General features: G+C 45.3%; 1 protein-coding gene across 1 annotated transcript; it reads right to left on the minus strand.

Annotated features, from left to right (window-relative positions):
* Positions 1–17,647: 17,647 nt before the first annotated feature.
* On the minus strand, positions 17,648–108,839 carry LOC147455739 (putative RNA-dependent RNA polymerase 1). The gene is made up of 5 exons (XM_086514427.1): positions 108,604–108,839; positions 107,943–108,519; positions 101,629–103,547; positions 100,671–100,821; positions 17,648–18,807 (listed from the first exon to the last, which is right to left on the minus strand). Exons 1-5 carry the CDS (start codon positions 108,612–108,614, stop codon positions 18,019–18,021), a joined length of 3,447 nt encoding a protein of 1,148 aa, XP_086370553.1. The 5' UTR covers positions 108,615–108,839; the 3' UTR covers positions 17,648–18,018.
* Between the last annotated feature and the right edge of the window lie 35,340 nt (positions 108,840–144,179).

Below are 144,179 nucleotides of genomic sequence, written 5' to 3' on the forward strand. Positions count from 1 at the left end.
GATGCTTCTATGTAACTGGTGCCAATTACCTACGGCATCTCATAATGCTGCATAAAATGGCTTGTCTATTGCCCTTGCATCTGCTTGGAGCCTATAGCTCAACCCAAAAAGCCTACGCCTTTCAAAACGCTATTGATTTCTTGGTGGTGTTGAGTGCCCAACAAGCCTATCTCATCAGCAAAATCTCAACATGCTACCACAATGGTGAGATGTTGATTGGATGCCACAACACATTGAATCTTGTTTAATTTGGGGGAAACTTTTTCTTTTCTTGTTCTATTCCAAATTAGATTATGAACCCCCAATCTCTTAAATTTTGTTTTTTGAATTACGTTTGCAACTCAAGAAGGTGAAATTAACCACTCTTTTAACCCTCGATCCAAGTTGTAAATGGGTTATAGACACTAGCACATATAAATGGTAAGACCTCCCAAAAACATATGTTCTCAGCCTATTGTCCCACTTCTCATGAGGTTACTGGGTAAACCTAAACCCAAGTTTCCAAACATTCCATATGTTGGTAGCTATTTTTGACCTACACCCTAAGGGGGGGTTCATTGTCATTACACCGGGTTATGGGTATACCAAAACCCTTGGTTGTGAGAGAACCTAAAACTCACGGTTGACGAGTACACCAAAAACTTGAAGTTTCATGCGAGGTGGTGAGTCTAGTTTAGGCTTGAGGGGGGGATTGTTGGGTTTCCAAGCCCTAAACTTGTTGGTACCCGTTGGAAAACATACCTTTATAGCATGTAGACATAGCTCCATTGTAGGTGGAGTATGCATGGCAAGTTTTTCACTTTATTTATAATGTAAAGGAGTAATTTGACACCTACCAAGTGTAAAAACAACAGATCCATATTGGGAAGCCTGCCAAGAAAACCTATACCTATGCACCATAGTTTTTGTGACCTTTTCCATACATGGGCATTCATCTTTTGGGATGAATTTTAGATAGACTTTGGCCAAAACCCCACAAGGGATGATTTCTCACAACCAAACACTTCGGAGCATCCATACATTCAAGAATTTTGCAAGATTTTTCATGTTTGATACACCCACTGAGCGTAATATTATATAAAATTTTGGTACAAAATAAGAATTCCTTTGGAGCTAGGAGCTCCCATCGGTTGTAGCTTGAGGAATCACCATATGAGCTCTCAAGGGTTGAAGAAGCCACCTCAAAAGCTTTGAAAAGTTCTTTGAACTTCAAACAAGAGAAGCATCAAAATTTTATGTACAACAAGGCTTAGATGTCATCGGATTATTTGGGGCCTACAAGTTTATAGCCACAAATTTAGTAAGCTAGTTCAAATTACATTGTGATATTGATGGCCTATCAAGGTGTTTGTTGAGTTTGAATGCAAGCCACTCAGAATGACAAGGTTTGATGTTATTTTTTAGAGCTGGCAAAATGATTGAGCAAGTGTTGGGTTCTTTTACCAATCTCAAATCTTTTTGCAATGATTCTTGATCATAGTCTACAAGGCGATATCCACAAAATGGCACAAACATGGCATGTATAATTTTTGCAATTTGATCATTGATTTTTTCAAATTATGCCTTTTTCCATTGTCATGGTGGAGCAAGGCTCAACAATGGAATATAACCAAGAAACAAGTTTTCTTTCAATATAGATCTCAGGGCTTGACCCTTCACAATTTTATTATGCATGGCATGTGAATTTGTGAAGAAGGATTGAAAGGATTCCAATGCAAAAGCTCCTATGACATGCTAGCTTCCAATGTTTGAGGTGTGATTTTAATATACAAATTTGGAAGGCTTTGTCAATGTATATGCATGGTTATCCAAGGGGTGCCATCATGAACCAAGCCAATGGGCTGATATGGTACATAGTAAAGAGTTCAAGGTATCTTAGAATCCACAACTATGATCTGAGGCTATGAGTTGGCCTCCATATAAGATTGTCAAACACCATGGCAATGATCCATATCCAGAGCTTAGAATCTCAAGCTCGAAGGGAATTTAAGCCTCAATAACATTAGACATCACGGATTTGTAGTTGGCCTATCCAATTGGACTCAATACTTACTCCTACATTGTGAGTACCTATGAAAAAGCAACAAGGATTGGGAAATTGGCATTCTTGAGATACAAGCTTGCAGTTTATGTATGACAAGGTCAAAGCGTACTTGAAGGTATCAAAGCTAGTTCTAGATCATGCAAGGCACGTACGAATATTAGCTAAAAGTGTAGAGATAGATACTTCATTGTGGCCAAGGACTTATCAATCTATTTTTATAAGTTTCATGCAAGGCATGCCTATACAGGGGACTTAATTCCACACACACAATTTTTACGCTTCCATTACAATGCAAGATACTCTATCAAGAACACTACGCATTGGGTAAGGACATTGTTTCCACCTAAGTGTTGGTTATTGCTTTATACTCACCAATACGGAGGAATCAAAGTAAGGGTCTCTCCACGCAATGCAATCACATGGTTACAAAGAATAGGTTTGTTTCCAATAATTCTTATTGATAATTCTCATGTTCAAGATGTTTCAGGATATACCTTTAACCTTCTACTTAATCACAATTGTGAATAGTCTATTTGCTTGTCCTTGTTGCATAGGATTGCATTGACATGCACGAAGTATATGTCTTTGGTTCTATGCACAAGGTGCATGCACTAAGTAGTATCATTTGGTATATGGGCGACCTTCTAATTTTCCACAACCGAGGCAAAGCCACTCAAGGGTTTTGGGTTGTCAATCCAGGACCAAGGATTCTTGAATAAGATAAAACCAAGGGTTTTTTTAAGGTTACGCAATAGTATTGCACAACTTTTCTTACTATAAGCGACAAAGTCATGTAGGGCTACAAGGTAGCAGTACAAGAAGGAGAAGCGGTTAATGTACCAGGTAGCTTTGCTAATTTTTCTTTATCTGTGTTTAATTTTTCAATGATAAAATTGAGGATTCACCTTTTAATGGTCACCTATGTTAAGATGGTTATAGGCCTACAAGGTAGGGATTGGTTTAGCATGTCTTGTTAGTCACAAGGTGTACAACATGGTCCAAGAACTCATGGATTTTGGTTTATTTAGTGTGGAGCAAGGTTTATGAGGGTCCCTCTCACTCTTGTTGACTGAGTGTTTTCAATGACCTCTACACACAAGTACTTCTCATACTTGATGGATGTCATATTTTCTGACATCACTATGTGAGACACATTCCACATGTGGATAATATGAGTCTCTGGGACTGACACTAGCATCCTTTTATTAATTATGTGTTTCACAAAAGTCCCTCTTTGCTAGTCAAGTCCGTTTAATAGCCCGATTATCTGAAACAATTTCAGTGGCAAAAAATTATCGAATACTTAGCAAGACTTTTGACTATAACAAGTAATGTTAAACAACATTAATAGATGGTTGGTTTGACTTTTTAAATTACAAATTTTCATCCTTATTATATCTATAGCAAGGCTATTTCATGTTAATGAAAATGTTTCATTATTTGTACCTAAATGTGGTTTATGATTACACTTTATTGTGGTCCAAATGGTTTATCCTAGGAATTGTGGTGGGAATCGATATGGAGCACGATCTGTTCCATTGCATTTGCAGGTAAAAGCTCTATGCAACATTGTAAGTTTGTTGCAATAAATCTATGATTTTGTTATAGCTAATCCTCTTCTAAATCTGCTCATAACTCAAATTTTGCACATCTTGATCGCATTTTATGCATAGGACTCATATTAGAACAACATTGTTAAGCTATAGAGTGCATTCAGAACCAAAAATAGTTAGTTCAAATCTGCCCTATAGATGATAAGTGCAATTAATATTTGAGGCCATAGGCATGTGTCTATGGTTGTTTCCTTTTGTCCTACAAGTTTGGTTATGTTTACTTTGTTTGCTTAGAGAATCGATGAGATTTGATTGTAGATATTTTTATTAGTTTTTGTTGCCAGACATGCAATTGACTGCACCATTTGTGTAGCACCACTTGCGTATGTTGGTGTAGCTAAAGTGTGTCGACCCTAGAAAAGGGTACAAGCAGTGGTGTGTATGCTTACACATGCATGGCAGAGGGCTAGAGCAGGTATGGAAGGCCTCATCAGGCAGGTGGCAAGGAATGTGTATGTTTTATGTGGTTCTTTAGACCAGAAGGGCTCTAGAGTGATTCAGATGGGATGGCAAGTGATACCATGTGTTCAGAGCTAGTTTCAGCATATGGATGTGTAGAGCTTATGATATGGAGCATGTCGATATTTTTAGATCGTCAATCAGAGCCAGAATGAGAGAGTTATTGCCAGTTGAAGTTTCACTGGGGGCCAAATTTGAGCCGGTTTGGTCGCCTCTATAGGTGTGCCATCTGAGGTTTTTGCAGCTTGCCAAGGTTTATAGGTGTTCTATGCAGTATGGGAAGACCAATAGAAGTGACAGCACGTCAAACGAAGTCTAGATCAGAGAGATACTGCAGGATGAAGTTGGCAGGTGGTGACAACCGTGAGAAATTTGACAATTTTTGTGCAAATTGGGGCGCGGGCGCATCATTTGAGGTCATCGGATAGTCGAAGTGCAGAGAGCATAGGGGAAATTGAATCTGACAAGGTGAGCTTTTAGTGGGGTCTGTCAGTTTGACAAATAGATTTATAAGCAAGAAATGCCAAGGTATTGAAGGGTGGACAAAAAAACAAAGGAATTTTTGGAATTTGTTGAAGTTTACAGTGAAGCCTTGGGAGGCTTTTGAGGCTCAATCAAAGAGGGGTTGCCACGTGGTGCTGGTATCAAACCCACATATGGGTGCGTAGGCAGAATCATAGGCCATATAAGCTATAGAGAGAGGACTCATGGTCATCACACAAGGGAGTGTGGGCTCTTGGAGCTCACGAGCCATGGCGGAATGCCTCGCGGCACTATTGAGGGCTCATGGTCATCACACAAGGGAGTGTGGGCTCTTGGAGCTCACGAGCCATGGTGGAATGCCTCACGGCACTGTTGAGGGCTCTTTGCAGCTGTGTCGTGGCGAACGCTAGCGCATTTTTGGGGAGATTGCGGCGATGGTGGCCGTTGCCATTGACGTTGGCGAGTTGGGCGAACACATGTTGATGTGGTAGGCCCTGTAGGTAGCGGGTTCACACACCCAAAACCACTTTTGAAGGTATGAGTGGGGAGCTAACGGCGCCATCGGTGCCCCTCTTAAGGGAGAGCTCATGTGAATGCTTGGGGCCCAAGGAAATGCCAAGAATAGAGGGTTGCCTCACATACAGACAGGAGTCCAAAAATAGCATAGCTTGACCAAAACAGAAGGGGCCTTGCCCATGCCTAGGGAAGGCAAAAAAAAATTACTTTGGAGGAGGGCGGTTTTTCCCCAGGCGGGGGGGGGGGGGGGGGGGGAGGGGGGCTTCTCTTGGAGAGGACGAAGAATCCCTTGGGAGTAATCTTTCTAGATGTTTTGGGAGGCCTTACCACTTATGTGTGGTACTGTCTATACCCATACAAATTTTGACATGGCAATTACTGACAATTGATAAACTAAAACAAGGCTTTGACCAAAAAAGAGAATTGTGTTGACAACAAACAAACCATAAGTTTGAACAAGGGAAAATAGCTTTTTAAACTCTGTGGTGATGTATCGAATGCTTGAAAGAAACCATTGGAAGTCACCACCACTAGCTTTCTTTCCAAATGAGCTTTGGTTTTGGATTCGCCTTTTTGCTCTTCTTCAGCATCACTATCCAAAGCCAAGTTGTTGACCGGGTGATTGAATTCAATATCAATATTTTTATCATCATCATTAGACCGTTTCATTTCAGATGTATCGATCACTACGTGATGCTCATTACTCAATAAATCCTTCATGCTATATAAGTAGGTGTTTTGATTTGCACTAAAGGACCGCCTCTTTTCCAAGTACAAGTTCGTTGATGAGGACGTTTTGAAAAAGTTACAAAATCTCACCAACCGTTAGCTTTGATGTTTGATTCAAAAATGCCACCGTCGTTGATAAGGGCGTTGCAAGATGCTGTGCAAAATTTCACCTTCTTTTCACCTTGGCAAACCTTCTTAATGATCAGCTTTTCAAGATGCTACAAAAATTGTGGACAATTTCTCCCACCGTTGGAAAGGGGGAAAGGGGAACACACTTGAAACACAAACAAGCGCCTCTCTATAGCCCAAGATATACGTAGGACCCCAATCCACTAGAATTAACCTTCACAATCAACACAAAATCACCTGCACACACCCGTTTTGGTACACAAACACACGCGTATGATTCTCAGAAGACTCCATCACATACCACACGCACATAACCCTTGTTACACACCGCAAGCACACACAATTCTCTCTATCACACACATTTTTCACACCAAGACCTCGGTTCGGGGTTCCACCCAACCACATCGACACCAACAACACCACAAAAAGAACAAAAGAAAAAAGAAAAGGGAGCGGGGAACCACACACAAAAGGGGGGCAATGGCAATCTTCTCATTCAAAAACCATTACAAGAGCACCACCGTGCTATGTAGGGCACACTCCTCCTTCCTCTTCTTCTTCACCATGTTCACCAACTCCAAAAGAAAGGTCCCCAAGGCCTTAGATTCCACAAACCCCTTACAATTCACCAAAAATCTATTTTATAGGGAGTGTCCACTTCAAAAAGAAAAAAATGGGATCTATCATTGCTTGTGCAGCCCTCAAGGAGCTTATTTTAGCATTTTACACACATTACATACACATGGCCTCTCATTTTAGCATATTTGATAGGGTGCCAACACCTTGGCACCATTTCCATTCTATCTTTCAACTCTCTGCATGTCACTTAGGGCCTGTGGTTGTCACGCTACCATGACAACCCATGAGAGCAACCCCTCAATTAGAAAGAATGGCCCTTGGAGGCGTCGTGGGACCAAGCCCATAACAACACACCATGTCAGCAATGCTCTCCATGAACGGCCATCAACACACCCCCTCTACCTACAACATCAACACAAAACGCTGCTAGGCCGCTGCCCTTACGGAGGACAATAGTGCCCACATGCTCCATGCCATCGTTAGAGCTCAAGAGAGCTCTCACTTCCTACCTTGATACCCACATGGCCGCCATTCCTTGGCCTAAATACCCCTCCATTTTTCCCGTTGTCTTTGCCTATGGGATCTTTGAGGCGCCATGTGGCAGCCCGAGATGAACCCAGGCTCACAAGGCTCCAAACTCCATAAGAAAACTCCCATAAAGCATCAAAAAAATGATTTTTTCTCCCCCACCTTCCAACTGCTCCCAGTTCTAGCTCAGTTATTGGATGGTCAAGCTGTAATTTTCCTTCAAAACCTGCCACTTTGGACTTCAAACTTGCCTAGTGCTTTGCACTTCCACTATCCAATGACCTCAAACAACGCACATAAAAAAAAAAACAGGTTCCCTGTGATTGTCATGGACACCAAACTTCAACTGACTCTAGCTTTGCATTCGTAGCTTAGATTGACAAGTCGTTGCTTCTTGCTAGCTCCATATAGTGTCCACTACCTCTGTAAATCCCGTCAAGCTCCAAAATACTTCAGATGGCACATTTTCCAAAGCGGTCAAAACGGCTCATTTTCCTCACCATGAAAAAACCTGCACTTTGAACATCCTTCCCATTTGGCTCTTTTTGGAGCCCATCTCGCCTAAACAACACATTGGACATACACAATTGATGCCACTTGCCTATCTAGGATCTTTGTACCTAATTCAACCCTCTTGTCTGCACCTGCTAGCCCCTCCATACATGATTGTGCCTTCTTCTATGGTCAAAACATTCTGGCTGCACCATCATTGCCCAACCCCCTTGTTGAGCAAATTTTATGTTCAACTACAACACTGCTCTTTTCTTCTACCGAGTGCAAACACCTGGCAAACACTATAAAAAACCATATATACAATTTTATTCCTTCCTACTACCAAACCTCAAGTGGGTTGGTCCACCCCTTGCATCACATCATAGCATCCGCTTAGATCAAACACCTAGAACTAGTTCCTTCCACCCACCTGTAACACCTTTCTGTAGTGCTTCACCCCAGCATATATCCCAACACAGTTATAGGCCACCCATGGTATATCTTCATCACTCCAAGAATCTACCTGCATCCAAGCACGTTCAAATACACTACCACATGAAAAAACCGTACTTGACCCTCCCTCCCATCCATATGAAGTGAGGCTCTCCTCAAAGAGATCTTGTAGCTTACGAATTGTCCAATGCATAGCAACATCCACAAGCATACCCATAAACAGTGTAGCATATACCTGCCTTGACAACTTTTCCGCATTCATAGCCTGCTCCTCTTTCATTTGCACCCTCAAAAGCTCATGTTCTTCAACCAAACGCTCTTTTCCTTGCATCAACTCCTCACTCTACTCTAAATTGGTAGCAGCCTTAGGACCATCCAAACAAATAGAGCCGCATGGCTCCACCAGCTCCTCTAGCAAGACTTCTTCTTCCACCTATGATTCTTCCATAACTGTATTAGCTCTCTCTTTCTTGGCCCAGCTTCGTACTTGTTACACTACCACCGCATAGTCCATGGACACCTTCATAAGTAAGCTCAACAACATAGTACCGCACAGCACCATTATTTGCCCATCTTCCTTCACGGCTTGAACACTTTGACCTACTCTTCGGCTAAGTTGGACGCGCCATCACACTGTACCTCTTCATTCAATAAGGCCTCACCATCATAAGGCATAAAAGAGGGTTGCCCAACCCCTTGGTTCACACAAGGTATCTCAGCATCTCCATCGTGCTCCTATTTACCTTCGTCCCACTTGTATGCACTTGGCAGTTATCTACTACCACCTCATCCACATGAAAAACATCATAAACCTCACACCTTGACAATATAGTCTTTGTCACCCATGTGATGTCTGTGTCCAAAGAACTGCTAGAACTCGATCAAACCTTGGCTTCTTCTCTGGAACTCGTCACTTTTGGTACTTCAATCACCTTGTTCACTACCTGCTCTAGAATCGGCATCTTCTCTCTAAACTCCTGCACCACCTCCCTGCTTGAACCTCTTCATCAAGCACATTAGGCAATACTTTAAACATGCCTCTTTGAAAATTTTGAGGCCTTATAGGCACACACGGTATCTCCCCCAATCTGCTGCACTCCTACTAGCTTCCACCAAATGCATATCAACACAAGGAAAAACCCTTACCTCTTGGGACCAATTTATCCGCTTCGATTGAGGTTCACCAAGTGCAATTGCGAATTGTAGAAATCTTTGCTCGTGCAACTCTGGCAGCTTCGTCATAGCTGTTGGGTTCTTCATCACCCACCTTCTCTCAAACACGAAGATGCAGGCAAGCTAGGAACTTTTCGAGCTTGAAGCAATCTGCATTGACCACTTGGGTGACAGCAACCAAATCCCTCTAGAAGCCTTCAAACTCATCAATAAAAATATCAAAATAATCACTTACTTCTTGATGCAGCTCTTTGATCTTCACATCGGCTTCACCAACCGACACCACTTTGCAAAACTTCCATAGAAACTGCTCCCTAAAACCAATTCAACTCTGCATGTTAGAATCTTCTTGACCACCAAACCAAACCTCTTTACCTTGCAGCACAACAACACCTTTTGCACGTTCTCTTCATCACTTTGCATCTGCAACAAGAACATAAACAGATATACATCTACCAACCGTTCGTCTGCATCTGAATCACCATTGAAAATCGGACCCGAACTCTACCACATCTTGAATCATGAACATATCACCATGGAGCAATCAGTGTGCTCCTTAGTGGGGGCACTAGAATATGGAAAGGGGGAAAGGGAAAAACACCCAAAACACAAACCAACGCCTCTCTATAGACCATGATATACACATCACCCCAATCCACTAGAATTCACCTTCATAATCAACACAAAGTCACATTCATACACCCGTTTTGATACACCAACACACGCGTACACTTCTCAGAAGATTCCAACACATAGTAGACACACAACCCTTGTTCCACACCGCAAGCATAGACAATCCTCTCTCTCACACACACTGTGCACACCAAGGCCTCAGTTTGTGGTTGCACCCAACCACATCGACACCCGCAACACCAAGCAAACCACAAAAGAAAAAATAAAGGGGAGCGGGGAACCACACACAAAAGGGGTGAAATGGCAAGGCGGCCACTGGCACACCCCGGCTACCTCCAACATCAACACACAATGCCGCCAAGACACCTCCCTTGCAGGGACGACATCGCCCACAGGCTCCATGACATTGCCAAAGCTCAAGAGAGCTCTCTCTTCCCACCTTGATGCCCATATGGACTCCATGCCTTGGCCTAAATACCCCTCCATTCTACCCGTTGGCTTTGCCTATGGGATCTTTGAGGTGCCACATGGCAGCCCGAGATGAACCCAACCTCATAAGGCTCCAAACTCCATATGAAAACTCCCATAAAGCATTAGAAAAATGAGTTTTTCTCCTCTACATTCCAACTTCTCCCAGTTCTTGCTCAATTATCAAATGGTGAGCCATAAGTTTCCATCAAAAGCTGCCATTTTGGATTTCAAAGTCACCTACATGCTCTGCACTTCTATTGTCCGATGACCTCAAACAACGCACACCAAAATGACAAAAAAACACCCGATTTCTTGTGGTCGTCATGCACACCAAACTTCAATTGACTCTAACTTTGCATCCGTAGCTCAGATTGACGGGTCGTCGCTTCCTGCTAGCTCTAAATATCCCGTCGCGGTCCAAAAAACTTCAGATGTCACATTTTTCAAAGTGGTCAAACCGGCTTTGACAAAACTTCAACTAGTCATATCTCTCTCATTCTAGCTTTGATTGATGATCCAAAAGGACAAACATGTTCCATAATGCAAGCTCTACACATCCATCACTTCAGACCAATTTTGACCACCTGTCGTCACCTGCCCTATGCGTCTTGGATCTGTAATGCACTCTAGATTCAAACTTCCAAATCTCGCCATCGTAGCTCTGTTTGATGATCCGTCTAGACCTAATCGCTCAAAACTTCAAGCTCTTCATCATCAAGAAAAAAACATTACACTTTGAACATCCTTCAAATTGCCATCCCATCTGGCCCTTTTTGGAGCCCATCTGGCCTAAACAATCACATTGGACATACAAAATTGTTGCCAACTGCCTGTCGAGAGTCTTTGTACTTGCTTCAACCCTCTTTTCTACACCTGCTAGTCTGTACATACTTGCTTGTGCCTTCTTTTATGGTCGACACATTTTGGCTCCACCACCGTTGCCAAGTACCACCTTGCAACCACTGTCGTTGATGGCTAGAACTGCACAAAAATGTTTTGATATGATTTGAGGGATGATAACCAACCTTGTAGTGCATTTCGATATGCGCTATTGCCAACCAACCTTGTATGCGCTTGTGGAGCGTTTTAAAACGTTGGCCTACAGCCACCTGGGCTTGTCTAGCCATGCTATCCTAGATCTATTGCAATGAGCCCCAATCAAAATGCCATTTACCAACCCGCCTTCTACTATGCCTATCAATGCCCTAGTCAAATGTGTTTTAGAACACTCACTTGCTTCCTTGACCCACATGGGCTGTGATACCATGTGAAAGGTGCGAGCTATGGTGGGTGCCAATGGAGTTTCACCACAACAGCTTGAGTGTGCATAGTAGAGAGAGAGAGAGAGAGAGAGAGAGAGAGAGAGAGAGAGCTTCGACACAAAAACAAAACACATGTAATGTTCATTAAAAAGCCTTACATATATCTAAGTGAAGATTTACCATGCAAACTCCACATATGAAGTGGCTCATAGCTGAGTGTATATATGCATGCCATAAGACATGTTCCCATAGGTAATGGGCTTGAAACCCAGCATTGTATACTTTTGATTGTATAGGAGTGATTGAGATCAAGCTTGAGATGATTGCCAGTTTGGAATTACAACAGCTAAAACGGGTTGTTCTTGGTTTTAAAGACCAGATATTTTTCATTGAGAATTTTGGGTCTTGCTGTATCTTAGATCGTGTCATAGCAAATCAGGGATATAATTGGGATATCAAGAGTAGAGTATCTATTGAGGAGAGTGTTAACCTAGGGGGGCCATTAGAGAACCGTAGATCCCCTCTATAATTGAGGTGTCAATTAGTGATGAGGCCCAAGGGCCACATTGTGGGAGCAACCTTCCACTTGATATACACACAACACCTGTGGTGCACCTTTTAGAGCACAACAAGTATAATTTTTACTAGTGGGCTACTTGAGTACATTTTGTAAACACATAAAACACACTCCTTATAGTTCAACTAGTTGTTTCTAAGCTTCTTGACAAGATGAGGTCTCTTTGAACCATTGATTACAGGAATGCTCACCATGGGCTAGGCTAGGCTGATTTGGGTTGGTCTTGACTTATCCAAATAGATTCATGATTTCGGTTGGGTTTAACTTATCAAAAGAGATGATTAGATTGTTATTGAAGGAGATGCCCAAGGCCAGGAAGCTTTGAACTAGGGTTGACTTACACAGATAGATTTATGATTTTGTTAGCCAAGGACCATTAAGAAATCCATGTCATCTGTTGGTATGTAGCCAAATAATGTTTCTTGAACTGAAATCTACTTACTAAAAGGTTTGCTCAACACGTTTCTATTTTTAGCATGTCACTCAAGATGTATGCCAAGTGTGATGCATTTATCAAGTCACAAAAAGTCATTTCTAGCTTCTCATCTTGGATATCTTCTTTAAATCTCTTGAAATTCATTCCTGGCAAGTTCTACCCAATAGGGTTCTTGTCGGTGATGCACTTCCTTGAAATGCATTGGTTGTTGGATATGTCCCACAAGGGAAAGCCAAAAATCTCTATCCTATTTTCAATGGATGCAAAGCCCTCTCTTTAGGTGTAATCACCTATAGTTGCATTTTGAACGCATTTGGGATAAGCCCAGATGTGGACATGGTCAAACAAATCACGATAAGAATGTTAGCCAAGAATTATAAAGAGAAGATGTTGTTTCTACAAAAATTTTGTCGACAGTGACGCACATTCAAAAACCATCATGTGCTACTAAAAAGAAAACTTTTGTGCTTGCTTCCACTTTGGTTGATAGGTATGGCTGCAGAGAGTCCCTTGGAGTTCACAATTGCAAGATAGGGCTAGTAAGCTCTAGCCTATTTATAACAAATTCAATTTCATTTCTCTTGAACTAGAAGAAATGCCCTTGCGAGCCAAGGATGCTCTTGATTGGTTTCAATGGATGATGTTTATACCGTTGATGCTTTTCTACATGGCATGCTTGGGTGCATGTATGATATCAATAGAGTTTGTATGCCAAATGCTTATCTTGACTAAGTGTGTGAAATGGGGCTTTGCCTAAGTGCTGGTAAAATTTTTCTACATTGTAAGATCTATTTGAATTAGAATAGCCTTGTAATAATTTCATAATATACTAACTCAGGTGGAGATGGGCCAATGCACCCCAAATATGGTAATCTATGCAAGCATGACTAATAGCTTGTTAGTCCAAAGAAGATCACAAGCTACTGACAAACATTAAGAAGTGGGCCCCAATATGTGGACCCTATCACCTACACCAACTTGATAGCTGTCATGTTAAAGGCGAATGATGTCGACAAGGCCCTTTCCATAATCCTTCAGAGGGAGGAAGAGGGATTTGTCATGTACGTGATTTCCTACACTATTTGGATGGGTCGCCTCTTTAAGACCAAGAAAGGCAGTTTCCACCCAGACTCAATTAGGAAAGAGGAAATTGATGCCACATGTGGTCAGAAATGGGTGGCTTGTTTAAGGCCAAGCCAATTAATGAGGATCTTTCCATATGATGTAGTTGGGAAAGAGGAGATGCATCCCATATAGGGTCACCTACATTGGCCCACCAATGGATGGTCTCCTTAAGGCCAAGGACGTTCACAAGGCACTCACCATATTTACTAAGGTGGAAGAGAGGGTACTCACACCTTAGACACAGTCACCTAAAATAGGCTTATGGGTGGATTTTTGACTCCTTGTTGAAGGCCAAGGAAGTCAACAAGGTTCCGCCATAGTGTCATCTAAATCAAGCCTGATAGATGGCTTGTTGAAAGCCAAGGAGGTTGAACAAGTTCTTGCCATACTAACTTAGATGGAGGAGAGGGGACTCATCCCGAACATAATTTCCAATGACATCCTCATAGAGGCTTGTTGAAGGCCAATGATATTGTCAAGGTGTTGGCCATACTAGTTCTATGGAGATGAGTGGATGTACTTTGCAAAGACCCCACACAAAATGATGCATAATGACCTTGTAATTGGTGTCTTGAAGTTTGTATTTGACAAGCAAAGGCCCTTTTAGTAGTTTAACAAGTTGCAACCCTTTTGTCCTAGTGTTATCAATCACTCTCTAAGATGAATCTAGTCACGAGGAGATTTGGAAATGAATACTCATTGTAGTGGAGAAATTCCCTAGATCCCTGAGTTAAGCTTATGTCTTTGTAATTGAGTCATCCACTCACATTTTGACATAGAGCTTATGTTTGTATATTTTGCTTTTTGGTTAATGCCATTGGCCTTAATGCTATAGATGGATGGATGATCTTTACCACTTTTGCAAATTTGTTTTTGTAAGGGACTCACTTTGGTTAATTTTCTCGCCATGAATTGTGTGTAGCTCATATTAGTTACTTTTTTTTCTTTCTTTAAATCATAAGGATATGTTTTTCTTTGCAGTATTGGATTATATTTTTGTGCTTCGATTAGAAGGTTGTGGGTTTCTTAGGATGTATATTAATAATATGGTTCGTGGCAATGAGTGGTCTTACGTGGAGAAACTCTAAGCAGGAAACACAACTTCACATATAAGATGCAAAACTTGTGGGCTCAAATTCATGCCAATGTGCAAGCAAGATCAAGGAGCATTTGTTCAAGATCAATCAAGGGCAATATCAACTCAAACACCACAATAAGGGGATTGCTTTACAACATGGAAGGTGTTTGGGAAACATGCCTCCACCTTCTCCATTGGAGCTACCTTATCTGTTGAGCATAAGATGCTAAGGAGGATGAGGATGCTAGGAAATGTGATGATCTTGCTCAAGAGTCTCCAAATCATCTAATCAAAAGTGCTTTCAAAGTTATATAGGCAACACCTTTCAACCAAAAAAATAATAATTAAAAAGGACATAGATCAAAGTCTGTTTTGTAATAACATACATGTTTTATTAAAAATATGTGTAATTTGATGCCTTATATGTCTATTTGACCCGTATAATGCACCTCAAACCAACAAGAGGGGAAGGTAGTACTCCTAGACAAAGCTAGAAAGGATTGGTAATAGGTAGGTAGCTTGATTGATTTGAGTTGAACTTGAAAATTTGATGCATTGGATACATTATCATTTAGGCATAGGACATGTAGGCCACCATCCTCACATATCATGCAGAGTGCATGGGCACTCTCTATCTCTCTATGGTTGTGTAGAAAATATTATGAGTATGCAACAAAATATACATATTATACATAGGGGTTTCATGTGTTACATCATCTTTAGGACTTATGACTCCTTACTCAAAGGGGGTTTATCCCTATTGATTGTTGTATATTTTGTACTATCAGATGCTTACAATAGTAGGGATTGGCCCTTTGATGAAATTCCTATAGTGTATAGTAGATTAATTGATTGAGGCATCTAAGAATTACCATTTGTATATTTGGGTAGAAGATCTCTTCCAAAGAATATCATCTTTTTGAAACACTCTTCTCAAGACGTAATCCTACAAGACTATACCTTTCAAAACTTGATGACTCTTATAGTTTTAGACAAGTACACACCCCAAAGATGATAAAGATGAAGTAAAATCTAAAGTAGGGATATCTAAATGAAGGAGTGCCAGGTGACGTACTTGTATATCTTGGGAACCTTACTTAGCAGAACCAAGAATTCCTGGATGATGTTATATACCCCTAGTGATTTGAAAGTGTGTTTTCACAAGTGGTTGAACCATAAGTGACATTTTCACTTTGTTTCATCAAAGCCAATGTGAAGGCCACAAAGATAGTGGCTATCTAAGGGATAGCGGCGAACTAATAGACAATCCACAATGCCTACATATATCATATTTTTGTACAATAAAAATAAGTTCTATGTTGCTATGCATGCTTTTATTGGCACAAACCAACCCATTGATAACATAACATAGTTGTGCTTGCCTCTAAAGTTACTTGAGGGGGGTTCCATGGTAGTTTGTTGTAAGTGCCTCTAGGTACTTCTCAAGATTCTTCCTGCGCCAAGATCAATCAAGAATCATTTAACAAGTTTGGTTTGCAAAATTTTATTGGGAAAATTCTAGGTGGATTCTAGGTGCAAAGATTGTTGTGTCGTAAGTCACTCGCTACCTTTTACCATTTGACAACATATACGTTGGGTCAACAAAACGAGTTCACAAGACATGACAAGCTACATCTTATGCATAATGTTTTCAAGCTAAAATGGAAGGCTAAGGATGTGGGTACACTTGGCATACTCAAGGGTGAATTGGCCAATGACTTCAAGATAATCTTCTCGGATATTTTTAAGAGGTCAAAAGGGATAGACCTAGCCCCAAATCTCAAAATTTAGACTTCTAAACCTCTCAATACCACTTTGCAATTTTGACTTGGTGTTATACTTACACCATTAGCAAAAGGTGCCTCAAAGTTTCTCACTCAATTTGTGATAGAGTTTCAAAGAGGTACTTCGTTAATTCTTTAAGATTCAAAGTAAGGTACGCCAAAAACATGTAGTAGTGTCACTATCTCAATGTGGCAACAATGTTTTGACCTTATGATGCACAAAGGATGGGATGAGAAGGTCGTCTAAGACTTTAAACACAATTGTCAAAATTTTGTAGATTTACTATGTACCATGTATTTCATGTCATTAATATGACGTAGGGAGTGATTGGACATCTTAGGATATAGTCTATGTGAAGTATTATGTTAATTCCAATGCACACCATAAATGGGAAGATGTCCTAGTGTGTGAATGCTTTTCTATCTTCCTTTATATTTTCCTTTAACAATACCATGTGCTATCGATATTGATAATCTCTCTTAAACTTCCCTTTCTTTCGACAAGCCAGTGAAGCTTTCCAATAATTATCAAGGAATAGCAAGATCATCTTTCTATAAATATTGTCCAAGTTGTCCTTCAAGTATGATATGTAGTACAAGATTGACAAAATACATGCAAACAAGGTGAAAAAGCCACAATGACCTACATAGAGGAGAAAGAATGTTTATGACCCACTACTCAATGTCCCTCTTAATGAAAATACAAAAACACTTGTAATCTATCACGGAAGAGTGGCTTACATATACATAAGACAATGCTAGTCCATGCCCCTCTTAGAAGGAAAATTAAGAAAAAAGGTGTGCCAATATTTGCTTGCCATGTGGCACTAATTGACAAGCTTTATCCAATGGTATACAATTGTTCCCAAGAGTTACATGCTTTACCGTAATAGGCCAAAATGTGTGTTGAGCCCCTATGCACTTAGTGCTAGTGAGAACTTGGAGAGAGACGACAACAATTATTCTACAACCTCACATGTGGTTTCATTAGACTAAACTCTTCGTGAATCAGTGCTGACGATCGTGTTAACGTGCTTTGTTACCCAGGTCAATTTGTATATTGAATGCCTAGATGGGAGAAGATACTCAAAATTTTGGCTTTGAGTAGGTTTGGGTTTCCACAATTGATTCCCGTAGGCTGACAGACACATGATAACACCGTTATTATGTATGAAGGTTATATTACAGAGACATGATTTGATACAAATCCATAAATACAGCAGCATACCAGCTTGCTTGAAAGGAAAGGTGCTGTGAACAAAATCCAACAATGTGTGTGAGGGAGGGGTGTGTGGGCCGGAGGGGGGGGGGGGGGGGGGGGGCAATCTACTAACAAATCTAATGAAGCCTGGGATGATGCTAGCACCGTATAATCGGTTGGCAATATTGACACAGCCGTCGCAAAAGCCGCGGCTTTGCAAACGGAGGGTCAGTAAGAGGTATGGACACAAATGTCAAGTAGACAACCCCCATTTCTTGATGAAGACAAGCTTGTCGTAGACAACCCAAGGAAAGCTGAGAAGGTGCCCATATTTTCTATCTACATCATCTGTTATGTAGTCTGGGTGGTAAGTCACATGATACCATGCTGAGGCCCTTTTCAGCTGCTCATAAGAAACCTCATCATCGTCATCATTGTCATCATCATATTCATTTCTCAGCCAGCTTCTAGCTTCCTTTCTGAGGGAGCTCATTGCTCTCATAATTCTCTCCTTGACCTCTCCGGGCCTTTTGCGGAACCATTTGGATATTCTCAGAATGTGCCCAGTGAACATTTCTGCCTCAGACTTGACATCATATTGATACATCAAGTCCAAAAGCTTCTCATCATAGCAGTTTTTTAGAGCTTTGGCCTCTTCCAAGTAAACTCCAAACCCTGCAAACTCCAGCTCTTCATCATAGCTTCTCACAGCCTCTTCCCTTGTGAAATAGGATATCTGCTCGTCTTTGTCTGCTTCGACAACTGCTCGAAACAGTTTCCCAAGAACTTTTTCTGATTTATAGCTGGGCTTATCGCTTTTTTCCATGAAATCAGGGTACTTCTGTGGTCTGAGGTCTGTTGGCAAAACAGCAGCCACACCCGTCTTGGGAAAATCGACAGCGATGGAGCAGAGCTTTGCAAGCTCTAGACACTTTGGATCACGAGCCTTTTCAGGTGACATATCAGCAAACACTACATGTGCATTAGATATAAGACCTAAGCTGTTGTTCACCATGAAATCTGCAAAGTATTGTATAATATCCTGAAAAAACAAAACCAACACAAAAAAAAATCCTGTAATGTGTGATCGTATTGTTACGAAAAAAAGTGTACATGGTCAAACAAACAACCAAACAGCTATGTTCAAGAGGCTAGAAGACTAATTCTGGACATGAACATGGAAAGCCCTTAGCGAAGATGCCAAAGCAGTCATCTAGAAAATCAGGCAATGAATGTCGCTGCCAAGATGCCATCCTTCCAAACTTTGAGGTGGACATGATCAGCTCTGATGGGCCTCGGGGAACTGGTAAAAGAGTTGAGTAGGTGTGCTGCTCTCTGGGTCCCATGATGTAGTCCACTGTGCTACTTCTTCCCTTGCCATGTGGCATGCATGTCAAACCTCCTAAAGTGGGGCATTGTGCCATCCCATTATAGATAACGAGACAGTGCTGAGATCCCAGTCTGAGTAGGTGGTGCCAGCATTCTGTGGGGTGGGGTTTTTCGTTAAATATCGGCCTGCTTGCCCTCGTGGCAAAGCAGCCCTACCCGCTTGCGACAACAACCGGCTGGAAGCTTTTGAGCAAAAGGTCTACACAGTGCTCACGCGCTCAGCTCGAACTCATGACATTTTTGGGCTGGAGCCTCTATGCTTACCACTACGCTACCTACATGCGTCTGCAAGGAACCGCAGGCCTGCTCACTTTATTTTAACAAACCATAGCCGTGGGGTGGGCCATGTCGGGTGAGGTCCATACGTGTTTGTGTGCTCTATGGTTTGCAAGATCTCAAGATCCTCAGAGTCATAGATCTCACACTGTCGGCTACAGGTCCTAGCATTGAAGTCTTCCATAAGGAAGAATTCCCCATGAGCTGAGTGTAACAGAAGGGGCACCACGTGCCAGCAGAAAAGAACAGACTGAGCAACTTTAAGCACTTCAAATAACAACTGAACGGAAAAAGATGCATGACACACAAGACGCGGAGTGGCGAAGTTCCACTCCAAGAGAGCATTGGCCCCAAACCCTAGCGTCCCTTTCGGCATTTCTTTATATTGCTTCAACTCAGTACAACGCCACTACTCCCTTCTTTGCACTTCCTCACAGGGAAATGTGCTAGAGAGTGAGCCTGCAAAGCAGTCATCTACAAAATAAGGCAATGAATGTCTCCGCCAAGATGCCATCCTTCCAAACTTGTGCATTTGATATAGAGATGACCCAGCAGTGGTGAGTGAAGATACATTCGGCAGTCAAATGAGCAAGCTTCAGAGCAGACTTCAGAGCCCACATATACGGGAGGTATATTAGTTGACAGAGCCATTAAGCTCGGAAGAGCTAGACGCCCACGTCTACAAGGCGACCACGACATTGACGTAGGCTCCATCAGAGGATCAGGGCTATCCTAGCACGACATGGAAGGCATCCAATATGACTATTTACAGAGGCGGACATTGATGATGCTCTTTGGTGACTACTGTTATACATTCTCGGACAGCCCCCAATGCCGGGCATCATCGGGCATTGATGATGATGATGATGATGGTGAGTTTTTTCACTATATTTTGTACTTAGACACTGTATTAGATCCACCGAGATTGTATCAGTTTGGTCTCATAAGTCATCTTGGCCTTTTGAAGACGTTTAATATAACATTTCATTCATTTCACTCTCTCTCTCTCTCTCTCTCTCTCTCTCTCTCTCTCTCTCTCTCTCCTCCCCCCCCCCCCCCAAACAGCAATTTCCTGCATCCTGGTTTTACTTGCTTCCCACATAGGCATCAGGCCAGGACAATGGACTACGTCATGGAACAGCCAAGCTTCATCCCCTGCATTCAATATTTCACAGTAGGACCCAGACCAATGGGTGTAGCAGTGGATCATGCTCTTTTGACACTTTCAGTCTCCTTTCAGTACAGTAAATCCCAGGTGTTAGGAAGGAGGACACATACCCGCTATATATTTAAACGAGACTGACCCTGTCTAGATAGAGGAGATCTATGGTCGTCTATATACAGCAGCCACACCATGACTTTCAGTGGAGGAGCTTACCACTTTGCTAACTGAGACATTGCATGATGCACAAGTAGAGGCATACCCACATACTCAGCCTGATCAGAGACGTCGGCCTGGGAGCATGCCTTAGAACAGTTGGTATGACGAGGAATGTAGAGAGACAAGAGTACAGCTTCAGACGGATCTTCTCCTAGGGGTCATTGATCACAGAGTCACAGACACTCTCGGATAGCCTTCCGACATCTTGTGCAATGGAAGAAGCGAGCGTTCCTAGCTCAGATGGAGTTGTTCTTGAGCAAAGACTCAGAAGAGGCATGGCGTCTCTTTCATGAGCACTCCCCCTCCCCCAATGATCACTTCCCCCGATGTATGGGGCCAATATGCCTTATATACCGTCCCTGGACAGACACCCCTTCAAGACCCTCCTGAGCTATGCCCATCTACAAGTACCTTCCTTACCACTGAGATGGTAAAGATGGCCATTGATAGGATGAAGACCAGGAGGGCATATGATCATGTCACAAACTGCTGACGTGTCAAGCCACTGAAGAACGGAGCCAGCCTGCAGATCCCGGCCGAGGGGCCTAAATCCTAAGAAGATGCAGTAGCAGCAGAAGAAGTCCTATCAATTAATGGGACCCCGTTCAATGGGGCCCAGGGGACCTAAAGACATTAAAACTGAAGCAGGACACACACACACACACACACACACACACACACAAAGTGTAGAAGTTGATGACGTGGCAACTTGTACAAAATTTTTAAATTTTGTGCTAACATGCTAATGTGGCAACAGTATGGATTTCCGTGTTTTACACTGACAAGTGCTGACGTGGCAGTGTACGGAATTCCCTATTTGGCCCTCGTAGCTTTTGGATCAGATGCTTTTGAGTTTGAAGCTTTGCATGTAGCAGCTAGCTGCTTGTCATAGGCCAAGGGCCTTTAAATATGTGTAGAGGGCTCAGTCTTTGGCACTCTTCCGGGTGAAGGTGCAAAGCACGAGTATTGGCATTGTACTGAGTTCAAGCAATATAAAGAAATACCGAAAGGGGCACCAAGGTTTGGGCCAATGTTCTCTTGGGTGGAACTCCACAACTCCCCGTGCCGCGCACTCTCTCTCTCTCTTTTAGTTCAATTGTCATTTGAAGTAGCTGTTCTGAAAGCCTACCGGTCCTATCAAAGAGGAGACAAAGCAAGATGGCGCTTCCAAGCTTTAAATGAAATTTTAGTAAAGAATCTTTGTGGCCCGACCCCGGACTTACCCCGGACTTATTAGCCACTCCCACCCTTTACTTCATCACGCATCGGGCGCGCTCCCGTCTTCATCACTCTGTCTTACAAGGCATAAGCCATAAAGATTACTTGCAAGAGAAGGATCAAAGATTTTTTGAGCCGTTGTTTTTTTCAGAGGCAGTGCCATGCAGTGGTGGATGTCTATAGCTACCAGGCCGTACACTCCAAGGACTTGGCAAGCTTTCAAGCTTTCACACATCTTCCTTCGAAGTGTAGCTTCTAGAAGAGTGGGGTATCTTGAAATGCTTGCCATGGAAACCCTAGCAGATTACAACTTGAAATTCTCGACATCTCTCAGTAGGTGTCTCTTCTCGAGCTGATAACCTTGGAGGTCCAGTGTGATTGCTATGTCTTGGGACTACCATTGCCGCTAGAGGAACACTATTTGTCCAAAAGTTTATGGACCATGCTCTGGTCGGCTACACCCTTATGAAAGAAATCTAACCCTAATTTTGGTGCATGTTTCAGGATGGAAAGCCGAGTCGACTTTCGAGCGCGACTGACGTGGATAATGCTTGTTTAGTTTGATTAAGCATTTTTTTGAATTTTGTTTGGTGATCCTGTTTGAAAATTGTTTGAAATAGATGGTATCTGTTTTGAACCTATATTGGTGTCGATTTGAATTGTTTGACTCTGATTTTAATACTGGTTTCAATTATTGGTGATTTACTCCCGAGTAAAGGAGTGAGAAATATTGTTTTGGTATTGTCTGAACCTCGGAACGATGCAGATGGGATGTCTGGGGAGCGTTTTGTTGTGTGTTCCCCAAACCTCCAAACAACGCAGACAGGATGTTTGAGGAGCGTTTGGTTGTATGCTTGAACCTCCAAATGACACAAGCTGTGATTTGGGGGGACATTTGGTTGTAAAAGACCTCGATATCTCCCGGCCCAGACATTGTTAGGTTATGTGGGAGGAGTGATGAGGGAGTCGTTGAACAGCTTATGGCCCAGGCCTGGATAGTTATTTACAGGGGGAGTGTTCATTGGCGGCCTTATGTTTCTATGTCTTGTAACATGCATATGTGAGCATTTGTGTTGCATTGTGATGTGCCAACCATTAAATATTCCTTATTGGATGAAATTCTTCTGGAAAGTCAACGACCAAGAAATCAAGAGCTCTGATTTGGAACGAGACTCCTTATTGAATGAGATTCTTCGGGGAAGCCAACGACCCAGGAAATCAAGAGATCCGATTTGGAATGAGAAAAGTGATCGTCCCTCGAAATGACCCTTCGGAATTTTTGAGCTAACTTGAGTTGTTTTGCACATATGCTGTCATCGCAGACGATTACTTTCTTTCAAGAAGTGGGGATCTCACAAACTGTTGACGTGTCGAGCCACTGAAGAACGGAGCCCCTGCAGGTCCCGGCCAAGGGGCCTAAACCCTAACAAGAAGTAGCAGCAGCAGAAGAAGAAGAAGTCCTACCAACTTATGGAACATCCTCCGATGGGCCCAGGGAACCTAAAGACATTAAAACTAAAGCAAGACCAACACACACACACACACACACAAAGCGTAGAAGCTAATGATGTGGCAACTTGTACGGAATTTCCAAATTTTGCGCTAATATGCTAACGTGACAGCAGTACGGATTTCCGCGTTTTACGCTAACAAGTGCTGACGTGGCAATGTACGGAATTCCTTGTTTTGCGCTGTCAGCTTTTGGATCAGATGCTTTTGAGTTTGAAGCTTTTCATGTAAATGCTTTTCATAGGCCAAGGGCCTTTAAATATGTACAGAGGGCTCGGTTTCTAGCACTCTTCCAGGTCGAGTACCGGCATTATACTGAGTTCAAGCAATATAAAGAAATACCAAGAGGGGCGCCAAGGTTTGGGGCTAGTGTTCTCTTGGGGTGGAACTCCGCCACTCCCCGTGTCGCGCACTCTCTTTCTCTTTCAATTCAGTTGTCGTTTGAAGTGCTTAAAGTTGTTCACTCTGTTCTTTTCCGTTGGCACGTGATGCCTACCCCGTGACAGATCATGATGGCCTAGTAGTAGAGCACTTTATACTTGCTAGAGATATGTTGGCAGAGGTTCTTGCAATCTTGTTCAATCGCGTCATGTGTGAGGGTCTACCTGAGACTTGGAGACTGACTATTATTGTGCCTATCTTCAAGGCACATGATCCTATGAGGCCTAAAAACCACCGTACTATTATGATTGGAGTCTGGACACACATTGGCACGATTGTATGCATCTATCCTTGAGCAGTAGTTGAGCAGATAGGCAAAGAGTGAGGTTGTACGGGCAACGGGATAGGCCAGTTTCAGGAGAGGCTTCTCCACTCTTGACCACATTCTCACACTCATAGCCACAATCGAGGAGGGGAGGGTACATGGGAGACGGATTTATTTAGCTTTGGAATTTCCAAAAAGCATTTGACATGGTGCCAGAGCCAGAATGATGCGCACACTACAGGAGATGGAAGTGCCCAATGAGTTGATTTGGGGGATTATGGCTCTATACAAATCAGTGGTGGGACATGTACACACTCAAGAGGAAATATCTGATTTATTGCACTCTACACCTCAGCTCGGACGCAATAACCCACCGCCTTAGTCACAGATCACCTAATCCCCCCTACAGACAATTTCAAGCGCCGTCTTTAGTGCGTAGCATGGGCATCTCCAGCGTAAACACGTAGGTCCGATTTAATTCAACCGGCTAAAATTGTCCAGTCCCTATTAGTTTTTGAACTTTGCCTTGAACAAAACCAAGAAATTTACACAAGTTTTAGTTTGAATATCGGCAATATCTTCACACTTTGTCCCAACAATTGAGAGCATTTTAAGTTTGCCCTTATTTTCTTCAGAATTTATTATTTTAGCCCTGGCATCTCTCTACCAACCTTAAGCAGACCCAGCGTTAGTTTCGAGTTTCGAGAAATGTTATATTAACGTCTTCAAAAGGCCAAAATGACTTATGAGACCAAAAAGTTAGATTGCGGTGATTATGATACAATGTCTGAGTACCAAAAAAAATAATAAAAAGTATTGAAAAACGGTACTATAGAATCCTAAACTGCTAAGCAGCTAGCTGGAACTGTGTAGGAAATGAGTAGGGGTTTGAAAGTAGTGAAAGAGTGCCAATACAACATAATGTGGGTGTTTGTGTGAGGAGACAATGGGTAGAGCTGATACAAAGAAGACAGAGCAATTGAGTTGAGCTATTATCATACTATCATGTTAAGTCACCCTCTAGGCCTGCCTACATCCAATTTAAGGGCCTACCTAGTAGCCAATCCCTCAGACACCCCAGCTGATATCTCACTTGCCAAAAAAACCATTTGAAAGTCCCTCATGGGCCGGCATAGTGCTTAGTGATTTGTATACATGGATGCATAGATGTATCATGAAGTCAAAATCTGACATTGTGTGTGTGCGCGCGCGTGCGCGCCATTCCCAGGCACCATACTCTAATAGGAAGTAGGGCCATAGAGTATGGGCCTACTGCCTATTAAGTGTACATAATCTAGCCGAATTAAATCTAACTCCTACCAGTTGTGAGTAATAAGGGACTTGCATATACACGAAATTAAGCCTTTTTTTGAACCCATTACCGCAAAGTTAAGTGTGCAGACCTCTTCATATGCTGTGAATACATTGGAGGAAAAGTTTTTTAAAAAAATTGCAAGAAAAAGGTCCTTCAATTGGTTAATAAAACTGCCCATAGGGCTACAAACCACCTCTACTAAAGAGGGCTACATCAAAAGCATGGAGAATCTCTCTCAATGAGTAAACAAAATATGTACAATGAGGCTAAATCACCCTGGACCATGGTGAAGAAAGGCCTTGGGTGCCACAGTCGCTGGCCTCTCTGCGCTCCCGCATGCGGTCGGAGCTGCCCTGAAGTTTCTAGAACTGACCCCTGAGAATATGAATCAGCTCCAACCAAAAGTCATGAACAGCCTTCACCGTGGGACAGGGCGAGCCTCGAAGATGCAGAAGCAACGGGCCCGCCAAATGAACCAGAGTGTCAGGCCACAAATGAGCTCCCAACACACCTCTCCCTCACTGCACAACTCCTGGGGGATAAGCTCTGTGTCAGGCTGAAGTGTAGGTCGACCCGCCTGGACACTATCATCCTGCTGGTGGAGGCTAGCTCAAAATGGAGCGCGGGGCCCATGAGAGTGGACCGGGCTGCAGCACCTCTAGTGTACTGTCACGCTCTGGAAAGAGCTGGCATTAGTCGAAGCACCCGAAGCCAAACCTGTTGTTCCAAGGTGAAGTTCCACAGACAGTGACGCTGACTCTCCAAAGGATGGTGACAAGCTGCACAGGCTGCCGACAAGCCACTATGTACTAGCCAGCTCCCCACTATTGTAGTTCTGTGTGCGACTAACGACTGGAACAAACTGACTCGCCTCGGCAGTCTGGAGTCCCACAACCGTTCCCAAAAACCTGGCAAGAACTCAGTTGTGAGACCCTCCTCCTGCCAATGAAGTGCTTCAGCAGGACAAGCCTCTCTCCGTGTTGTCATTTTGTGTCGCCCCAATCAAACAGTGTACTAAAAGAAAGAGATCCCAGGGTGACCAGCTGAAGAGAAGGGGTCTCTCCAAAACCACTCTCCAGGGTCCCACTGCACTCGTGCCAGAGGGCAGCTCTCCCAAGCCCAAAGCCGCCCGTGGCCTGTCTCAAGATGATCTGCTGGGTCAGGATCTATGACACAAGTCCTCCCACAGATATTCATTACTCGTATCCTCTGAAAACAGCACTCTGCAACTTGTGGAGCCTCTACTGAGACTTTGTGTAGGCGACCCTCTCCCTGGAACTTAAAGAACATCGGAGGTATTGACTCTGAGCAAGCACGAACTGCAATGAGGACCTCCAGTCGTGTAAAGGCCCCCATCCAGCTGGGAGCTGATGTCTCTAGAGGGGTGAGCCACTCAACTCGTACATCCTCTGTAATATCCTGGCACATGCTTTGCACCCCTCTCATGCCTCGTAGCTAGATGCTTTGTGCCTCCTCAGGCAAACCTAAAAACAGAAGCCAGTCGCCGAGAGTGCGGGCTGGCCCATCTGCCATGGGACCCCAAGAAACATGAGGCCTAGTACCAACCAGGTGGCCTCTCTGAGTGCGAACCATAGGGTTCCAAACAAGGGGCTGTCGCAAGCGCTCCTCCGTGCAAGTGGGCTGGTGTTGCTACAGGCCACCCCTCAACTGCTCCTTAGACCGAAGCAAGCTCGCAGCAAACCGATCCTCCAACCTCTTGCTCAAACCAACTTTGTACATCTCTGTGAAGATCAATCTAATGGAAGGGCTCGGTCTCTTGCATGAGGGACTCGAGCTCGAAGTCGGTGAAGCAACAACTCCTTCCAAGGCGCTCCCCCCCCGGAAGCAGTCCTCAAGGTTTTGCTCTGTTGTGCTGAGTCTATGATTCTGTCACGAGAATGTGGCAACTGCTAACCTTAGTTATTGGTTTCTTTCCGATGATTTTTATTTAATTTTTGGGACCCTCTTTTTGAAGTCACAAATGGCCGGACATTGGGTGGCCAGTGTGAAATGGCCGACGGCCGAGAGTTTCACCCACAGTTGGGAAGGGCAGGTCATCACGAGATGGTCAGGCCAGTCGGCACTGGAATCCAAGCAGTAAAAGGGTGTATAGGCTCAGTTCAAAGTCATTTATTATAAGATACTAGGCAAACCGGACACATGCAATTTGCCACTTTCGGCCAGCAAAGGGGGCACCCAAATTGAGAGAGGAGGCTGATTTGCAGCTCATTGTGCTTTACAATGTGTGGATGAGTAGTGGGTGCAGGTGATCATAGCTTTAATGGAAAGCTTGCCTTCTCCCTTGTCTCATGCAATGCGATGACTTGCTCTCGCGTATCTCTCTTTCCCATACGGCACATATGGTAATGCCCCACTAGATGGGCTACTCAGTTGACCATGTACAGTTCTGAGGGTTCATGTGCGTTTGCCAAGGCAAGAGCCTTCTGAACAAGAACCGGATTAGCTAATTGCTAGTCCCCCACAGGTACGCACAGTTCCATCGCGAAGGATTGCAAAATTGGAGGGTTTTCTCACGTGAAAACTCGTCCGATTCGATTCGAAGGGAACCTGTCCCATTGCGTGTGGAAGCATTTGAGACACGCGCAGACGTGTTCGCTCCGCTTGCAACGGTTCAAAACAGAGAATTACAACCTGCTGTGTTTTTCTGCAGGTTTAGGGTTTCGCACCTAAATTGCAGGGAATCGCCATGGGGAGCCTTGGAAAGGCCTTGGGATGCGTGTACAAGACTGTAGGCACCTAACAGTGGCAAAACAAAAAAATTACAACATGTTGAAATTGACCCGCAACTCACCGTAAAGCTTCCAGAATGCAGGGAAAAGCGTCCTAGGCGTCTACTTTTGACCTACAAGGATTTTGCGCCGTTATGCTGGCGAAATCGGGTCAAAAACCTGCGACTACAACCATGGACAGGTCCAGACAGCTTGGTGGGAGTTAGGTGAAAGTGATCGGATCGTTTCTTTGCAATAAGAATAAAGAAATACCAAAAGGGGCACCCCAGTCTTTGGGGCCAACAGGTGTCGACGTCTGCTTGGTAGCGCTCTAGCTTCCGAGCCGTGTGTGTTTGAAGTGTCAATTCCCGTTACAAGTGTTCATTTGCAAAGTTTCTCTATGTTCTAAAGTCTAGAGTAGAGTTTCGGATAAAAGCCAAAGTCTACCGCCCTACGGGCCGGTTTCATGGTTCCGTCGCCGGGACAGAATCACTTTTCCTCAAGAAGTGAGCCTCGGTTGGTTTGCGGCGAAGACACAGAGTACAGGACGCGGGATTACACTATGGCCGACAAAGGGAAAGGCATCATGGGAGAGGGTTCCTCTTCATAGGATAGGCAAGCAATTCCTACAATGTTTGAGGTTGGCGAGAGTTCACGGCCACGTCTATCTGTACCTCTTGTTGATGTGAATGCTCCACCAGTGTAGGGCTTTATGACTGGGCAACTTGAAGATGATGCGTTCAAGACTCAATTGGTTGCCGCTGTGATGTGTTTTCTCGATTGGTGCAGAACCCAAGGTTTATGGAGTTTTTGCAAGCGCCAACAGTGCCACAGCAGACAAGGCAACTCACACAGCTAGTAGATCCTGATGAGGCTCAAGCCCACGTACTTCATGCGTCCCAACAGGATAGGGAGCACTTGCACCTTGCGGAGTCAAGGACTTCAAGACAGGTTCCTTCTGTCCATGAATAGGTGGTTAGGACGCCAATTCCACAAGTTTTGCCAATTCAGCCCGCCACCTTTCAAAGTCCACATGTTGCATTAAATGAACAGGGAACCAGTTTCCAGACAATGCATCACGTTTTTCCACCACCCACGGTACATCGTAGGTATTTCGGAGGTGGATCTGTGTTCCAAAATACGGCTGGTTATGCGCCTAGAAACCAACATTATATGCCAGGACAGTGTTTGGGGGTATGCAAGGCAAGATGCCAAACCCCCTGTATGGTAATATCGGCATGAAGCAAGGCTTTCAGAGCAATCAGGGCCAATTTGGAGTGCCACAGGGCAATTTTGGCATGGCTGGTTTATCTGGACAACAGCCAAATATGGTACTTATGACGCAAAATGTCAATGGCCAAGGAATGCCGATGACCCCTACTACAGTGCCCATGTTGCAAACAATTCCCTATGACAATTTGGGGGACTGGGAAAGCCAAAAGCTTACAAAGAAGGTGGTGCAGATGTAAAGTTTAGCACTTTCAGCGGCTTTGAGGATAAGGCAAAGGCTCTTACTTTCCTCCAACAATTTGATACGGCTTATGCAGGAGGGAATTTTACAGAGGCTCTAAGGTCAGGAAACCTGCCACTTTCTTGAAAGACAATGCGCTTACATGGTGGACGACATTGTTGATGCAAGGACATGCCCGCCACATGGGTATACTGCAAGCAAATGTTTGCATCTGCATGGTTGTCAAATGAATCTGAAGCCGATGTCATGACGGATTGGCACAAACTCACTACGGCTACTTGAAAGAGCCTACAGGAGTACAATCGGAGTTTTTGCAAAGTGTTGCTCTCAGTAACCTCCTACAGGTTTGTGCCACTGACAAGGTAGATTGAGAAGTATTGTTGTGGGCTACCTAAAGGGCTTCAAGATTAATATACAAAGAACAGAGTGGCTACCCTCACTCAGCTATGGAAGTTGCCAACACTGGTCTTAACTTGTTGAAGGGAGAGGACAGTGGGTTTTCAGACAACGTGAAAGGGGAGTAGCAAAAGAAAAATTCAACAAAGAAGCCCTTTGTGAAAACGGCTCCTGAAGCATCACAGGGCTCAGAAAAGGTCAACAAGGACAAGGACTCAGCCGAGACGTCTGGAGTGCAGGCGAAGTGTTGCGAAATTGGCTTTATCTGACAGAAAAATAATTCTAAATGAATTATTGGATTTATAAGTGAGGGTTTTCTCGCTTGGAATACCAAGGAAACATAATTCTAAATGAATTACTGGAATTTTAAGTGAGAGGGTTTTTCTCACTGGAGACATCCGAGTACAGAATATTCCTAGTGCGTCATTCAGAGTAATGACGGGAGCACTGTGAAAGGGAATATCTGTAAGGCCACCAGGACCGGGTACTTCTGATGCGTCACATCGGATGGGTGACAGGGAGCATCGGGAAGAAGTATCCGACCATCCGGGAACGGACATCTCTGATGCGTCATAGGATGGGTGACATAGAGCATCGTGAAGGAGATTGTACCGTAAGTTCGGTGGGAAAGGACTAGGTGATGGGTATTCCTGATGCGTCACAAGGTGAGTGACGGGTGCATCGGAAAGGGAATATCCATAGTCGGAAGGAAATTCCGAACTATGTTAGAATTGTGCACAAGGAAAAAGCAAGCACTTGAATGATGATGGGTTCAGAGGAAACTTTGAGGAAAAACAGATGCTTTCTGAGAAAGCGGGATTGCTTTTCGGGAAAGTAGATGCTTTCCTGCGAGGAAGTCTATGTCTGCATTGCAACTGTGCATGTGATTGTATCCAGGGACGCCTGGGAAGTGTTGTGAAAGCATTGTTTTTAACTTATAAGGTTTTATTGAGTTTTTGGGCAGGTTCAGACTATTTTTAAAATACGTTGGCCGCCCACTTAATAAGTGGGCAGCCATCTCATAAATAAGGCAACAGATCAGCCAGCGTTTTCTCTCTCTCTTTTTCTGGTAGAACAGCGGAAAAAAAAAAGAGAAAAAAAAAACAGCCGCGATCTCTACGCGAGCAGCTATTCGTGCCCGTGGCTAGGAGCTATAAAAGCATCACATGCCCTCACTCAGAGGGGAAGACCAGTCTTTGCAAGGAGGAGATGCTGCTGCAGATTTCAACCATAAAGAAGACGTTGCCGGTGATGCCCATGGCTGCCCCAAGTGTACCATATGTCGCCAAGACCCAGTGCACGAGTTCCCTCGCAAAGAAGTGCCTACGGAGCGTGTTTCCATCGCGAGAAGTTGCTGTTTTTCTCTGTTTTCAGCCCATAAATGTCGTAGACGGGGCTAATTTACGAGAAGCAACCCGAGAACACACCTCTTCTGTGTGTAAGATTGAAAGAGAGGATTTTCTATGTAGAGATCTCTTCCGGAGAATTGCTTTTCGAGAACCGAGTTGCGTTTCGAGCGTCGAGATTTTGAAAGTAACGATTTTCATGTTATGATCTCTGAGTATTTGATTGCAGGTGTACTTCCTCTTCGTGAGGGAGTAGGAGCAAAGGAAGGCATGAGCCTCTGCACGAGAAAAGCGCTCTAAGGAACTAGAGCCAGATCGGCCCAAGGGTTTCGTACCCAAGTTTGGGAAGCAGATCCACGGATCGAAGTGAGGTAGACTCTCTAGATGTGATCCGGAAGTTGAAATTCCCGAGGGAAGGACTTCGTGTCTAGGAAAGCGGAGTTAATCTGCAGGAAGAGGACTCTGGAAACAGAGTTAGAAAAGAGTTGCAGGGATGTCATGCCCTGAGTCTGGAAGGTGAGATCCAGAGGCGAGAACCTTGGTTCTCAAGGATTTGGAATAAGGAACGGAAGTTCCTTGGAATAGGGTTTTGCCCTAGGAATCGGAAGCTAAGGCTTCCAGGAACCATCAAGTCTTATTCTAGAACGAACGTGGTAATACGTTCGGTTCAAGTGCTTGTATAGACTTCTCCTCAATAATAAAGATACTATTACGGGGGAGACCAGCCCATCTTCTAGTCCCCAGTACTGTGTCGATCTTCTCGTTCTCTCTCTCTCTCTCTCTCTCTCTCTCTCTCTCTCTCTCTCTCTATCTATTTCTCTCTATATCCTCTGGCTTCAATATTAAGTGATAAATTTTATTTATCCAAGTATATTTTATATTGCTATGCGCTCCCGTTTGTGACAGTGGTATCAGAGCATGGTCTCCTCTCTTTCTCTGTAAAGGAGGACGACTCTGGGAAGATACGGGAAGAAGCCATGACAAGCCAAGAGAGAAGTAAGCAGGCGGAAACCTAAGTCCTGCAGGAAAAGCTCGCAGAGTTGGGAATTTTTTTTTCTCTTTGCAAGAAGTCGACACAAGACTTGGGATTCTCTGAGAAGGCGACAAGGGCATGATGCTCAAGAACGTAGAGAATCCAAGGAGCGGAATTCTCAAGATCCTTAAGAATCCTCAAAATATCCATGAACATCAAACCATAACCATAGCCAAGAAATCCCGTCATTTCGGGAAGGATATGAAGAAGGTCTCTTGACCTAAGAACACTCCGGTCAAGTTTCATACTTTTGACAGAAGGGAAGATGTTCCGAAAGCTACCGCATTCATTTGACAGTTTGAAGTTGCCTTTGCAAATGGCAATTTCTGAAAAGCGTCGAAGGTGAGGCATGTGACCAAACACCTCAAGGGGAATTGCAAGTACTTGGTGGTATACCAAAGTTCTGCAAGGAACTTACAATAACAATTCAAGGCTGAATTTTCCGACAAATTTTTTTCCTCTACGCTTTGAGGAAGGCATCCAAGAAGATTGGGATCGGTTTGCCCAAGAGAAATACGAGTGAGTCCAAGCAAGTAGTGGTTCACTCTTGCCAAGGTAGCTCCACTCTTGACCCTCTTTGAGGAAGGAAAGATGAAGAAATTCAACAAAGGATTTTTGCCCGAATTTTGTAGACGCATCTGCAAGATGCTTTGCAGCAGATGGTGGAGTCAGCAATAAAAGCTGAAAGTGTACACCTTGATGTACATAGAATACAATCCCCGCAGTGGGACGAGAACCATTGAACACAAAAACAACGAATTTTTGTTACCTCTCCTCAAAGGATACATTGCTATCCGGAGAAAGTTTGGAGTAAGGGAATTCAATCTAACTCCTGAGTTTTTGACCCACAAACTTTAAGTGAGAGGGCAGGTCTTTGATCAAAGTTAAATCTTTGAGGAACTCATAAAATGCGTATTGCTTTTATGCACGAGATATGCATGTGTCTAACGAGGACAATCACTCTCGAGTATTTATGAGAGTAGGATCTATTTGAAACATTGTTTTTTGAGATGAATTGGTTTGCTCAACCATCCGGAAGGTCAACTATTGATCTCGTATCCGGTAGTTCACCAACAAATTACTTGCTATTGCGGATAGGACGGCAGAAAGGAAGGAACCATTCCGAGCTTTCAACCAAGAAAAGCTTTCACTAAGCTTATGAACCAACACCCCCTACCCGGTCACGGAAGACATGGTAGTGCTTTTCACGCAAGTGAACGAACACTCTCTTTACAAGGGAAGGAACAAGTGATGAACACAGCCTGTGCTCGAGGAATTCAAGAATTGAAATCCTAGTTTATTTGATGAGCGGGTTTTGCTCTAAGATTGAGCTAAGGGATCGTCAGGTTGAGCGTCTTCGCTCTAAGGATCTTACGAAGGGACGGAAATTTCCCACGCTCACTGAAACTCATGTACACCTTTGGGTACATGGATCACACAAGAAGATCAGACCTATGCTAAGGTGGGTCATCTACCAATCGAATTTTTTTCTGCTGAACGGAATGAGATGAACCAACTTCCTTTTTAGGATCTCGACGGGAGTTTGTTATACTCTCTTGAGCGCCTTTTTGCGCGCAAGGATATTCCGACACAAGAATCTCTATATGAGATGTGTTCGGTACAAGAAATTTGAATTTCTCTACGGAGAGGAGGTTTTCTGATGGTCGTTGATCATTGAGTACGCTATGTGCCTTTACCATTACAGTAGCAACTTTTGGTTGCGGTATATGTTTCTCCATGAGCAGGTCAAGTACCATTTACACGCTGTTGGAATAAATTCGAACTATTATGTTCGTAAGAATATAGTTCGCCAACCGTTTCAAAATGGTGAGAATTACATATGGGAGAACATCCCTGAGAATCAAAGAGGGTTCGCTTTATTGTGGACCGGGTTTGAACGTACGTTCAGAAAATGCTATGGCTAGAATCCTATCTGCCTGAGATTTTGCAAGGCGTCATTAATGCTCGCAAGGTGAATCATTTTTTATGATTCTGTAAGGAAGAGACTCTAATGGGCGTCCGGAAAACACTGCTGGTGGTAATAACTCGCAGGAGGAAAAGATTGGAAGGAAGTGCCGTCGTGCACAAGGAATCTTTGGATTGGAACCGTCCGCCTACGTTGAGCGACGGCCCGGAACAAGAACCTTCTTTAAGGTGATCGCAAATTGTGAAAAAAAGACATCGAGCTTAATGCTCTATGACTTGGGCATTCACTATGTGGGAGGACACAAGAGGTTTAACCCTCTGGACTAACAGCGCAGGATTATGCGCAAGGATAGATACCTAGATTGATTTCTAGGAAGATTATTCTTCTCGAATTTGAGAAGACGGAATCAAGTTAACAGAGTCTTGGATAAGGAAACTTTGAATCAAAACAATTGGCCTACCAAAGCAAAGGCCCGGAATAAGAACTTACTTTGGTAAGATGACACACTTTGTCTGCCACAGGAAGATTTAGAGGAGCTTAATGCTCTCGACATACCCTATGCGGGAGGACAGAAGAGGTTTACTATCCTCAGGACTAATAGCGCAAGGTTATGTGCAAGGACATAGACCTAGATTGAATTCTAGGAGGATTATTCTTCTCGGAATTGAGAAGGTGGAATCTAGTTAACAGATTCTCGGATGAGGAAACTTCCAATCTGTTGGAAATACGCGAATGACGAGTTCTTACATGGCTCGTAACTTTAATGAAAGGTGAAGGACATCCTCGAGGTACTAGAGGAAGCACATGAACCGGTAAGGTAAGTATTGAATTATTGAATTTTTGTTTAATTTAATTTTTAAGTTCTCTTCTGAGAAAGGACCAGCTCAACTCACCATTGAGCAAGATTTGGAATTTTACCGATTTCCCCTTGGCAGTTCAGTTGGCCTCTACAGTTCAGGACAACTATTTATAAGTGAGAGGGATGTTGCGAAATTGGCTTTATCTGACAGAAAAATAATTCTAAATGAATTAATGGATTTATAAGTGAGAGGGTTTTCTCGCTTGGAACACCAAGGAAACATAATTCTAAATGAATTATAGGAATTTTAAGTGAGAGGGTTTTTCTCAATGGAGACATTCGAGTACAGAATATTCCTAGTGCGTCATTCAGAGTAATGACGGAAGCACTGTGAAAGGGAATATCTGTAAGGCCACCAGGAACGGGTACTTCTGATGCGTCACATCGGATGGGTGACAGGGAGCATCGGGAAGAAGTATCCGACCATCCGGGAACGGACATCTCTGATGCGTCATAGGATGGGTGACATAGAGCATCGTGAAGGAGATTGTACCGTAAGTTCGGTAGGAAAGGACTAAGTGATGGGTATTCCTGATGCGTCACAAGGTGGGTGACGGGTGCATCGGAAAGGGAATATCCATAGTCGGGAGGAAATTCCGAACTGTGTTAGAATTGTGCACAAGGAAAAAGCAAGCACTTGAATGACGATGGGTTCAGAGGAAACTTTGAGGAAAAACAGATGCTTTCTGAGAAAGCGGGATTGCTTTTCGGGAAAGTAGATGCTTTCCTGCGAGGAAGTCTATGTTTGCATTGCAACTGTGCATGTGATTGCATCCAGGGACGTCTGGGAAGTGCTGTGAAAGCATTGTTTTTAACTTATAAGGTTTTATTGAGTTTTTAGGCAGGTTCAGACTATTTTTAAAATACGCCGGCCGCTTACTTAATAAGTGGGCAGCCATCTAATACATAAGGCAACAGATCAGCCAGCGTTTTCTCTCTCTCTTTTTCTGGTAGAACAGCGAAAAAAAAAAGAGAAAAAAAAAACAGCCGCGATCTCTACACGAGCAGCTATTCGTGCCCGTGGCTAGGAGCTATAAAAGCATCACATGCCCTCACTCAGAGGGGAAGACCAATCTTTGCAAGGAGGAGATGCTGCTGCAGATTTCAGCCATAAAGAAGACGTTGTCGGTGATGCCCATGGCTGCCCCAAATGTACCATATGTCGCCAAGACCCAGTGTGCGAGTTCCCTCGCGAAGAAGTGCCTACGGAGCGTGTTTCCATAGCGAGAAGTTGCTGTTTTTCTCTGTTTTCAGCCCATAAACGTCGTAGACGGGGTTGGATTACGAGAAGCAACCTGAGAACACACCTCTTCTCTGTGTAAGAATGGAAGAGAGGATTTTCTATGTAGAGATCTCTTCCGGAGAATTGCTTTTCGAGAACCAAGTTGCGTTTCGAGCGTCGAGACTTTGAAGGTAACGATTTTCATGTTATGATCTCTGAGTATTTGATTGCAAGTGTACTTCCTCTTCGTGAGGGAGTAGGAGCAAAGGAAGGCATGAGCCTCTGCACGAGAAAAGCAATCTGAGCAACTAGAGCCAGATCAGCCCAAGGGTTTCGTACCCAAGTTTGGGAAGCAGATCCACGGATCGAAGAGAGGTAGACTCTCTAGATGTGATCCGGAAGTTGAAATTCCCGAGGGAAGGACTTCGTGTCCAGGAAAGCGGAGTTAATCTGCAGGAAGAGGACTCTGGAAACAGAGTTAGAAAAGAGTTGCAGGGATGTCATGCCCTGAGTCTGGAAGGTGAGATCCAGAGGCGAGAACCTTGGTTCTCAAGGATTTGGAATAAGGAACGGAAGTTCCTTGGAATAGGGTTTTGCCCTAGGAATCGGAAGCTAAGGCTTCCAGGAACCATCAAGTCTTATTCTAGAACGAACGTGGTAATACGTTCGGTTCAAACTTCAAGTGCTTGTATAGACTTCTCCTCAATAATAAAGATACTATTACGGGGGGCGACCAGCCCATCTTCTGGTCCCCAGTACTGTGTCGATCTTCTCACTCTATCTCTCTCTCTCTCTATCTATTTCTCTCTATATCCTCTGGCTTCAATATTAAGTGATAAATTTTATTTATCCAAGTATATTTTATATTGCTATGCGCTCCCGTTTGTGACACAAAGAAACAGAAAAGGAAGCCTTTTGTGCGTAAGTGGCTCGTGTAAAAGAAGGTCTTGATGGCTGAGAATAAATGCTTTATATGCGAGCAGCCTAGTAACTGTGCTATAGATTATCAACAAAGGAAAAGACCAGCTGACTCACATGATAAAGAGGACACGAAAGGAAAGAAGCCCAAGGCCACGGCAGGTTTAGTGCCAGACATGGTGGGTGACAGGCCAAGCACGGATGCCAGGGAGTTATGTAGAGCATGGGGTAAAGTCAGAGACCAGACGACACTTATTTTCTTTGATCCAGGAGCCAAAGCGAACTTTATCTCACCAGAGTTAGCTATGAAGCTGGGCATCAGAGCTGAAGAGATGGGTCACACGGTACAGACAGGGTTGGCATGTCCTAGCCACTCAATTGTGTGTTACTCTCATCATTGGAAAGCTGTGTCTGCATATTCAGTCGTATGTGGACACATAAGAGTTCTATATCATGCCATTGGAAGGGTGCGATGCACTATTGGGAATTCCGTGGATGGACAGGATTTTCCACTCGCATCAAAAGTTAGTTGACACATTCTTTGATGACATGATAGTCTATTCGAAGAATGAAGAGGAGCATAGGCGTCACTTGACCATTGTGTTCGAAGAGTTACGCGGTCAAAGATTACTTGTCAATCCTAAGAAAAGTGAATCATTGAATTCTTCTTGGAAGAGATCCAATTTCTTGGCCACATAGTGTCAAAGGATGGTGTCTAAATGGATCCCGCAAAGGTTGAAGCTATTAAGACATGGCCAGACTTAAAGACTGTGCATGATGTTCGAAGCTTCTTGGGATTGTGCTCATACTATAGAAGGTTTATCAGGAATTTTGCAGAGATAGCTTCACCTCCTTTCAGGTAGGATGCTACCCTTCTAATCTTGGAGTGCTCTGAATAGCGCCCTCCAGAAAAAGCTATGTCAAACTGTTGAATAAAAGCAAGGGCCCTAAACCTAAAAAGGTATCAAATTTTATCGCTTGTCCGCTTTTCTTTGATCTTCTTGCTCTTAACTTCGAGGAAGTCGTATTGACTGGCTCTATAAAAGTGCTTCCTCTTAGAATACAACATCTAGTCATCACAGTCCAAACTCTCGGAAAAGGATGAATCCTCCTCAGCACTATCAAAAAAATTTCGAGATCTACAATGAGATCTTCTTTTCTTGACTGCCTTCTTGTTCTTTCCATGTTTTTGGTTCTTTTGTCGTTTCTTGCCCTTTTTGTCCTCATCACTGAAATTAGAAGAAGAGTTGTCGAAACATTCACAAGAGGATGAGGATGAACTGGACACACTGTCAAAGCGTACACGCTTCTTGGCTTTTTGTGCATTTGCAAAAGAAGACCGTCGGCCCAAATAATCAGGGTAATCTGATCTCTTGCTGTGTCTCTTTGGAGGCTTCGTGGTCTTCAATATTTGGTTGACTTGTCGTTCGATCACATCATCAAGTTCATCTTCAGTGTACACCCGCGGGACAAAAGGTTTCTTCAATACAGACTTTACTATTGAATAGATGGCCGTACGCCATCGGAAATGCATCTCATCAATCGGGTGCCGGGTTATAAATTTCGCATACTAGGGGTCCTTCGAATACGGTAGCATCTGCTTAGCACAAGCATCAACCTGCTGTTGACACTGCATCTCCATTCGTTCATACCCTGTAGGCCATGGAGACCTGTACACTTGTTCCGATTGCCCATTTGAACTTCCCGTACTTTCACCTGATCCGGAGTGGTCGGGAGGGTTCGTCTGATTCTGCAAGATTCGTCACTTGAATCCATGTGTGTCGCGGTAAAAGGATCGGATTTCCAAGTAGAAGGAAAATCGACTGAGCTCCAGACTTGGGCACTCCAAGTCGGAAATTTGGCTCGGCACACGAGATAATCAATTAAACTACTTCACAACTTTATCACACTTTAAAATTAGAGTCGACACGGCTCGACGTAGTTTTGTGCCCATAGGTATCCGCCCCAAAATTTGGCGCCCCTTTCGATACTTGTTTTTATATTAATGCTTGAGCAAAGTTACAGAGTACAAGGGTCTTCTTTGCTCAGATGCTCGTTAGCACACTGAGTTTAGAGTGGCCCTAAGTTCATATTATAGACCCTTGGCCTTCAAACTCAAAAGCACTGGACCATAAAGCAACCAACTTGGATCGCGGAAATCCGTACAGCCTGCCACGTGGCACAGTGCAAAACGTGGAAGTTCGTACCACTGACATGTCAACATGTCAACGCAATTAGCAGGATTCCGTACTGCCACGCCATCAAGTCGGAGCTACCACGTCATCAATTTGTGAAAGTGAGCCTCTTCGAGAGAACTCACCTGTTTAAATGGATTTCAGTGGCCATCTATATTCGGTATCGCAATCTGCTGCTCGTGGTCCCATCTCATAGCCAGACCCGATAACTCCCCCAATTAGTTGCGACAGAGAATAGGGAACCTCACTCCCCTTGAACTTTGTAGTATGAGAAGTCATCACACCTAAGTTGGGACGCAATAACCCACCGCCATATTCACAGATCACCTAACCCCCCTACAAATCATTTCATGCGCCGTCTTTAATGCATAGTGTAGCGCAGATAATGTGTCGTGCTCTCAACAGTGTGGGTGCCCCTCAGTGCAATGTGCGTGACAATCTCACTCAAACAAATGGAAACTCTCTCAAACAGAATGAAACACAGGAACAATGGATAACAACAGAGACACGACAGTGGACCAGAACATGTGGACTCGACTAGCTCAAAGAACCATGTACAGACTCTGGCGTGGCAGCACACTCAGCTCCAGCCCAGGACTCACAGGTACAAATGGGGTGTCGAGGCTCAGATGTGCAGGGATGGTGAAGCAGTGCTCTGTGTAAGACTCGCTACCTAGACGATGACCCGACCATCTATATAAAATAATGATAATGACCCAACGGCTACTACTCATAGATACAATCATAAAGAGCCACCAACGGCTCATCAATGTCAGCCAGCTAAGTGTGACCTGGCCACATGTCCACTAGGCCACCATCCGTATCCCTGCCACGTGTCACTCCCCAGTCCGTCCAGTGTGAACAGACCAGACCAACTGTACCAACTGTACTAACTGTAACTGTGTCCTGTGAAAGTGACACTGTAGCTTGCTACAGGTTGCTCGCCACAAGACTGGTCACCGTCTCGGTGAGCCAAAACTGAATGAAACTGCAAAAGTAACTATATGTACAATGAAAGGTGGGGCAAGAGCACAGTCTTGTCACCCAAGGGAAAGTGTCGTCGCCACTGCTGCTCCAGAAGTATCCGGATCGGGAGGAGCCATCAGATCGATTGTGTAACGATGCGGTTGCTGGACTGTGCTCTCCATAACCTAGCTTCCTGTGGTTGTAGGAGCCATCTGCTGCACAGCGGATGGAAGCACCTGTCCAAAAGTGTACTCCGGACGCCTAGTAACACAACCATGGCGGTGTGCACCAGCAACACCGTCACAACAAGGAATACTTTGGCTCTGCATGTGTGGCATCTGGACCTGTGACCCCTGCTGAGTAAAGTACTGGAACTGGTGCTGTGGGTAGTGTCCCATGAACTGCTGAGATGGCTGAGAGGGACCTGCTGGGAAGTGTCCCATGAACTGCTGAGAGGGCTGAGAGGGACCTGCAGGTGCTGCAAAGCCTGCTGGATTCTGGACCTGTATCCCTGGCCCAGTCCATCCATATCCCACAGGAGCCTGTGTAGGCCTGTTACCATACATAAGCATTTCTTGAAATCCCTGCACCTGTGCTTTTAGGTTATCAATAATCCTTGACTTTATCTTCAATGCTTGTTGTAGTGCAAAAATCGTTGCATCTCGATCTGCGATGGCACTCTCCGCAACTCGCAGAGATCCCTCCATAGCTGCGTATGTGGCGGAGTGATGCTGGTGCGTTGCAGCTAGCTGCTCTGCGCCTAGCTCGATGGTGGCAACAGCAGCTCTGGAGTCCTGAAGTAACTTCTCTGAAAGCTAAAACAAAGAAGTGGAGTCGGTCCTACCTGAAAATCCCTCAGCTGCATGTGGTGTTGGAGGGTGCACATGTGGCACAGCCAGCGAGGTAGAAGTAGGTACAGTTGGTGTAGTAGGTGCCTCGGAGATTGTTGTTGTAGGTGGAGCGAGAGATATGTTGACCAATGTATGAGTGAAGATGGGAGAAGGAAGAGGATCCTGTATGGGTGAAGTGACCATCCTGTCCTGAGGAGCGGCAGTAGACACTGGTGCCGGCACAGCAGAACCAGGGGTAGAAGTAGACGTGTGACGCTGAAGATGTACCCTAGTCTGCTGGCTCTCAGAAACTGGCAAGGAGAGTAGAGACTTCACTGTATCCTTCACCACTTTCGCCTTGATCTTCTTTTTCTTGGTGACTGTGGGGTCAATGTGTATGCTCACGGTTTTCCTTTTCCCTTTCGAGGTTCCCTGCTCCTCATCCACTTCATTTGGGTTAAAGGTATGTTTATGACTCATGCCAAGAGAGGTGCTGCAAAACATTTAAAACTTAACTGCACAGACTGCACTTGGGCCCGAAATCTTTTAGCCCTAGTCTGCAAAGAGCTGAAGAGAATCTGGTGGAATCCACACGGGATAGTGTGGATTAAACAGTACAGCCCGTCCCAATGGGAGAAGGTAGTGAGAAGATCAGTTTTTTCCTTGTCTTCTTTGGTATCTCGAGCCAGAAAGTAATACCAGAAGATTGCGAGAAGCCGTCTGTTTCGCTCATAATCCGGGTGATCCGAACTCAATAGCTCTTGACATGCTTGAATTGTCGCATCCTTGGACAGCAAAGAGAAAGTGCGAGTAGTAGGCTTCACAGCTGGAAAGTTGGTCATACCCATGGCATGGCCAAGCCTTGTAGCTGTTAGCTTGTGGCCTGGACCTTTGGAAAGTCTTTCAACAGTTGATGTATCATCTCTGTTGGAACCGTATCAGGTAAATTTGCATCAGCCAATGCTGTGAGGCCCAGAGTCCGAAGCTGGGCAGTCGAAAGCACCTCACTGAGAGATGGTCGAGGTTGCTGCATATCAAAATTTAATGAGAATACTGTGCGATTTTTCGAAGAAGCAGGCCTCTTGATTTCATGAGTGATGATTGGCTGCTTTCCTTTCTTCTGAGCCACTTTTGAATGTTCCTCCTGATCACTGGAAGCACCTGACTCGGAATTTACATCTGAATCATCAGATGCTGCTGAGTCTGCTTTGTAGCTCTCATCACTTGCGTCACTGGAGATAAAGTCATCTATGCCATGGCTGCTGCTTGCAGATACTTCCTCTGCTTCGCTCTCTGATTCTGCAACCAGAGCTTTCCTCTTCTTCAATTCTTCCTTTCTCTTGCTACTTCCTTCTGGCTGTTTCTCCTGTTGCTTGCTACCTCCTGCCATGGTGATGTGGGTGGATGACAAAACAGTAGCAGTTGAGTAGAACAAGTGATGGAAAAGCAGTCAGTCAGATGTAGACCAAGGTGGAGTTTCTGCAAAACGATTTAGGATTGGGCTAGGCAGAGGCTGACAAAAGGGGAGAAGGGGAGCTGGCCGATTTTGTTGGGCTGGGCGAGAGGATTCGATTGAGGATTGGGTATAGGGGCGAATCAAGAGCGAATAGGCGAAGGGAGTTAGGGCTGGTGAATCTAATGGTGATGAGGGGATATGGGCGAATTTTGAGGGGGCGATTTGAAAATAGGCAGGGGCGAATCCAATTGTGCTGTGCTAAGAGGGTAGGGGCGAATTGCTGAGAGAAAATGGGTAGGGGCGAATCCAAACAAAAATAGGGTAGGGGCAAGTCCAAAAAAATAGGGTAGGGGCGAATTTTACCAGCTGGGGCGAATTTTTTGTGTTGGGGCGAGTCCAAAAAAAAAAGGGTAGGGGCGAATTTTACAGGGTAGGCTGGGGCGAATTTTTTGTGCTGGGTAGGCTGGGGCGAATATTGAAGGATGGGGCGAATTTTGCAGGGCTGAGGCGAGGGGTCGATAGGGAGGGGACGAGGGTGAAGGCTGGATAGGTAAGGGCGAGGGCGAGGCTGGAGAGGGGAGGGCGAGAGCTCAATAAGGGGGGCGAGGGCTGAAAAGGTAAGGGCGAGGGCGAGGGCTCAATAGGGGGGCGAGGGCTCGATATGGGGGGCAAGGGCGAGGCTGGAGAGGGGACGAGGGCGAAGGCTGAAGAGGGGTGGTCTAGGGGTTCAATAGGTGGAAAAAGGGTATAGATAAGGGAAAAAGTGAGGGGAATTAAGAATCTGGGCCGATTCTTACCGCAGGGGTTTATGTGGTACTCATTTAAGCCAAGGAACACAGCTGAGGAGAGAACATGGGGAAGGTTAAGAGATGCTAAGATACTTATTGAGCAAGGGAACAATGCGGTAGAAAAGGAAGGAACAAGGAGGAGAGAAAGAGCTAGATATAAATGTTTTGAGAGATAGGGAATAAAATTAAGTTAGAGACGAAAAAGGGAGATGCAGTTGAGTTGCTTTAATCTTCGAACACTATCCCATAATCAAAATGGCTATTAAATGAGACTTGAATTCGAAAATTACAAGAACAGAATGTAGCAGAGACAGAGTCAGAACAATAAATGATGCATCAGTGAAACAAGGGGAGTTTTCCACGATAAGAACTGCCATGATGAAGTTTGGAGAAGACATGAAGATGGTAAGCCCTAGAGAAATACCGAGCTGGGGAGTTGATAATCATATGGTGGTGAGATGGCTATCATCATTAGCTTTGTACATGATTAGGGCTAGTGATAGCACTTAATCCTGGATCCGTTGACCAGTGGCAAAAGAACTCCTGTCAGGGTGACTAACTTGACAGCCCCCTGTGGCAGAATCTCTTCCACCACGAAGGGCCCTTGCCAAGCTGGAACCAGCTTCTTTGCTTTTTTCAAATATTTTGCCTGATAGAGTAGCACCAATGTGCCTTGCGTTATTTTTGGCTTTCTGAGGTGGCGATCATGCCACGCTTTGCGACGAAGTTGCTCCGCTTGCAGAGCATGAGAAGCTAAAAGGCGGCTTTCATCCAATAAGGTAAGACGGGATATAGAAGCAACTTCCATGCCCCAACTTGCACGCAGACTCCCCACCCTAGGGGATCCGGAGTTGAACTCAAATGGAGCTATGGCTTCCAAACCGAAAGTGAGTTGAAAAGGCGTGTGATTCGTTGTTGCTTTGAAAGATGTGCGGTATGCCCAAAGAGTGCCGTGCACAGCCTGAGCCCACGATGCTGGATGGAGATGACATGCTTTCCTCAGGAGTGCGATCAGAACCTTGTTGGTGCTCTCGGCCTGCCCATTGGCTCTAGGGTAATAAGAGCACGACTTGCGATGAAAAATCTTGTAATTGGCCAGCAAAGTTGAGATCAAGTCATTGACAAAATGACTGCCCCTATCACTGGTGATCTCTAAGGGATATCCAAATCTGCATAAAATATTTTCATATAAAAATTTGGCTACTGTATTGCCAGTGCAATCTACTGCCGCCACTACCTCTGCCCACTTTGTTGCATAGTCTGTAGCCACTAGCAGATATTTGCGACTACCTGGTTGAGCCGGGGGATATATTGGACCCACAAAGTCCAAGCCCCATCTCTCAAAAGGTAGCCACGCCATCGAGACCTGCAGAGGACGGTTGGATTGCTTACTTGGCTTCGGCCCACAGCGCTGGCACACATCACAAACCTTAGAATATGCTATTGCATCCTTAAAAACGTAGGGCCACCATAGACCACTCTGTAGAATCTTCTGGGCGGTGATGTGACCAGGGTAATGGCCACCAGTGGGACCATTGTGGGCATCCTCCAGAATATGCTCCGCCTCATGAGGCGAGACACAACGCTTCAGAACACCATCTGGTCCCGATTTGTAGAGCTGGCCCCCAATCAGAGTGAAAGGCCTGGACTTCAACAGCAATCTCCTCTTCTGCAGTGGAGATGCCTTCTCTGGGTACAGCCCAGTAGAGAGAAAATGTAGGACCTCGCCGTACCATTCCGGTGTTGTATCGATTTTAAAAAGACTGCTATCTGGAAAGTCGTCCGCAATCCCGGTAGCTTCTTCACCTGTGTGAATGCGAGAGAGGTGGTCAGCCATTACATGATGCTTACCAGGACGGAGTACCACTTCAAAATCAAACTCTTGGAATAGGAGGAGCCATCACCATACTCGACCTGCGACCTGTGGCTTATTAGGCAGATAGCGTAAGGCATGGTGATCAGTATTAATTGTGAAGTGGACCCCAAGCAAATAGTGACGAAATTTTTGTAGAGCATACACTATAGCCAAACCTTCCCTCTCTGTGGTGCTATAGTTGCGCTCTGCTTTGGTGAGCAGGCGACTTGCATAATGTACAGGGCGATCCAAGTTGAACTCTTTGCTAGGCTGAGTCAGCACAGCACCCACAGCCAGCAGACTGGCATCTGTATGCACATGAAAAGATAGGGCCCAATCCGGGGCAACTAGAATAGGCGCTTCAGTGAGGCGTTTTTTGAGGTATGCAAATGCTTCGGCCTCAGGTGTTGACCACTGGAAGGGAACAGCAGCACTAGTGAGCCGGGTCAATGGTTGAGCCACCTGTGCATACATACGTATAAACCTGCGATGATAGCCGGTGTGGCCCACAAAGCTCGGAACACCTTTGGGATTTATGGGAGGAGGTAACTTCAAGATGGCCACTATCTTCTCTAGGTCAGGTGCTAAACCTTGAGCAGACACCACATGGCCCAACAGTGTGCCCTCTGTGACCAAAAAATGACACTTGTTCGGATTGAGCTTCAAACGTGTCTCTCTGCACCTGAGGAAGACTGCAGAGAGCTGAGCAAGATGCTCCTTTAGATTTTCTACTGGGGTCGAACATTGAGCACCCGAGAAGGTGGAAAAGTCGTCCATGAATATATGCGAAGGTGATCAATAAGCAGAGGACAAAAGATGAGATATACTATGCAATTGAAAGAAGGCGGTGCATTTTTAAGCCCAAAAGACATTCTAGTGTAGATGAAAATACCCCAGGGAGTCACAAAAGCTGTTTTGATTTGGTCGTCAGGATGTATTCCTAACTGATTGTAGCCGCTGAACCCGTCCATAAAACTATACAGTACATGGCCAGCGACATCTTCGAGGACTCTCTCAGTGAAAGGTGTCAGAAATCCATCCGGGATTGTGACCTTATTCAGAGCCCGGTAGTCCACGCAAACTCGAATTTTGTTGGACTGCTTCTTTGGGGCAATAACCATAGGGGACAACCATTCTGAGTGCTCTACTGGTACAATAATACCTGCTTCTTGCATTTTTTCCAACTCGATTTTGACTCCTTCTGCATACTTGGGATTCAGTTTGTAAGCCCGTCCTCTGACCGGCTTAGCCCCCTCAACTAGAGGAATTGTGTAGACTCCTAGCTCTGCTGGGATTCCTTCCAAATCGTGGTAAGACCAGGCAAACACATCCTTGAAAGAGCGCACGAAAGAGATTACCAGGTCGAGTAGAGCGAGGTGATCCCATAACCAAGTGGCTAACAAGATGGGCTGATGGTTGTCAGGGCCGCCTAGGTTGACCTCTCTGACTGGGTCAAGCGGTGCAGTGGGCGAGGCTGCGTCAGGGAGAGAAGACCGTGCCGCCTCTGTTAGCTTCTGGACATTATGAGCTGGCATCTGATCAATGTTGAAATCAGCATACTCTTCCTGCAACCATCCTGATGGAAGCTCTGCAAATGGTAAATCCTCAGATACCTCAAAGTGCTCCGGCATGGGTGGAGAGTCAGATGGAGTAGAGGCTAAGGAAGGAGTTGGGGTGTTGGCCAACTCTTGCAAGGGAGACTTTTTCCCCCTTCTATGGTGGGTTATAGGCTCACCCAGGCCGACGGTTTCCATCAAGGGACCCTCTGAAGGATGGGCACCAGAGACCGGTCCACTTGGTTCTGGCTCACTTGGCTGACTGGGATTACTGGCTTCAGGTGTAGGATCAGGGGGAGAGGGTGAATCTGTTGGCAAAGGTTGAAGAGAGACTACATAGCATGGCATCGAAGAGGTAGCTTCTAACCACTGCAGTAAGTCTTCATCGGACCCATCAGGAGGGACCGGCTACTCCAAGTCATGTTGGACTCTACTGATAAAGAGCTATGTTGAACGACCGGATCCATACCTCCTTCGAGACGAATTTGTTGCATTGGAGAGCCAGGAGTATGTATCCACATGGCGTCGGTTCCCCAGTCGTAAAGTGATTTCGTATGTCGCAACCATGGCCTACCAATCAACAAGGGATAACCTCCCTCTACCTGGGGAAGATTAACTACCACAAAATCCAAGTTAAAAGTGAAATCTTGTACCTTTAGAGGCACCTTTCGACTATGCCCACTGGGTAGACTGTTCTCTGATCGGCCAATGTAACAGTGAAAGGAGCAGGTCGGGTAGGCTTTAGACCTAAGGCCATCATAGTGAATTCGGGCATCAAATTGATTCCAGATCCTCCATCAACGATGACGCCGGATAGCTGGTGCCCAAGAATAGATACAGTGAGGCGAGGACTTTTATAATCGGTGAGGGGAGCAGATGGATAGGAAATCAAATAAGACTCTGAGGGCTGTACAGGGAGGTGCCCGCCACTAGGCCCAACCCCCGGGTACAGAGACTGAATGACTGACAGGGTGTCACTTCTAAGTGTTGCATCGAGCCTTAGCATGTCGTATAGTGACACCTGCTGAAAAGTATTTTTCAAGATGGCTTCTGCTGTGGGCTTGGCGCCTTCGAACTGGGCTCCCTTTGGGACCTTAATCTGTTCCAAGTCAGCCACTGCTTCCAAGAAGGGTCCATCAATGTCAGATAACAGGGAAGTTGGTTTGCTCTGAGCAATTTTCCTTTGGGTCAAATAGACCAGCTTGAGAAAGTGGGGACTGGCGAGGTGGACCTGTGGACAGACTGAGACCAAGAGCTTCTCTTTGTGCCCGAGTAAGGACACCAGCAGGCTCCTCCACTTGCAGTGGCTTAACCACATGAGTAGCATGTGATGGTTGAGGCACGGTGTTCACAGTAATCAAGTTTATCTTCGGGAAGGTGAATTCTTGCTGGTTCTGAGTCGAGCTTGATGACGTGGATGCCCTTTGCGTGGGACAATCCTTACTGTAGTGATCCTTCGAATCAGGGCAATGACGACAAGGAGGGGACCCCTCAGGTAAAGGACACTTACTTTGATAATGCCGATATTCTCCGCATCTGTAGCAGAGTATGGGCCGATTTGAAGGACGAAACTGGGGACGAGATGGTTGCTGCATGGAGTTGGAGGCTGAAGTGTAGAAGCTCTGAGGGGTTGAGGTGGCATTAGCATTATAAAAATTGAGTCGGGAAAGTACTTGACATACCTTGGACAGCAGGGGTATTGAGCAAAGGTGGCATGTAGTTGGGATGGCCATAGTGGGAAACCATGTTGGATGCTGGTGCTAACCCCTGTTGGAGAGTAGGACCAAGACTTTGCTGTATTTTGTGCAATCCCTTTATATAGTAGCAATCCTTATCTTCATGACCCGATTTTTCGCAGAAGTGACGATAAGAGCGAAGGGGACAGTCCTGTGGAGGGTGTCCTGGAGAGCGGCATGAACTACACCATACCATAGCCTTAGTCTCCTGCTGAGACCTGAGCTCTTCTAACTTTCTTTTAAGTTGATCATAAGCCTCTTGATGTGGAGGCTTCTCCTATCTGAGAGAGAAGGATCTCTCTTCGTGAAGGGCCCGCTGTAACTTTAGGGCTTCCAGTTCCCTTCTTAAAGAAGTCAAGGGGTCTGATGGACTGTCCACGAGTACAGGGGCAGTATCTAACTGAGGAGAGTCAGTGAACTGTCTTCTTGCTCCCTCTATTCTAGTAGCAGTAGCAACAAAGTCCTCCAGATTGGCTTCAGGACGGAGACTTTCTCTGAGATTTTGTTGAGAAGTCTCAGGCAGAGCCTTCTCTACCCACTTCTTCACCATGAATTCCCCTGGTTGCTGAGGCAACTTGGCGACCAGGGACTTTGTTCTGGTCATGAGCTCTGCAAATGTCTCCTTGGGCTGGAGCAACAAGTTGGCCAACTCATCTAGAATCTTCTCTTGATAATCCCCTGGTCGGAAAGCTTCACAGAACTGCTGTCTTAACATGGTCCACGTAGTAAAGTGGTTTTCAGCAAACTGACTGTACCATTTATCTGCAAGACCATCCAAGGTGGATGGGAAGAGCACCGGGTATGCGTCTTCTCTGTTGAGGCCACGACCCCTGCAAAGAGAGACAAACCTCCGAGCATGGTCGTCTGCATCTTCTGCGGAGAGACCTTTAAAGGTAGGGAACTTGATGTTCACCTTTGCCAGAACACTTGTGAGCTCCTCCATGGCCTCTTGCACCTGAGTCTGTTGCTCCCTAGCTTGCTGTAACAAAATGGGGGAGAGCCTTACCGGAGAAGGTGACCTGGAGGATGTAGAACCGGTCAAAGGAATGGAGGTAGCCGTATGAGTAGGTATGGGTGATGGGGTTAATATGCTTCTACTAGGCACCAAGGGTTGAACGCCTTCTGTGGTAGTACTTCAGAGGACTCAGTAGTGCACTTTGACGCTCCAATGACCTCCTTGTATGTGTCATGCAACAACCGCCAACCCCACCGAGCTTTGGGCAAGAACACCTTCACTTGGGTAAGACAACCTTCACTTGGCTGAACATTGGGCTAGACTCTACTAGACCAGGGCGAGTGACTAGACCACCTGGCTGGACCAGGACGAGGAAGGACTAGACCAAGGACGAGAAGGACTAGACCAGGACGAGTACTGGGTGGACCAGGGCGAGAGAGGACCAAACCAACAAGGCGAGAGACTAGACCAGCTAGATTAAGCTGTCAAGGGTGAAACTGGACCAGACCAACAGGCTGCACAGGCGAAGCGAAGAAACCAGATACTCAACAGAGTGAGACTTCAGTTGAGGTCCCACCGTGATCGCCAAAATGGGAGCACCTGTAGCGCGGATAATGTGTCGTGCTCTCAACAGTGTGGGTGCCCCTCAGTGCAATGTGCGTGACAATCTCACTCAAACAAATGGAAACTCTCTCAAACAGAATGAAACACAGGAACAATGGATAACAACAGAGACACAACAGTGGACCAGAACATGTGGACTCGACTAGCTCAAAGAACCATGTACAGACTCTCGCGTGGCAGCACACTCAGCTCCAGCCCAGGACTCACAGGTACAAATGGGGTGTCGAGGCTCAGATGTGCAGGGATGGTGAAGCAGTGCTCTGTGTAAGACTCGCTACCTAGACGATGACCCGACCATCTATATAAAATAATGATAATGACCCATCGGGTACTACTCATAGATACAATCATAAAGAGCCACCAACGGCTCATAAATGTCAGCCAGCTAAGTGTGACCTGGCCACATGTCCACTAGGCCACCATCCATATCCCTGCCACGTGTCACTCCCCAGTCCGTCCAGTGTGAACAGACCAGACCAACTGTACCAACTGTACTAACTGTAACTATGTCCTGTGAAAGTGACGTTGTAGCCTGCTACACATAGCGTGGGCATCTCCAGCGTAAACACCCAGGTCCGATTTAATTCAACCGGCTAAAATTGTCCAATCCCTATTAGTTTTTGAACTTGCCTTGAACAAAACCAAGAAATTTACACAAGTTTTAGTTTGAATGTCGGTAATATCTTCACATTTTGTCACAACAATCGAGAGCATTTTCAGTTTGCCCTTATTTCCTTTAGAATTTATTTTTTTAGCCCTGGCATCTCTCTACCAGCCTTAAGCAGACCCAGTGTTAGTTTCGAGTTTAGAGAAATGTTTATATTAACGTCTTCAAAAGGCCAAAATGACCTATAAGACCAACAAGTCAGACTGCGATGAATCTGATACAATGTCTGAGTACCAAAAAAAAAAAAAAAGTATTGAAAAAAGGTACTATAGAATCCTAAACTGCTAAGCAGCTAGCTGGAACTGTGTAGGAAATGAGTAGGGGTTTGAAAGTAGTGAAAGAGTGCCAATACAGCACAATGTGGGTGTTTGTGTGGGGAGACAATGGGTAAGAGCTGATACAAGAGAGAGAGACCGAGTTGAGCTACTATCATGTTAAGTCACCCTCTAGGCCTTCCTACCTCCAATTTAAGGGCCTACCTAGTAGCCAATCCCTCACACCCCAGCTGGTATCTCACTTGCCAAAGGAACCATTTGAAAGTCCCTCATGGGCCGGCATAGTTCTCAGTATCATGAGGTCAGAATCTGACATCGTGTGGGTGTGTGTGTGTGTGTGTGTGTGTGTGTGTATTGTTGGATGAGAGAGAGAAATGAAATGTAAATAAATGAAATGAGAGAGAGAATGTAGTGGCGTGTGCCCACTGTCCCAAGAAATGGTGTAGGTGCTTCGCTGCCCCGAGGAATTAGCTCTCCAAATACCATTGAGTGCGAATACCATGCAAGCAACTAGCCTTCCAAATCATCCACAAGGTGACTGCAACCATAGTGGAGAAAATGATCTGACAGGGGTGTGGTGGACAGGCATGAATAGTAAGTGCCAACATATCCAATGTGCTCATGCCCTGTGGGTATCCAAAACCTGTCAACAAAAAAACAGGACCCTCTTCTTTTCCCCTCAAAAGTAAAATGAGAACCCTCATAACTGTAACCACCAAAAAACTACACACTAGGAGACAGCTTGTGAGAACACCCAACTGACAAAGCAAGGCACAAAGTGCAGAACATACCATATGCAGACGAGGGAAAACACTGGCTACTAGTTTCATCTGCATATAAGGCACATCACAAACAAGTCCAATCATGGCCAAAATTGCAAGCCCAAGTTCCCAATGGCAAACCAGCTTGATCCATCAGCCACATGAAGTATAATCTGCAAATCCCAGAGGACAGACCCAAATCTGCGCATGAATGCAAGAGATAGACCAACATCCAGCCAACACCCCAATCGTGTAGATCGATAATCCAAACTGTTGCTGCAACAGACTATGCCGACAAATGCCAGCAATACAAGATTGTCTGGGGGACACTGATGTGTAGCAGCTGGGGGCATATACCACACTCTAGGGTCCCATGATAACTGTGAAAATGGTCTGCTATCACAAAGTGATGGCGTGGCATAGTCCTAACCTGGCAGTAGACACAGAGAGAGACAAGGCGAGCTACTGACATGGACAGCCAGCTGTAAAGGCACAGAATCCGACAGAAAATGAGCTGCTACCGTATGGTGCTGATGTTTCAGGCTTTCTTGCCACAGCTTCTTCTGGGCGTCAATATTAGTAGGTGCTATTTTTGGAGGACCCCCAACTTTTGGAGTGGTTGGTTTTGTATCAGTTGCTTTTGGGACTTTATTGCCTATAAATATGACCCTTATGGGGGTGAGTCTGCCAGATCAGTGCATGGTTGCACATCTGCAGAGTGACTCTTGGCAATTGTACTCTGGATAAATTATATAAAAAGGACCGAAACTTAGGGACTAATGCTTCCCGGAGTGGAATTCTGCCACTGATGTGCCAATTTTTTATGCATATCCACAATAGACTATGTACATGACAACCACCACTTTCGCATATATCACACTATGTACACTACACCTTTTTATTTGCATGCATCAAAAAGTATCAAAAGTGAGGTGGTAGGACAGGTACGCACTACTTAGGGCATGTCCCTGAATAAGACTGCCACTCCTCCTGAACCTCGTCCTCTGCGCTCCAATCGAGTCTCCTGTCTGCAAGTTGTCTCCCATCTGTATCCGCTCACATGGGGCATGGACTGCCCCGGGGCCTGATGCGTTTCAAAGTAGAAAATGATGTCTCTCCCTATGAAACTATCCTCAAAGGCCCCTACATCAAGGCGCAAAGATCCATTACAATTCCATGTAGCCACTCTGAGTGTGGTCCCACAGGTCTCGCACCGTCATGCGGAACGCTTCTCCAAAATAACCACTCATCCATCCCTGTAGAAGGCCACTTTCCCCTTCTCTCGAGTTGTCATTATCTCAGGCATAACTTCTTTCATATGAGCAAATTGTGTGAGTGTGAGGTCATCTCCAAGGAATATGCCCGTTTTCTTTAGTGTAGGACGCTTCTTCAAGAAATCCTTCTTTGCCTCCATGGATGGGAAGCGCATGATTAGAGCTCTTTCTTTTAAAGTCTCCCCATTTCCTTGTGTCTTCTTCCCTTACCTCCATGCCTTTGTATGAGTAGCCTCACTACCCATCATGCAGAGAAGTTCTTTGACTTCCCCTTCCACATCAACTCGGTCTTTTAGACCGGTTATTCGTATGTGCAAAGCTCTAGTCTTCCTTCGTTGCTCTTCTTCTAAAGTCATGTTGATGATTGTAGGAGTGGGGATAGATGTGGTTTCTTTCCCTTTCCCTTTCTTAGCGACTTCTATCCATTTCTCGGCCTCATCCGCCTTCTTCTCTGTCTTCGTGATTACATCCACCCACGAAGACGTTTTTGCCCCATTCTGTTTGTCTTCCTCTTTGATCATCCGTACCTGTTCCTTGATGACCTTGATTTCCTCTATCACCGAGGGCTGGAATTCACCTTCCTCTAGTCCATTGCTTGCTCTATCAGCAAGCTCTCGCTTGAGGGTTGAGACCTCTTCTTTGAGTGCTTGTGAATCCGCCTTGAGTGCTTGTATCTCTACGTGCAGGTCCTCTTTCTCCTTCTTCCATTGTGTGCCTTCGTTGAGGAACATTTGAAGAAGATTGGCCTTCTCCTTCCACCATCCTTCCATCTCTGCTTTCCATTCCTTCATCTCTCTTTCTACTTGTTTTATCTGCTTGTTTGTAAGCATGAAGGTCGCCTTCGTACGGGACTTTCAAACTGGTGAAGCGCTCATGACCTCCATCATAACGGCCCCTGTTGCGCACGCCCTCAGTTCTGCTTGTGCTTAGTAACACTGTTGAGTAGTGATGGGGTTTTGTTGCTCCAATCTGCACTGGCTAAAACGGGATGGCGATCTGTTGTGCGAACTGTCCCAGGTTTGCTGCAAATAGACCCACCTTTTCGCAACGGACTGCGCAAACTGTCCCAGGTCTACTGCAAAGCCCCGTACACCACTCACACTATCCGGCAAACCCCTGGCTGAAACCGCTGGCAGGTTACTGCTCTTGGACTGATCACTGGAGAGAGAGAGAGAGAGAGAGAGAGAGAGAGAGAGAGAGAGAGAGAGAGAGAGAGAGAGAGAGAGAGAGATGAAGGAATGGAAAGCAGAGATGGAAGGATGGTGGAAGGAGAGGCCAATCTTCTTCAAATGTTCCTCAACGAAGGCACACAATGGAAGAACGAGAAAGAGGACCTACACGTAGAGATACAAGCACTCAAGGCGGATTCACAAGCACTCAAAGAAGAGGTCTCAACCCTCAAGCGAGAGCTTGCTGATAGAGCAATCAATGGACTAGAGGAAGGTGAATTCCAGCCCTCGGTGATAGAGGAAATCAAGGTCATCAAGGAACAGGTACGGATGATCAAAGAGAAAGAGAAACAAAATGGGGCAAAGACGTTTTCGTGGTTGGATATAATCACGAAGACATAGAAGAAGGCGGATGAGGCCTAGAAATGGATAGAAGTCGCTAAGAAAGGGAAAGGGGAAAAAACCACATCTATCCCCACTCCTACAATCATCAACAAGACTCTAGAAGAAGAGAAGTGAAGGAAGACTAGAGCTTTGCACATACGAATAACCGGTCTAAAAGACCGAGATGATGTGGAAGGGGAAGTCAAAGAACTTCTCCGCATGATGGGTAGTGAGGCTACTCATACAAAGGCATGGAGGATAGGGAAGAAGACACAAGGAAATGGGGAGACTTCAAAAGAAAGAGCTCTAATCATGCGCTTCCCATCGATGGAGGCAAAGAAGGACTGCTTGAAGAAGCGTCCTACACTAAAGAAAACGGGCATATTCTTTGGAGACGACCTCACACTCACACAGCTTGCTCATATGAAAGAAGTTATGCCTGAAATAATGACAGCTCGAGAGAAGGGGAAAGTGGCCTTCTACAGGATGGACGAGTGGTTATTCTGGAGAAGCGCTCCGCATGACGGTGCGAGACCTGTGGGACCACACTCAGAGTGGCTACATGGAATTGTAATGGATCTTTGCGCCTTGATGTAGGGGCCTTTGAGGATAGTTTCATAGGGAGAGACATCATTTTCTACTCTTGAGACGCATCAGGCCCCAGGTCAGTCCATGCTCCATGTGAGGGATACACATGGGAGACAACTTGCAGACAGGAGACTCGATCAGAGCGCAGAGGACGAGGTTCAGGAGGAGTGGCAGACTTATTCAGGGAGGAGCTACAGTCTTTGATACATATAGCTCGGAGGGATGAGCATGCTAGGTACATGTGGGTGAGACTGAAGGCAGAGACAGGCAGATATCTCTACATCGCTATTTGCTATTTCCCTCCTAGTACGTCAGTATATGCATCACCTAGAGTATAGTCCCCCTTCTCTATCTTGGATGATGATATATGGGAGTTTTCTAGAGATGGCGACATTATTATCTTGGGGGATTTCAATGCTAGGACAGTCCATCACCAGACAATATTCTATGATACCTCCAAGGAGTTGATGCGGGAGCTTGATATTACAAAAATGGGCCTGTCTACATTATCACAGGATGAGGAGCACACTGAGTATGGCAGATACTTGATTGATATGGGGACTGCACATGGATTGTCCATTTTGAATGGCCTACAAAGATTCTGAAACCGGCCCCTAGGGCGGTAGGCGTTGGCTTTCACCCGAAATTCTTTACTTAAACACACACACAGAGCACTTTGCAAAGGAGACCTGTAACGAGAATTAACACTTCATCACACACACGGCTCGGAAGCTAGAATGCTCCGAGCAGACGCCGACAACCTGTAGGCCCCAAAATTGGCGCCCCTTTCGGTATTTCTTTATTCTTTAGGAGGGTAAATTACAAGGTAAGGTCCTGGGAATCCTTCACGTGTATCCACCTAGATACCATTTGATTTGGCCAAATTTCGGCAGCATAACAGCCCCAAAACTTGCGCGAAACCAATTCCCCTGCTAGAACTCGCTTGCACTGTCGTATACCCTCTGATTCCTGTCCAAAAACAGTAAATTCAGCATGCTGTATTTACTGGTTTTTGCCCTGTTTTCAGCCCCAAACAGTCCCCTAACTGTCCTTTGCCAGTGGGGCACGATTCCCAATGATCCTGGCGTCCGTATGGCTGAAAAACAGTCAAATTACAGCGCATACACAGCGCTGATTTTGCACCTGTACGGTGAGGTTATGACCCTCACCAGTGCCTGCTTTGGAGCAGCAGTTAGCTACCCCTGTTCCTGCTCAAGGAGGCTCTTGCCTCAGCACAAAAGCATGAACCCACACAACTGTACATCAGTCAAATGAGTAGCCCTCTTGTGGGGCATCACATAACTGCACGTAGGGGAGAAAGAGAGCAGTATGTAGCGTGCGGGGCATCACTCCCGTCACCATACTGTGCATAGAGGGCAAGGTAAGCATTCCATAGCTTCTGTACCTGTTGCAATCCGCCTGTGGCTGAAAATGGCGCCCCCTTTGTTGATATGCAGCTCGTTTTTGCCTCCCAGAGTGGCAGAATCGCTCACAAGCTGACACGTCGCCCAGTTTCCGAGTTTGGGCTTTCCCTGCTAAAAATATCTCAACTGGTGCGTCAGTTGACTTCGCAGCAGAGTTGTAAAGTGTTCCCCTAGTCATACCGAAGGTAATGACGCGAACACATTTCGTGGCCCAAAATAGCAGTTCCCTAAATTTTAGGAGATGCTTCCGTTGGGCTCCCACTGGTCTTCTGACCATCTATCCTCATTGGGACCGCATCCAAAAAATGCAATGTGGCCCAACTGTCGGATACTTTTGGTTGGTAGTCCCACCTTGACTTTACGCCTTAATTGAGTTCACTTCCTAGTATCCACCAACTTGCTAAGTGCGACGGGGGGACCTATATGATCTTGCTCTGAGCCTAGACATCCTCTTACCATACGAATTCCAGTGCCGACCCCTTCCCGTCTGTGGGTGAATCTACCGTTCACATTGGCCATACAATGTCCGACCGTTTGCTACTTCAAAAAGAGGGTCTTAAACAAATAAAATAAACCCCATTGAAAAGAAACCAACAACCAAGGTTAGCAGTTGCCACATCTCTGTGACATGGTTAATAACTGCCACGTCCTCGTGACATACCCCCCTCTTGAAATCGCAAACGTCCTCGATTGCATACCATAAATACACGCCACTCATGATCTTGTGCTATTAACACTCTTTTATCATCGCATGTATCCGCAAGAAAGGTCGTAACATACATAGATACAAATGACTTAATGAGGCCTTCATACTTTTGCCATTTCCATCTATGGCACTGAATTCATATGTACATTTGATGTACTAGCTCTATCATTACCCCTCCTTTGCACACGTTGGGTTGGGGCATAAGTAGGCTGTAACCCAAAGGCTTCAAGGTAAAGCTGCAATACATTTGGTGACTCTGACAGTTCATGCTCTTCCATCCACTTTGCATCCATAGGCGGATAGTTCTTGAACTTCACCAAATAGCGTCTTGCAACTTGTCCTTTAACTTTTCTGTCCTTATGTGCCAAAACTTGCTCAGGTACCAGGATCTCATCAAGTTCCTCAACTTCTGGCTGATCCTCAACTGGCATATCTTCTGGCACATCACCCACGAAGGGTCTTAGAAGACTCACGTGAAACGCATTATGAATCTTCCATGCATCAGGCAATTTCAGCCTGTAAGCCACATCGTTGATCTTGTCAAGCACTTGAAAAGGCCCATAGTAACGCATGCTGAGCTTAGGAAACAGCCGTTCCTTGCCCTTCATCTTCTTTAACCTTGCCTTTTCGAACTTTAAGAGAACCCAATCACCAGGTGATAGTAACAATTCACGACGGTGACGATCAGCAGCCTTTTTCTGTTTTGCCTGAGTTTTCTCCAAGGCAACTTTAATCTTCTTATACATCTCATCCATGTTCTCAACATATCGATCTGCCTCAAAGATCTTGTCCTTTGTGTGCAAAATGGGAGGAACCTTTTTGCCGCCTTCAACAATTTCAAAAGGTGCTTTGCCAGTAGACGAATGCACCGTATTATTGTACGCATACTCAAGCATAGGCAAATACTGTTCCCACTTGCCCTTATTATCTGACACATAGCATTTCAGCAGATCTAAGACAGTAGAATTGGCCTCTTCTGACTGTCCATCAGTTTGTGGATGAAACGAAGACGAGAACTTGAGCGTAGTACCCATGTTCTCAAACAATCCTCTCCAGAACAAACTAGTCATGCGAGGATCACGATCACTGATAATCGATTGTGGCATACCATGGTACTTAAACACATTGTACATGAACAAGCGTGCCATCTGATCAGATTTTATCTTCTTCCTGACAGGGATAAAATGGGCCTGCTTTGCTGAACCTACAGATAATGGTCCATATACCATCATTCCCTGTTGGCGTTCTTGGAAGATCAAAGATAAAGTCCATAGCAATGCTTTCCCATGGCTTATCTGGAATCGGCAGTGGTTGTAACAACCCTGGTGCCTTTTGCCTGTCAAACTTGACCTTTTGGCAAACTATGCATGCTCGCACAAAGGCATCCACATCTCTCCTCAAGGTAGGCCAATAGAAGAATGTCTCTACCGCTTTAACTGTTGCATCAATGCCACGATGCCCTGCATACGGTGGGACATGACTCTCTTCCATGACCTTATGTCGCAGTGGCCTAGTGACACAAAGTCTGCCATGCATCATCATAAAACCATCTCTGAGGAGGTAGTGCTCGTGATGTTGCCCCTCTTGTAACTGTTCAAAGATCCTTGCAAAATCTTCATCAGCAATATACTGTTCCTTCATGTCATCTAACTCATGATGATAAGGAATTGACACAGCTGAAATTTGTGGCTTTCTTGATAACGCATCAGCCACAACATTCTTCTTGCCTTCCACATGCATAATCTGGAAGTGGAACATGGAAAGAATGTTTGCCCATCGCATATGCTTTTCGAATAACTTTGACTGTGTCAAGAAGTATCGCAAGGTCTGATTCTGTTTGGACAACAAAATCAGCACCTAAGAGGTAGTGCTTCCAGCTAGAAAGCGCATGAATCACGGCCAAGAGCTCTTTCTCATAGACTTGCATAGTCCTCTCTGGCCCTTGTAAAATTCGGCTTTCATAGCCGTTCCTTGCCCTTCATCTTCTTTAACCTTGCCTTTTCGAACTTTAAGAGAACCCAATCACCAGGTGATAGTAACAATTCACGACGGTGACGATCAGCAGCCTTTTTCTGTTTTGCCTGAGTTTTCTCCAAGGCAACTTTAATCTTCTTATACATCTCATCCATGTTCTCAACATATCGATCTGCCTCAAAGATCTTGTCCTTTGTGTGCAAAATGGGAGGAACCTTTTTGCCGCCTTCAACAATTTCAAAAGGTGCTTTGCCAGTAGACGAATGCACCGTATTATTGTACGCATACTCAAGCATAGGCAAATACTGTTCCCACTTGCCCTTATTATCTGACACATAGCATTTCAGCAGATCTAAGACAGTAGAATTGGCCTCTTCTGACTGTCCATCAGTTTGTGGATGAAACGAAGACGAGAACTTGAGCGTAGTACCCATGTTCTCAAACAATCCTCTCCAAAACAAACTAGTCATGCGAGGATCACGATCACTGATAATCGATTGTGGCATACCATGGTACTTAAACACATTGTACATGAACAAGCGTGCCATCTGATCAGATTTTATCTTCTTCCTGACAGGGATAAAATGGGCCTGCTTTGCTGAACCTACAGATAATGGTCCATATACCATCATTCCCTGTTGGCGTTCTTGGAAGATCAAAGATAAAGTCCATAGCAATGCTTTCCCATGGCTTATCTGGAATCGGCAGTGGTTGTAACAACCCTGGTGCCTTTTGCCTGTCAAACTTGACCTTTTGGCAAACTATGCATGCTCGCACAAAGGCATCCACATCTCTCCTCAAGGTAGGCCAATAGAAGAATGTCTCTACCGCTTTAACTGTTGCATCAATGCCACGATGCCCTGCATACGGTGGGACATGACTCTCTTCCATGACCTTATGTCGCAGTGGCCTAGTGACACAAAGTCTGCCATGCATCATCATAAAACCATCTCTGAGGAGGTAGTGCTCGTGATGTTGCCCCTCTTGTAACTGTTCAAAGATCCTTGCAAAATCTTCATCAGCAATATACTGTTCCTTCATGTCATCTAACTCATGATGATAAGGAATTGACACAGCTGAAATTTGTGGCTTTCTTGATAACGCATCAGCCACAACATTCTTCTTGCCTTCCACATGCATAATCTGGAAGTGGAACATGGAAAGAATGTTTGCCCATCGCATATGCTTTTCGAATAACTTTGACTGTGTCAAGAAGTATCGCAAGGTCTGATTCTGTTTGGACAACAAAATCAGCACCTAAGAGGTAGTGCTTCCAGCTAGAAAGCGCATGAATCACGGCCAAGAGCTCTTTCTCATAGACTTGCATAGTCCTCTCTGGCCCTTGTAAAATTCGGCTTTCATAGCCGTTCCTTGCCCTTCATCTTCTTTAACCTTGCCTTTTCGAACTTTAAGAGAACCCAATCACCAGGTGATAGTAACAATTCACGACGGTGACGATCAGCAGCCTTTTTCTGTTTTGCCTGAGTTTTCTCCAAGGCAACTTTAATCTTCTTATACATCTCATCCATGTTCTCAACATATCGATCTGCCTCAAAGATCTTGTCCTTTGTGTGCAAAATGGGAGGAACCTTTTTGCCGCCTTCAACAATTTCAAAAGGTGCTTTGCCAGTAGACGAATGCACCGTATTATTGTACGCATACTCAAGCATAGGCAAATACTGTTCCCACTTGCCCTTATTATCTGACACATAGCATTTCAGCAGATCTAAGACAGTAGAATTGGCCTCTTCTGACTGTCCATCAGTTTGTGGATGAAACGAAGACGAGAACTTGAGCGTAGTACCCATGTTCTCAAACAATCCTCTCCAAAACAAACTAGTCATGCGAGGATCACGATCACTGATAATCGATTGTGGCATACCATGGTACTTAAACACATTGTACATGAACAAGCGTGCCATCTGATCAGATTTTATCTTCTTCCTGACAGGGATAAAATGGGCCTGCTTGCTGAACCTGCAGATAATGGTCCATATACCATCATTCCCTGTTGGCGTTCTTGGAAGATCAAAGATAAAGTCCATAGCAATGCTTTCCCATGGCTTATCTGGAATCGGCAGTGGTTGTAACAACCCTGGTGCCTTTTGCCTGTCAAACTTGACCTTTTGGCAAACTATGCATGCTCGCACAAAGGCATCCACATCTCTCCTCAAGGTAGGCCAATAGAAGAATGTCTCTACCGCTTTAACTGTTGCATCAATGCCACGATGCCCTGCATACGGTGGGACATGACTCTCTTCCATGACCTTATGTCGCAGTGGCCTAGTGACACAAAGTCTGCCATGCATCATCATAAAACCATCTCTGAGGAGGTAGTGCTCGTGATGTTGCCCCTCTTGTAACTGTTCAAAGATCCTTGCAAAATCTTCATCAGCAATATACTGTTCCTTCATGTCATCTAACTCATGATGATAAGGAATTGACACAGCTGAAATTTGTGGCTTTCTTGATAACGCATCAGCCACAACATTCTTCTTGCCTTCCACATGCATAATCTGGAAGTGGAACATGGAAAGAATGTTTGCCCATCGCATATGCTTTTCGGATAACTTTGACTGTGTCAAGAAGTATCGCAAGGTCTGATGATCTGTTTGGACAACAAAATCAGCACCTAAGAGGTAGTGCTTCCAGCTAGAAAGCGCATGAATCACGGCCAAGAGCTCTTTCTCATAGACTTGCATAGTCCTCTCTGGCCCTTGTAAAATTCGGCTTTCATAGGCTACTACCCGTCCATCTTGCATTAGCACTACTCCGATGCTACTGCCACACGCGTCACATTGGACCACAAATGACTTCCTGAGATCTGGCAAAACAATAACTGGATCTGAAGTCAACTTTTCCTTTAAGAGACTAAAAGCTGAAATCTCTTTTTGGGTCCATCTGAAAGTGACCTCTTTCTTTTGCAATGCGTGAAGAGGCGATGCTATCTCTGCAAAATTTCTGATAAACCTTCTATAGTAGGAACACAATCCCAAGAAGCTTCTGACATCGTGCACAGTCTTCAAGTCTGGCCATGTCTTGATAGCTTCGACCTTTGCGGGATCCATTCTTACACCATCCTTTGAGACTATGTGGCCCAGAAAGTGGATCTCTTCAAGGAAGAATTCACTTTTCTTAGGATTGACAAGCAACCTGTGACTGCGCAGCTCTTCGAACACAATGGTCAAGTGACGCCTATGCTCCTCTTCATTCTTCGAATACACAATCATGTCATCGAAGAATGTTCCAACAAACTGTTGATGCGAGCGGAAAATCCGGTCCATCATTCTGTTGAACGTGGCTGGAGCATTTGTTAGCCCAAACGGCATCACTAGAAACTCATAAAGACCAAATGTCGTTCTAAACGCAGTCTTGTGCACATCCTCTGGGCTTATACGAATCTGATGGTACCCACTCTTCAGGTCTATCCTGCTGAAAATTGCAGCACCCTCTAAACGATCGAGAATATCATCAATGCGAGGAATAGGAAACCTATTCTTGATGGTATTCTTATTCAACGCACGGTAATCAATACACATGCGCCATGAGCCATCCTTCTTCTGCACTAGGAGCACTGGGGAGCAAAAGGGTGAAGAACTAGGCTGAATCAGCCCCTTCTCTAATAACTCCTCAACCTGGCCCATAATCTCTTTCTGCTGCGCCGCACTAACCCTGTAGGGAGGTCTATTTGGTGGGCTACACCCTGGCACCAAATCTATCCGATGGTCCTCAGGTCTCTCTGGCGGTAATTGCGACGGTAATGAATCAGAAAAACAGTCACTAAACTTTTGCAAAAATGCTGACCTTTCTTTATCTAACACAGATAAATTTGACTGATCCCTATCTGAGACATCACGTGCAAAAATCAAGTACACAGAAAGATGATTCTTTATTACAGAAGTGATAGCAGAAGCAGATACAATAGGGACTGACTCTCCTTTAAGCTTTACATCCAAGATGTGAGTTTTGCCCCTATGCTGTACAGTGATCTTTTTGTTGTAGGCATCCAAGACTCCATGCACTCGGAACATCCACGGGATCCCCAACAAGGCGTCACAACCTTCCAGCGGCATGATGTAAAACTCTTCAGTGTCCACATACGACTGAATATGCAGACGCAGTTTTCCAATGATGGGAGTAACACACTCTGAGTGGCCAGGACATGCCAACCCTGCCTCTGCGGTGTACCCCATCTCTTCAGCTTTGATGCCGAGCTTCATAGCTAACTCTGGTGAGATAAAGTTGGCTTTGGCACCTGGATCAAAGAAGATGAGTGCCGTCTGATCCCTAACTTTACCCCATGCCCTGCATAACTCACTGGCATCTGTGCTGGGTCTGTCACCCACCATGTCTGGCACTAAACCTGCCGTGGGTTTAGGCTTCTTGCCTTTCTGGTCTTCTTTATCCTCTGAGTCAGCTGGCCTTTTCCTTTGTGGACAATTGATAGAAAAGTGACCAGGCTGCTCGCATATAAAGCATTTGTTCTCAGCCATTAGGACCTTCTTTTCCTCGAGCGACTTGCGCACAAAAGGCTTCCTTTTCTGTTTCTTTGCCTGCGCTCCAGAAGTCCCAGCTGAATCCTTGTCTTTGGTGGCCTGTTCTGACCCCTGTGACGCATCAGGAGCCGTTTTCACAAAGGGCTTCTTCGCTGAATTTTTCTTTTGCTGCCCTCCTTTATCATTGCTCGGAAATCCACTGTCCTCTCCTTTCAACAGGGCAAGACCAGTGTTCGCAACTTCCATAAGCTGAGTAAGGGTAGCCACTCTATTCTTTGTACAGTAATCGCGAAGCCCTTTAGGCAACCCACAACAATACTTCTCTATCTGCTCTGTCAGTGGCACAAATCTGTAGGAGGTCACTGAGAGTAATGCTTTACAAAACCTCCTATTGTACTCCAGCAAGCTCTTGCACGAAGCTGCCGTAAGCTGGTGCCAATCTGTCAAGACATCGGCTTCAAATTCATTTGATAGCCAAGCAGATGCAAACATTTGCTTGAAGTAAACCCAAGTGGCGGGTGCCTGTCCTTGCATTAACAATGTCGTCCATCAGGTAAGCGCATTGTCCTTTAAGAAAGTGGCAGCTTTCCTGACCTTCGAGGCCTCTGTAAAATTCCCTCCCGCATAAGCTGTATCAAACTGCTGGAGGAAAGTGAGTGCCTTTGTCTTGTCCTCGAAACCACTGAAGGTACTGAACTTTACTGCTGCACCACCCTCTTTGTAAGCCTTCGGCTTCTCTAGTGCCCCCAAATTGTCATACGGAATGGTCTGCAACATGGGCACTGTACTAGGCATGATCGGCACGTGTTGGCCATTCACATTTTGCGTCAGAGGTGCGATATCTGGCTGCTGTCCAGAAAAACCAGCCATGCCAAAATGACCCTGTGGCACCCCAAACTGACCCTGGTTGCCGTGGAAACCTTGCTGCATGCCGATAGTACCATACATGGGGTTTGGCATGATGCCTTGCATACCCCCAAACACTGTTCCTGGCATGTACGGCTGACTTCCAGACGCATAACCAGCCATACTTTGGAACACTGATCCACCCCCGAAATACCCAGGATGTACCGTGGGTGGTGGAAAAACTGAGTGCATAGCCTGGTATCCAGCTCCCTGTCCATTCAAGACAGCATGCTGGCTCTGAAAGGTGGCGGGCTGAACTGGCATAACCTGTGGAATAGGCGTTCTAGCCACCTGTTCAAGCACGGGAGGAATCTGCTTTGGAGCCCCCGACTCCGCAACATGCGAGTGTTCCCTTTCCTCCTACGCCTCATGAAGTACCTGGGCTTGAGCTTCAACAAGCTCCGTACGCGGCGTAGGTAGCCTATTTTGCTGTTGCACTGGTGGCGCTTGCAAGAATTCCATAAACCTCGGATTCTGCACCAGCTGCGAAAAGACATTCACCGCGGCAACTAACTGAGTCTCAAACGCATCATCCTCGAGTTGCCCTGTCATAAAGCCCTGTACTACTGGAGGGACATTCACGTTGACAGGAGGTACAGACTGACGTGGCCGTGAGCTCTCGCCAATCTCAAAAACCATAGGAATCTCCTGCCTGTCCTTTGGAGAGGAACCCTCTTCCATAATTCCCTTCCCCTTGTCGGCCATAGTGTAATCCCCGTGTTCTTGCACTGTGTGTCTTTACCCTGAACAATCCAGGCTCACTCTTTGAGGAAAAAGTGATTGATGTCTCGGCAATGGAACCATGAAACCGGCCCGTAGGGCGGTAGGCGTTGGCTTTCACCCGAAATTCTTTACTTAAACACACACACAGAGCACTTTGCAAAGGAGACCTGTAACGAGAATTAACACTTCATCACACACACGGCTCGGAAGCTAGAATGCTCCGAGCAGACGCCGACAACCTGTAGGCCCCAAAATTGGCGCCCCTTTCGGTATTTCTTTATTCTTTAGGAGGGTAAATTACAAGGTAAGGTCCTGGGAATCCTTCACGTGTATCCACCTAGATACCATTTGATTTGGCCAAATTTCGGCAGCATAACAGCCCCAAAACTTGCGCGAAACCAATTCCCCTGCTGGAACTCGCTTGCACTGTCGTATACCCTCTGATTCCTGTCCAAAAACAGTAAATTCAGCATGCTGTATTTACTGGTTTTTGCCCTGTTTTCAGCCCCAAACAGTCCCCTAACTGTCCTTTGCCAGTGGGGCACGATTCCCAATGATCCTGGCGTCCGTATGGCTGAAAAACAGTCAAATTACAGCGCATACACAGCGCTGATTTTGCACCTGTACGGTGAGGTTATGACCCTCACCAGTGCCTGCTTTGGAGCAGCAGTTAGCTATCCCTGTTCCTGCTCAAGGAGGCTCTTGCCTCAGCACAAAAGCATGAACCCACACAACTGTACATCAGTCAAATGAGTAGCCCTCTTGTGGGGCATCACATAACTGCACGTAGGGGAGAAAGAGAGCAGTATGTAGCGTGCGGGGCATCACTCCCGTCACCATACTGTGCATAGAGGGCAAGGTAAGCATTCCATAGCTTCTGTACCTGTTGCAATCCGCCTGTGGCTGAAAATGGCGCCCCCTTTGTTGATATGCAGCTCGTTTTTGCCTCCCAGAGTGGCAGAATCGCTCACAAGCTGACACGTCGCCCAGTTTCCGAGTTTGGGCTTTCCCTGCTAAAAATATCTCAACTGGTGCGTCAGTTGACTTCGCAGCAGAGTTGTAAAGTGTTCCCCTAGTCATACCGAAGGTAATGACGCGAACACATTTCGTGGCCCAAAATAGCAGTTCCCTAAATTTTAGGAGATGCTTCCGTTGGGCTCCCACTGGTCTTCTGACCATCTATCCTCATTGGGACCGCATCCAAAAAATGCAATGTGGCCCAACTGTCGGATACTTTTGGTTGGTAGTCCCACCTTGACTTTACGCCTTAATTGAGTTCACTTCCTAGTATCCACCAACTTGCTAAGTGCGACGGGGGGACCTATATGATCTTGCTCTGAGCCTAGACATCCTCTTACCATACGAATTCCAGTGCCGACCCCTTCCCGTCTGTGGGTGAATCTACCGTTCACATTGGCCATACAATGTCCGACCGTTTGCTACTTCAAAAAGAGGGTCTTAAACAAATAAAATAAACCCCATTGAAAAGAAACCAACAACCAAGGTTAGCAGTTGCCACATCTCTGTGACATGGTTAATAACTGCCACGTCCTCGTGATAGATTCCTTGCAGCTGATGGTTTTACATGCTTTCCACATTGGCATGGTGTTATGGCTCCGCTAGGACTCATACCTTCCTTTCAAGATTTCGTGGTGGGAACTAGGCCGGTTAGGGTAACAATTGATCATGCTATCTTGTCTTTCACTCTATCGTTCGAATTCAACATAGCTCCATTGGGAGAGGCCTCCACACATACTCGGTATACCTTCACAAGGGAGACGGATAACGTGTACACTGATGAGATATACAGGCAGCTATGCACTCAGGAGCGAGGACGATCACTAGATGAGCTCACCCAGATTCTAACAGAGACGCTACATGAGGCAGCAGACGCATATCCCCACAGCCAGCCTACACGCAGACGATCTAGGAGCATGCCTCAGAACAATTGGTATGATGAGGAGTGTAGAGAGACGAGGATAAGATTACTGAGAGAGATGCTCATGGGTACTACTACACATAGACAGTCACGGATTATCTTCCGCCGCCTAGTGCGACGAAAGAAGAGGGCTTACCTATCTCAATTAGAGCATGAACTGTATCAGGTGTTTATGAGTCGGGACTCTACTGAGGCATAGAGGCTTTTCAATAAGCACTCTCTACCGCCAGCGATCACTTCCAGAGAGACATGGGGGGAATAGCGATCACTTCCAGAGAGACATGGGGGGAATATGCTACATCTCTCTATACAACATCGGGGCAGCCACCTTTGCCTATCCCTCCAGAGGCATGCCCAGAAACATGTACTTTCTTTACTGCAGAGAGGGTAAGGAAAACCATTGACAAGATGAAGACACGAAGAGCACATGATCATGATGGTCTAGTAGCAGAGCACTTTATCCACGCCAAAGATATGCTTGCAGAACCTCTTGCTATGATGTTTAATAGAGCCATGTATGAGGGTTTCCCTGAGACTTGGAGTATGTCCACTATTGTGCCTATCTTCAAGTCGGGAGACCCTATGCTTCCCGAGAATTACCGAACCATCATTGTTGGTCACACTCTGGCTAGGCTATATGCATCAATTCTCGAGCATTAGTTAAGTGGATGGGCAGAGAGAGAGGGCATACGGGCAGCAGGACAGGCAAGGTTCAGGAGAGGTTTCTCCACTCTTGACCAGATTATGACACTTAGAGCCATTATTGAGGAGGGTAGACATCATGATAGGAGGATATATTGTAGCTGTGGATTTCAGCAAAGCCTTTGATACAGTGCCATGAGCCAGACTCATACGCAGATTGCAAGACATGGGGGTGCCCACAGAGCTGATCTGGGGAATCTTAGCTTTATACAGGACAATGGTAGGACAGGTACGCACTACTCAGGGCATGTCCGACATGGTTCACTCCACCATTGGGGTGAAGCATGGTTGTCCCCTATCTCCGACTCTCTTTGGAATATATGTAGATGAGTTTTCAGATTATGTACATACAGAGGGTGATAGAGGTGCTCAACTGGCAGGGACATGGATTCCGTCGCTATTACATGCTGATGATATTGTGCTGATCTCCGATTCTCCAGAAGGGATGCAACGTCATTTGGATGCACTGCATGTATTTGCACGAGACAGTGGATTGTCTGTGAACCTTGGTAAGACCAAAGTAATGGTGTTTAACACCACGGCGCAGTGGGTAAGGAGGTCCGTCCCCACTTTTACATATGGTCGAGAGACTGTGGAGTATGCAAATACATACACTTATCTAGGGGCGGTTTTCAGTGGTCCAGTATTTTCCCTGAGGCGTGCAGCAGATACGCGAGTGACCAAAGCCTATGCAGAATTGGGGAGACTTGAGAGGATATGTTCGCAGGTTCAGTTCCAAGAACCTCGGACAAAGCTTTGGCTCTTTGACACTTTGGTCACTTTGGCCATGCTGTACGGAGTGGAGATATGGGGCCCCTCAGTTGATCATCATAGCAGAGCTGGCAATACTGATGGATGGAGATGTATAAAGAATCCCTTGGTGTCTATGATTTATCGGATGATTAGGGCCAAGGCCTCAGTACCACATGACATTGTTAGGGCGGAGCTCGCTGCTCCTCCATTGGTAGTGGAGGCACTCACTCGATCAATTTCATTAATGCATAGCATTTGGGCTCTCCCTAGAGACAGATATGCTCGATTAGCACTAGAGTCTTCGCGACAGCTAGCTGGCATTGCAAGGAGATAGATCATGTTGGTATGAAGAGATGGCATCTTGGTTTCAGTTACATGGCTTTAGTATGAACCGGCTACCCCCATTTCAGTACTCTCTGGATGCACCCTCCATCCCCCTCACTAGGGCAAAGATTACCAGGCTCATCAGATAGGACTTGATTTAGTTGAATACGAAGAGGACATGGATACAACCTACACATGAGCTAGGTACGAAGATGACTTTCTATAGAGAGCATCTTCTCCAACTCACGGAGGATGGTTTTGTGATCAGACCACGATACATGGATACTCATCTATCCCACAAGATACGATGCGCTATTGGTGAGATACGCACATCCTCAAATCAGCTAGAGATCGAGACAAGCAGATTTAGAGGAGTACCCGCTGAGTCCAGGATTTGTCAGGTGTGCCAAATAGAGCCAGAGACAAGCTACATCACATATGTCACTGCCCAGTATACTATGAGATACCAAGCCGCTTTCACTGTCTATTCAAAGAGGGTTTTGGGCCACTTTCTAGAGTCATCAGATACCAGGATCAGAGATGCCTCGGATTATACTTACTGGAGATTCGCAAACATAGAGAGGACCTCTTGAAGAGGGGCACAATGAGAGAGATCCAGCGACATCGAAAGACTACAGATTTCTTTCAGTCACGAGCAGAGGAGTTTGAGTAGCCCCCACAACATAACAACACCAGAGGCACCAGAGGCATACTGTTAGGGAATAAAGGCCTAAGTGCCTTGTACTTATAACTTATAAGTTAAAAAGACTTACAAGTGAGGGGACCCAAGTGTGAATGGCCCCCTAGTCACTTACTCATATACTCAAATATGAAGCCCAAAAGAACACCAGCGTGGCTTCTCCCAAAATTCTACGAGCCCTCTCTCTCTCTCTCACGTTCTTTCTCTGCGCAAGCTCCTTCTGCGCCAATCTCCTCTTCTCCTTCACTCTCATTGCATAGGACAGCAAGTGGGCTCTCTATCCTGCTCCCCCACACATGGTATCAGAGCTTTAGGGTTTCCAAGAGAGCCATCTTCGCAACACAGATCAGAATTCTGTTTTTGCTCGCTGCGGGAAGGATATTCAACCGTTTTCGATCAACTCTGTCGCGAAGGGATCCTCTCACCGTGTAGAATCGACCTCCGGTGACAGTTTCCCCAAAATTAGGGTTTCAAAAACTGGCGAACAGCAGCCTATTTCTGCTGAAATTGACCAATTCCGGGGTCAATTTGATGCAATTTCATTAGGGCAAGTCTCACAGGTCAATCTTACAAGTGTTTCCACCAACGAGGTTCTGAAAATTCAGCAAAACAGGTGTTTACAGGTCTGATTTTTGCCCTAAAACAGGGAATTTCAGCAAGCAAATGATGTATACACCTTGTGGAAACCTTTGGTAAGGGTTTGGCAGTGAATGTACGCTGTTTTGGGGTGATTTCGCGTGAAATTTGCTCGCTGTTTTTCTGTAACAGCAAGCTGTTTTTTGCCCGATTGCGCACATTTGGGCGTGTTTAGGTCGGCAAAACAGGGTTTCAGTGTTTGCAATCACTCAGAATGGCTTCTAGCAGTGAAAGTGGCAATTTGTTGCACATTCGCAAGCTTGAAGGTGCCCATAACTTTGCTATATGGAAGAAGCAATGTTATAATGTGATGTTGCAGAAGAAACAGGCGAAACCTATTAAGTTACAGGGTGTGAAACCGGTTGATATGGAGGTTGAAGAATGGGAAGAAGTGGACGAGTTGGCTCGCTCCACGATCATGCTTTCGGTCTCTGACAATTTACTCTTCAATGTAGAGAATGAGCAGACAGCATGGGACATGTGGAAGCGTTTAGACGAGTTGTATGCACAGCAGAGTGCTGCCAGTAAAGTGTATTGGCTCAAGAAGCTTATGGATCTCCGCATGAAGGAGGACACGCACATGTCGGTGCACCTCAATGAATTCAATTCTATTTTCAGCCAACTGACAGAGCTGAAATTCACGATTGATGTCCTAGGAGTTCAAAGCTACTTTTCTGCTATGCACATTGCCCGAGAGTTGGGATGTATTCCGGACAGCTCTTAGTAACTCAAGTGCGTCACTTAAGTATGCAGATGTAGAGAGTTCTCTCTTGATGGAAGAGATGAATAGGAAGAACACCACAGGTGGGTCTTCTAATGCATTGCACTTGAGAGGCAGGTCTCAACAGAGGGAGAAATCTGACAGTAAGGACAGGCCACGCAACAAATCTCGTAGGAAAGATGTTGTGTGTCATCATTGTGGAAAGAAAGGGCATTATAAACGGGAATGCTATGAGTGGAAGAAAGAGAAGAACAAGGGTGCTGAAACTGATGCAAAGGACAAGGGAAATGCCAAGAAGAGCACTGTGTTGATTGAGGAAATCAATGTTGCTAGTAGTTGTGACAGTGACAGCAGCACTGATGTACTCAATGCCTCTTCTGTGGATGCACATACCCTTGCTATGGGTTCTGATGTGGACATGCATACTTGGATTCTTGATTCAGGTGCCTCCTTTCATGTAACACCTCATAGGGATTGGTTTACACAGTACTCAAGTGAGGTGCAGGACACTGTTTATTTGGGAGATAACTATGCATGTGACATTGCACGTATTGGCAGTGTCCAGTTTTCCTTTGCTGATGGTATGACTTTTGTTTTGCACAAAGTGCGCCATGTGCCACAACTCAAGAAGAGTTTGATTAGTACAGGGCAGCTAGATGATGCAGGCTATCACACCACTTTTGGTGATAGCAAGTGGAAAATTTGTAAAGGGACCCGGATTGTAGCCAAGGGTTGTAAATCGGACACTTTGTATCCTTTGCATGTATCTAGTGTGCGTGACCATGTTGTCGCCGTAACCGAGCAGCCAAGTGTTTCTTTGTGGCATGGCCGGTTGGGACACATGAGTAAAAGAGGAATGGAAACTCTGTCTCGTTGTGGTTATTTGCCGTGTTTGAGGTATGCTGATTTTCCTCATTGTGAGCACTGTATTTATGGTAAGCACAGTCAAACACCGCACAAAAGGTCTATTTCTTTGAAGTCTGACAGGTTAGACTTAGTGCATTCCGATGTATGTGAAATGCCACAGTTGTCCTTAGGGGGAAAGAAATATTTTGTCTCGTTTATCGATGATGCTACACGTAAGGTGTGGGTGTATCCAATACGTGCTAAAAGCGATGTTTTGGATACTTTCAAGAAGTTTCTTGCGTTTGTTGAGAATCAAACTGACAAGAAGCTTAGGTCTTTGCGCTCAAACAATGGGGGGGAGTATGTATCAAAAGCATTTATTGACTTTTGTGCTACTAAAGGTATTAAAAGAGAGCTCACGGCTCCTTTTAATCCCTCTCAGAATGGAGTTGCAGAGAGGTTGAACCGGACTATCCAAGAGAAAGTTCGGAGTATGCTGTCACATGCTGCATTACCTCATGGTTTTTGGGCAGAAGCTGTGCAAACAGCTATTCACTTGATTAATCGCTCACCAAGCAAGGCTTTGGGTGGAAAGGTGCCTGAGGAGGTGTGGTCTGGCAAGCCACCCTCATATGCACATTTAAGAGTGTTTGGTTGTGAGGCCTATGTTCACATCCGGAGTGAACTGCGCACCAAACTAGAACCAAAGTCTCATAAATGCATTTTCCTAGGATATGGTGAGGATGGTGAAATGGGGTATAGATTATGGGATCCCGCATTACGGAAAATCATACGCAGCAATGATGTTATCTTCAATGAAAATTGCATGCACAAACAGCCCACAAAGGTCGAGAAAGTGCGCCGGGTTGTTTTTCGTGAAGATGTTACATATGGACAGCCAAGAAGGCCCAATGTTCAGCAGCCTTTACATGCTGAAAATGGTGCTGAAAATCAACCATTAGCTGCTGAAAATCAGCCCCAACAAGTTGCCATTGATGCACCACAGGTAGAGGAACAGGTTGATGCTCCTAGACCGCCCGTTGTTGCGATGCAACCGGCTGAACAGCCTGCTGTTTTTGATGGTTTACAAGCTGAAAATCCACCTATTATGGATCATTGGGTGTGTAGGTCTACTCGGGTGACAAGGCCCCCCGATAGATATGAACCGTCTTTGGACTATGTCATGCTTACTGATTGTGGTGAGCCTTCTTGCTATAAAGAGGCTATGCAACGGGAAGACAGTAAGAAATGGTTCAAAGCAATGGTTTCGGAAATGCAGTCTTTGGAGAAAAACCATACATGGGACTTGGTTGATTTGCCTAAAGGGCATAAGGCTCTGCCAAGTAAATGGGTTTACAAGACCAAGGTCACATCTGATGCTTCTTCTAAGTACAAGGCACGTTTGGTTGCTAAAGGGTACAAGCAAAAACATGGTGTGGATTTTGATGAGATTTTTTCTCTTGTTGTAAAGCTTGCCACATTACGTTTTGTTTTAGGCCTGGTTGCTTCTGAAGATATGGAGTTAAAGCAAATGGATGTCAAAACAGCGTTTTTGCATGGCGATTTGCTTGAGATGATCTATATGATGCAGCCAGAAGGTTTTGTGTCAAAGGGGCAAGAGAAGAAAGTATGTAGACTCTTGAAGAGCTTGTATGGTTTGAAACAGTCTCCCCGTGCATGGTATCACAAGTTTGATACATTCATGAGGTCTCAAGGATACAAAAGAAGTAATTCTGATCACTGTTTGTATATCAAAACGGTAAGTGATGGATCTCTTCTATTGCTGATTTTGTATGTTGATGACATGCTTATTGCGGGTAACAATGTCACGGAGTTGGATGCACTACAGCAAAGCTTAAAGAATCGCTTTGACATAAAGGATCTTGGTCATGCTAATCATATTTTGGGCATGCGTATCTCTCGAGATAGACCTAACCGACGTCTGTCTCTATCTCAACGAGATTATGTCAATAAGGTGCTACATCGTTTTCATATGGATGGGGGAAAGGCACTTGGTACTCCGCTGCCTCCATATGTAAAACTGACTGCACATGACTGCCCAAACACAGATGATATGCGGGCTGAAATGGCCAAGATTCCTTATGCATCAGCCGTTGGCAGTTTGATGTATGCTATGGTTGCTACACGCCCGGACATTGCATTTGCGGTGGGAGTGGTAAGCAGGTACATGAGCAATCCTGGCAAAAAGCATTGGGAAGCAGTGAAGTGTATCTTGAGATACTTGAAAGGCACTAAAGACTTGTGCATTTGTTTTGGGAAGAGTGAGACATCTGTGCATGGCTTTACAGATGCAGATTTTGCTGGACATCCAGATTGCAGGAAGTCTACCTCTGGATATGTATTTACATTCACAGGAGGTGCAGTTTCTTGGATTTCTAGACTGCAAAAATGTGTTGCTTTGTCTACCACTGAGGCTGAGTATGTGGCTGCCACTGAGGCATGCAAAGAAGCTTTGTGGCTCATGCGTTTGGTAGAAGAGCTTGGCATTAAGTCACCGGTTCCTGTGCTACACTGTGATAGTCAGAGTGCTATTATGCTTGCAAGGAATCCTGTTTTTCATGCCAAGACAAAGCACATAGAGGTGAAGTATCATTTTATCAGGAGTGTGCTTGATGACAAGAGCATTACACTTGTCAAGGTGCACACAGATGACAATCCTGTAGATCTTTTGACCAAGAGTCTTCCAGCAGAGCGGTTTGCATATTGCCATCAGATGATGGGTGTTGGATAAGTAAGTGCATGATCAGCTGTTGTATCATAGTTAGCTGATTCTTTGATCTCCCAAGGTACATTGCCTTTAGGTGGGAGGTTGTTAGGGAATAAAGGCCTAAGTGCCTTGTACTTATAACTTATAAGTTAAAAAGACTTATAAGTGAGGGGGCCCAAGTGTGAATGGCCCCCTAGTCACTTACTCATATACTCAAATATGAAGCCCAAAAGAACACCAGCGTGGCTTCTCCCAAAATTCTACGAGCCCTCTCTCTCTCTCTCACGTTCTTTCTCTGCGCAAGCTCCTTCTGCGCCAATCTCCTCTTCTCCTTCACTCTCATTGCATAGGACAGCAAGTGGGCTCTCTCTCCTGCTCCCCCACACATACTGCTTGATCGGGCGATAGAGTTGGGGCGGTCCCGTCGCCCATGGATGAGAGGGCGCTCTCGATATTGACGCAGATTGCGACAGAGGATCCATACCATACTAGCACAAAAAAGGAGCCATCCCGGATACTGATGTATATGTATATGATGCCTGGACTGTCAGAGAGCTCCATTATATCAGCTCACCCTTTGTATTCCCTTTGTATAAGCTTTCACCCCACCCCTACCCACTATTTTCTCTTCAATTCTTTGTACTTTTTGTACCCAGACCTGGTATTTAGATTCACCACATGTAACCTTTTGGTCTCATAGGTCATTTTGGCCTTTTGAAGACGTTAATATTACATTACATTACATTTCATTTCATTTCATCTCTCTCTCTCTCTCTCTCTCTCTCTCTCTCTCTCTCTCTCTCTCTCTCTCTCTCTCTCTCTCTCTCTCTCTCTCTCTCTCTCTCTCTCTTTTTTTGGAAAAATCAGGGCTGTATATTACTGAGTACAAGATAATCCCCAGCGGATGCCAAAATAGCCTATCACGTGGGGTGTACAAGCTGAATGTAAGATTGAGAGCCACTATAGTGACAACTCGACTAGAATAATCTCATGGTGGTCTGTATGATGAGTGGAGGAGGAACCACTGAGGAGGCGCATAATGCCATGTAATCTGTCCACCTGTAAGTGTGAAGAAGAGTGGAGATCTTGCCCAACGCCGAAGGAAATCAAATCGACGAGCCTCGGCTGCTCTAGATGTACCTGAGGAAGAATCCCACTGCCAAATGAGGGTGTGAATGATGTCCAGCCAAATGGCAGTGAGGATATCCGGAAGGAGCTGAGGTGTCGCATTGAGAATATGAAGACAACGAGCTCTCCAAACATTCCAGAGTGCAATGCTAGTGATGACTGAGAAGATTTCATCACGTGTCTGAGGATCCCCTTGCCAAGCAATCTGTGGTAACATAGCCAAAGTCCCTCGTCGGTAACCAGTCGTGGTAAGCATAAGAGCTGGATCTGTGTCTGAGCCCTCGTAGAAAAGATGCGGTCCGGGCATCGGCATCAACCAGGAAACAGATCCCCAAGTGAGAAATCCATGCTGAACACCAACTCTGCTAAGTAAAAAGCAAACTGCTAGCCAAACTGCATGAGAAGACGAGCATGACCAAAGGCAGTGCGCAGGTGACTCAGGTAGACGCAAAGAACAGCGAGTACATAACGGATCGTGACCCATAGAAGCTAACCAAGTCCCAACTGGAAGTCCTGCATGTGCAGTCATCTAGAGGAAAAAGGAAATACGACGAGCCACATGTAAATCCCAGATGGCTGACCAAAATTGCCGTAGATAGGCATGTGAGAGACCTGAATGTAACCAGAAACGCATACGAGTGGGCTGCTCTGGGTGCTGTCTCATCAATGCGAATCTTCCAATTCTGACTGTATACTCAAAGAATGATACATGTGCGCCGGTGGGGTTAGAGTGAGGCCAATGCCACTCTCCTGGGTCCCAATAAAGCTGAGATAGGGCACGACCCTCCCACACCCAAAGCCTCCAAAGTGCAGCATCAACGGAAGCGAAACGGGGGTCAACACAACGACGCTTCCCGCGGGAGCCAACTACTCGTATGGCCTCCCAGCGAGCATCGGGGTAGACAAGGCGCGGAGAAGTAGTAGCATATGTCAGCCTAGCATGCATCCCCGAAGAGTAGTCAGTATCAACTGTGAACAGCATAGTGTCGAAACGAACTAATAAGAGAGTGCTCTGAGAAAAGAGGCCTTCCCAGCCACAATGTGGAGGCATCTGAACTGTGCCTCGCATGACTGCGTCCCAGTGTGAAGGAATGGCGGAGCCAATCTCAAGCAGTCTTTCTGTTACCCCTCGACCAATGTCATAATGTTCTCCCACAAAATCTGCAGCAGCATACGTGTCTCATGAAACAACCGCATAGAGGCAGCAGGGCCAATGTCCCAAGCAGCCCAGTCAATGTGAGTCCTCTCTCCAAGCTGACGGGGTGGATTAACCGAAGAATCAAGAACTGCATCATTCCAAATGAGAGGCTGGCGCTCAATCTCCTCACGGCATGAGGGAGGTGAGCGTTTGATAGCGCGTCGCATGGATACCCAAATCTGAAGGAGCGATCGAAGGAAGGGTGAGAGAGTGCTGGTGCACAAGGGGGCATCCGTAAAGAGAAAACGATACCCTGTTTGCCAAGTATGGCCATCTCTAGTGCCGAGGCGCGGAGTCGCTGTGGAAAGAGCGGCCTGAAGAAGCATCTTCCAAGGTTCTTGGCCGGGAAAAAGACCCCGAACAATAAGCTTGGTAAGAAGGGCGCGGCTCTGTAATTCTGGATCAATAATGCCAAGGCCCCCCTTTGATCTAGGACGAATAATCGTGGACTAGCGAACTCGAGCACGAGTATCAGTAGTCCCATCTGTGCCACTCCATAAAAAGTTCCGCACAAGTCTGCGTAGCTGAGCTATCACACCAGAATGTAGCATCCAACAGGAGGCCGTATACCATACTGTAGCCAGAATGACCTGGTTGACGACCAATGCACGGCCAGCCAACGATAGATGACGTGAAGACCAATGACAAAGCTTCCTGCGAATAGACTGTAGCACAGGTGCAAGCTGCTGCTGTGAGGAAACGTCAAATCCAACCTGAAAGCCTAGATATCGGCATGTCTGACCTGGCTGTAGCCATGTGAAACCATCAGTTACCCCCCAAGTAGGTATGTCATCACTGCCAACCAATAACCCATAGGATTTATGCCAATTAATGCGTGCACCACTGGCAATGCAAAAAACCTCCAGGGCTCCCCGCATGGCATCAAGAGCTGCTAGCAAATAGCGCAACATCAGCATAGTGTCATCAGCAAACTCCTGATCGATAAGGTCCGGAGCTGAAGATATTGGCATGGTCAAGCCACGAAATGCATGACTCTGAGCACGAAGAAAGTCTGACATAGTCTCTCCCACAAACAGATACAGATATGCTGCTAAAGGGCATCCCTGACGGACAGATCGAGAGAGCTCAAAACTGCGACTGACACGACCACCAATAGTAATAGCACTGCTGGCAGTTCTGAAGAGAGCGGAAATGCCTGAGATCCATCTCGAAGGGAAACCCATCTTGGCCAATGATCCTTCGAGAAACTCCCACTCAACACGATCATATGCTTTCTCGAAGTCAAGGATGAAAAAAGCGAGAGGTTCAGAAGATGATCTGGCCCACTCTACTGCCTCATAAAAAGTGAAGATATTATCCAGTATGCATCGATCCATAACAAAGCCTGTCTGAGAAGTGTGAATAATATCTGGTAAGAACGGTCACAAGCGATGGCTGATCAGTAACACTAATATTTTATAGATCGAAGGGAGTAGAGTAATAGGTCTCCACTGGCGAAGCTGAGTGGTGTCACCCCCTTTCGGAATAAGAGATATGAGACCTGAACAAAGATCTGGATGCATATAGCCTGATGAAAAGATATCCTGACAACCACGAAGCAGTGGTATATGCAATATATCCCAATAGGTTAAAAAGAAAGCTCTAGTGAGGCCGTCCTCGCCTGGACAGGAAGATGGATCTAGACTCTCGATAGCATCATGAAGCTCCGCAAGTGTGAATGGGGCCAACAAGATCTCTGCCATAGTGTCTGTACAACGATGGCGAGTGTGCTGCCAGATCTACTCACGGGCAAGTAAAACCTCAGTAGTGCATACATCAGCAGTGAACAATGCCTCAAAATAATCTGCAGACATATCAAGAATAACATCAGGATGCATATGAAGTGTTCCTTGAGCATCGCACAAAGTCTTGAGGGTGGTGCCAGGAGGGCGTTCTTTATGCGCAGTGAAGAAGTCCTTATTCATTCGATCAGCTTTAGCTATCCAATGAGATACTGAAGCATGATGAGTGAACTCAAACCTAGCCTCCTGTACGCTACGAATTTCCTGTGTGAGTTCTGTCTGTCTAGCAGCGAGATAAGCATCCTAAGGCCACTCCTCAAGCAAGCGCTGTGTGGAACCAAGAGGAATGTGGAGGTCAGACTCACATACTCTCAACTGACGATGAATACTAGCACTCTGATCACGGCAGTAAATACTAGACTGAGTAATGCAATGGGCAAGGAACTCTCCAAGGGGACCACAATAAGAAGCACCTGGACCACAAGTCACGAATCTGCTGCTGCAAAACTTCAGTGGTGAGAACACTGTCAGGGATGCGGCAGCCTCGTCTCTGTGCAACGGATCTAGTGAAAGAGATAAACAATGAGGTGGGAAAATGATCTGAGAGGCTGGTCCCTCGCCAAATAGTAGTAAATCCACCTAGAGCTGCTGCCCAAGGGCCAATGTAAAAACGATCAAGTTGCTCTAATAGTCTTCCCTGTTGTCTCTGAAACCCCCACGAGTAATGAAGTGTAGCAGGGTGATGACCAAAAGAGGGTATGTGCCAGGCGTCAACACCTTGAATAGCTAGAAGAAATCGATCCCAAGCTGGCTGCTCATCTGGAGAAATGGATGATAGAACTGGAGGAGTGAGCGATCGCCAATCAGAGTCGCTCTCGACGTTGTTGAAATCGCCTCCAACAACCCAAGAGTCCACAGCAGGTGGAGCAGCAACCAAGGACGACCAAAAAGTAGCTCTCTCCCGAGGAGTAGTGGGTGCATATACTGACATAAAGCCAATGGTAAGAGTTCCGAATCCGGATAGAAACATAGACTGCTCTGCCAGCGACAAGGGTGCCATGCTGCTGAACTGATGCCAAGTATCGTGGCCCCACTGAAATGCATACACCGCAACTCTGTCCATGAATGCCTAGAGCAGGCTCCCAAAAAGTGTGAGCGCCCGAGGGCATGAGATTACCAAAGGGAGGGGCAATCTTATGCTCCTGTACTAGTAATATATCCACAGTGCCTACTACATGAGCATGTAAATCTCTGCGAAGTAAAAGCTTGCGTGAACCTCTTACCCGAGAAGTCTGTAAAACATTAGTATTCCAAGAAACTACATGTAAATCCATAGTCTGCATGGAAGAATTGGTAAAGCATCTGACTAACTGCGCATCTTCTTGGAGGCAGTTGGGCCATCCAAGGGATGAGCTTCTGGCGGGAGGAAAGCAACCCGCAAGCCCTCTCTAAAATATGGCGTCGGGAGGAAAGCAACCCGCAAGCCCTCTCTAAAATATGGCGTCTCATTGCACCAACTGCGGACCTCAGCTTGTTTACATTGCATGACCGATGCTGCAGCTTTAACACCCCAAATGCGCATAGACATAGGAAGCACCACATCTGAGGATACATGAATGATCATAGGCAATGAATAGCAAGCATAAACATCACTCCATTCCATTGCACCAATACAGGAAGGGAAGTGTGGAGACAATACATCTGGAGCGGAAGTAGTCAACCATAAATTAAGCTGAGCCATAGTTTGTGCATGCACAAAATGCAGAACCTGATCCTCGGTCCATTCCTGAGCTGCATGGAATGGAAGAAAAAAGGAATGGGTAGGCTGAGAGCGACTGCCTATTAAAGAGGGAACACAACCTGGGTTGTGGTGCATAAGGTAGAGCTGCACCCGCAATGGTCCTTCTGAGTCACCGCACATTTCAGCTCGATGAGTGCCCCACGAAAGAGGGCAAGAGCTGAGAAAACTGCGTGGGACATAAGTATGGGCGGCTGAGGGAGGAGGTGGACCAGAAGGTGGAGGGGAGGGAGTAAGGGCGAGAGGGAGAGGAGGAAAAGGAAGAGGGAGCAACTGTGAAGGATCCATCTGCATGGGAATAGGGACCTCGGGAATAGGGGAAGGAGAAGGCAGGGGAAAGACAAGTGAAGGAGGAGCTGGTAGCAGAGGTAAGTGATCCTGGGTTGAGGAAGAAGAATGGCGAGGAGAAGCTGGGGGTAAGGGAGTGGCAGAAACTTGAGAGGGAGCAAGAGAGGTAACACTAGGGGTTGCTTGCGGGGTGGGTTGCTGACGAGGACGGAAGGAATGGTTACGACCTACTGTCTGCCATGCAGTCCCAGTAGGAACTGAAGCAGAGGGAAGAACATGGACGGGTGAAGCTCTGGGAGCACCCTTAGGCTGCTGAGGTGCTCGAGTAGTAGTAGTAGGAACCGGCTGTGGCTGACCACGTGGCTGAGTGTGGGTGCCACGAGCTGTCTGTTGTTGTCGCCGATGGCGTGGCTGAGTGGGGCAATCCCGTGCCAAGTGTCCCATCTCGTGACAACGTAAACATTGTCCTTGGCGGCCAGTCACTACCATTCGGCAAGAGTAGTCTCGATCACACAGCCACAATAACTGTATCTGGCAATGTAGTATCCCCAAACACCAAGACGTGAATGCGAGGTGGACCAGATGAGAAGATGTAGGATCCTGGAACTACTGTGCCAAAATGAGCAGCAATCATCTGCAGGAGATGCTCATCAATAAAATGGAGAGGCATATCCGGAAAGGAAAGCGTCAGTGGGAATCGGGGAATAAGATGTCGACTGTCAAACTCCTCAGTAGTGAACTCTGGATACCACCTCGTCAAGTATATCATTCTGCGATCAGAGAGTATCGGAGAGCGAGCCAGGAGAGCTGAGGCAGTGGCGGGATCTGAAAGACGTACCATGAATATGCCTCTGCCAAGTAATGTAAGTTTCGAGACCCGTCCCTGAGTAGTGCCCAGTGCAGTCTGACACCAATCACATATAGAAGAGCGAGGTGGAGACTGTCCAATCATCCGGCCAACCAAGGCATGCTGTGCCAAGTGTTGAATTTTGGAGTCAATGCGTGTCAACAGGTCACTAGTACAATCCACGCGACAGGCAATTGGTGATGGAGCGCCGTGTGTGGCACTCAAGACCGGCAAAGCCGCCATGAAGAACAGGCGAGACTGGTAAACGGAAAAGCAAGACCCAAAGCGAAGCTTAAACTCTTTCACTCTCTCTCTCGTTCTCTCCTTCCCTTGCAGATATTAGAACGATGCACACGGGAAGGTTTGAAACAGGTGGGGTTGGCAGACTGTTAGGGTTTCGAAGAATTAGGGTTTTCGGGGAATTAGGGTTTCAAGAAATTAGGGTTTGCAGAGATTAGGGTTTCGAGAAGTTAGGGGTTGAGGAAAGGGCTGCAGGGACTCGGAGGCCAAGACGCGTGGGGCTGCAGGCAGCATGGCGCGCGCAAGAACTTGAGGTGACGGGCTGCAGCAGGGTTCGCGCGCAGGATTGCAGCAGCAAGGTTCGCGCGCGATATGCAGCAGCAGCAGGGTTCGCGCGCAGGGTTGCTCTCTCTCTCTCTCTCTCTCTCTCTCTCTCTCTCTCTCTCTCTCTCTCTCTCTCTCTCTCTCTCTCTCTCTCTCTCTCTCTCTCCCCCAAAATCATGCAAGCAAGGAAAGAGGGCAAGAAGGCTTTCTATAGAGATGGGCGAATCTTCATAGATGGAAAACCCATCGCATAGGGATTCGCGGCCTATGAGACTACGGAGACCACTACGGAGGCGACACGACATGAGATCACACTCGGAGTATGGAATTGTGACGGATGCCTATGGACTCAGCTAGGCAAACTCGAGGAGGTGATGGAAGGGAGAGACATCGTGATGCTAACAGAGACACATGAGAGCCAAGAGAGAGGTCTACCACATGTCCGGGGCTACCACTGGGAGTCCACATACATGTGATCCACAGGGAGGCAGGGGACATCACGAGGATCGGGGGGATTGCTCTTTTAGTGAGGAGAGAGCTACAGAACAGGGTCACAATAGTGAGCAGAGATGTAGAGGCCCGCTTCATGTGGGAGAGGATACAGCTAGCCCCAGACAGAGCCATACATGTTGCACTGTGCTACTTCCCCCTACGCGGGTCACATTTCGTAGACCATACAGAGATACGACGAGCATCTACGATAGAGGAGGAGCCACCAGAGGAGGATGCCGATGAGAGTATGGTAGAGGAGGAGGAGGAGGGACCACAGTCACAGTCACCCTTTTCGGTTCTCTTGGAGGACCTCCTACACTATGCGGCATTGGGAGAGATCCTACTTGTAGGTGATTTCAATGCCCGCACACAGAGCCGACAGTGCGAGATGTATGACTTTGATGATTCCACCCTACTCCATACCATAGCGGCAGAGGATGTGGGACTAGGGAGGACATCAGAGAACAGAGGGAGTGACTCTACCAGATACGGATCACACTTACTGGCACTAGGATCAGCGCAACACCTCCTGATCTACAACGGGATGTCCCGTTGGCCGATGTCAGGTGGATACACTTGCTTCTAGAAGGGAGGCAAGCCAGGACAGGGAGGCAGGAAAGGCCAAAGCACAGTGGACTACATCTTAGGCTCCACAGGGGCCATGGATATTGTACGCTCCTTTACCATACCACCACGGCCCATCAGCACGGATCATACATATCTCAGCCTCTCTCTCAGGACCAGTTTACCGACACCACCTCCCCAGTCCCCCACGCAGCATACCACTATACACTTCAGTGAGGAGCTTTCCGAGATTTACAAATACCATGTGTACGCAGGGATCAGCCAGCTAGACCCTGACGCCCCACTCTCCACACTCACCACTGAGCTCACCTCCATACTCCACTCAGCAACGCTCGAGAGCTTTCCCTCGACCATGCACTCTAGCGACAAATCACGATCTAGGACGATGCCCCAGAATAGATGGTATGATGATGAGTGCAGACAACTATATCAGAGGCTTAGGGCACAACATATTACTGAGCAGATATCTGAGAGACAGATGCACCGACAGATGGGTACTCTTACTAGACGTAAGAGGAGAGCCTTTAAGGAGACACGGTGGTGGAATGTGTACCATACACTTCAGAGTCGAGAGGCAGCGATCTCTTGGAGAGATATGAGACAGCGACCCCACCCACGCCTATAGAGGACCCAGCGGTATGGCATGCATATGCAGACACTCTATCAGGTGCCGGCGCAGCCCCCCCTTCCACACCCGGTGGCTCCCCGACCTAGAGCTCCCACTCTCTTTACCATAGATATGGTGAGACGAGGCATTCAGAGTCTACAGCACCGCCGAGCCGCGGACCACACCAAGCTTTAGGGTGAGCATTTTATATACGCTACACACACTTTGGCTCCATTGATTGCACACCTGTTCAACAGGGCATTGGTAGAGGGATTTCCAGAGAGCTGGACTATGCATACTATTGTGCCTTTACATAAGGCTGGAGACCGCATGGATCCAGCCAACTACAGGACTATCATGATTGGTCATATGATGGCCAAGATTTATGGAGCAGTTTTAGAGTCAGAGTTGAGCAGAATGCAGAGACCGAGGGGCTACGCGCCTCCGGACAGGCAGGCTTCAGACGCACATTCTCTACTGTGGACCACATCTTCACTCTCAGATGCCTGATAGAGCAATCATGGAGCCGAGGGAGACGCCTCTACTATTGCTTTGTGGACTTCCGCAAAGCCTTTGACACAGTCCCCAAAGAGAGACTACTACAGCGACTCATATCTCTTGGGATACCCTCGGACATGATATGGGCCATATATGCTTTGTATGAGAGAGTGTCAGGCAGGGTCAGATGCCCAGGAGGACTATCAGATAGCATCACTAGCACCATCGGGGTAACACACGGGTGTCCACTCTCCCCTACTCTATTTGATATGTACATAGATGAGATGGAGACCTACATCCGACAGAGAGGAGGAGCACGCGCCGACCTATCAAGCACTCAGGTACATATTATGCTATATGTTGATGACATTATTTTACTCGTGCAGAGTCACAGGAGGATCTCCAGCTCCACATACAGGCTCTAGACTTATTTTGTACACAGAGAGGAGTAACAGTGAACCTTGGCAAGACCAAGGTTTTGATATTCCACACATCAGGCATTGTTCGGAGGAGATCAGTTTTTCCTTTTGGGGGCAGCCAGATTGAGGTAGTAGAGTCATATGTATACTTGGGCATCACCTTTATAGCCAAGACTGGCCGCTTCTCTATGGCACAGGCAGCCCGAGATCGCACCACACGAGCGTATGCAGCTTTAGCCATGCTTGAGAGGGGATGCCATCAGACACATTTCCAAGAGCCCAGCACGAAGAGCTCGCTATTTGACACTTTGGTGACACCAGCTCTTCTATACGCTGTCCCAGTGTGGACCCCAGGATTATCAAAGCAGGCTTGGAGCAGACTCGAAAGGCCACAGATATTGCTGCTTGCCCGGATGATCCGGAGCAAGCCATCAGTCCCACATGATATTGTGAGAGCAGAGTTCGGTGCCCCACCCATGGTAGTGGAGGCGCTATTTCAGACAGTGGGATACCTCCACAGGCTGCAAGACATGAGGGCAGATAGACTACCTCGCCTTGCTCTTGAGGCCTCCCGCGGGCTAGCAGACTCTGGGGATGAGAGATCATGGTATGCGAGTGTGACTAGATGGCTTCAGACATACGACTACTCTATGGACAGATTGCCTCCCTCACAGTATGATCCAGATGCACCACGCCAGGCCCTCTCACACACTGAGAGGAACACAATTATCAGATATGAGCTCATAGAGAGGCATGTAGAGCAGACTTGGCTCACACCTTCGCGGCCATTGGCCACAAAGATGGCATATTACAGAGATCATTTCCTTATGCTCACAGAGGACAGGTTCATACAGAGGCCCCACTACATGGATGTATATCTACCACATGGCATGAAGGTAGCCATCGAGCAGCTCAGAGTATCATCCCACCAGCTTGACATTGAGAGCGGCAGAGCAGCACGGGTCCCATGCGAGGCCAGGATATGCAGATTATGCAAGCAGGAGGTAGAGTGAGAGCCACTTCTTATGCAGATGCCCTCACTATGAGAAGATCAGATCACGGTACCCCACTCTATTTGACAGGCCAGAGGTCTCATTACTGACAGTGATGACATCATTAGATCAGAGACTACTTGGGAGACTCTTGGTGGAGATGCACCAACATAGAGAGAGAGCCCTCCAGACGGGGAAGGTGGAGGATCGGACAAACAGACACACCTTACAGACTATTTCCAGGCTAGAGTACCCATGCAGCCACAGCCATCCACACATCAGGGGATGACTTTGATACGAGCTGAGGAGGCCAGAGCTAGGCGGAGACCACGACTACCAGGATATCGCTCCAGGGCCTCTCAGAGACACAGACGAGAGGTCCAGGCCATCAGGGATCGACATACAGCATATATTCAGAGGAGGGCAGAGCAAACACTAGACATGGCGAACTCAAAATCGGGCTCGCTACTGCTGCTCGCCCCCCCCTTGCTGCGCCATCACTACCTTCCCCCCCCCCCCCCCCCCCCAAAACCCGCTACCCCTACACTGTCCCCCCACCCCCTTCAGCCCCTGCGCGTTGCCCCTCAGCCCACCCGCTGCCCTCCCCTATCTGCGCGTTGCCCCAAAGGCTGCCCGCAGCCCGCTGCCCTCCTCTCGCTTTGCCTTCCCCACTCCTTCCCCCCGCTCGCTGCTACTTGTGCACCCGCACATTGCACGGCTACCCTCTTCGTCCTCGCCGTCCCCCCCTCCCCCCCCCCCCTATCCTCTTCGCTCCCGAAGGCCCTCTGCACCTGGCTCGGCAGCACTTTCTCTTCGGAAAAAGTGCCTGGCTGACTTGTTTGCAGGTTTTTTCTTCACCGCCCGCTTCTTTGACTCAGCAGTAGACACAGATGGAGGCTCCAGCTTCACCACAGAGGGACTCGCCTGAAGCCCCCTCGCCCGACCCCGCTGAGCCCACGCTCTTTCGCTGACAAAGCAAGCGGAGGTAGAACGCTTGCAGGCGACTTCTGTCATCTGCAAGGTTCTCGGCACTCGTCCTTGCAGAGGAGAGCTGCGAGACCTTCTCCAGGCCCGCCTCCTCACAGAGGTGGGCAAGATCTTGGATGTCCAGATTCTCGGACGGGGGTACTACCAGATTGAGTTCGAGACTTCCGAGATGGCCTCCAAGGTCATAGCTATGAGTCCATTGGCCATCCGAGCATCACGTGCCCACTTTCGACAGTGGCGACATGGTTTTGACCCGACTTCGGATGTGCTAGTAGAGGAGGCACACATCCCCATCTCAGTCTGCTTTCAGGGTTTACGGAGGGAGTACCTTCCACTTCTCTCCAGGATTGGCTCCGCCATCGGGACTGTCCTAGAGACACCTCGTACGGCGGCATCAGTAGCTGCCAAGGCGGCTGGCATCCCTTCAGTTCGAGTTTTGGTCAGAGATACCCACACGCTCCCGAAGGTCATCCTTCTGCCTCGAGTGAGTGGGGGTTGGTTTAGACAGAGTGTGGAGTACTCGGGTCTCCCGAACCAGTGCTTCATTTGCAGACAGATGGGCCACCTAGCGAAGGCATGTCCACGGAGGAGACCACGACCCGCACCTCAGCCTCAGCCTCAGCCCCAGCCTGCCAAGGCTGAGCCGCAGCCACAGCCAGCGACAGCGACAGATTCAACGCCACCCTCCGAGCCTGGGGCTCCAGCGGAGGAGGGGTGGCAACAGGCCCGTGGCCGTCGACGCCAGGGGCCACAGCGACAACCTGGCACTCAGAGTGGCCCTCAGGTGCCTACTCAGCAAAAGTGGGTTCCCACGGGAAACCGCTTTGGTCCTCTTGAGCGGGAGGAGCCCCCTACGCCAGCCTCCACCTCCGATTCACCCTCGCCAACCGCTTCGCATTCCGATCTCCCCTCCTCCTCCTCATCCCCTCCCCCACCCTCTGCTCCCGTCCACTCCCCACCTCGCCCCCCCCATGTCTCTGTCGCCCCACCCTGTTTCTCCTCTCCCCCGCCCCCCCCAGCCCCTTCTCCCCCTCCTCCTGCTTCAGTACCACAGTCGGCTCAGGAGACTGGTCCCTCGCCGGCGGCTAGGAGATCTCTTGGCAGCGCCTTTGCCACGAGTCGCCTAGCGAGAGAGGGTCAGCCCTTCATGCGGCCCCCTCTGCAGATTCAGACATCTTCTCTTGCAGCTATCCCTCGTGGTTTGACGAGCATTGACCTCCGACGCCGCTGGGATTTCTTCGATTACGGGTTCACTCGCTTTCTCGGCGATTCCGCAACAGACCACGAGGCAGCCTGCTTCAGAGTCCACGCTTTGTTCCTCGCCGCTAGGAGGACAAAGGCCTTGGACTCAGCAGTTGGTTTCTCCTTCCCCCTCTGTGGTAGGACTGAGACAGAGTGGTCCCTCGACTCAGTGGTGGGATGGTTGCATACACAGGTTCTTGAGTTCTCTCACCACATGGGAGAACTTGGCGTTACAGACTTGCTGCAGACTTTGTGGCCACTGGCCAAGTTTGCGGTGACACCCCCAGACTCAGCAGGATGTAGACACCTTGTGGTGTACTTTTTTGCTGATACGCAGTGTTTGCCTTGCTATATATACATCCATGAGGACTCCTAGACAGAGGAGGTTGCTCTACGCACGGCTCGCTCTGCTTGGGCTTGGACCAGGCACTCACTGCAGTCTCGCCTATCTAGAGGACGCTCGGATGCGGATTACTCCCCATCCAAGCCAGCCTCGAAGATAGCTCATCTTGCTACTGCGGCAGCATCTGTTCTCTCTCGCTCCCCATGAGGATCGTCTCGTGGAACGTGCAAGGACTAGGTGGGCCCCAGTTTCAGCGACAGCGGGGCCGATTGCGTCAGGAGCTTCAGCGTTGCCTTGTGGGAGGAGAGATTGATCTCCTTATGCTTCAGGAGCACCATTTGTCTGAGAGCCGCATTCGGCGATGTGGTCAGATTTTGCGTGGACGCTATGATACCTTTTGGTCAGCTGCTTTTGGACCTGGAGGCATCCAAGGAGGGGTATGTATGACTATTGCGGACTCATTGCAACAGGCCATTGTGGGCAGAGGGATTATTGTGCCAGGCAGGGCTCAGTGGATTACTATGCAGGTTCAGGGTGGCCATGTGGGTTTCCTGAACATCTATGCGCCCAATGTGGCGAGTGTTCGTGCAGAGTTTTGGTCACAGATTGTTGAGTCTTTGCCACAGGCTGACCAATGGTGTGTAGGAGGGGACTTCAACATGTTGGAGGACCCTTCTGACAGGATCGGAGGCAGCCATGCTACTGTGCATGGAGTCGAGTTAGCAGCTTGGGAGAGGTTGTGTATGACTTTGAGGGTCTCGGATACATGGCAGCATTCTGGCTTTGTGAGGCCTCCAGAGAGTCTTGCCTTCTCTAGATTGGACCGCAGAGTGGGAGGAGTGAATCTATCGCGCATAGATCGCTTCTACACTAGTGACCACTTCAGTGACTTGGGGGGATCAGTGGGCATCCTGGCAGGGACATCCTTCTCGGACCATGCACCAGTGATCCTCACAGTGGCAGACAGGCAGAGGAGTGGGAGCACGATGCTTCGCATCCCAGAGCGGGTCTTGTTGGACTCAGCACTCACAGAGAGGGTCGAGGCTCTATGGACAGAGGGCAAGGACAGCCAGGCTCCACCTGCAGACAGAGTGGCCTCAGGCCTAGCTCGGCTTAGCCACTTCTTTCTCCAGGAGTCTCTGGCTCGACGGGCTACAGCGAGAGAGGGGGAGCAGCGTCTCAGACGAGGCATTGCTTCACTACAGAGGATGCAGGAGCAGCATCCAAACAGTCCATGGTTGGAGGAGCAGTTACAGCAGGCTCGACAGGAGCTTGCTTGCACAGAGGAGAGGCGCCATGAGTTTGCCTTTCATCGACAGGCATCTCAGTGGACTCAGGTGGGTGACAGAGTGACAGGTGCTTTTTTTGAGACAGTGGGACCTCGGCACTCGCATGCCAAGGTCAATCAGTTGAGGAGACCAGATGGGTCAGTTGTTTGTGAGCCAGAGGATATGCGTGCAGTTGCTACTGACTTTTACCGTGAGCTACTGTCGGCTGAGCCCGAGTCAGAGAGACAGGTTGCATGCAAGGAGCAGGTTTGGGCACAGATGCCTTGTCTTGTGACTGAGGAGATGCGCCAGAGGCTAGAGATACCTCTTCAGCTTGAGGAGCTGCACACGGCTCTTAGGGCCCTCCCTCGTGGTAGCTGTCCAGGTGAGGATGGGCTGACTCCCAGCTTCTTCTTAGAGTACTAGGACCTGCTTGGCCCAGATCTTTGTAGTGCCTTTCAGTACATTTTGCACACAGGAGTGATTCCGGATAGCATGAGTGAGGGCCTGATTTACCTCATTCCAAAGGAGGGTGGCTCCTTGGATGAGATACGACAGTGGCGCCCCATCACCATTCTCAACTCAGCCTACAAAATTCTTGCCAAGGCTCTGAGTTTGAGGATTCAGCCACTTTTGGAGAGCCTTATACATGGGACTCAGACAGGTTTTGTCAAGGAACGCAGTATCCTTGACAACATCTTCACTTTCTGGGAGGCTTTTGCCCTTGCACGGCTACGTTGGGAGGACCTTGTGATTCTTCTTCTCGATTTTGAGAAGGCATACGACAGAGTTGACTGGGACTTTCTAGAGGGCACGCTACGCAGGATGGGCTTCTCAGATGCTTGGATCAGAGGGGTGTTAGCTTTGTACAGACAGGCTCACAGTCAGGTGCTGTTGGCAGGAGGTAGAGGTGAGCGCTTCATGCTCACACGTTCGGTCAGACAGGGCTGTCCTCTTGCCCCTTTTCTCTTTCTGTTCTATGCGGAGGCGATGAGCAGATTTTTGGTGTCACAGCAGGTTGGTTTGAGAGGCTTAGCACTCCCTATACGGGGAGATGAGCTTCTGGACGCTGAGTTTGCCAACGACTCAGCCTTGTACTTAGAGGGCCAGGAGGCCAATCTACACAGATGTGAGCAGGCTTTGGAGACCTTCTGCTGTGCATCGGGCGCATTGATCAACTGGAGAAAGACAGTGGCTTTCTCGATTGGCAGTGCTCCTGTGCCAGATTGGATGCCAAGAGAGGGTTTCAGGTGGATTCCTCCAGGGACTGCAGTTCGGTACTTGGGTTGTCAGGTTGGTCTGGACTTGTCCCCCGAGCAGCAGATTGCTCCTCTTCTCCTGTCCATCAGGAGAAAGCTGTTACATTGGAGCTCAGCACGACTTTCGCTGGCTGGTAGAGTAGTAGTTGCCAACCAGGTGTTGTTGGCGACTATGTGGTACATCACTTCTTGCTGGATCTTCTCGAGTTCTTGTATCAGCCAGGTAGAGAGGCTGATCAGGAACTTCCTTTGGTCAGGTCGCGATACTCAGATTGCCCGAGCCAAGGTGGCTTGGTCGGTCATCACACTTCCTTGTTCTCAGGGAGGGCTTGGGATCATTGATCCTGCACAGCAGAGCAGAGCCCTTCTTGGGAAGTTTGTCGTCAGAGGACTTCTTCCAGGCGAGGAGCCCTGGAAGGAATTCTTGTTGCAAAGGCAAAGTGCCAGGGTGCCTCAGTCAAGAGGTCCTTGGCAACCTTCGACCAGATGGATCTTTTCAAAGCTGCGCCGAGTTGGTTTGAGCAGGAGACTGGAGGACAGATTCGCTGTGAGTTTGCTTCGATCTTGGGAGCTCTTACGGCGTGGCCTAGAGCAGAGACAGCCGACGTGCACGGAGGAGCGCCTACGGCAGCCCCTCGTCTAGAACCCCATGGTTAGCACTCAGAGAGGCCACTTGGTTGGGAGTCGGCCTCATGTTTCTTGGGGTCCCATGGCGGCAGGTCCAGCGCGTTCTCTAGGTGACTGGCTAGAGTTCACAGGTTTGTCAGAGGAGGTGCAGGTTGTCTAGCTGCAAGGCATGAGAGGGGTGCAGAGCATGTGTCAGGACATGTCAGAGTCAGTTCCAGCTGAGTGGCTCACGCCTCTCAAGCCAGTAGCACCCCGGTGGATGGGAGCCTTCACACGACTGGAGGTTCTCATTTCAGTCAGGGCTTGCTCAGAGACTGTCCCAGCCCTGTTCTTCGAGCTTCAGGGTAGGGGACGATTACAGCGAGTTGCAGTAGAGGCCCCGCAGGTAGCAGAGTGCTGTTTCCAAAGGATCCGAGTTGTGGGCATCTGTGGGAGGACTTGCGTCATAGACCCTGACCCAGCAGCTCTTGAGACAGGACACTGGAGGCTATGGGCTTGGGAGTGTTGTCCACTGGCACGAGTACGGTGGGATCCTGGTGAGTGGCTATGGAGGGACCCCTTCTCTTCTGCGGACCGCCCAGGAGTCCCCTTCTTTCAGTACACTGTTCAGCTTGGACGTCATATACTTGAAGCACAGAGAGAGGCCCGCCCTGCTGCAGCACGTCATTGGCAAGAGGAGGGCCTCACAGTCGAGTTCTTGGCAGCTTTTTGGCAGAGGCTGTGGGACTCCAGACAGCCGAGGCGAGTCACCTTGTTCCAGTGGCTGGTTGCACACAGAGCCACAGCAGTAGGGAGCTGGCTGGTGCATAGTGGTCTCTCGGCCGCATGTGCAGCCTGTGACCAGTTGGTGGAGAGTCAGCGTCACTGTCTTTGGGACTGTCCCTCGGCCCAGCAGGTGTGGCTACGTGTTCTTCAGCTGATGCATGCCCTATCCACAGCTCGACGGTACACTTGGGGGGCAGCGGCTTGGTCCACCCTCACGGGCCCAGCACTTCAGTTTGAGCTATCTTCCACCAACAGGATGTCCAACCTGCTACAGAGATTACTCCACAGGAGTGGTGCAGTGAGAGAGAGGAGTGTTGGGAGCTCATCAGCGGCCTAGCTCTCTGGTTCATCTGGCGGGCCCGCTGTTTCCGCATCTTTGAGGCTCGTCCTGTGCCACCAGCAGAGACTGTTCGTGACTTTTGGCTAGAGCTGATCCATACTCTCAGAGGACAGCTTAAGGGACTACACGGCAGCTCCGACCCCATGCGGGAGCGCCGCGAGGCTTTTCTTCGACTCTGGCGCCCTGGGCCTTTCTACACCATAGTCCAGGGGGTGCTCAGATGGCACTACTGTCCACCTGTGTGGCTCTTCCCTCCTCCCATCTCTTGATTTAGCCTCATTGTATATATGCTGTTTTTTCATTGGGAGAGTCTCCCCATCATGCTTGTTGTAGCCCTCTCTCGCAGAGGTGGATGTAGCCCTATGGGCAGTTTGCATTAACTAATAGAAGGATCTTTTTCTCGGAAAAAAAAAAAACACTAGACATGGCGGGCATAGCCAGAGTCCTCACATCAGGCTCACGGATATACCAGATACTACACCCTGCCACTATTGGATGGAGCTAATGTACCACACCACCCCCCTTCCTCCTCCCCTCACTCTCACTACACACATACATGCCTCTTTATGTACACCGGATGTTTTGTTATTACCCGGTCACCCCCACATCTGCACACCGGATGCTTTGTTATTACCCGGTCACTTACCACACTACACTTGTACACCAGATGCCATTATTACCGGGTCATTTTGCACATATCAGATATCCAGAGGATATTCACATTTTTGTACATAGATCTGTCTCATAGGCCAGTTTTCTTTGGCCTTTTGAAGACGTAAATAAAATCTCTCTCTCTCTCTCTCTCTCTCTCTCTCTCTCTCTCTCTCTCCCCCCCCCCCCCCCAGGCGACTGCTGCGGAGTACACAACATCGACGAAGGCTGCATCAGAGGATTCGGATCACTTTGGCTCGATATGCACAAGACACCCGATCAGACTACTGACCATGGAGGAGATTGATGAGATCCGCCAGTGACCAATATTGGATCTCCTGTGATCTAGCTATCCCAGCTAGATGTTCAGCTGCTTAGTTCACACCTAGCAGTTTAGGATTCCATAGTATTTTATTTTGTCATTTTGTCATCTTGTTACTCTGACTTTGTATCAAATCCACGACATTGTAACTTTCTAGTCTCATAGGTCACTTTGGCCTTTTGAAGATGTTAATATAACATTTCATTTCATTTCCTCTCTCTCTCTCTCTCTCTCTCTCTCTCTCTCTCTCTCTCTCTCATCCGTCAGGATCTTATACAGTTGGATACTAAGAGGACATGGGTAGACCCTACACAAGAATTGGGCACGAAGATGGCCCGACTACAAAGAAAACTTCCTACAGCTATCTAAAGATGGATTTGTGATTCGCCCGAGCTACATGGATACCCACCTGTCTCATGGTTTGAGATGTGCTATTGGTCAGATTCGTACATCCTCACACCAGCTGGAAATTGAATTTGGCAGATTTAGGGGAATCCCACCTGAGAGCAAAATTTGCAAGTTATGCGGAATGGAGCCGGAGACAGAATTACACTACATATGCCATTGCACCGTATAATATGAGATACGTGGGCGTTTCCATTGCCTATTTAAAGAAGGCTTTGGACCTCTAGATAGAGTCATGCAATACCAAGATCAAAGATGCTTAGGCTTGTACTTACTGGAACTACATCGGCACAAGGATAATCTAATGAGAAGACAAAGAGCACTACAGCCTCAGAGGCAGATCACAGATTTCTTCAGATCGAGAGAAGCAGGAGTGGAAGGAGAAGCAAGAGGCCAGCAGCCAGCACAAAGGAGTACCCACATTCATACCAAAGGCACCCTCATTGACAGGGCGATTGAGCTTAGGAAATCGAGACGACCACGACCAAGATGCAGAAGCACACTTCACCGGAGGAGACTACAACAAAGGATTAGAAGCATTCTAGCCAGACACCAAGAATGCTCCTAAGAAGTTTATTTAATACTTTGTATTTAGTTTTTCACATTTATTTCCACACTTTCACACTTAGTACTTTAGTACTAAGGTACCCAGACATTGTAACAGATTCACCACTTTTGTATCAGTTTGGTCTCATATGTCATTCTGGCCTTTTGAAGACGTTAATATAACAATTCATCTCTCTCTCTCTCTCTCTCTCTCTCTCTCTCTCTCTCTCTCTCTCTCTCTCTCTCTCTCTCTCTCTCTCTCTCTTGCAGGAAATTGCAAAAATTGCAGAAAATCAAAAATGTATGATTGATATGGGGAACACACATGTATGCATCATGCGGGACAGGGATGTATGTGTGATGTGGACATAGTGGGTTGACTTGGCAGAAGTGCAAATTGTATTTTTGATGGACATCATGACTACTTCGCTGGTATGTAAGCCCCATCAGAAGGCAACTTTTGTGCTTACAAACAAGCGGATTACACAAATGGAGAGGGAGATGAAAGACTGGAAGGCAAATATGGAGAGATGGTGGAAAGAGAAGGCCAACCTTCTTCAAATGTTTCTCAACGAAGGCGCGCAGTGGAAGAAAGAGAAAGAGGACCTGCACGCAGAGCTACAAGCACTTAAGGCGGACTCCAAAGCACTTAAAGAAGAGGTCTCAGCTCTCAAGCGAGAACTTGCCGATAGAGCGAGCAGTGGACTAGAGGAGGGGGAATTCCAGCCTTCGGTAGTAGAGGAAATCAAGGTCATCAAAGAGCAGGTACAAATGATCAAAGAGGAGGAGAAACAAAAGATGGTAAAGACGTCTTCGTGGATGGATATGATCACGAAGACGCAAAAGAAGGCGGATGAGGCCGAGAAGTGGATAGAAGTCGCTAAGAAAGGCAAAGGGAAAGAAACCACATCTGTCCCCACTCCTACAATCATCAACATGACTCTAGAAGAAGAACAACGAAGGAAAACTAGAGCTTTGCATATAAGAGTAACCGGTCTAAAAGACCGAGATGATGTGGAAGGGGAAGTTGAAGAACTTATCCGCATGATGGGTAGTGAGGCTACTCATGCAAAGGCATGGAGGTGGGAAGAAGACACAAGGCAATGGGGAGACTTCAAAAGGGAGAGCTCTAATCATCCGTTTCCCATCCATGGAGGCAAAGAAGGACTTCTTGAAGAAGCGTCCTACACTAAAGAAAACGGGCATATTCCTTGGAGATGACCTCACTCTCACACAGCTTGCGCATATGAGAGAGGTAATGCCAGAGATTCAAGCGGCAAGGGAGAAGGGAAAGATGGCCTTCTACAGAGATGGCCGGGTTGTGATTGTAGAGCGGCGCTCCACATGACGGTGCGAGACCCGTGGGACCACCCTCAAAGTTGCCACGTGGAATTGTAATGGATCTATGCGACTTGATGTGGGCGCCTTTGAGGATAGTTTCAGGGGAAGAGACATCGTCTTCTACTCTGAGACACATCAGGCCCATGGGCAGTCTATGCCTTACATCAGTGGATATAGATGGAAGACTGCCTATAGACAGGAGACACGATCAGAGTGCAGAGGGCGGGGATCAAGAGGAGTGGCAGTGTTATTCAGGGAGGAGTTGCAACCATTGATACATATAGCCCGCAGAGATGAGCAAGCTAGGTACATGTGGGTGAGACTGAGAGCAGAGATAGACAGATATCTTTACATTGCTATTTGTTACTTTCCCCCGAGCACGTCAGTGTATGCACCACCCAGAGGACAGTCCCCTTTCTCTATTTTGGATGATGACATATGGGAGTTCTCTAGAGATGGTGACATCATCATTCTAGGGGATTTCAATGCTAGGACTGCCCATCATCAGACAGTATTTTATGATACTTCAGAGGAGATGCTGAGAGAGCTGGATGTTGCAGAGACAGGCCTATCCAGACTATCACAAGATGGAGAACACACTGAGTATGGACGACACTTGATAGACATGGGGACTGCACATGGATTGGCCATCTTGAATGGCCTACAGAGATTTCCCGCCTCAGGGGGTTTTACTTGCTTTCCACACAGACATGGAGCCAGCACAGTGGACTATGTCATGGCACAGCCGAGCCTCATCTCTAGTATCCAGGATCTCACGGTTGGACCCAGACCTGTTGGTGTGGCAGTGGATCATGCTCTTGTGTCAATGACCATCTCTTTTCAGTTTAGTGTAGCACACAGGCTACGGACAGCAGCCCCTACTCGCTACACCTTCACGCGGGAGACAGACTCTGTATACATAGATGGGATCTACAGACGCCTATGCACAGAGGAGCCAGGGCGACCTCTGGAGGAGCTTACTACTATATTGACACAGACACTACATGATGCAGCAGCAGAGGCATACCCACATACCCAGCCTGAGCAGAGACGCCGTTCGGGGAGCATGCCCCAGAATAGTTGGTATGATGAGGAATGCCGGGACACTAGAGCTACACTTCAGAGGGAGGTACTTTTGGGGGACACCACTCACAGACAGTCACAGATTGACTTCTGACGCCTAGTGCGGCGGAAGAAGAGGGCATTTTTGGCTCAGCTAGAGCAAGATCTATATCAGCTGTTCTTGAGTCAGGACTCACGTGAGGCATGGCGGCTCTTTCAGGAGCACTCTCCCCCCCCTCGCCATCACTTCTACAGAGGACTGGGCCAGTACGCATCATCTCTGTACACAGTTCCTTAGCAGCTCCCCCTTCCCGACCCTCCCGATCCATGCCCACACACATGTGCTTTTTTCACCGCGGAGATGGTGAGGAAGGCCATTGACAGGATGAGGACTGGGAGAGCATACGATCATGATGGTTTAGTGGCTGAGCATTTCACACATGCCAAAGATCTACTAGCAGAGCTTCTAGCAGTGATGTTTAACCGTGCCATGTGTGAGGGCTTGCCTGATACTTGGAGCCTATCTACTATTGTACCTATCTTCAAGTCGGGAGACCCTATGGAGCCTGGGAATTATCGCACTATCATGATTGGACACATATTGGCACGATTGTACGCATCTATTCTTGAGCAACAGCTGAGTAGATGGGCAGAGAGGGAGGGGATACGCGCAGCCGGGCAGGCAAGGTTCAGGAGGGGTTTTTCTACTCTTGACCATATCTTGACACTCAGAGCCATCATTGAGGAGGGTAGATAGCGTGGGAGATGGATCTATTGTAGCTTTGTGGATTTCCGCAAAGCATTTGACACAGTGCCTAGAGCTAGATTGATGCGCAGATTACAGCAGATGGGAGTACCCACAGAGCTCATTTGGGGGGTCATGGCATTATACAGGTCAGTAGTGGGGCATGTACGCACCTCAGAGGGTCTATCAACACCGATTCACTCCACTATTGGGGTGAAGCAGGGCTGCCCGCTGTCTCCTACTCTATTTGGTATGTATGTGGATGAGGTTTCTGACTACATTGAGAGAGATGGTGATAGAGGTGCACAGCTGGCAAGGACATGGATTCCATTATTGTTATATGCTGATGATATTGTGTTGATCTCCGACTCTCCGGAGGGATGCAACGTCACTTGGATGCTTTGAATAGGTTTGCTCAGGAAAGTGGTTTGTCCGTCAACCTTGGTAAAACCAAGGTCATGGTATTTAATACCACCCCACAGTGGATCAGGAGGTCAACACCAGCATTCACATACGGCCAGGAGACTGTGGAGTATACAGATGCGTACACTTACCTCGGAGTGGTTTTTAGTGGGCCAGCATTTTCATTGAGGAGGGCAGCAGAGACTAGACTGACCAGAGCCCATGCAACATTGGGTAGATTGGAAAGGATGTGTTCACAGGTTCAGTTTCAGGAGCCTAGGACGAAGCTCTGGCTCTTTGACACTCTGGTGGCTTCTGCATTGCTTTATGGAGCTGAGATCTGGGGACCTTCATTAGATCATCACGGGAGGACAGGCCACAGTGATGGAAGGGGGGACATGGAGAAGCCTCTGGTCTCTATGATCTCGTGGCTCATTAGAGCCAAGGCCTCAGTACCACGTGCTATTGTTCTAGCTGAGCTAGCTGCCCCCCCACTAGTGGTTGAGGCGCTCACCAGATCGGTCTCCTTCATACACCGCATGTGGGAACTTCCCAGAGACAGATATGCCCGCCTTGCACTTGAGTCCTCTCGATAGTTAGCCATGCAAGGAGATACAGCATGCTGGTATGGGGAGATGACATCATGGTTTCAGGCGCATGGGTTCAGCATAGACAGATTGCCTCCCTTCCAGTACTCACTGGATGCACCCTCTCTGACTCTTACACAGTCCGAGATCACCAGGCTCATCCGCCAGGACTTGACTCAGCTAGACACCAGGAGGACATGGATACAGCCAGCACAGGAGCTGGGCACGAAGATGGCTTTCTACAAAGAGCATCTCCTCCAGCTTACAGTTGATGGCTTTGTGACGAGACCGAGATACATGGACACCCACTTGTCTCATGGGATACGATGTGCTATCGGCCAGATACGTACATCTTCACACCAGCTGCGGATCGAGACTGGGAGATACAACGGAGTACCAGCAGAGGCCAGGACATGCCCCCTGTGTGACATCGAGCCTGAGACAGAGTTGCACTACACATGCCACTACCCCGTCTACTACGAGATACGAGGCCGCTTCCATTGCTTGTTCAGAGAGGGCTTTGGACCATTCTCCAGAGTCATGCAATACAAGGATCAGAGATGCTTGGGTTTGTTTTTGCTCGAGCTACGCAGACACAGAGAGAGCCAGATGAGAGGAGAGGCTAGCCAGTCCCAGAGACAGATCACAGATTTCTTTCGAGCTGCCACTGGACACCCGGAGGAGTTACTACCACAGCAGAGCTCGTCGTCTCACACCAAAGGCACACTGATCGACCGAGCGACTGAGCTGGGAAGATCCAGACGCCCACGACTGCGGAGGACTACACAGCATCGACGGAGGTTGCATCAGAGGATTCGGATCACTTTGGCTCGACATGCACAACGCCCGGTCAGACTATTGACCATGGAGGAGATTGATGAGATCCGGCAGTGACCGATGCTAGATCTCTTGTGATCTAGCTATCCCAGCTAGCTGTTGTTCACACCTAGTAGTTTAGGATTCCATAGTATTTTATTGTGACATTTGTCATTTCATTTTTGTCATTGTTGTCATCTTGTTACTCTGACTCTGACTTTGTATCAGATCCACCACATTGTAACTTTCTGGTCTCATAGGTCACTTTGGCCTTTTGAAGACGTTAATATAACATTTCATTTCATGTCATTTCATCTCTCTCTCTCTCTCTCTCTCTCTCTCTCTCTCTCTCTCTCTCTCTCTCTCTCTCTCTCTCTCTCTCTCTCTCTAATTATTGTTAGATTTAGGAGGGTTCAAACTGTAGAATGCATTCACTTTGCATAGGCCTTTGCAAACATTAATGGGAAGACCAGTTCATGCATGATCACAAGATGTCCTACAGTGAAAGGACAAGCATCTTCACATTGCACACATTAGTATCACTATTCTTTCATGAATACTAGAAAAAATGAATTATTCCAGGCTTTGTAGCAATTAATTTCCTCTTCACTGCAATAGAAGTTGTCCACGTCAAACTTTGGGCTTAGATTTTAATTTTTCATGGTTTTGAAACACAGGCTCGTGCACCTGAGTGTTAACTGGTCGATCAAGTTTTCTTTCCGGGGGTGGTTGATAATCTTGCGGTGGATGAACGGTAGGTGGAATCAGGTTCTCATCCCAGCTCACGAAATACAGATCTCCATCTAGGTCACTGCCTGAACATTCACTTGGATGTGGCCTAAACATAATGAAAAAATTTCGTAGCTCAAAATAATGACGTAAACACAAATGGACGATGACTAAAAAGTAAACAGTGAGAAGATCAGAAATCAAAAAAGCTGAAAGAAAGAGAAAAATATTGATCTAGCAACATCCATAATCAACCATTGTAATGGAGAGGAAGTCATGATATCTCACATGAACAACCATGGCAGCTCGCTGTGGCATCCAAAAGTCATTTCTGAATCCACGGGTGGCTAACTTGTCAAAAAAAGCAGTCACTGACAATCAGTATTTGGACCAGCCTGTTCGTATAATTTGACAGGGTCTATGACAGAAGGAATTTAGCTTCACCGAAGTGAATGCTATAAAATTTGGGTTGTGAGAGCATGTCTTGACACATGATCATTGTTGGTTTTACTCTCCCGTTAATTATGTGGGAAGGCAACACATAGTTCCTGGCAGAATCCTTCTAACACAAAGGGTATCATTCAGTCAAGGTGATTCAAGACAATTCTGATCGTGATTTGTTTCGGCCCAGGAAAAAATAAATGATAAAATTTATGGCAAGTTATTACATTGCTGAGTAACTCACATATGCCATTACCCTGTGACCTGTCTCCAGATAGGCTTCTGTTTGCATTCTCTCAGACTCTTGATTCCTCATATGGCTCACCGATTGTTCACGAAGCCTAGACTGTTAATCAAGGGCTACTATTGGCCCTTGACTCTCGTTATATCTCTCAGTACACAAATAAGAATGTGAAACTAAGTCATAAACTGTGGCAGCTGCTATGAATTATGAGAAATCTTGATAATCTCTTACCTGTGGCCTTTCTGAGGGAACACGACGCAATCCACCAAATGACGTAAAGCTGGGACATCTACAGCAGTGAGCAGGCGAACATCACCAGGATGGACACATGGATTCTTGGCTACAATCACCCTCCCCTTTATAATACATGCAGTTTGAGGAACATTGTTTATACCATTGATTGTTTCGGGAATTAATCCATCATCTATTAACACATGACCCCTTGAAGATTGCGACACACTTATATACACTTGACCATAATTCAATGTTCTTGTCTCATCTAAACATCCCATCAAAAGACGGCCTTTGGAAACAAAGATTCGAGTCTTCTTTCTAAGGTTCATAAGCTGATATGCTCTGAAAGCACGAAGCATCCTAATAAGAAAGGGCTCAGTGTCTGGGAGAAAGCCTCCTGTAAGCATTTCTATCATGATTTGATTGGTTTTACTATCTCCATTGAAGGACTGTATCACACCAAGAGCGACTTCAGTATTTGACAACATCATATCCAGGTTTTGCATAACTTTCAACTGCATCCTTTCAAAGATAGAGTCTCCCACACCAAGTGTAGATAACAGAGTAATAATTTCTCTATTTAAATAGCTTGGCAACACACGGCTCCAGTTGAGAATGTCAAGACTAATTTGTGAAGATGAAAACTTGCGCATTGATGGCCTCAATGATAGCTTGTATTGGCTTCTTGGATCAACTGCAACTACACCTTTGTAGCCTCCATATCTTATCTGGTATAGGGAAGGCACAGCTCTCAACTTGCATTTCTTTGCCACTCGTGTAGCAAAGTTCGCAGAAATCTTGCCAATTCCATCAGAGAAACAATATGTTTTTGCTGCATCCCGCACATCCAGGGTTTTAAAATCTATTTCATTCTGAAGAACATCCAGTGACTTGGTTGACGAACTGAATGACTGACCCATCCTTGCAGCACATTTGGCTACATTTCTAATATCAAGAAAATCACCCATCCAACTACGAATACTGTCTGCTGTTGCTCTTGCATTGGCTGAAAACATCCATGCACTGTTCTCTCTTAGCTGACTTGTTGAGAAGGCTAGAAACTCAAAAACCTTGTCACCTATTGCAATTCCATTCTCCAAAACAGATACAACACGATTATACACCTTGGTATGTTCAGTTTGTGAGCCCTTTGTTCTAGGAACAACAAGTGCAGAAGCAGGAACCTGATCAGCATCCTCCTCTACAAAAGACACTCTGAGAAAATCATTTATGTGGTCTTTGAAGTGCCGAGTTACACGATTGGAGACATCCACTTCTGGTCCACTGCAGTAAACTCTTGAGGGAGTAACAAATACTTTGCGGACCTGCATAAGTCCATCATCTAAAGAGTGGTTTCTAAGTTTTTCTTTCAGTGGCTCCTTAAGAAACTGCTGAACTTCTGATTGAAACCAATTTTCTGGATCAAAGCAGGTGTCTTCTTGTCTTGTAAGTCTGTTGAGAACATACAAAATGCAGTCCAATGTCATGTTTTGTGAGGGCAGCAGAAGGTGAAAAAAACGTCGGCCAAGACTCGGACCACTTAGATATCCCAGTTGCACAAGAGAATTGACAATGAAGACAATTTCAAAGGGAATTCCTTCTAGGTAAGGAGAAGCCAAAATTGGTACCGTTTGTAGACTAGCACTATAGCAAGACCCTTCTCTTATCACCAAGTTTCTCTCTTGCATTGAAAACCCTAGGATTGTTCTTATTAGGTAGTCTAACTTCCCAGTATATTGTTGAGGAACTTCTAAGCAGTAGACAAAAGATTGTCCGATGCTGGCTTCAGGGGAAAAGTCTATTGTACGAGTCCAGACTGATTCATAAGTATCATTCCAGATAGATTCATAGAAGTTTTCACAAACGTAATCGTTTCCGCCACTTAATAGCTGATAAATTTGAGGCGCATGCCACACCTGCAAAGATAATACAAATGTCTATTAGGCTTTCAAATCAAAGAAAGTGTTGCAAGAAAACAATCTGCTATAAAGATAGATCTGTTTAAGATTTAGCTTCTAAGTTATCTGCTCCTTGCAACAATATTATTTAATAGACTAGATACTTCCCCCTCTAAAGGTAGATTAGATTGTTGACTTCAAAAAAGATCCCCCTTCAACAAGCTGCCCCTGATGCTATGGGTGAAGAGAGAGCCCAATGAGGTGCATTGCTTCAGTCCAGGCACCGACTTTGTGGGAAAATCTACCCAACTTCGAGATGTTGAGTATAGACTAGATGAATGAAACCATGGGCTACAAGCTCTTAGAAAATGGTAGCTGATGAAAACATGTGTGGTTTCGAGTGAAATTTTGCATCTACGTCTCCTCTAATCAGTTTAGGCCACATTGATAATGTGTGGAAAAGCTCCTCTTCATTAGCTTCTATTTGACACCTCAATCATAGCATTATTATTCCTAATCACCTTGCATTCATTGTTTTTTTTTTTGGGGGGGGGAGGGGGGGGAGAGAGACAGAATCCACCGCGAGATTAAGAATAACATTATCCTTTGCCATAGAAGACCACGAGGGGTCACTTTGTTAGAGTCCATTGTGAGAGGGTGAGGCCACCGATACAACTCCGTTTTGGAAGTGAGCAACCTAAATGGCATGAAGTTGGAATATATTTTGGCAGTAATTTGGGATGTCCATTGTGAGAGGGTGAGGCTGCCAATACAACCCTCAATTTTTGGAGTGAGCAACCTGAATGGCGTGGAGTTGGAATATATTTTTTCTGGGTAGTATCATTATCCGGTCCGCATGGGTAGATACACATGGACAGGTGCCCTCTTTGCCTGTCGAGCAGACTTGAAAGCTCTTACAATCTAACTTGGCGCGCCCTGTTTTAGGTTCAAAGCACCTATTTAGTATAACCACAAGGGCCTTGCAGTGCCATATCTCCTATCCACAATCAAGAGTTAATTCCCATTAGCAAACCAAAGCTTAAATACAGCTAAGAGAAGGTTCCCACGCACTCAAGGCAGCTATTTGCAGTCAAAAGGGCAATCCCACAACACATTTTCAAAGCTCCAAAGCATTAAGCAAAGGTATCAAGAGCCATATTTGACAAAGGATTTAAGGGCAACTCTCTCTCTCTCTCTCTCTCTCTCTCTCTCTCTCTCTCTCAAACACACACACACACACAAATCAAAGTTATAATCCTTTTTCAACCGAACACAACACTTGATGGTTTGTATGAAACTTTTCTAACTTGTGTGCTATTGTAAAGAGCTAAACACTAGCTTTGGTGAGCCCCCAAATGCAAAGACCGCTACATAAACACAATGGAAGATAAGAGAGAGACACTGTCAAGGAAAAGAAAAAAAACCATTTCATCTAGCCATGCATTTGCGTCCGGTTAAGTGTCACGTGCACATCTAACCCTATGTGTACGTGGACAAGCTACTTCATGACATGGGTTCAGTTCAGTTAGATTAGGAAGTGATCTGGCACTTTTGTCAGTCTGTTCGCAAACTGTGCATGTCCCAGACACTTGAGAGTAGATGCATATCCTTACACACAGCATGACCATCAGATTTCCATCATAACCCATCAGGAGCATTTTTACAGTGTATAGACCTATTTTTCCTATTTTTGACATTCTTCACTTATTATTTTTAAGTGACTTTTGTTGGAAACTAGGTAGGGCAAATTCACTAAGCATGTATATAAGAAAACCCAGTGCTAGCACTTTCTGGCAGAAGAGGCAGCAGGAACTTCACGTTCAACAGACACCTTCTCAGCAGGACCCCCATCAATAGACCTAGCGTTTTTGCATCAGCAACAAGCTAGCGTTTTGCACCAAGATCAGCCAGCATTTTTGCATTGCAGTAGCCTGGCGACAGCAAGACCACAGAGCAGCCCAAGCGTTAGCAGATTTCCACCGCAAGACAGTTTCCAACCCTAGCATTTTTGCATCAACATACTGTTTTGCAGAATCACCGCGACTAAACACCAAGGAGCATCAGCGTTTTCAGTTTTCAACAGTAAGTTTCCGCAGAACAAGTCCTAAACCTCGCAGATCTCACCTTCCCGCAGTAGATGCTCGCCGCACGGTCAGATCCAGTGCAGTTTGCAATTTCAACCCGAAAAATGTAGATTGCAGCATCTGCTTTTCAGCGCGTCGTCGTCGTATCGTCGCCATCGACATCGTCATCGACATAGAGTCAATATTCAACAGATACAAGATTTGCAGATTTCAGCCCTTAGCATTTTCAGATTTCAGCCCATCTCGTCGTCATCGGCATCGTCGGCAAGTTCAAAGCATTGTAGAGATTTGTGCAATCAATAGATCACTCTTGCCATAGAGAGTGGGGCCCTTGGAGGAGGGTTTGACAACTCGTCTCGTGTCGTATTCTTCTCTCTCTGTCTCTCAGTCTCAACACCTTCATTCACAGTGTTTATCCACTTTGTTTGTGATCACTTGCACTCTCTCATTAAAGGACGGAAGGCTCTCCCTTCCATAAGTAAAAGGAACCTTGAGACAGTTCGGAGCACTCATCTTGAGCAAAGTTCAACATTCACTTCTGTTGCACCTTACATTAAGCTCACTGATTTAGCAGTTTTTGTTCGTGTGTTGCTATTGATTTCTTGCTTGGTACGAGTTGTTGCACGCGGGCTCTCTGAGGACTAGATGGCCCACAAAACTTGTATACATGTGGAAAGAAATGGTATCCCTCTTCCAAATGTCAGAGGGAAAGTAACACCAAGGACGCAGCATATAAGGAGAGAACGAGGAAGAGGAAGTCAAAAACTTGATTGTAAAAGAAAAATCTTGTAGAGGATATGGGTGATCCTCGGCCTCATTATTTGAGGATAGCTATGTTAGCTTGGTCTAACATGATTCTTCGGGTCTATGTGATATCATCGCCCATTGAGACATTGTCTAGCCTGTGTGGTATGTATAGTTTGTGTTGCTTGATTAGCATGTGCAGCATTCTTGTTGACTCAGATTCTATGTGGCAATTAGTCATGTGATAGTCATGTGTACTTTACGAGTTGTATGGGAGTTCAATGAGGTGCACATCATAAGAAAGGAGTCTCCTACCTTCATGGGTCAACCCTCTTTGACGGGATGCATTTGAGAGGTAGATTGCACTTTTTTGGAGTTGCACTACCTAGTTGTCCTAGCCTATCGAGCTCTATATAAGAGCAATTCTTGTAATCCCTTTTAACTAATGCATTTCTATCTTGTGTTTATCTAGCCTGTCACACACTCTCCCTCTAGAAAGGTTGTCCATTCCTAATTCATAGTCAAGGTCAGAACCTCCTGAGGGTGCACTAGCTTCCTCTCTCTAGATTCTCCTCTCTCTAAATGCTGATTTTCTCCCAAGACCTGAATTTAGATATTCGCTCTCTAGCAGCTGAGATTTTCTCTCTCTAAAACTGAATTAGATCTTTTGTACTTTTCTATTCTATACTTCAGTTTTTCAGCTAGCCAGAGGGCATACTCTTGCACACCCACAAGTTACTAGCCCACATGTACGTATATGCACATGCCTACCCTCGAGGGCACACAAGCATACACACATACATACATGGACAAGCATAAATATATGCATGTGTGCATGCATACATGTGTGGGGACACGTGTATTTGTTTGTGAAATATGTATGTATGCATGTAAGTGTGTGCACATCCACATCCACATCCACATACATATCCACATGTGCATTTGTGGGTACACAAAGCCAAAGAGCACAAGCAAAAGCACACAAACCCAACACTTGGGATCGGTGGTGTGCCTGCATAGAAAGTAGATAGCCAATGTGTGAGAGCATGTCAAGGGTACCGCTGCTCAGGGCAATAGCTGGGAAGGAAGTTTTCACAAGGGCACCTAATAGCGCAGAGCTGCAGTGCAGCTTCGCTGCGGTATCCAATTCACCTATATACACCTGATTACGAGTCTAGAGTGGCATACATAGCTAGCCATGGATGTATGTGGAGCTCACAGAAAGAAAAATGCCTCTTTTCACACAGCAACTTATGCATGCCTCACCATCTACACAAATGCTTTATTTTTCAAGAGCTTCTATCTCATAGTTACCCGGAACGGGAAAGTAGAATGGGAACAGGGATCCACAACAGGTATGAAATGTCATTACTTGTTACTTACGTCTGCAACTCGGAACGGGGATTCGGAGCGGGAAGTTGGAATGGAGATCTGAAAACGGTCATTCCCTGTAACTATGTTCTATCTCATCCGTGAAACATTGCAAAACTCCTTACATGCCTTTCATGGTGTGCATCAACTCTCAAACAGCAGCAACAAAGAAGAAAGAAGAATCGTTTCTTTGATTAAAAAGATAGGTATGTACCCTAAGCATGAACGTCTGGCCAGCATGGTGGTATCTACTGCTGCAATGACAGAATTCATGTACGTCTCTGAAGGGCCATTCAAGCTTGTATCTCTTCTCTGACCTATTGGATAGGATTATACAAAATCGCTTGCGTGCATTGTCCACTTCAATCTTGCAATTCTGGCAAGTCCATAGCTTGTGAAGCACATCCTTCTGTATGAGACATCCTGCATGAAGAACAGCATCATTGACAGTAGTTGTTCCTTCGTCACGCTTGCGAAGCTTCTTGTCGGGAAACACCTTCAACAGGGAGCCCTTGAGGGCCAGACGCCCCATCCGAGAGAGCTCAATCGCACGATTTACATCCTGGTTTGTCCTGAATTGCACAAAGGCCATTCTCGATCTGCTAGCATCACGCTCCTTGCGCAACCGGCATTGTACAACAGCACCCCTCCCGATTTTAGACTCTAAAAATTCGACTAACTCATCCGCTGAGTCGATTGGGGGCAGATGAACTACGCAGACCTTCAAGCCATTCTGCGTGGAGGATTCGGTAACCTCAAACTGTCCCTCAACTAGCTGTCGTAGAAAGCTTCTGCTTGTTAAACAAGCAATTAGTAAGATTTCATGCACTGCGTACGCTTTAATGTTTTGGGAAAGGAGAGTAAGATCGACTTACTGGAAATCCATGCTCCACGTTCTCGCGTGTGTGCGCGGGCAAGAGAGAGGGGGGGGGAGGGGGGGGGAGAGAGAGCAGCGGCAGCTAGAGTAGCAAGTTTTTGCAGGTCAAGAAGTGTGATTGTGTGGACATGCGCGCGGGCGCGCGTGCGTGTGTGTGTGTGAGAGAGAGAGAGAGAGAGAGAGAGAGAGAAGCAGCAGCAACTGCATGTAAAGAATGTAGTGTAGTTATAAGCATCATCGGAATCTTCCATCTTGAGCGTGAACCTCACTCCCAAGTTCCGCTCCGACATAATACAAGTTAACAAGTTGATTAAAATTTAATTTTGGCCAGCCTTGTATTTTAAGAAAGAAACGAGAGAGTGCTCATTCACACGATGGCTCTCAGTCAACAAAAAAAAAAAAGGACAAATGGTAGTGTTAGACTTATAAAGCAATACTTTTATTATAATGCCACCACATGGCATTTTTCCGTGGTGGCATTCTTTCATAGGTCACAAGTCGAGGTTGGCACTACTTGCGTGAAGATAGCGCAGGCAACAAAGACGGCCAAAGAAGGCGCAATACTCTTGGCGACGATGTCTAAACAAAGGCAATGAAGGCGTATCCCTTCCCTTGATGCGTGTGTGTGTGTGTGTGTGTGTGTGTGTGTGTGTGTGTGTGTGTGTGTGAGAGAGAGAGAGAGAGAGAGAGAGTTACATTACTAAAAAGAAAAGTGTGTGTGTGTGTGTGTGTGTGTGTGTGTGTGTGTGTGTGTGTGTGTGAGAGAGAGAGAGAGAGAGAGAGAGAGAGTTACATTACTAAAAAGAAAAGTGTGTGTGTGTGTGTGTGTGTGTGTGTGTGTGTGAGAGAGAGAGAGAGAGAGAGTGGATCCTACTCCGAGGAGGGCTATTGCTCTTCCCTCACAAAGGCTCCCTGTCAGATAGTGGAGAGAGTGGTTGGTAGAACCGAGGGGAGAGGTCTGGATAGCAGCACTCACTCACATCAAAGAGAGAGAGAGAGATAGAGGGAGGGAGAGAACCGCCTTGCTCTAAAGAATTAGAGAGATACTATCAAAATGGCTGTTTCTTTTTTTTCACAAAATAGAAAATATTGATACTTTGCAATCAATGAAATGGAAAGATTCGGGAGTCTTTTTCAAGCAAAAAATTGCCCTCTAACTAAAAGTTAACAATTTAATTAAAATTAATTTGGCCAGCCTTTTATTTTAAGAAGGAACAAGAGAGTGCTTCAGCCTTGATAGCATGAATTTGAATTGAGATGCTATGTCCCACAATTTAGGAAAATTCCAATTAATGAGAATCTTGAGAGGATTCTGGTAGTATTTGGTCTTTTAAGCAAGGATAGCACACGTGCAAGACAATGAGTGATGGTGGTGGCATCAAGACGACGAGCTACAAGTAGACAAAGGCAGGCACCGTGCAAAGCCATGCAAGGCACAGCAAGAGCAGGAGCCGTCAACAGCAACCGTTGAGTTGGGAGACCTTTTTTTTTAATGTAGGGGGTCGCCTCACAGACAATGCAATAGGTTGGATGGGATGGTTAGCAAAGGGGTCTCAATGAGACTACTGACATCACGTGTTCAAATCCTTGTGTCCAACTAGAGTTTTACTCCAGGTTGCAATAGACAAGAAAGGTGAGGAATCTATGAAGATTCCAAGTAGTAGAATTAGAAGCAAGCCAAGATGAACCATTACTAAAGAATGGTTGCGATTTTGGACCCCATTTCTTTAAGGGAAATCTAGCAAGATGCTTTCCTTGAGGTAAAAGGAAAAAGGAAAAAAAAAGGGGGGAGGGGTGTGTGTGTGTGTGTGGGGGGGGGGGGGGGGGGGGGGGGGGGGGGGCCTTGGGAGCGTCAGAAGAGGAAGCCCACCTTTGTGCATTGGAGAATGACCCCAAACAGACAAGGATATGGATCATTGTGAAGACAAACAAGCACGAGGAAGGGGAAGGGTGTACATGGGCATAGGAGGAGGAAGGCTTATCTGGCCGAATAGAGGAGAGAAGTTTTTTTCATTTTAGTGGAGGTGTTGCTTTGGAGACAACAATGCCATCGTGGGACGTTGGCTAGCATGGGAGGAACCAATGCAAAATGATTGGCCGCGTGTTCAAAAATTCGCTAGCTTGCAAGGTGCTTTTGCTCCTCCTTGGAGAGCTCCAGGAGCGAATGTGTGAAGGATCTTTGAGAGATTTCACATAATGAAAATTGAGATATTAATGCATAGTGCATGTAGGTCTTCAACAAAGAAAACCCCTTTCAACACATCTAAGATGCAAAAGTGAAGGAAACAAGTGATAAAATCACTAGGTCTGCAAATGAAAAGGGCATGTACATCAATCTAAGCTAGCTTTACCGTAAAAAAAATCATTGAGGTTAAGGTTTCCTTCTCACCAAAGTTGTCCTTGGTTTGATTGTCCTCAGTGGACAATCAAACCAAGGACTCGTGTGATTATAAAGCAACATATCCGTTGGTGTTTGGATTAATCAGGGCCAATGAGAAAAAGCATCTCCGTTTAATGATCTTTATTGGACTTTAGGGAAGATCAAGTACCATGTTGTGAGCATGTATAATTCGATGAGCTTCTACGCTTCATTAAAAATCCAAGTCTTTTGTAGAAGAATCATGAGTTTTTATCTTTGTTTTGCAAGTGCCTACATGGGTAGACCATATTAACTAGCTAACAACTTGAAAAGCAATTAATAAATATAAACATATCCCACAACTTGCAGTTGAGCCAAATATTGTTCCTTAATTTTTTACAACTACCGAAGGTTTTAGTAGCAGTAGTTCTCATCACATGCACTTATTTTGACAATTAAGCATCAGCAAGTTGAAATCCTAGGTGTATATTTGAGTTCATGCATGGTTACCTTCTCTATGATCATCGCGTTATGACAGTAACTCCATTGGGCATAGAGACTATCAATCACATTGCAACTCCCTCTCTCCATCGCCATGTCCCTCTTTGCGTGCTCACCTCTATTTTTTCATTCGCATATGTGCCACCCACTTTGCCTACATGGGCTTTGTCTATCTAGGAATCACTACAAGAGCATAAATTTGTGTCCTCTTTGGTTGCAAGAGCCTAATGATGGTGGCCTTGGTGAATGCATAGGCGTAGAGAGAAATGGCATGCTATCGGGCAATTATGAGACCACAAAGAGAGAGAGAGAGAGAGAGAGAGAGAGAGAGAGAGACTCTTTCTTTTTGCATTTCACCCATCTTCACAGATGTATTTTAGGCTTTGTGGATTTTTCTAAAGGAAATTAGCTAGGACTTATTTAGAGTAAAAAGTTAAAACCCTCATTAGAGAGAAAATCTTAAGAAATTCTGTGATACACCCCATGCCCCTCTATGCCTACACCATTACTTGCCACCCCCTCACATCATACGCTCCCCCTTCGCCGTTGTCTGCATAGCTTCACCAATCCCCACCGCCTCCACCACACCTTGCCCTTCCAACCTCGTCGCTTGCAACAAGGAGTTGGAAAACAAGAAAAAGAGAGAGAGAGAGAGAGAGAGAGAGAGAGAGAGAGAGAGAGAGAGAGAGAGAGAGAGAGAGAGAGAGAGAGAGAGAGAGAGATTTCCACATCACGTCATGCTTCCTTGTGTTGATGGTGCTCCAAGCACAGCTAATGTAGCTGTGATGATCTCATGTCCATAACATCTTGTGTAAGGCCATATGCCTTAAGGGTGCCATATCTTCATCCCCCATCCCGGGACTCAAAATGGCCATCCCCTCCCCTGTGATTATGCCAGTGTAAACAAGGTGATTGTCCATTGTGGAGCCTCCGTGAACAACCAACCACTACAAAGTAGAGATCCTATGGACCTGGAAGCCTCCACCTAGTCCACAACCTGGTCTAGAAGTCAGTCAAAAAGTCCTGCGATAGTTTCTAGGGTCGCTAGTGCTCGACTGCAACTGGAGTGTCTGTCCACCTTGCTCTTAATATTATGTGCTTCCCAAGTCGTATTGCCTACTAAAATAGAGAAGTGCTGGGGCGTTTGAAGCCGTTTAAGGATCATGCCAAAGCTCTCGCCTAGAATCCTAGATCCCACTGTAAACGAGCAAGAGGGCAAGCTTCGTAAACCCACAAGCGCCACTTCCAATTGACCTCTGTAGGATGTGGGTCTATGTGCTACTTTCGCGAAGCAACTGCTACTACCCTAACTCTCTAAAAGATACACGTAGCCACTAGAGTGGACTCCAAACTTGACTCTCAAAAGTCTCTCCTCGTCCTACACCTCAAAGTAAAGATCTTGAGGGGCCCTCCTCTGTGCAAGCTCGAACGGCAATCAGGATCTTTGGCTACGTGAAAGCTCCCGTCTAGCGCGAAGTCTCCCGCTCAAAATGTGTGCCACTCCCCTATGAGAGCTCCTTATGTATCCTCATGCACACACAAGAGATTATAGAGTAGAGAGAGAGAGAGTACACACGATATACGTGGTTCACCCAATGTGGGCTACGTCCACGGGAAAGTAGCCACTCAATGGCTTTAGCACTTCAAAAGAAGAAGTAGTTTACAAAGGGATTAAACCCTTAATAGAGCTCCCGCCTTGCTTCACTCTCACCACCTCACACTCACCTTGTTGCATCAACTTCACACACTGAAATGTGTGTAGAAATGGCCTCCTTTTATAGGCCAAAAGGGCTGCCCTCTCTTATGAGAGACAGCCATGTGTAGCTGTCCTTGTGCGAATAAGTCCAAATCGGACCCTCCAATCCGCCCATGTGTGGCCGCCCTTGAGAAGACAAGTCCGCTTTTGAATTCGGCCACCGGCCATTGACTTCCGACCACCGGCCACCGGCCATTGACTTCCGACCACCGGCCATCGGCCATTGACTACCGGCCACCAGCCAACCGACCGGTTGTTTTCCGACCACTTTCCGGCCGCCGTCCGGCCATAATATTCCGGCGAAAAAAAAAGTCCCAGGGTCCTCCGTCCCCAAGGCCTCTAAAGTTGCCCCTGATTCTTGTCCGTGAAAATTTTGGTTTCCGGTGAGTGATTTTCCTTCACGCACGATGGCTTCTCCTCATAATGGGGGCCTTACAAATGTGCGCTTTTACCACAGAAAATGACAAGGGTAAATCAGGCTCCATACTTAACAATCTCCCACTTGGAGACTGATCTCCAAACCAAACCTGTGACTACTTTCCATTCTGGCTTCTTATCCTTGAATGCCGATTGAAGATGAGCAAAAGCTCAACTTCTCCTTGTTGACCACCTTTGTAAACATGTCTGTAGGATTTTCACTTGTATGCACCTTTCCTAGCTTTAGATGTCCCTCTTCCAAAAGAGTGCGTATGAAGTGATATCTCACCTCAATGTGCTTTGTCCTTGAATGAAAGGCTAAGTTCTTCGCAAGATGGATACCGCTTTGGCTATCACTGTACAAGACACAATTGTCTTGTTTGAATCCAAGCTCTTTTAAGAATCTGTGAAGCCACATAATTTCTTTGCTTGCCTCCGTCATTGCTACATACTCTGCTTCCGTGGTAGAAAGTGAAACCACTTTCTGCAGCTTTGAAGCCCATTTTATTGCTGTGCCTCCAACCGTGAACACATAGCTAGTAGTGCTCCTTCGACTATCTTTGTCACCTGCCATATCTGCATCAGCATACCCTTCTAGAAAAATATCAGTTCCTCCAAAATACAAAGCATTTGTTGTTGTCCCTTTTAGATACCTAAGTATCCACTTCACAACTTGCCAATGCTCTTTACCTAGGTTGTCCATGAACCTACTCACAACTCCCACTGCATGTGCAATGTCTGGCCTTGTCCAGACCATAGCATACATTAGAGAACCTACCGCTGCAGCATATGGAACTTTAGACATATAGGCTATCTCCTCTTGTGTCTTTGGACACATATCCTTCGTTAGTTTAAAATGACCAGCCAAAGGTGTAGAAACTGGTTTTGCATTTTGCATTGCAAACCTTTCTAGTACCTTCTTGATGTAATCTTCTTGAGATAGCTTTATTGTCTTCTTCGTCCTGTCCCTTGATATTTTCATACCAAGTATCCTCTTTGCAGCACCTAAATCTTTCATTGAGAAAGATTTAGATAGCTCCTCTTTTAGGTCTTTGATGTCCTGCATGTTAGCACTTGCAATCAGCATGTCATCAGCATACAACATTAGGATGATGAACTTCCCATCTCCCAAATTCTTCGTGTAGACGCAGTGATCCGAGTTGCATCTTGTGAATCCATGATCCAACATCCATCGATCAAACTTCAAGTACCATTGTCTTGATGTTTTCTTTAAACCATACAAGCTCTTCTTTAATCTGCAAACCATTTTCTCCTTACCTTTTACTTCATACCCCGTTGGTTGAAGCATGTAGATTTCCTCCTCTAAGTCACCGTGAGGGAATGCCGTATTTACATCCATTTGCTCGAGATTTAAATCATGAGCAACCACAAGGCTTCATACCCCGTTGGTTGAAGCATGTAGATTTCCTCCTCTAAGTCACCGTGAGGGAATGCCGTATTTACATCCATTTGCTTGAGATTTAAATCATGAGCAACCACAAGGCTTAAGACAAGCCTAATTGAGTTCATTTTTACAACAGGAGAAAATATTTCATTGAAGTCAATACCTTTCTTTTGAGAAAACCCTTTTACCACAAGCCTAGACTTGTACCTTTTCTTCCCACCTTTTTCTTCCTTCAGCTTGTACACCCATTTGTTTTGAAGTGCCCGCTTACCTTTAGGCAACTCAACCAACTCCCATGTTTGGTTGCGATGTAGTGAGTCCATCTCCACTTGCATGCTCTTCGTCCATTCTTCTTTGGATTCATGTTGCATAGCTTCTTCGTATGATTCCGGCTCTCCAGAATCTGAGATCAAGAGATGGTTGAAGGAAGGAACAAACCTTTCTGGAGGTCTACTTGCTCTTGTAGATCTTCAGGGAATAGGTTGAGGCTCCTCATTTGGTTGACGTTGCTGCACATTGTCACCGTTTGCAGTCCTTGAGTCTTCACCGTCCTCAAGCTCCATGTACTCATCACCTGTTTCTTTTGTTTGTTTTATTTCCAAGTAATCTTTTTACATATTTTGTTCATTAAAAATTACATCCCTACTCCTTAAGATTTTACCATCTTCAGGATTCCATAGGTGATACCCAAAGTCTCCTTCTCCATAGCCAATGGAGAAACACTTTTTGGACTTTGCATCTAGCTTTGATCTTAGGCTTCTATCTATGTGCATGAAAGCCTCATACCCAAACACTTTGAGAAATGCATAATTCACCGGTTTACTTGTCCATGCCTCTTCTGGAACTCCCCCATCCAATGCCGTTGAGGGTGACCGGTTGATTAAGTACACAGATGTACTTACAGCTTCCGCCCAAAGCTCAAGCGGTAGGCCTGCATGTAGCCGCATGCTTCGTGCTCGCTCCATGATTGTCCTGTTCATCCTTTCTGAAATCCCATTTTGTTGAGGTGCCCTTGGGGTTGTCCTTTGCCTCCGAATGCCATTGCTAGCACAAAAGCTTTCAAAAGTTTGGCTGCAATATTCACCTCCATTGTCGGATCTGAGGCATTTAACCTTGGTACCTGTTTCATTCTCCACAAAGGCTTTCCACCTTTGAAATATGGAAAATACATCGGATTTATTCTTCATGACATAAACCCATGCTTTTCTAGTCGCATCTTCTATGAATGTTACATAGTGCAATGAGCCACCAAGTGATGGTGTACTTGCAGGACCCCAAACATCAGAATGAACCAACTCAAGTTTTTTATTTGTTCTTTCATTTCTTGATTTTTGAAATTTTACCCTCTTTTGTTTACCATAAACACAATCTTCACAGAACTCTAAGTCCACTTCTTTCAAACCTGGTAGAAGCTTCTTTGTTTGAAGGATTTGCATTCCTTTGGCACTCATATGCCCAAGTCGGTAGTGCCACACCGCACTATCAACTTCTGTAGTTGCTGCACAAGCTGAAGGTTGCGTGCTAACAGTACACAAGTAAAGTGTACCGACTTTTTCTCCCTTGGCAACCACCAAAGATCCCTTTGAGATCTTCCACCGTTTGTTTCCGAATGCAACGTTGTGACCTTCATCGTCCAATTGTCCTGTAGAGATCAAATTTTTGCGAAGAGAAGGAACATGCCTAACATCTTTAAGCTTCCATTCATTTTCGTTAGCAGTTTTGATAGAAACTGTATCTTTGCCGACAATCTCACAAGCTTCATCATCTCCCAAGTATACATACCCAAAATTACCTTTGGTGTAGTCTTGGAAATGTTACTTGTGTGGTGTCGCATGGAATGAAGCCCCGGAATCTACTATCCAGGAATTAGACACATTGTCTAATGAGAGAATTAGAGCATCTTGCTCTACTTTACCTGCCACATTGGTCTCCGATGTTGACTTGTTGTCTTGAGACTTTGTCTCCTTCTTCTTCTTGGACCAACAATCCTTCTTGACGTGAACCTTCTTGCCGCAGTTCCAACATTCAAGAACTGACTTTGTGCGTGACTTGCTCCGTCTTGAGCGATCACGACCCTTTTGGCTTTTGAACCTCTCCTTAGGCCTTCCTCTTGTTTTCACTGACAATGCAGCACTTGATGATTCTCCTGTGCTTCTCCTTCGTATTTCCTCGCTTAGGAGAACACCCACAACATCATCAAACTTAAGAGTATTTGTGCCAGAGATAGAATTACTTACAGCCATCACAAGGCTGTCCTAATTATCCGGTAGAGATGATAGTATAAGGAGAGCTCGCACTTCGTCATCGAAATTGATTTTCACTGATCGAAGTTGACTTATGTTTGTGTTAAAGTCATTTAGGTGTTCTACAACTGAACCATTCTCTGCCATCTTTAGATTGAACAAGCGTTTCATAAGAAATACCTTATTGGATGCCGATGGTTTCTCGTAGAAGTCGTCAAGTGACTTCATCAAGTCCTCCGTGGTCTTCATCTCCGAAACATTGAAGGCCACCATTGACGCCAAGCTTAACCGGATTGTTCCCAGTGCCTTTCGATCAAGGACAATCCATGCTTCATCTGCCATTGTTGCGGGCTTCTTCGCAAGACCGCCTAGTGGCAAATAGAGGTCCTTATGGTAGAGATAGTCTTCAATCTGCATCTTCCAATGTTGGTAGTTTTTTCCATTGAACTTCTCAATCTTGAGCTTCCCTTCCTCCGCCATAAATCCCACTCAATTCAAGAAATCCTTTCCTTGAGATAATTTAGCTACGAGCAAACCTTGCTCTGATACCAGTTGTTAGGAAATCAGACGTAGCTAAATAGATTTTTGAGTAGATTACTTAATGGAGAGAGATAGATTTCACACACAAGAGATTATAGAGTAGAGAGAGAGAGAGTACACACGATATACGTGGTTCACCCAATGTGGGCTACGTCTACGGGAAAGTAGCCACTCAATGGCTTTAGCACTTCAAAAGAAGAAGCAGTTTACAAAGGGATTAAACCCTTAATAGAGCTCCCGCCTTGCTTCACTCTCACCACCTCACACTCACCTTGTTGCATCAACTTCACACACTGAAATGTGTGTAGAAATGGCCTCCTTTTATAGGCCAAAAGGGCTGCCCTCTCTTATGAGAGACAGCCATGTGTAGCTGTCCTTGTGCGAATAAGTCCAAATCGGACCCTCCAATCCGCCCATGTGTGGCCGCCCTTGAGAAGACAAGTCCGCTTTTGAATTCGGCCACCGGCCACCGGCCATTGACTTCCGACCACCGGCCATCGGCCATTGACTTCCGACCACCGGCCATCGGCCATTGACTACCGGCCACCAGCCAACCGACCGGTTGTTTTCCGACCACTTTCCGGCCGCCGTCCGGCCATAATATTCCGACGAAAAAAAGTCCCGGGGGCCTCCACCCCCGAGGCCTATAAAGTTGCCCCCGATTCTTGTCCGTGAAAATTTTGGTTTCCGGTGAGTGATTTTCCTTCACGCACGATGGCTTCTCCTCATAATGGGGGCCTTACGAATGTGCGCTTTTACCACAGAAAATTACAAGGGTAAATCAGGCTCCATACTTAACAATGTTCTTTCTTGTTTTGTACATAACCATGTAAGTCAAATCTTGTAACTCCAAAGCCAATAGAGTTTCATGGGAAGGGAAAGATCACGAAGTACGCCACACCTATTTTGAATGTACCTTGGGTTCCAAAGCAAGATCAATTCATTCCGTCTAGCTGAAGAAGGGAGGAGTCATGATGCAATTTCTAGTTCCTATTTAAATTTTCATTTGTTGACATAGAAACTTCTACACAACCTGCACCTACCACCGTCAATTCCCACAAATCTAGATAAGAATCTACACCCTCCATTGTAAATTTATTGCCACATGAAATGCCTCAAGTTTGTTCATGGGTGAGTACCTCACCACTCTACAACTCGATGAGGCACCTAAGGTGGTGGAAAACTATTGACTAAATTTCTCACCTATGTCATAAAATCTAATATCTAACCAACCCAAATGTTTTTCTCATATTAAACACTAGTCTATCTCCAGCTCTAACCACTGCACAACGAGCACACACGCGAGAGAGAGAGAGAGAGAGAGAGAGAGAGAGAGAGAGAGAGAGACTGTCATAAAATCTAATATCTAACCAACCCAAATGATTTTCTCATATTAAACTGATCATTTAATGTGGAAGAATAAACGGGAACAAGGGTTAGAATATAGACATGTGCTTATGGATCTGTCTCAACACGGGCCAAGGTTAAAGGGGTCCAAATGAAAGATGGTATGTTAAAGAGAAATGCTACCTAATGGAGCTTAAAGACCTTAAGGTTAGCTTCATTAAATACCTCCAAAAGTTAGTGTTAAGAAGTCCTTTGACCTTAGGCAAGCTAGGGCTGACCTTGAGATGGAAACCCTACCCAAGCATGAGGTGCTTGTCGGCTTGCTAACTAAAGTGCTTATAATGTTTGTGGGAACCTTGCCCAAAGCTTAAGGTGATTTTTATGCTTAAAATAACTAAGGTTCTTGAAGTGTTCAATTCAAAGATAAACTCTCAAGAGGCATCAACGGTTTCCATGATAAATTGACTAAGTGCTTGAAGTGTCCAATTCAAACCAAATGACTTAAGAAGCATAAAAGACACATGTTCAAATGATCCTCCACATGTGGCCCTCATGAGGTGCTTGAATCCTATTGGATAGGTTTTAAAGGGGTGCAATGAGAATTTAGATGCATAAAAATAAATAATTAAGTTCTTTCTCTCAAAGAGGAAAAAGAGGACACATGTCCAAATGAAATAATTAAATAATACGCGAGAGAGAGAGAGAGAGAGAGAGAGAGAGAGGTGGACCAAGCATGAGAGGGGGGTATACTCTCCCACACATACACACACATTCTCTCATTGTGTGGAGTGCAAAGTGCAAGAGCTCCATCTCCTTCTCCAAGCTTGTTGAGAAGTGGAGAGCCTACACCAACACTCTTGGCTAGGGAATGCAAATCCAACCAAGAGCCATGCTTCAATGCTTAAGCTTTACATCTTCTTCATCTTCATTACTATGCTATTATGCTATGCTAAGCAACAAGAGTGATGATAAGTGAGGAACTATTTCTTTCTCCTATGGATGATCCTTCTTCCTCTTCCCTACCCTCATTCCCCGCTAGCTCTCTCCACCTTCGAAGGTGTTTGCGGCCTTGGGACTGAGGCTTGGGATAGTTAATGCTTTTTGCAAAGTTTATGGTATGCTTGTGATGCATGAAGCTTTCCATCTTCATTGCATCACCTAGGTCACAAGGAACACAAAGATTGTATTGTATCAAGTCTCTCTTGATGGGAGAATGTATAATACAAACGCCTTTTGGAGGGGGGACCGGCTCCAAGTAAATCCGGTCTTCAACTATTGTCATGTTCTCTAATACTCTCTCTCTTGCAAAAGTATTGTTCATGCCAAGTTAATTAAGTACTATGTTTATGTTGCTACCATCAATTAAGTTCACCCTCTATGTTCTCAAAGTAATTTCACAAAAATGCTCACTCGAATTCTGTTAATTATGCTATTCTCAAAGTTCATAGGTCATTTCCATTACATTGGTATCAGAGCATTTGGTTTCTCTTTTCTTGCTTAAGAAGAGAGGTCCTTAAGTATCCTATTAGTGGTTGATTTTGTTGATTATATTAGGGTATGTGGGACTGGGATCTATTATCGGTTTTGTTGACCCCAATATATGGGATATGGTGCATACCTCGTGAGCTTTGATTTTAATAATGGGGTCTTTTTAGACTTGCCTACGGCTTTACCATTATTGAGCCATAAGAAGTCTGAAAAGAGCTATCCCTCGGCAATTCTGCTATGTTAGACTCACCCTACTACTCTTTATAATTTACCAATTCGAGCCGTGGGTGTAGATAATTAAGTGCTTATTTTCAAAGGCTAAGAGGATTAGCAACTAAGGTTTTGAATTCCCAAAGAATACACTAAGTAAACATATAAATATAATTAGCATGGCTGAAAATCACCAAGAGAGTAGAAGCTGCTAATGATGATGCCCTCATGTTTATCAGTTATCTTGTTACTAGGTTGCATCAAGCTATGGGCAACCCTACTTTGCAAGCCGAAGTTACTCAACAACTTTGTGCTTATGGGATTTCCCTTCCTCTCAAAGAGGAGAGAGAGCTTAGGAGGCCTCTTGATGAGACCCCCAAAAGAAGACTCTCTCCCATACGAGAGAAGGAATCCAAAGAGCAAGAAAGCAATGAATCCCTAAGTTCCTTTGAAGATGTGGCTCCACGAAGACGACGATCTAGACAATCGCCAACTCCTCCCATGAGGAAATGGTCAACACACAGTCCTTCTCCTCGTCACTCCGAAAGGGAAGAGAGGAAACAAAGGAAGAAAAGGTCAAGAAAGAGGTCACCCTCTTCTCCTTCTTCTTCACCTTCCTCCTCTCCCAATGAAAGCTATGACTATTCTCCTAGAGAATACAAGAGGGGAGGACATCGCAAATCATACCCTGCATGGCGAAGACAAAAGCTCAAGAAGTTCAAAGAGGGAGGAAAGAGTATCTCTTTTCTCACCTATGATGGCACCTTTGGTGCCATCGACAAAGTGTTGGCTTTCATCCAACAATTTGATGCAGCCTTTGGAGACGAGGGCTTCACAGAGTCCTCCAAGCTATGCCATGTAGCTATGCACTTCCAGAAATTGGCTCGTCAATGGTGGGCTAGACTTCATGGCAATGGTGAAGCCCCAAAGACATGGAAAACTCTACAAGTTTCCATCGTGAAGCAATTCCTTGCAAGTGATGCAAAGGACAAAGTACTTACCGAATGGCACAGTTTGAAGCTTCTCTCACATGAGTCTATTCACAAATATGTGGACAAGTTTTGGGATTTACATCTCAAGGCTATTGTTTTCCAAAAGATAGACTTCGTCAAGCAAAAGCAATAATTTTGTGCGGGATTACCTGAAGAAATGGCCGAGTATGTCAACTCCCAACGGCCTGGTTCTATCACCGAAGTAATCCACCAAACCATGGTTGCTTCCCGCATCAATTTCCAACAAGCGGTTAGACGGAATGTCAACCCCATGGAAAACAAAGATAAAAATGATGCAAAGGGGAAAACCAATGCTCAAAATTCTTCCCAAGGCACCTCCTACAACAACAACAATAGTTCCAAGGACAAGGGAGTTTACAACGGTAAAAACAAACTCTCTTATGAAGAGCTTGAAGCTTTTCACAAGGACCATAAGTGTTTTAAGTGTGAGGAGCAAGGACATGGCTATTGTTCTTGCCCCAAGAAAATGCTTGCAACGAGACTCCTAGGGCTTCCACCATCGAAGCTCCAAAAGAGGATGCTCATTGCAAAGGATCATCTCTCTCCTATGCTTGGGGAAAGGTAAGGGAACATGATGCCTTCATCTTGTTTGACCCTGTCTCTACTCACAATTTTATATCAACGGAGTTGGCCACCAAGTTGGACATTCAAGCGTTTGGGAGATATTGTAACAGTTGACACAAATTTCAAGGGACAACAAGACTTTGTTACTAAGCCTTCATGTCCAAAGATATGTCGACAAAGACGACTTTTTTATCTCTCCTCTTCAACATGAGGATGCTATCCTAGGGGCGCCATGGTTTGATCGCATGGTTGCTGACATTAAGTTCCCTGAAAGGAGAATCTACCTCACCTACAAAGGAAAGAACATGTATATAGATGCTAATGAGTCTGGTCGTACTATACCACTTGTAAATTCACTAGCTTTTGATAAGTCAATGAAAAGCTCGATTTCTACGTACATGATTTTTGTCAAAGAATTCACTAATGACGCTAATGATTTATCAAATGAAAATGGTAGGAATCAAGAAGAGTTAGACTTGTCTACTTTTCTAAATGGATTCCAAGATGTTTTCATCGATGATAGCCCTATGGACTTACCTCCAAAATGAGGGGATGATGACCATCGAAGTGAGCTCCTACCAGGAAGCTCACCACTTAACAAGCCTCCTTATCGAGTTTTCCAAGCTCAACAAGAGGCGGTCATGAGGCAAGTACAAGAATTGGTAGACAAAGCGAGGGTGAGGCCTATCTCCTCTCCCTTTTGCTCTCCAGTCCTTTTAGTGCAAAAGAAAGATGGTACATACCGTATGTGTGTGGATCATCGAGCATTAAACCATATCACTATCAAAAACAGATTTCCCGTGCCTCGAGTAGAAGATCTGTTTGATAAGCTACAAGGCTCTACATTCAGTAGGATTGACCTTAAAAGTGGCTATCATCAAATAAGTATAGTGGATGAAGATATCCTAAAGACCGCGTTTCATACAATGTTTGGTCTTATAAATATCTAGTCATGCCTTTTGGCTCGACCAATGAACCTGCCACATTCGATCGTTTGATGGGGAAAATATTTAGACCCTACTGCAAGTTCACTAGAGTGTTCTTTAATGATATCATCATCTACTCCAAGTCCTTGGAGGAACACAAGAAACATCTCCAAGTGATTTTTCAAGCATTGAAGGAAAACGAGTTTTCTCAACCAAAAGAAAAGCGAAATTTTCCTTCAAGAGATTCAATACTTAGGTCATATTATTTCTCAAGATGGTATCCGTATGGGTCCATCAAAGTTAGAGGTAATAAAAGCATGGCCTAATCCAAGGAATCTATATGAACTAAGAATCTTTATTGGCATGTGTGCATACTATAGACGCTTCATAGCACAATTTTCTCAAATAGCATGACCATTGCATGACTTAACAAAGAAGAACATTAAGTATTCATGGACTGCTAAGGAGCAAAATGCTTTTGACAAGCTCAAAGAGAAGCTTACCTCACAACCAATCCTCAACCTTTCGGATCTCTCAAAGCCATTTGAGGTCCAATATGATGCTTGTGGTGATTGCCTTGGAGCAGTTGCTTCAAGAAAGGCATGCCATAGAATATGGGAGCCGAAGGTTCAATATGGATGAACGGGTCTTGGGCATTTATGAGAAAGAGATTTTAGATGTTCTACATACCCTAGACAAACATGGAAGCACTATTTATTGGGACTCCATTCATTTTATGAGCATACCACCAAAGTCTCAAGTACTTCATGACGCAAACCAAGCTTTCCGACAAACAAATGAGGTGGGAAAATTTTCTTTCCCAATTTTATTTTCATATTGCTCACATTGCTGGTAAGCACAATCAAGTGGCCAATGCACTTTCACGATGACCAAAAGTCAATGCGGTGTCTATAGCAACTCACAATGATCTATCTTCTATGATAGATGAGTATGCTTCTGACCTTGATTTTAAAGTTGTAATGTCAGCCCTTGCTTTGGGGAAGAAAGAGGAACCATTCACCTTGCAGGGTGGTTATCTTCTCCATGGTAATAGGCTATGTGCTACCCACTCCCTTTGTGTGAAATTCATGTATGAATCCCATGCTCCTCCCTATGCGAGGCATAGATGCATTCAACATACTCTTCAAGGAGTAGAGACATACTTCTATTGGCCTACCATGAAAGTGGACATACAAGAGTATGTTTCAAAATTTGTGGCATTCCAAAAGACTAAGTATGATAGAGGGAAGAAACCTGGATTACTCCAGCCATTGCCAATCCCTAATTCACCATTGGAGAGTATATCCATGGATTTTATCTTTGGATTACCCAAATCTATCCATGGGAATATGGGAATATGGACAACAATCGACAGGTTTAGCAAGCAAGCACACTTTATTACTGTCAAAAAGACTATTAAGGCCCACGAAATGGCAACCATCTTTATATCTCACATTTTCAAACACCATGGATTACGAACATCCATCGTGTCAGATAGAGATCCTAGAATGACCAGTAATCTCTAGCAAGGTCTCTTTGGAAATCTAGGTACAAGATTGAATTTCTCTACGGCCTATCACCCATAAACGGATGGCCAAAGTGAGATAGCCAATCTTACAATACTTGATCTACTAAAGACTTATGTTATAGTAGCGAACATCCATCGTGTCACATAGAGATCCTAGAATGACCAGTAATCTCTAGCAAGGTCTCTTTGGAAATCTAGGTACAAGATTGAATTTCTCTACGGCCTATCACCCATAAACGGATAGCCAAAGTGAGATAGCCAATCGTACAATACTTGATCTACTAAAGACTTATGTTATAGTAGTAGATCGACGCTCACAATGGGAAAAGTACTTACCCCTTGTGAAGTATGCATACAATAATACTGTCTATACTACTACGAGAAAAGCACCTTTTGAGATCATAGAGGGAAGAGCTAAAAGTCCCTTGCTACTTAAAGTACATGGGAAGATCTTCGCTGCTGGATGAGTATAGCCGTGACCTACAAGAATATTTTCAAAAGTTTAAGGAGGCTATATCCATCTTTCAACAAAGGCAAAAATTTGTAGTTGACAAGCACAGAAGGGCCTTAACGTTCAAAGAAAATGATTGGGTCTTACTTAAGTTTCCCAAGGCTCGATTGAGGCAAACGACGGGCAAAAATCCTACGTGCCATCAAAAGTATTATGCTAAATTAAGAAAAAGATACTATGGTCCTTTTCAAATCTTGAAGCCAATCAGTGACATGGCTTATCAACTCAAGTTGCCCAACCAGTGGCTCATACACAATGCTTTTCATGTGAGCCTACTTAAGCCCTACAAAGGGGAGACACCAAGAGAACCAATTATTGAAGACCCTTTAGAAATCGGAGACCAAGAAGAGGTGCTACAACCCAAAGCTATCCTATGGCATGAAGACAAGGTACTACGGCATGGTAAGATTATCCGACGGTATCTTATTAAGTTCAAAAACTATCCATTTGAAGATGCTAGATGGATGCAAGGAATACAACTTAAGGATAGTATGAACCTTGTCAATGCTTACAATGTTGCACCAGAGTAAGCAAATGTAAATGATTTCTAAATGAACAATGTTTTTGTCTTATAAGACTACTCGTTTTTTGTGCACAAATTTAAATAGTATGCATAATTAGAATCCTGTTTGTGATGACGACGTCACTCAAACACCAAGTAGAAATTTTCACTCTATTTTGGGAGTATGATATGGACTAAAGAGCAGACATGCTTGCGGCAGCTACAACTCCCAAGCACCAAATGGACTAGTCATCCATTCTGGAATGATGTCGCAGGGTGAAAAGGGATCCTCTAAAAAACGTAGACTAATGACTAAGACTTTATCTCTGCTACCTCATAGTCGAGGACGACAATGATTTCAAGAGAGAGGTAATGTCATAAAATCTAATATCTAACCAACCCAAATGATTTTCTCATATTAAACTAATCATTTAATGTAGAAGAATAAATGGAAACAAGGGTTAGAATATAGACATGTGCTTATGGATCTATCTCAACACGGGGCCAAGGTTAAAGGAGTCCAAATGAGAGATGGTATGTTAAAGAGCAATGCTACCTAATGGAACTTAAATGCCTTAGGGTTAGCTTCATTAAACACCTCCAAAAGTTAGTGTTAAAGAACCATAGGCAAGCTAGGGCTGACCTTGACATGGGAATCCTACCCAAAGTATGAGGTGCTTGTCCGCGTGCTAACTAAAGTGCTTAAAATGTTTGTGGGAACCTTGCCCAAAGCTTGAGGTGATTTTTATGCTTAAAATAATTAAGGTTCTTGAAGTATTTAGTTCAAAGATAAACTCTCAAGAGGCATCAACGGTTTCCATGTTTGATTGACTAAGTGCTTGAAGTGTCCAATTCAAACCAAATGACTTAAGAAGCATAAAAGACACATGTTCAAATGATCCTCCACATGTGGCCCGCATGAGGTTCTTGAATCCTATTGGATAGGTTTTAAAGGAGTCCAATGAGAATTTAGATGCATCAAAATAAATAATTAAGTTCTTTCTCTCAAAGAGGAAAAAGAGGACACATGTCCAAATGAAATAACACGAGAGAGAGAGAGAGAGAGAGAGAGAGAGAGAGAGAGAGAGAGAGAGAGAGAGAGAGAGAGAGAGAGAGAGGGAATACTCTCCTACACACACACACACACACACACACACACATTCTCTCATTTGTGGAGTGTAAAGTGCAAGAGCTCCATCTCCTTCTCCAACCTTGTTGAGAAGTGGAGAGCCTACACCAACACTCTTGGCTATGGAATGCAAATCCAACCAAGAGCCATGCTTCAATGCTTAAGCTTGCCATCTTTTTCATCTTCATTACTATGCTATCATGCTATTCTAAGCAAGAAGAGTGATGATAAGTGGGGAACTATTTCTTTCTCCTATGGATGATTCTTCTTCCTCTTCCCTACCCGCATTCCCTGTTAGCTCTCTCCACCTTCGAAGGTGTTTGAGGCCTTGGGACTGAGAGGCTTGGGATAGTTAATACTTTTTGCAAAGTTTATGGTATGCTTGTGATGCATGAAGCTTTCCATCTTCATTGCATCCCCTAGGTCACAAGGAATAAAAAGATTAATACAAATGCCTTTTGGAGGGCGGACCGGCTCCAAGTAAATTCGATCCTCAACTATTGTCATGTTTTCTGATACTCTCTCTCTTGCAACAGTATTGTTCATGCCAAGTTAATTAAGTAGTATGTTTATGTTGCTACCATCAATTAAGTTCACCCTCTATGTTCTCAAAGTAATATCACAAAAATGCTCACACTAATTCTCTTGATTCCGCTATTCTCAAAGTTCATAGGCCATTCCCATTATAGACCTTCTCTACGCTTGCGACACAGAGAAAGAAGGAGGAAAACACACGTTGCCAGTGAACCATTTTCATTGATGGGAGAGAGAGAGAGAGAGAGAGAGAGAGAGAGAGAGAGAGAGAGAGAGAGAGAGAGAGAGGAAAGGGTACTCAAGAGTCTTCATGGATAATTTTTTTAGAATCGGTACTCTCTACTTGGCAAGCCTTGGGTTTATCACTTATTTATTGTGAAACCCATCATGATTCATGATATAAGCTAGATAGTCTTCAATCTGGGTAATGAATATCTTTTAAGCTCTATCTTAGTAATGAACATTTTCTCTCTATACATTAAAAAAAAAACAACCTCTCATTTTTATTAGGAATAAGGGAACACATCACAATGGCCTTAGCTCTTTGGGCAGGCCAAAAATATAAATAGCCTTTTGAAAGCAAAAGGTCAAAACTATTCTATATATAAAGAAAGTAAAGGAAAATTACTAAATTACCTTTAAAATTTATGGAAATTCTCAAAACACCCTTCAATCTCATGAAAATGCCCAATTGACGTAGCAAATATCTCTAACGACAATTTTTTATTGCATCTCTTCATAGGAAGGTTTGTTCTTTCTCAATTACAAAATGATAAAAGTAGGATTTTAAGAACTATCCTTTTTGGCCTGCCCCAAAGGGGGAGCCCTTAGTCATGGCTCCCTTTTTGCTAATGAAAAAGGGAAGGTTATCTTTTTAAAAATACACAATTTTTTATTGGTTTAAAGAGACAAAAAATATTTATTACAATTCCAATTTCAAAGACAAACAAACATATTCAAGCGTTTGACTGTATCTTTTGGGTTCCAAGATAAAGCAGTAATGATGGTGAGTGGTGGGTGGTGTTGTGGATCTCCTCTTTAAAAAATTGCATGATAAGATTTTTGGTTGGACTTAAAAGCAGTGCACTTTTAGTGCCCTCCTCTTGCATGCACATCTCGATTCTCACACCTGGCTAACATTGTCCGTTGCTCTTAACCATAGATCTATTGACGACATGAACATTGTGGAGGGGTCGAGGATGCCCAAGGAGCCTCTCCTGTTGTTATTACCATAAACATGTGGTAGTGATATGTGTGAACACACTTAGGACCATCGAGGCATTTTTCCCTCTTTAGGAGGTTTTTTTCCTCGTGCATTGTATATACGCCCATCATTCTAGGGCTATCTATCTTTCCATTGCACTCTAAGTAATACATTCTCTGTTGTGTGACTTGAGCTTCCTTCGTCTTCTCCAAGCTGTGTGTGTTTTCTAGCAACCCTAATTCCAATCCCCAATCAGTATCAGAGCAGGTTGCATCCTCCTGGGCTTAGTCGCCAGTAGCTCCAACACACGCCTACTCACTTTCTCCAATTTCTCTGAGATTTGGCGAGCGTTTGCAGGTCGACAATTTTTTGGGGAGAACTCGAAGAGCTTAGTCTGCTCAGATTTTTTTTTCATTCGGGCTTATTTTGGTCTCCGTTTTCACTACAGGCAGTATTGGGCAGGCTATTTTGTCATTTTGTGCACAATTTTTGTCTCTGCCATTTCCTGCATAACAAGTCCCTTACAATCTTCTACAGTTTGTGCTATTAGCACATGTTATTCCCACTTCATTTCTCCTCTTTTTGGGCAGTTTACACATCAGGTACAAACATTCGCCATGGCCGACAACAACACAGATGAGTTCAAGATGTTTGCTGTTGAGGACTGATTGGATGGGGACAATTACCCTATCTGGGCTTACATGATGCAACATGTTCTTGTGTCAAACAGTTCCTTGCAAGCTACTTACATGTGTCTACATCACCACCTTCAGGATCAATATAGTTATCTTCAGGTGGTGATATGTCTACATCACCACCTTCAGGATCAATATAGTTAGCTTCAGGTGGTGATGTGTCTACATCACCACCTTCAGGATCAATATAATTAGCTTCTTGCATGAGGAAGATGATATGGACACTTTCCTTGCTGGTGTCAAGAATATCAATGTGCAACTTATTTCTGCAGGTGAATTCATTTCAGGCAGTTCCATTGTGCAGGTTGTTCTTGATGCCTTGCCAGATTCTTACCAGACTTTTGCTAGTACTTGGAGACTTATGACCCAAGGAAATCCTGAAGTTGTCGAGTTTGATGCATTATGCACATTGATGTTGCAAGAGTCGCTTTCCAAAAAAAACAGGACTAGATAGCGTGCAATTGAACAAGCCTTTACTATTGCTCAAAGAAAAGGTGGTAACAGTAATGCAACCACTTCTTATGGTTCTTCTGCGAGTTAAAAATCATCTTTTCCTAATGCTTATGCTGGTAGCAATTCGTTTGGAAATTCTGGTGTAAGGGCAAGTAGAAGATGCGTTGCCATTATTGTAAAACTAATGATCACTTAATCAAACAGTGTCCTAAGTTGAAGGACAAAAAGGCTAAGAAGAAAGAGGGTGGTTCCATTGCCTCAATCGGATCCAAAATCCATAAAAAATCAATACCTGTAGTGTCGATGCCAACCACTAAAGCTTGGTCAGAAAAACTATCCGTTGGCCAAAAAACCGCTCTACGTGTGAGTAGTCAACCAAGCCAAAACTATGGCTATGCACAAAATCAAACTTTAATGGAATATATCAAGCCAAAAATCATATGGTTGTCAACCCTCTCTGAAATATGTAGAGAAAAACACACTTTTGTGTGCAGCATTGCAAATTGCATGTGTATGCATGTATGCCTGCGTAGAGACTAGTTGTGTAGTCTCACATGAAATCATGTGAAACTCCACCTGCTATGTCAATGCCGCATCTTTAGCCCACCAATACTAGCTATCTCGAGCTAGGTGATGGGGCTAGGGAAATGTGGTCGAATCTGATGCGAGCTCCACTGCCAAGAACTCTAATTCGAGTGTGTCTAGGTATGTCAATGTTGATTCCAACCTTGATGTAATGCCTCCACTATTGGATGGAGGTATCAAAGTCGCTGGCCAGATAGGGGCTGAAGACACCGTTCCTTCAAGGTTGAAAACACCGTTGTTGTGGAAATGTAAACACTACTATTTCGGGGCTAAAATTGTTCATGTTTTGTGGTTGATATCGTCGTTGTTTTGGGACTAAAATTGCCGTTGTTTCAAGGTTGAAATCACTACCATTTTGAGGATGAAATCATTGTTGTTTTGGGGATGACTTTGCTGATGTTTTGTGGCTGAAAATACTTGGGTTTTGGCTAAAATGGAGAGCTAAAAAATGCTAGTGTGTGGGCAAATGCGGCCAACCAAAGACCACCAGTTTAGAGGGCCAAAAAGGCTATTGTGTGGGCTGATTTGAGAGATGACTATGAGTTCCTTCAATGATGCTGCCTTCTAGCTTGCTTCCTCACTGTTCCTTGTGAGCGCTCCATGATTCCCTTTGAGCTCAATGCACCATAGACAAGAAAAACACAGCCGCTCCTCGTGAGCTCTCTAGTCCACCATTGGTGCCATGAAGACCATCATTGCAAAGCCGCCATCATCGTGGAGCTTCCACCACCAAGCCGTATTCTCAACTCTAATACTAGTTGAAGTTGAAGTGTGTGATGCACTAAGTTGCATTTATACGTCCGTATAGCAAAAATTGTACGTATCATTTGGTATTATACGTTGTATATCCGTATTATACGCATATATTTGAATAAAACGTATTTCGATCAAAATACGTTTTACTCTATAAAAAAGCACCATGATAGTGACACTTGTGAAAGAGCCAGAGAGAGAGAGCAAGTAGCCACAAGTAATCACTTTTGCTTCTTTTTTTTGTTTTTTTTCTCTGACTTTGTATTTGCTAGCACTGTTTTTGTGGAGCATTGCTCACACCTTAGTGTTAGTTTGCTGGTTAGGGCCCTCTCTTTGGTTGTGTTGACCCCCGTATCACACTAGAGAGAGAGAGAGAGAGAGAGAGAGAGAGAGAGAGAGAGAGAGAGAGAGAGAGAGAGAGAGAGAGAGAGTTTAGACACCCATCCTAGGCTGTGTTAATCCTCGTGACACATTGCAAGGGGGGTTTAGACTTTAGACGCTTCGTCCTTGATTGCTGTTGACCTCCGTGTCGCACTGCAGGGAGTAACTTAGGATGTACAATTAGATTCCCAATCTCTGGTTGTTGTTGACCATCATGTCACACTGTTGGGAGGGGTTAGCTATCTTACATCCTTTGTTTCTGGTTGTTTTTCACCACCATGTTGCACTGCAGGAAGATTGGGTTTAATAGATTTCTCGTCTTTGACTGTTGCTGACCACCGTGTTGCAATGCATGGAGGGGTTAGGAATTTTAATCCTTTGTTCTTGGATGTTACTGACCATCACGTCGCACTGTAGGAAGATTGGATTTAATAGATTCCCCATCTCAGGTTGTTTTTGACCACCGCGTCGCACTGCAAGAAGATTGGATTTAATAGATTCCCCATCTCTAGTTGTTGTTGACTAGCGCATCGCGCTACAAGAAGATGTTAGGTATTTTAAATCCTTCATTCCTGGCTATTGTTGAACACCGCGTCGCATTGCAGGTTGATTGAATTTAATAAATTCCCTGTCTCTAGTTGTTGCTGACCACCGTGTCACACTATAGGGAGGGGTTAGGTATTATAAATCCTTTGTTTTTAGTTGTTGCTGACCACCACGTCGCACTGCAGGTTGATTGGATCGAATAATTCCCCATCTCTGACTCTTGCTGACCACCATGTCGCCTACAGGGAGGGGTTAGATGTTTTAAATTGGGTTTAAATATTTTGTTCTTTGTTGAGCCAGCAGAGGATCACACCCGCATTTTTGCTCACGCCCATCATTTTGTAACCATTGATTGTAATAAATGTCTTTCCGACATTAATTTTGATTTGAGCCATTCATTAAGTAACGGGACTCAATTGAGTTTCCAGCTTGTAATCCCGACGTAATTTCACCTGCTTATGTAAATAATTAGAGATGTTCTCACCTCCAAGGCTGAGGTATATAAGCCAAAGTTTTGTAACCTAAAGGGAGATTCAATTATTAATCAAGGTGAGTTTTGAGCGCTGTGACTGTGTCTGAGAGAGAGAGAGAGAGAGAGAGTCTTATCTCCTTGCTACGCGAGCTACGGAGCCGCCATTGGAGAAGCGACACCGCCATTGTGTTAGCAACGGCGAGAGCTACGCACAGATACCAAGAGTGCGCGCTATCGGCTTCTATGTGTGGTAAGTTCCTACGAGCTTCGGTGTGAGTTTTCTTCCAACTCGTGTGTCGGAATAGAGCGTGCAGCATATCTATAGAACCACAACGAGTAGAGCTACACATTAGTACCATCGGGGTCAAGTTTCGGTCACCTGTATTTTTCGGCCTGTCTTCATACGCGTTTACCGCACGGAGTGGTTATAGGTTGATTTTGCAGTTCAAGTCTTTAGGGTGTTGTTCTTACCTAGTGTATAGACTTCCCCTTGAGTTTGAGATCGATTCGATGATTCTAGATCCTGTTTCGTATAGCATTCGTTCGTAGTACGGATTTCAGTCACTTGCGTATTTTAGAACTTAGATTTGATTTCCTTAGTAGTGATTGTCATTAGAAGGTCGAGTAGGTGATTTGACACCCACCTAGTTGTTTCCATGCGCCTGCGGGTCAAGCTTCGTCCTCGTCTGACAAATTCTGTTGTTGGTTGAGTTCTCGCTATTTAGCTTCCGCTAGCGGCGTAACCGCCTTAACATTTGGCGCCGCTGCCGGGGACGAGAGCCCTAAGTAGGTGACCTTAGACTAATCCTACGAGGTGAGTCGTATAAACTACTTTGTATACTTTAGTTAGAAAAGATCTAGGAGTGGTGGACTCCGAAGATCTCGAGAGATACTAGGAAGTGGGGTATTCCTGGGTCTTCCGTGTTGACAGTATTTTTAGTTTAGCTTAGATTAGATTGTTTTTTGATGGTGTTTAAGTGGTTGTTGACATAAAAAGCATTTGCTACTCCTTGTGTGGTAGTAAATCTCTTTATATTTTCAATTGCAAAAAATCCATTTTATGATTAGAAGTAGCTTAGGTAGGGCCTGATTTGATCCTGATCTAGAGCTATCGATTGGTGTTCTATTTGCTTGATGTGTTTGATTGCATGTTAGATCACTGAAAAAGTCTCTTTGGTAGTGAAATATGCAATAAACAAAGTTCAGAAAAATTTTCTGTGTAACTGATTGTTGCTGAGCACTTAAAAGAGCTATTGGAAGAGTTCTGTGCTGAAAAACTGGAAATCTGCAACTTTAGACATCATACGCGTATGATGTCTTAGGACCTAAACAGAGACTAAAATTGAAAATTTGACATTGCCAGAGTGTTTAGAAGGGGGGTTTTACCCTAAGATCAACTTAAAACAAGAGCATTAACACTCAAAGAAACCCAAAAAGACAAGTCGGAGTCCAAGAAACGCAAAGAATAGGAAATTTTGGATTCAGATCTTGTTTTTACATTCAAACCTGACAAAAACACTTGAAACTCAATTATAAACATTGGAGAAGGCTTAAAACCAAAAATAGTCAAAATCTGGGAAAAAAGACATCATACGCGTATAATGTCTTTTGCACTTCCACTGCTTATTTTTGAAATCTGACCTGACAAGATTGTTACAAACACTGTAGAAAGCATAAATATCAAGTTTGGACCCAAATTGATGAAAAAGACATCATACGCGTATGATGTCTTTGACCTAATTTTGGACATATTTTGATACTTTGCCAACACAGATCCATTGTAATAGCTGTCTAGAGGTTATATTTCAAGTTTCATCCCATTTGGATCACAATTGACCCAAAAACAAGTCAAAAGCGGAAAATTGCCAAGAAAAGCCTGAACTAGCCATAACTTGCTCAAACAGAGTTCAAACTGAATTTTGTGAGTGAACAGAGCATAAGGGGCCACTGAGAGTGAGCATAACCAAAATAGTCAAAATCTGTGAAAAAAGACATCATACGCGTATAATGTCTTTTTCAGCATAACTGCAACAAAATTCTCACTTGATGAAACAGAAGTTGTCCAACTGACAAGATTAAACAATTGACCAAGTATCAGTCAGTTTGGATCAATTCTGACCACAAAAACTTGGGGAAAACAAATTGCCGAGACGGAAAAGTTACAGTCCTTTAGGGGAATTGATGAATTTGAGATCGGGCAGGAATCTCCGGAATAATCAACCAAAACAAGGGGAACCAGCAAGTGTCATATCAACCGAGGGAAGTGTAAACCAAAGTTGGGTGCAACCATTAGAGCCGATCTTTGAAGGAAGTGTCTCTGATACTTCTTCGGAGAGGTCTTACGAGATTTTCACCGAACACTCGAACAGGAACAACAGAGAAAATATGGCAGCAGGATCATCAAACCCTTCCGCCACAATGAAGCTATTGTTCATAAAATACCAGTACGACAATGAGCAAGGTGCCAAGATCTACAAAGATGGAATGGACCGCTATTGTGTAAAGATAGAAGATAGACCTAGTGAGTTCAAGGACTTAGTGCCTGTGAGCTATAGCGGAGATAGATATCTAGATGACGAGGGTACCATGTACTTGGTAGTCCTAAACCCTAACATTGTGGACAAGTGGGGATTGATGGGCACCAAAGCCAAAATAGATGAAGAACTCGAGGAGAAAGCACCAATAATGAACTTCCCTAATGCGAGGTTAAGAAGAGAGAATGAAACTACAAGGATCAACACTGATAACATCTATGTGGGGCTATACAAATATAATAATGGGGAGCAAGATCTCTATTATAGATGTGAAGAACCCTACACCGGAGAGTTGACAGACAAAAAAAGACTCTATGTCTTTACCTACACAGAGGGATCGGAAGTGAAAATTGCCGCTTACGATAAGTATGGCAGGCAATACTCAACAATGGGCAAGAAAGAATTAGAAGGATATACATACTTTGGGGGACCACTACATCAGTATTATGTTACTTCTAGCTCACATAGACCAGCACCAACAAATGGAGTGCAAAACTCAATGACAACAGGAGGACAAAGAACTCAGGTTGCTGACTCTTTCAGTCAACCTTGGGACTCGAAGCTCGGACCAATGGGATCATTACATTCCAGAGAGTCAATGGAGACGAATCGAGGTAGTGCAGTTCCAATCCCCACCTATACCACTCCAGGTCCAAGGTTTGAAGCGGAACCATCACATTTACCTCCCAGTAGTAGATTCAGGGCAGAGGAACCGACAAGGGTAACCCATGAAGTCCATGATGCTAGAGAAAGCTTTAGCCGAGACACAGGAGCAATGAGATTGGTAGCAGATCATAGACGTATGAGACCATCTCAAGTAGCCAAGTGTATGCCAAAGAAGTATGGTGGTTCAGGAGATCCGTATGCACATGTGTCACTCTTTAAGCAAGTCTTAAGAGCTGAGCAGATAACAGATTTCCATACACAATACGAGGGATTTGGTCTTACTCTAGAAGGTACTGCATTGACATGGTTTCAACCAATGAACATGGGGGATTCCATGACATTGACCATTTGCTAAGAGAGTTTGCTGAGGAATTCTCAAAACGAGGGATTAAGCACAATACGGTCTCACAAATATATGCTTTTAAACAGAGAGAACACGAAAAAGTGAAGGAAGCTTCACTTCGCTTCAAACAATACATTGAGAGATGTCCAGTACGTGAACGACCACAAGATGACAGACTATCTGTTCTCTTTATTGAGGGACTGAGGAACGACACTCTCAAGAAGGACTTGCACTTGAAAGCTTGTACAAGTTTCGAGCAAGTAACGAGAGAGGCATTGTACTTAGTGGATAACTGTACGGTTTATGGAGAGGTGTCAGCGGATACAGATTTTGCATCCAGTAGCTCCTCCTCCGTAGCGAGCGAGACTACCACTAAAAAGAATGTTCAAACAACAACCATGCCAAATGTAGAGCAAATGATAGAAGATGCTCTAAAAAGGATGGCACCATACCAAAAACCATTGCCAAAAACACTGAAATGGTGTGCTATTGAACAAAAATGGACAAATCATCCAACAGAGGAGTGCTATTACAACAAAGGGTATGTAAGGGAGCGCCAGTATGCACCTCCTGCTCAATTAGCACCACCTCAGATACATCCAGTACCTCGATACCCAACGGGAAATGTACCAGGACCTATGGGGATAGAAAGACCGCAACCGGTATTGGGACAACAACCACCTTTACCAGGAGCAAGACCAGTGGGCATTAGATATGCACCAACTTAGAGAATCAGGAAGAACAAGCCTTAGTGCCTGTTCAAGCCTATTATGAAGAATCGGGTGCACACATGTCTCCGACAGTGTATTACCCACCAGAAGAACCAAAACAACCAGAACCATGGGGCATGATGGGGAATGTTGGAACACCAACAGTTACAAGTGCTTCTGATGAAGAGAGATACAATTTGGACGCAAGAACCTTGATGTTCATAGCTCATGGAGGGTTAACAGGACAAAGACCATCCTATCCACAAAGGACGAATCAAGGGGGACCAAGACCAGCACTAGGACCCTGTTACAAGTGTGGAGGTGACCATCTGATGAATGTTTGCCCACATACGGAAATCATTAGAATTAACGCTTATTGCACTGAGTGTGGGGTTACTCACTTCATTGAGGATTGTTCAAAGAATCCAAACAAAGTGCAAAAGACGACATTGAATATGTTAGAAACTATTCCTACCAGCAGTGGGTCTGAAAATGAAACTCTGATACCAACGCAAGTTGTTACTAGAGCTCAAGCTAAGAAAACCACTAGAGAACCTGAGAATGGAAAGTTAGCGACTGAAGTGGTTAGTCAAGGACCGCGGAGTCAGAAAAACACATGGAAAGCTAGAAAAGCACGCATGAAGTTGAGAAAAGAACGTGAAGACGCTATTCTAGCTGAGGAACTAAAGCAAACTAAAGCTAGATTAGAAAAACTTGAGAGTCAAAACGGGAAACGAGAGATGAGCCCGGAAAGGAACGAAACAAAAGAGTATCAAAGAAACAACGAGCTTAAGCTCAGGGGGATCAGTGCTAGTCGACAAAGTACACGAACCATTGGACGCACTGATGAGAGCTTACGAAGCTAGGTTAAAGAACAACCAAACACAAGAACAGAGGTGGATGACATACCCAAACGCGGAATTGGAAAAGCAGAGACTTGAAATGTGCCAGAGAATGATCGAGACTGCACAAGCTTTATTAGAACCACCAAAAGAAACAATGAATTGTGGGAAGGAAAACCCAATTCAGCAAGAGACTATCGTTTCACGGGTAGCTGAAAAGACTCCCAGTGCACAAAAGCCTGAAAATACACGAAAGGATGACCGCATAGTGTTGAACACAACCGATCAGGAGATAGAGAGTTTTCATCCAGTCATACAGAGGTCTTACGGACAAGATGAGGATTACAATGAATTTTGGAAACAAGTGAGAGAGGCAAACTTTGCAAACGAGCTAAGTTGCCAAGCTAATCAGACAAATTGGGAAAAGGACATCAGGAATCCTCCCATAGTGGAATTTGAGGCAGGATCTCAAGTGGACTTGGATCTGCAATCTTACTGGGGAGATGGGGGCTCTGTTAGAACAATGGAGAGCAAACCTCATTCACTGAAAACCTTACCTTCATACTTAGGAGAGTATGAAGCAAAATCCGAGATTAGAGCACTTCCCTCACGAAAATCTCATCAGAAAAAGTCATGGACTCGCAAGGATTGATAGAGATCTTGTCAACACCAGTGACATGCACTATCACTCTAGCTGAGCTTTTGAGGCTAAGACCACATATGTGGACCACTGTAGGAAAATGCTTGGAGAAATTCGGGATAAAAGATCCAACATCGAGATTGCAAGAGAGCATAGAGGAGCTGAGCAAGCCACAAAAGAACGCTAAGCCTGTACCTTTAAACAAGGTCGGAGAGTATTGCGAAGGTGAAGAGGGGAATACAACCTTACCAGTTGAATTCCAAGGAGTGAACACAATGGCAATACTAGACAGCGGAGCTGGGGTAGCCATTGCTACAAAAGAAATCTGGAAAAAATGGGGGAAACCAGCAATAAGGAAGACTAGGTTGAAACTCCAATTAGCAGATGGACACATGGAGAAACCTATGGGGTTATTAGAGAAAGTTGTAGTGACTTCTTGCGGCATTGAATACGAACATACTTTTGCTATTGTCGATTTTGGCAAGGAGAATAACTATGATATCATACTGGGAAGACCATTCATGAGACAGTTGAAAATGGTCCAGGATTGGGGCTACGATCACATATACCTGAGAAATATGGAAACCACTACACGTGTGAACCTGAAAGACCATAGCTACAAAGATGTGAACCGAACACCGGTAGAGGAGTTTGATTCAGCTACTTTGGCGGGATCCGAATTTCCAGCTTGGTTAGGTAAACCCAAGGAGTTATGGATGTGTGGAGCTTCGAAATGTGGAAGTCTGAAACGAGAAGAATGTGTTTTAGAAAGGGCTATCGAAGACGAAACTTATGTAAGAGAACCCTTTCCAGAGGACACGTTTGAACCATTAGAATGGACACACATTCTAGCAACCCTAGATGTTTGTGCAATTCCGGATGGTCCCACAACGAAATTTTGCGACAAGGACGGGTACGACGTGGTTCCGTATTTCATGTTGAGAACTGTACTCAAAAAAGAAACTGAAAAGAACGATACACTGGAAAAGGAAGATGAAGAAGAGGTGTTTCACGACATTCCCGATCATCCTGAGTGGGGAAATGAAGCAGACAACGAGTCAACGGACAATTCAAGCGGAAACGAAGAAACTATAACGGATGTCCGATTTTATGATTTTCCGAACCAAACTAAACAACGCCAGAAACACTATAGAGCAAAGAAAAAAACAAAAGGGGTTAGAACCAATCCGATGCCTAGAATAAGAGGAAAAAATCAATTCCTAATGCTAGTAAAGGCTGAAGATTGTGTTAAGGATAAGATTTCTGGAAGAATGAGAGGCAATGATCAAAAGAGCTTACGAAAAGACAAAAGAGGCTCAAGAAATCAAGTTCAAAAGAATGGAACGAAAACTGAAACAGAAAAATCAGAAAAGAACAAGCGCAACAGAGAATACACGGAGTCCAAGTTAGAACGTAGAAACAAGTACAGAGAGCTCAAGAAAACTCTGAAAGAAGTTTGGACAACAGAAATTGAGAGTGGAGAGGACGAAAACGCCAAAATCAAGGAAAACATGGATGTTCCCTCTCACTATAGGAAATTCACAATAGAGGATAGGAAGGTGGTATTAACCCAACCTATTCGAGAGAGAAAGGAGAACGAATCTTATGACGGACCGGAGGATGCAAAAAAAGTTGATTTAGCAGCTCCAGGTGAGCCACCTAGACCGGTGTACATAGCCACAGATTTGTCTCCAGGCGAGGAAGAGAGACTTTTGAGTCTTCTCAGAGAGTATAGGGATGTGTTTGCATGGTCTTATAAGGACTTAAAGGGAGTTGACCCATCGATATGCCAACACTCAATCCCACTGAAACAAGACGCAAAGCCTAGCAGACAGAGACCATACACATATAATGATACTTTTGCTAAGCGAATCAAGGAGGAGATAGATAAGCTAATGGAAGCTGAATTCATATACGAGATTGAACACACTGATTGGGTATCTCCGATTGTGGTAGTACCTAAGAAGAACGGAAAACTCCGAGTGTGTGTCAACTTAAAGAAAGTGAATGCTGCAACAATCAGGGACAATTATCCCCTGCCGATAACTGATCATGTTCTAGAGCGTGTATCAGGGAAAACAGCATACTCCTTTCTTGATGGTTTTTCAGGATATAACCAGCTAGCCATAGCACCAGAAGATCAACATAAAACAGCTTTTGCAACGGAGTGGGGAATTTATGCTTATCGGGTTATGCCTTTTGGTCTAACCAATGCTCCCGCAACCTTCCAGAGGCTGATGACGCATGCTTTCAAAGAATACTTAAGGCTGTTTCTAGAAATCTACATGGATGACTTATGTGTACATTCTCTTTTGAGAGATGAGCATCTAGAACACCTAAGAAAAGTATTTGAGAAATGTAGGACATATCGCATTTGTCTCAATCCTGAGAAATGTGTGTTTATGGTCCGACAGGGCAGAATTCTGGGACATATTGTCTCACAAAACGGAATATCCACGGATTTAGAGAAGATAAAAGTTATAGTGGATATGCCTAGACCAACCAATGCGAAACAAGTACAGAGCTTTATGGGACATTGTGGATATTATAGACGATTCATTTACATGTACGCTATAATAGGCCAACCACTTTACAGGCTAATAGTGAACTTTGAATGGACAGAGGAGTGTGAGGAATCGTTCAAGAAATTGAAAGAGGCACTCATTACTGCTCCAGTCTTGAAATCACCAGATTGGGAGAAGATATTCCATGTGCATATAGATGCTTCTGCATATGCAATAGGATGCATTCTGGCTCAGCCAGAAGAAGGAAACATGGATTTTCCTATCTGTTACGCCAGTCGACAGCTCAACCATGCAGAGAAGAATTACACCACAACAGAGCGAGAAGGATTAGGAATGATATATGCTGTGAAGAAATTTCGGCATTATCTTCTAGCCAACAAGTTTGTGTTTTTTACGGATCACCAAGCCTTGCTCTACCTAGTGAATAAACCATGCAATACCGGGAGAATAGTGAGATGGTTCATTATCTTACTGGAATTCGACTTCACGGTAGTAGTAAAGAAAGGAAAAACACATCTTAGAGCTGATCATCTTTCGCGATTGACAAATGGAGAAGACCCTATAGGAGTAGATGACGACATGCCAGACGCGTACTTGTTAACATAGAAATGATACCGAGGTGGTCTCAAAATGTCGTTAACCTATTAACCTATGGAGGGGAGTTCGATAGAAGAGAATACAACTTGAAACATATTGCTATTCAGCAATCCAAGAATCTTCAATTGATTGCAGGAAGGTTGTATCAATTGGGAAATGATCATGTTTTACGACTATGCATCAATCCTGAGGAATATAGTATATATCTGCTCGAAGCACATGTTCAGGAATGTGCATTTCATTGTTCAAGAAGGAACACATATAGGAATTTGTTACAATTGGGAGTCTATTGGCCAGGAATGAAAGAAAGCGTACATGAATATGTCACTGTATGTATTGTATGTTCATCAAAACCGCCAGCCGAGTATTCGACATTATATCAGATAATGATCGCTCCAGAATGGAGTCAGTATATTGTTGAATATCTCACAAATAGAACTTTCCCAGAAGGAACGTCAAAAGCTCGTCAGAAATCTGTAGAGACAGAAGCTAGAGATTACGCTTTATTAGGAGATCAACTCTATAAGAGAGGTAAAGACAACCAGCTTAGGATTTGCGCATCAGAGTCTGAGTATGTGATAATCCTGGAGCAAGCTCATGGAGGAGTAGGTGGAGGCCATTTCTCAGGTGATAAGACAGCAAAACTTGTCTTAGCCGCAGGAATATGGTGGCCAACATTACATATGGACGCTGAGGAATACGTTAAAAGGTGTGATGACTGTCAGCGGACCAAAGTACCACTTAAAAGAGATGATATGCCGCTTAGACCAATGATGGGGCAAGAGCTTTTGCAAAATGGGGGATTGATTATGTCGGACCCATTTCACCTCCTGCATATAAGACTCATGCACAATACATCATTGTGGCTACAGACTATCTAACAAAGTGGGTCGAAGCAAAGGCAACTCAAAAAGCAGATGCCAGGACCACGGCACAATTTCTATATGAATACGTCTTTGTACGATATGGATTGCCAATAGAAATTGTGAGTGATCGAGGCACACATTTCATAAATGGAGTGATAGAGATCCTTCTAGATGAATTCATGGTAATCCATAGGAAATCAGCCCCGTATCATCCACAAGCAAACGGACAAGCTGAAGCAACAAACAAAACCATATGTACGGTCCTTACGAAGATTGTATCTAAGTCGAGAACTGACTGGGACCAGAAGTTGCATTCAACATTATGGGCATATAGGGTAGCATATAAAACATCCATAGGAACGACCCCATATAACATGGTTTTTGGGCTAAATGCTATCTTACCAATAGAATTCTTGATTTCAACCTTAAGGGTGGCTAAGGATCTAGAGTGGACAGGGCACGAGCTCTCTGATAGAATAGATGACCTGGAAAAGCTAGATGAGCTTCGCCTAAAAGCAGTAGCTTCCATCTACGCTCAAAAAAGGCGACAAAAGGAATTTTTTGATAAGCATGTGCGGACTAAAGAGTTTAAAGTTGGGGACTATGTCCTAGTTTACACTCTGAAACAGCATGCTAAAAAGCTTAAAAAGCAAGGGATGGGACCTCTGGTGATTAAAGATCTATCACCAAGTGGAGCCGTCAAGCTTGCTACATTAGACGGAGAAGAAATGCCCAATTGGATTAGTGGATGCAGAGTGAAAAAGTATCTGTTGCCGCTAACACAAGACATGCTTCTCAAAATACATAAAGAAAAGCTGCGTGTCCAGAAAAAGAAAAAGATTGAGGTGGAAGCGCAAGCCGAGGCGAAGGAAAGAATGGAGAAAAGAAGACTACTACGTCAGAAACAGCGCAATGAAGGAGCAATACGAATAAACGCAGTCAGTATAACAGAAATGGATAATGACAAAGAAGAACCCATCATTGAATGCAAAGTAGGGACCAACCAAATCAAAGCCAGAGCACTATTGGATTCAGGAGCTCAAGCTAACCTACTTTCACTCAGTTTGTATAGACAATTGACAAAGGACACTAAATTACAAACTGCCAAGCAAGAGTTAAAAAGTTACTCTGAGAATTCAATCAAAACTGTTGGATGCACAGTTTTACATATACAGATTAACCAATACGTGTATCCTCATATGTTTTACGTGGTTGAAGACCAAGCTACACAACATCCATTATTGCTAGGACAACCATGGCAGAAGCAATACAATGCAATGATTGACTGGAGTTCTAAATCAGTGCTTATCAAATACGAAGGTGAAAGTCAATCAGTTAAGTTCACCAAAGGAGCAGAGCCAACTCCAAAGGAAGAATCCACGGACAAGGGCAAACAACAAACAGCGAAAAAGAAGAAGCAATGGCAACCAAAAGTTTCTATACAACCGGATTACTCTTCGACGAGGAATTCTCAACAGTGGATAAGGAAGACAAGCAATAATATAACAGCTCAACCTTGGAAAACAAAGGAGTCAAAGTTGGTATGGAACCAAAAAAGGCTGTGCCAGAGAACAAAAAGGTGGAAAACAGAGTCTTCAATACCAGACAACAGAGTGATCCCCGACAATCAAGGACAGTGAAACAGATTTGGATTCCAAAGAAGTTCATGACGGCACAAAGCTACAGACAGCAAATTTGGATCCCAAAGATTTGTAAGAAGGAACTCCCTTCCATACAATCAACGGAAACTCCTAGGTATTTCAAGGCGAGGAATCAACACACAGAACAA

The sequence above is a fragment of the Adiantum capillus-veneris genome, chromosome 6 (assembly GCF_014529385.1).
Source record: "Adiantum capillus-veneris isolate H3 chromosome 6, ASM1452938v2, whole genome shotgun sequence".
Taxonomy (NCBI): Eukaryota; Viridiplantae; Streptophyta; class Polypodiopsida; order Polypodiales; family Pteridaceae; genus Adiantum; species Adiantum capillus-veneris.

Bases quoted from the DNA above. Each gene is read 5' to 3' on its own strand.
- LOC147455739 (XM_086514427.1), bottom strand. The intron at 103,548-107,942 runs GTACATACCTAT...TTATCTTTGCAG, and splicing joins GCCAGACGTTCATGCTTAGG to GTGTGGCATGCGCCTCAAAT. The intron at 18,808-100,670 runs GTGCACGAGCCT...TTGTTTTTTCAG, and splicing joins ATCGACCAGTTAACACTCAG to GATATTATACAATACTTTGC.